The sequence below is a fragment of the Melozone crissalis genome, unplaced genomic scaffold, assembly GCF_028551555.1.
Source record: "Melozone crissalis strain CALT ecotype California unplaced genomic scaffold, PUWL_Pcris_2 ptg000013l_1, whole genome shotgun sequence".
Classification (NCBI taxonomy): Eukaryota; Metazoa; Chordata; class Aves; order Passeriformes; family Passerellidae; genus Melozone; species Melozone crissalis.
In genome coordinates, this window is record NW_026535791.1 from 13995848 (window position 1) to 14139353 (window position 143506).

The window sequence follows — 143506 nt, forward strand, 5'->3', positions numbered from 1 at the left end:
GATGAGGAGGAAGGCAAATGAGGTTTGAAGGGTTTCACAGAGGAGATGAGAGGAGCCTTAGTGGTGAGCTGAAGAGCTGTGTATTCCCGAGCAGCAGCAGCTTTGACCATGGCTTTCATTTCCCTCCACCACAGAAACTTCGGAAGGTGACTTGCTCCTAGCAAGGTAAGAGAGACTGTAGGCGAGTCAAACAGCTCAAATCTCTCCGAACCTGCGATTCTATGTCACCATCTCGTCTCACCATGCTATATAACGTAGTATAAAATTTAAAAATTTAAAATACCGAGTCCAGTCTCCTTGGGCATCGGGCCCTGCGGGGACAGGTGCCACTAGAGGGGGCTGGCTGTACACAGCTGCCGTGCGTGCGCCACCGGCCCGGGGGCGGGACAGGGCGCACGGACGGCGGGGACAGACGGACGGACAAACGAGGCCCCGCAAACACGCCGCGGTGTAGCTGGAGCCACATAAACTGCAAATCCTGCCCAGAACCAGGGGCAGAACCAGACTGCGGGCCTCAGCAGCGCTGTGCTGCTCTCAGCTCCTAAGGTGGGTGTGCGGAGCCGCTCCGGGCTGGAAAGGAGCGAGGGCTCATCCCGAGGAAGGGATGCCCGATGCCCTCTCTCCCAGCATCTCCAGCGGCTGCAGGACACAGCTGCGCCGTGTGCCACAGCCAGCTTGGCACCCTCTCGCTTCTCCAGGCTTGCCCACTTCTATTCCTATATTCCCTTAACTCCTTGCATTATTCACGTTTTGTGAAAGGCACACTGAGTGCCAGCTCTCTGTGCTGCTGCCACGTTAGCAATGCAGAGTACATCCCTGCTGCCCTGGAGTCTGGCACAGAGGCTGGGAGTCTGGGCCAGGAATCCTGAATGCATTTGGAGCTGTTTCAGTCTGGAAACTCTTCCTATTAATTAATCCTGGAAAGCTTTACAGCCATTCCTAAAATAAAGGAAGAAAAATTTTAAAGTTATCCCTAGAGCAGCTCAGTGTTAGCAAATGGGTTTTTTCCCTTTGGAAGACACAGGACTACTGTTCCTTAAAGGCATATCTGCTCAGGCAGGATCAGACACACTCCCTGTGCCTGGCACAGCCCAAACTCTCACTCAGAAGCCAGAGACTGAATATCTGAGAGAGTTCTGCACTCAAGATACTCTTACTACTACTATTACTACTACTACTACTGCTACTACTACTACAGTAGCATGGAAGACAATGTCACTGCAGCTCACAGCTCCTTCTCTGCCAGCCAGCTCCAAGCCCAGAGCACAGAAGGTCACACATGTCTGTGTTTATCTATGCCTTCATGCCCCTTTGCAGAAGCAGCTGCTGTACTCTGTGCTCTGTACTGTACTCTGCAGTGCAGAGTTCACTTTACTCACCATAAACAACAGGTGAGACAAAGCCAAAGGTCACTGTTAATTTTACTGAGCATCTTGCTAGTTTTTGGGTTATTTTGATTTTCAGCCACAGGTTCCTCAGCATGCACAAATCTTCTGGAATGACATAAATCCCAAATAACTTTAAAGGAAAAGAAAATTCTCTCTTTTTTCTGTGCCACAGAGCTTTCTTTTTCTGTTCCTCTCAAAATCATGGAGTGGTTGTTCAGACTACTTGTTCCATGGCAGGCATTGAAACTGCTGTGGGGTTTCAATACCAGCCATTCCCCTCTGTATGTGAAGCTTTAACACTTAGCCAATGGCAATCTCCTTGCAAGTGACACATTTCCCTGTTTTCTGTGTTTGAATAATACTTATGATCATTTGCAAAAACTCCTTCAGATTTTCTCTCTTCTCTGCAATGCTCATGGGTTCTATTAAAACTCTGAATTCCCTCTTGCAGTTCTCTTTCTGCTTCATCATTTTCTGCTTCTGCATTTAAATGTCTCCAGTTTCACTCCCAGTCCCCACTGCTGTCCATCCCTATTTCCCTATTTCTGGCAGCGTCTGGCTGGGTACTTGTAACTGAGATTAATGACTTCAGTGAAAATCCCAGCAGAAACAAGAAGTTGAGGTTTTTACTATGATTAGTCCAGCAAGTGGAGAAAGAGTCACAAAATTACTTCCATCCTTCAGCTCCACAGAAACAAGATTTTGGGTGTGTTAACAGAGTGAAGCCTCACTGTGTCCTTGGCTTGGCCTTTGTGCACAGGCACCTAAATTCTCCTTGCAGCTCCTCAATGCACTTGCAGCCTCCCTGCTGCACACACAGGTGGGTGATTGTTCTGTGGGAACAACACAAGGACACCACTGAGGTGGAGGAGGAGGAGAGAAGGCAAACTGAGTCTGCACAGCTGAGCAGAGGTTGGAGCACTCACCAGGAAGGGAAAAGCATTCCTTCTTTGGCTGAGGCCGAGGTGCTTTCACTCCCTGTGACCCTAGTGGAGCAGAGCTCACCAGCCACAGGTCAGTGAGAATAAAGTGATGCATGCTGGAAAGCAGAAAGGGTGCTGGGGAGAGAAATGGGGGCTGCTAGGCTGTTGAGTTTGTGAGGTCCCCAGGATGAGGTGAGAGATGAGGAATCTGACTCCATGTTCTCAGAAGGCTGATTTATTATTTTATTGTATTATATTAAAGAATACTATACTAAAACTATGCTAAAGAAAGAGAAAGGATACTAACAGAAGGCTTAACAAGAATGATAATAAAAACTCGTGACTGACTCCTCAGAGTCTGACACAGCTGATGGTGATTGGTCATTAAGTAAAAACAATTCACATGGAAGCAAACAAACATTAACAGTTGGTAAACAATGTCCAAACCACATTCCAAAGCAGCAAACACAGGAGAAGCAAATCAGATAATCATTATTTACATTTTTCTCTCAGCCTTCTCAGCTTCCCAGGAGAAGAAATCTTGGCTAAGGGATTTTTCAGAAACTATGACAGTGACACTAGGCTACACAGCCATCATCGTCATACAAGATTCATGAGGCCAGAGAGAGAGTTCAGCAGAAGGCACCTGCTTTTGTGGCCCAATTCTTAGACAAGCAGGAGGCACATAGGTAGGGCTCTGCCCTTGATGCAATTTATCCAGCAACTCTTTTGGGATTAATACTGTGTTATTTAATTACTGATGCAATTTATCCAGCAACTATTTGGGGACAAATACTGTGTTCCCATCACTGGGACAGGGAATTACATCTGTGCATAGGAGTGCTTGGATACAAAGAAGACCAGTGTCACCAGTTTTTCATCTCTCCCTTAGCATTTCCCTCTTCTGTCTCAGAGTCCCACCTGCATTTATAATGCTGTGTATCCAGCATCTGTGAAAAGCCATTTCCAGACTTTCCAGCCTCAAGTCAAACAATATTGACTGTTGAGACAATTTACATTATTGACAATCAAGACACATAACAAAACCAAGGCACTTCCAGCTGAAGGTTATGAAAACACCAGGTTTGGACAAGTCCCATAGGGCCATTCTGGGAAATCCCTTTCTCCTGTTTAGTCCAGGTTGTAGCTGCAGGTGTTCCAGAGCCAGAGAAGACTCAGGCACTGGATTCAGTGCATCAGGGCCCGAAGTCTGTTACAGACCTATGGTATACATCCTTCAATACAAAAGATGTTTGCCTTGGAATAGGCAAAAGTACGATGTTTGTTACAGAAATCAGAACAAACCCCTTCAACTGTAGTTGTGAAATAATGCTGGGTTTTAAATTTAACCAAACATATGAAAATCTGTCACACTTAATAATAATGTCTTGTTAAGTGAATTGTAATAAAATCAGAGGGGTTTGATTTTTTTAAATTAAAAAATCATTAGAGTTTCACTATGTTTATATGTTGCATCATTGGTACAGATGCCATGTAGGAAACAACAGGGAGAACCAATAAGCCCTTACTGAGCAGTACAGTGGTTAAGGGGTAGCCGATCAGAAGCTGGAGCTCTGATCCCTGTTCTGTTGCAGGCCATCTTCATCATCAAGGCACTTAGGCAAAGTGCTTCTGTTTGTTTGAGGTCTTAGAATGTAGAAAAACATCAGACTGTTCAGATTTGAAAAATTCAGGTTTTCTTCCTATAATAAACCAAATATATTTACTAGAAATGCCAAGATTTATTTGCAAGACCTTCTAAAGTTTGCAAAATGTTGCAGTTTTGACAAATAGGTCCTATATGTAATTTGTGGTGCAGGAATAAAGTAATTTTTTTGTTTTGTTTTGTTTTTGCTTTGTTTTTTATTGTTGTGGGTTTGGGGGTTTTTTGTTTGTTTTTGTTGTTGTTGTGGTGGATTTTTTTTTGGACAAGACTTGTGATGTAAAATGACATAGTGCTAGCAGAAAAAATCGGACCTCTCTCCAAGTATCACTGGAGGAAACACAGGGTCAGCATATAACTTCATTGATTTTACATAGGGCTGAGTCTTCCTTTCCTTTTGATTCAACTATAAATACACTGATAAAAGAGACCTTTCAGAGCTGAAAGCACTGATACCATCACTGCTCCAGCTGAGTCCCAGGTTGTACAACAGAATAACATGAGATCTTGTATTTTTAAACTATTTTATTCCATTCACAGTTCCTCTGCTGCAATCCAGATCACTTTTCACAAGTTACAGGAGACAAGACTCAGTCTGAGACGTGAGGTTTCTGCAGTATGATGATGAGCAAGCGTGGAAACAAAAGGGAAGTCTTCCAAATCTAAGCATGTTCCTGTAATGATGAGCCAAAGCCCTTTGCGATTCCAAGGTCCACTGCAGCAATCACAGACAGTAAAACTCTGCTGGAGAAGAAACTGGGTCAAAACCTTGGCATCATCCTTCTAAAATAATGGACACACACCCACAGCAGCTCAACCTCCTCACTCATACATGCAGATTAAAGAAATCTGGCCTCAAAATGGCTGTGGTTCATCACTAAAGAAGGTGCTCAAACTTTCCAGCTCCACTTCAGTGTGGGCCCACACCACTGCAGAGGAGTAATTACTGTGGCCTTAATGCACAGTCTGCAGGGCTCCCGTGGGGAAGGAGGCAGGCGTGCCAAAAATAGAAAGATGTGCTGTACAGTGCTGTGAGGTGAGGAGAGAGGGGAGAAAATGATTCTGCAGTTCCCAGAAATGGAGCTGACATAATTTTGTCTCAGCTGTGAGCTTCAGGTCCATTCCCCCTCTGAGCAGACTGCTTGGCACACGGCCACAACGTGAAGCTGCAAGGCACATTTGTCTGGAGGACAGGTGGCACTGTAAATTCCTAGGAAACCTCAGATACAAGGAAATATTTGCATGCCTGATAAATCTTCCTTAAAAGTGATTTCACGTTCATTCAGTACACTTGGTCTCTGGATTTGAGCAAACCATGACATGCCCCATACATCATACCCCTGATCAACATTAATTTCATGTGAAAGAGTGGACCACTTGTGAACTTCCACTCTCCTAGTACTTGTACAATTACTGATTGGGGGTCATCTCTGCATATTTCTTATTCATTATACTCCTTAGGGGAGGCAAGGAAATGGGACATATTTCTGTATTGCTCATTCAAATTTTTTTTCGTTTTCTGTCTTTAATGTGTAGGCATTTTTCCTTTGGGTTCTTTCTGGAGAAGCAAATGGCAGCCACATGACCAAGCATCTCTGAATATTTTGAATATTATTATTCCAGAACAAGGGGTGCAAAAAGTAATTTTTTATTTGGAGGAATTTTAGTGTAAGATCCAAAATCCCAGGTAGCAAAGCAGAGAGCTGGTTCTCTTCAGTGTTCAAACATTTGATTTTCAAGTAACTTGAGGGATCACTAGGCATTTATAGGCTCTTCACACCATATCCAACCTTGACCACATTATTGTTCTCCTAATTCCTATTTGGTGAATCAATAAATCAAGCTAGTATGTACATTAAAAATGCTATGTGTTTCTCATAGTGCACTTTACATTCTAGACACAATTGTATGTACAGTACTTTTCTAATGATACTTTAAGTACCTGGATTACCTGGAAAAACAGGAATGTGAGCATCTGAATGTATTAGACATGTATATACAGATAACATCAACATTAAGGTCAGCAAAGAACAAGTTTCATATTAATATTTTTTTTCCTACAGATTCTATTGGGTGCGTCTCCATTTCAATTTTTATCTCACCAACACTTCACACTGCTTGAAAACAACCATACATGGTTTAGAAATATATCATCTCTTTCCTTATAGAAAGCAAGAGTATGTGAACACGTATGGTCAGTTGAGGGAATGATCATATTTTGCACAGGAATATTTGACTTATGGCTATCATCAAGGTTCTTGCAAACAGTGGTTGTTTCTGGTATGCAGTTATCATCTACTATTTTTGTTTCAATGAGACTTTCCCATAGGACAGGAGTAAGAAGAGGGAGAAGGGGGCAGTGAATCTTTCCAATGTATTCAGTGGCATAATTAATTTCCAGATATGGTCCAGAGCATTATGATGTACAGATCTATTTTCATTTTCTATTATTTAGGTACCTGAGGTTCTTGATGTCATCAGGAATAAAGTTAATATCATTATAGGCAACATCCAAATACTAGAGATCTTCCAATAAAAACAGCCTACAAGGAAATAAAATAGAAAGATGAATTAGAAATTAAAAATAGAAATTACAGAGAACCATGGAGTCAGAAAAATATAGGCTGAAGGGGACCTCTGAAGTCATCTAGTCCTGTTCTGCTCTACAAAAGGAGAAGTGAAACTTTTCAAAAGAGAAGTCTGACTGCTAGTAATACCTTCATTTAAGTCATTTATCTGACATTTTGTGGTCTTATATAATTGGCTGCATACACATGATGAGTCAGAAAAGTAGGGAGGGTGAGGATCACATTTTTAAAAAAGTTTGGGTAAATACTGGATTATTTCTTTAGGTCAAGAGTCCTGTGCTCCTGAGGGAGATATCTGAAGGTCTAAGCTGATGCTGCTCTGAGTAGGGCTTGGCCAGAACTCCCTTCCAGCCTGCATCTACAGCTCTGTTGACCAAAAACAGTCTTTGCCCAGGCAAAAACCTTATATCTAAGTATATAACTAAACTGGGAAATTTCAGCTTTACATCCCTTCAGTGAAGTTATGGAAAATAAACAGCATAGACCTGTATAGGAAAGACGAGTAAGTTACTGGCAGACAAAGGTAACTATTAAAGGGGTGGAGTCTGGAAGGTGAAACAGAAAGTAGGCCCAAAAGAGACATATAAATTGAATCAGCTTCATAAAGTAACACTCTCCCATGTCGTTCAGCTGTGCTAGACTTCTCTCTGCAACCTTCCTAAGGCATACTGGGTATATTCACTCAAGAAGCCTAGTCAGGTTCTGCACTATATTCATCTTCTAGAGAAGATCCAAACCATTCAAATATGCAATCCAAAACATTTCCAGAAACCAGGCAGGGAAACTCTTCTGCAGCTTGTTGCTCTTTTATCAAATTCCTTCTTTAATTTCTAACCTAGTAAGTTTTATACAAACTCTGATAGAAGAACACAAATTCTGCATTCTTCTTATTATTGTTACACACACTGTCTCACACTACATGGGTCCTGAGATAATATTTAACTCTTGCCTTATATAATTTCAAATACACTTTAATATATATAATCTGCCATCCAGTTCCATATAAATCAGAACTTAATCACTTTCACAACAGATACACAATAAAGTGTATCTGTGCAATGTACACTACCTATTAATCCCTGTAATATTATCAAATATGAATCCAAGGGTTCCAATAAATATGACAAAATCTAAGGGTTATAATAAATACATAGATGAGGGTAAATAATGAAGATTACTATAATGAAAGAGAAGTTATATACTGCATTGGAGTTCAGAATTTTCTTAGATCCCTGGTATCTGCTTTGCAAGGAAAACAATCCTTCAGTGCTGAAGATTTCCCAGGGGAGTAACAGAGAGTAACAGATAACCATAGTCAGAGTAAGAAAACATTGTCTGTATTTTGTTAAAATTAAAAACCCAAATGAAAATCCTTTTTTGTGAAAACAAAAATCTACAAGGTGATTGTAAAGATGAAAAACATTTCCAGCAAAAATGAAAATCAAATTCAGACATTCTCATAGGTAGCTGTGAAACATTCAAGACATGTAGTATGAACAAGACAGTCTGAGGGAAAACTTATGTGTAGGTTCCTAGTGGAAGCGTTGTGTTGCTTCTTGTAGCAAAATATTGCTGTTAGCCTTCAGGGTACATTCCTTAAAGATGCATTGCTCATGTTGCTGTGTTCAAGAGTCAACAGCAGCTTTTATTTAAAGTATATTTTGGAATTGTAACCTCCTTGACAGAAAAGTGGTCTTGTGTTTCTTACCCTACCACTGCATGAAAACGAAGTTCTTAGAATGATTTATAACTAAATATTAATGAGTTAAAATTTAGTATTAGAGTAGCTGTGGGGATAACTGATTTGCATGGGGTTTTTTCTGTAGTATCCTTGCCTTAAATTTTCTATTGTTTATTTCTTCTTTCTTTTGTCTCACCCCCTTTTGCCATTTCCTCTGTAGCTTTACTGTCTCATGTTCTTTCAAATGCACCCTGAATAATTTTCATGGCGCTTGCCCAGCATTTCACCTATTGTGAAATTGTAATTCAACCCAAGTTATGTCAGCACCATTCAAAGTAGTTGGTTTGGCATTTTGCTGCCTGAGTAGACAGGAAGGCTTGCAGCTATGCCTGGCAAATACCAACATCCAGGATTGTTATTTTTATGATCTAGATCTGGGAAGTATCCATCATCTTTCTGCTCTGTTGGAAACTTGCTTTGGAGGAATCAAACCTCTTATTAATTCAGGCAAACCTGCAGTTTTGGGCTGCAAGTGTATTTGCCCATGGATATCATCTTGGCTAAGGAGATATAGGCTTATCTCTGTTGGAAGCACATAAGGCAAGAACAAATGTAGTCAAACAAGCTGTGAATTGCCAGGGTCCAGCTGGGTCTGAAGAAGGGTCCTTTGAGCTGGATTTGCACTTGACCATGGCAAATCTGGTGAATGGTCTGAGTTGTATCTTTGCATTGGACTTTGAAGGGACTACATGCTCATTGCTGAGGGAAGTGTCTGTTTGCCTGACTAACCCTTGAGCACTGCCAGACCCTTCTTCTCCATTTTTATTATTTGCACTCTTTACTGCTCTAGCTGGATATTTGTCCAAAAAGCCTTTCTGCTGAAGACAAGGGAAAGAAATGTATTTATAATGAGGGATCCTCAGGCATCCTTTTTGATTAAAAGATCCTGTGACAAATTCTCCATGCCCTACATGCATTTTTCTTGTTCAGAGAAAATGCACCAACAATTGAGACCAAGCATGTCAGTGTTGCCAATCACAAAATATGTTAGGTTTTTTTTCAACACAAGTGCAGTTCTCCTGCACACTGTTCTGAATGATGTCCTGTATCCAGTAGAAAAGTGGCTTAGAAGCAGGACAGAAAGGACAGGTTTTCAGAGGTACATTGTGAGTTTAATGAAGAATGAATGAGCAGTGTTTGTTCTCCTGTGTGTGAAATATGGCCACTTGTATCACTGACAAGTCCCTGTTTAGGGATCCTGAATCCATTTGCAAGGTGCTGTGTGCCAATGCAATGAGATCTTTCACCTGAGAAGTAGATGGGGCTCCTTTGGTGAGTGTTCCCTCCTGTTATGCTCCACAGTGTTCCGTGTCTCACCTAAGCCTCATCCTACATGGATCTCCTAATCCTACTGAATGGGAAAGGCAAATCAGGCAAATATTATATGAAAAAAAGCACCATGGAAGGGCCATGTTTGAAGTGTGATGGCAGAAGTGAGGTCAGTTGTGGTCAAGGAACAGGAAATTGTGAAGGAACAAAGGAATCAGCTTCTAAAAATTGTCTCAACAGTGTCTGCAGGACGGGACACTTCACAGAACTTTAGCCACAGGCAGCTTCACAGAATTTCCTGTGCTTTTTATAGGTGTTGTCTGCATGTCTGTGGTCGTGAGGTGGATGATGTCTTAAATAGTCAGACATGACTTAAGTCTATGAAGAACTGATGAAGTTGGTTGAGACAAACTTGAGCAGAGCCTCTTGCTCACCTAGAGCCTGGCTCAAGCAAGGGCTGACAATGAAACAATGCCTGCCTGGAGCGACCTCTGACAGATCACACAGCCTCTACAGCTGCCTCAGCAGGCAGAGGATGATGGAAGTGTTCTTTCTACCTCTGGTGGCAACTGCAAATTCTGGCAGGAAGTAACAAACACCCTCATAAAGCCCTATTTGCATACAAACTTCTGCTCCCGTAAGAATGCAAATGAAGAGAAAAATGACCATATATTTGAGACCACAGTCACCAAAACCCCACCTACAACATGTGATTCTTCCACCTAATTGGGAAGGGCCAAAAGTTATAGTGTAGGCAAGAGGAGTTCCAGGACCAGAAAAAAAAGAAAAAAAAAATGGGGGGCAGGGGCAAAAACCTCTGCCTGCTTCAGATTGATCAAGACTGTGTCTCTCCTCTGCCCCTGAAGGGATGCTCAGGTGAGCTTTGCACCTTCCACTACATTGGAGTGGATATATTATACAGGAATTATATATATATGTCACTGATAGATCTGTTACTGTGCCTTGGGTAGCAACATCCACTGACACTCCGTGGTTAGTGCATTTATCCTTGACAATTCTGAACCTGCTTTGCTATTACTCCAATAAACTGCACTGGTTTTGAACCTGGGCTGTACAAGTTCTTACTGAATTTGATGAGGCCATAATCAGAAATTAAATTGGCTATAATCAGAAATTAAACCCACCCCTCTGATCTCTGGGGACCAGCTGGAGTGCAAGAGGCATAATTTTCTGCTAAACTTCTATATTCTTAATGCAACAGTTGGCACTGAGCCCTGGTGTCCCACACCACTGGGGGGGTTGACCCTGGCTGGATGCCAGGTACCCACCAAAGCCAGTCTGTCATTCCCCTCAGCTGGGCAGGGGGGAGAAAATATAACAAAAGGCTTTGGGTCAAGGTGAGGACAGGGAGACATGGCTCACCAGCTACCATCACTGGGAAAATTTGACTTGGGGAAATGAACTGAACTTATTACCAACTGAACCAGGGCAGAGTAATAAAAAAAACCTCAAAATCTTAAAGCATCTTCTCCCCATCCCTCCCTTCTTCCTGGGCTTAACTTCACTCCTGATTTTTCTACTTTCTTCCCCTTAGTGGTGCAGGAGGACAGGGAATGGGGGCTGTGGTCAGGAGCTACCACAATCACTGAAGGGCTTGGCCTTGGCCAGCACTGGGTCCGTCCTGGAGCTGGCTGGCATTGCATCTGTCAGACATGGGGGAGGCTTCTGGCAGCTTCTCATGGAAGACACCCCTTTAGCCCCCCTCACTACAAAAACTGTGCCATGGAAACCAAATGAAAACACTAAATCAAAAGTTCATTTCATACACCTCTCACTGGAACTGGGCTCAGGGCTTTGCCACCAGGTCTATCTCCAAAGACCTCATTTTAGAGGACCATTGGGTCCTGAGCTACTCCCTGGTTTCTGAGCAGCACTGCAGACAGCAGCCATTTAATTGTGAACATTTTTATTGACAAAGAAATACTTAGTAAATTATCCTTCACTCAGTCTCTTTAGCTCCACAGTGTTGATGCTCTGTTCCCTTAACGAGGGAGGCTCATTTCTTGGGACCTGCTGAGGGAGAAGTCTTTACACATCTCTGACACAGCTTAGCTCTCAAAGAAAGCTGGGGCCATTGGCTTATCTCCCTGACTTCCCTGCCCTCAGCCTCAGTGTCTGATGGCTTCCAGCTCTCGGGTGGGCACAGTCCACCTTCCATGACATTTCTGCTGCCTTTTTAATCAACAACCTCATTTTGTTACAGCCCCACTTTCTACACTCCTCTGTGAGGGAAAAGATAGTGACAACACACAATATTGTCTTTTTTCCAGCCCAGGGCTTCTGCTCTTCAGTCTCAGTCTCACACTTGGTGAAGCACAAAACAATTCCATCCACCAAGATGATGGAAGTACCATTGCTGAAGAGTTGCTTGCTGATCAATGGGCATGCTGCTGCATAAATATCTTTCAAGTGTGATAGCTCCATTTGGAGAAATGATGCTTGAACAAACTTTACTGTGAGCTCTTAGATTCCTGTCATGTTTACTATATAAATATACAATCTCTAAACAGCATTCATCAGTAATATGTACTACTAGAATGAGAGCCAGCACAGCAGAACTTTGATTCCAGATAAAAGGTTTTTCTATTATTTTTTAATTGGCTTAAATCATTGAATCACAGTTCTGGTAGTGAGCCAGAAATATTTACATCTGTTTGGGCAGCACTAGACTGGAACTGTATCATACCTAAACAGATTTTACCTGACTTTCATAATAATATTCATCAGGGCTTAATAATATCAAGGGATATTATATTATCTGACTTTTCATCCTTACTTCTTTAACTGAGTTTTCTTTACTGTTTTTCATACTGTTAGAAAGGTATTACTTTTAATATATAACTGTCACTCCTTTTAATTTAATATTACATAATGAGGATAAGTACAGTATGACAGTATTCTAACAAAATGAATATTCAAATTACTTACCATTTCTCTCAGACATCATAAAAACCCTTTTGATGTATTTTCTTTCTCTTTGCCTGCTTCCTTTACTGTGTGAAGATTGAGGAGTTTTAGCTATTTGGATACTCCTACCAGATTACAGAAGCTGGATGGAAAAAACCCCAAACTTGATTTGGTCTCTTTATCTCAGTCATAGGGACATCATTGTTTTTCCATGCTACAACTCATTCTAATGAGCTAATCTGTAAAAAAAACACTGTAAAATTTCTGCATTCTATTTTTTTACAGCAGCTCCTGGGGCCTGAAGTTGTTGACAGAAGTCGGTGAACCTGCACAGATGCCAGGGTTCTTCTCCACAGATCTGTTTTCAGGAGTGGTGCCTAGTTTCCATCTCATTCATATATTACTTAGGTTAAAAATGTTATAATTAGAGATCATGTTATTGTTTTTCACATTTATTTTTAAAGGTTGTTCCTTAAATATTTAATCAATAGCTACTTTATATAAACTGGAAAGAGCTTTTCATTCACGTATATAAGAAGCGCACAAAATGCCTGGCTATTTCTAAAGCATACTGCACAGAAAGTTCTTTGTTTTAATTAGAAATCCCTGATCCCTGTAAAATAATATAAGTCAAGATACTTCTTTTCACAGGATTGCATATTCTGAGAAGAGCATGCCCATCCTCCAAAATGTCATTTTTTCCATTTTTTCTGAATCCAAGCTGTATCTCATTTCCCCTATGGTCCGACTCCATGTGATCCAATTCTATTTTTCTTGACACCAGCAGTTTTTCCTGCTATGTCTCATATTTTCTGATGAGCTAAGGGGAATGCCTCTATTATCCAGTGGGTAGCATTCAAATCTGATAGGTGGAAGGCTCAACTCCCAGGACCTGCCAAGGGGACTCTTCCCCAGTTTACATGAGGAGTCTCTCAAAGAGATGCAGGTCATATGGGTCATACTGCACTCTCCTTCACACTGCTTTGCACTAGGGGCTGAGCTGCCAATCTGTCTTCCTCTGTGTTAATTTTAGAGACACATGGCATTTGTAACTACGAGTCACAGAAACTGTCTGTGCAGTTTACCTTGGTCGACATTCTCCCTAGGTGCAGACAGTTTAGACAGCAGCTTAGGAGGCAGAGGTCTATGGAGCAGCTTTGGCTGCTCAACCATTTCCTGCTTGGCCTTTGTTCCTGACAGATAAATGGAGGTATTTCAAAAATCAGAACAAATCTCACAACACAAAACAAAAGAAACAATCACCTCTAGTTTAAGGTGCTGAGCTATGAACGTCTGCTAAGATAAAGCAGGTGATAAAATGAGAAATGGCCAAAAAGGGCATTTGTTCTCTTAGTGATAGATTTAACAGTTTTTCTAGTTGTTATTAGTGTTTCAGGAAATAAATCAGTGACACTAATTAAAAAAAACCCCAAAACCCAAACCTGTTCGATTAACTCCAAATGCTTGCATTAAACAATGTTATGCAGGACTGAGGGTGATCCTGTGCAGGGCCATGAGTTGGACTTTGATGATCCATGTATGTCCCTTGCAACTCAGGACATTCTATAATTCTATGATTTATAATTCTATAGTTCTATGACCTCTGTCACAAAAGGTGAGGACGCAATCAGAGTTTTTAATCTCTGAGCCAAAGGAGGAACAGTAAAATAGAGAAATGTCCCATGACAGACATTGCAAAAACTCCCAGAAACAGTTTTCTGCTGGATAAACAGATTTTATAAGAGCAACTATTAACCCTGGGAAAAGGCCGAATCTGCAAGTGGTAATTTTATGCTTCTTTCTAGTTTCCTATTAGTTTATGAATGCATACAATGACACTAATTTCAATCAAAGAATCTCTGATTTGGTTTCAGAAATCCTCTTATTAGTAGCCAATTTTAGCAAATCTCTGAGTCACTGTAATTTTCAAGATTATCTATATCCTAAATTGCAGAATGTGTTGGTTATATATTTTTTTCTTTCCTGTAGGGCTGAAAACATCTTAGACATCATACAGTATAAAGACTCAGTCCTAAAGAACTGGAAATCAGAAGGAAAACACAGACGAGAGAGCACTGATGAAGGTGACTTTGAAGAGAAACTGAAAGTGCCATCAGGAAGCCAATGGCTTACAGAAAGATTTACAAAGATTAAGAAAACTGTCACATACACCTAGAAGCAAGGACACCTCTAGGCATTTTTTTTTCCCAGTAATTTGATTTGAAAATAGATAAACTTGAGACTTCAGTACAATTTTGCATGTGGACAAGATTAATTTAAATCAAATGCAGCATTATATAAAACTGTGGTGGAAACAAAAACAAATACTGTGATGAAAAGAAAAAAGACAGTCCCAAAGTGAATAATGAGTTCAGACTTGACACTTAACTATTGGGCTTGGATGGCACTTAAACCATCCAAGGAGCTGGGGAAGGGAAGAAATGGGGGAAGTTTAAAAAGGAAGCCTGGAGTTCAATTATAGCCCTGCTGAGTTTGAATAAATGGAGAAACATTGCAACAAGATAAGTACAATGACACAAAAATGGTTCCTGATGTTAACCAGAGGCTGGGGACAGTACCCTTTCAATAGACAGGAGGCACAGGAGGAAGAATATATATTATTAAAATATATATAATATTAAAATATATATAATATTTGTCTTTTAATATATAATATTAAAAGACAAAACCCAAACCAATTGGGTTTTGTCTCTTCTACCAATTTTCCCAATGCAAGACGTCTTAGACACCCGAAGAAGTTGAATTTGAGGATCAGGAACAAAACACTGTATAATTATGTTTGTACTTGATGTACTCCAGCTTAGCATTCCAGTCTTTTCCTCTTCAGGGTAGCATTCCTGGCACCTGCCACATGGTTATGGCACAGGGAGTAATTCAGCTGGGAAGGTACCTCACAAGCTCTCTAGTCCAAGCTCCTGCTCACAGCAGGGTTGAACAATCAGCTCTGAGCAGATTACTCAGATCTGTAAGCAAGGATGGAGACCCCACAACCTCCTGGGCAACCTCTGGGCCTCCTTCTGCCACTGATAAAAACCAAAACATAGAGTGCACACCTGCCTAGGGCACACATCTAAAGATAAATGAACTGGTTTTCTCTCATTTATAGGTAACCTCTGTGGAAACTGGCTGACAGATCAAGGATGGTGAGAAATTATCAATGCCCTGAGGAGCACTGCCTGCAAAATTCCAGGAGGAAAAACAGACTGGAAAAGAAACGAGGGCTTAGGATGGAAGCGGAGTGGAAGAATTCCTGGAGTGAATGTACACAGCACAGCTCAGAGACAGGGAAGGAGGTGAAAACACAAGAGGAAATCTGAAGTTACAGAGGTTGATGACAAGAAAACAGGAGGCTAAGTGGGGAGAGGGGAGGAAATGCAATGTAGAGAAGAAACCCTAGTGCTTCTGGCAGAGAAGAAAAGTAGAGGTGTTCAAGCTAGTAGAGACAGAAAGGATAAAAGCACATCAGAGGGAGAGGGAACATGATTTTCTCATGAGATGAAACTGACCATTATACTTAGTGAGATTTTTGGTAAAAATCAAAATGCAATGAGAAGAGAATCACAGAATACTCTGAGTTGGAAGGGGCCCATACAGGGATTGAACCCAGTGCCGTGGTGCCACACAAGCATGTCTGTAGTTACTGCTGTAGGAGCAGTTCAGTTCCAGGCACCAGGCAGCTGAGCCACCAGGACTCTTCAGTGCTGCAGAAGGGAGAACAGAAAACTGCTACTGAGGAAACTGAGCGTGGTGAAGGATGCAGCAGCAAAGGAAGGATGTGTCTGGCATGGACCCTGCCAGTTTGCTCCTTACTCTGGGAAAACAGCAAAGTCAGGGTCTGAAGACAGGGGAAAACTAATTCCCAGCAAACATATGTGGATCAAGAGGAACCTGGATACAGCTGTATCCTACTCTAACCATGCACAAGCACCAGGAACTTTCTGCTGCACAGTACCAAACCCGGGCTAACACGGATGAGGAGAAAGCACTTACTCTGTGCACCAGCTTGGAGCAGAACCCCCCAGAGGTACCCTTGGCAGCTTATTCCACCGAGCAGCGCACTGACTGCCAGTGTCTCACACCAGGCTGGGCCTGGGGACGCTCCCCGTGCCGGGGCGTGTCCGGGGCGTGTCCGCGGGGCCTGGGCGGGGCACGGGCGGCGGCGCCGGCGGGAGCGGGCGGAGGGGCTGCGGCTGCGGGAGCGCGCCCGGCCCCCGGCCCGGCATCGCCTGTTGCTGCGCCGCTCCTCGCTGGTAACTATCCCCTGTAATCGTGGTTCTGCATGGAGCAGGTGGTGATGGTGATCCTTGTTGTTATTATTTTTATCGTTATTATTGCTGCTATTATTATTATTTTTATGTCCCCACGAAGAAAAGATTAAAATTAAAGTTGCTATGACGCGGGCTCCTCCGGGAGCAGTCACCGCTCTCTCGGGGGGAGCGGCCGGGAACCAGGGGGCGCGGTGGGAACCGGGGTCGGTGCGGGAATCCCGGGATGGCCCAGCCGGCTGCGTGGAGCGGTGCGGGATGCCAGGATAACCCTGCGGGGAGAGGTGCGGGATGCCGGGATGGCCCTGCCGGCTGCGTGGAGCGGTGCGGGCATCCCGGGGTAACCCTGCGGGGAGCGGTGCGGGATGCCGGGATAACCCTGTCTGCTGCGGGGAGGGTGCGGGAGTCCCGGGATGATCCTGCCGGCTGCGGGGAGGGTGCGGGCAGCAGGTGTAGAGCTGGTGCTGCTTCGTGAGAACCAGGTCGAGCTGAGCCAAACCTTTTCAAATTAATCTCGGCTATATAATTACTTTGAGAAATAGGCCCGGCACCGCAGTCCTGATTCAGGCAAGTCCCTTTTGATAGAAATTTTAGCTGGGTACAAAGTCTTTTGAGAATGAGTGACAAATGCGGGATAGGGCAGAGAGAGAGACAGGAGACGGCAGGGGTGAGGGTGGGATGCTGAAGTGGAGGCAGTTTTAGCACCTCTGATAACTGAAAATATTCTCTTAGGGACTGCTCGGTAGTCTGCATCTGTATTCTGTGAACACTGATCACCCACTACAGTTTTCTCTCTCAAAGAATGCTTGGCTCATACATTTAATTTTAGTATTTATTTTTTAAATTCACTTGTGTCCACAGGGTCCTACTAAAGACAACTCCTTTATAGCTGTAATAGTTTTGAAAATTTCTGAAGGGCACTTGCTGTGCCTCACTGTGGAGATGAAGAAGCTGGTTTGCATGTTGCAGATGACTCTGCTGTTTGTCTCCTGCCTGCAAGGTTAGCGTTTCCCTACCAGGCTGGCAGCAATCAATTTCCCTCTTTCCTCTGCTTCTCTCCTTCTTTTGCATGTATTCCACTGCATAAAATGAGTGGAATAGGCTGAGGGGAAAATTTGGATGTCTTTCCTCCAAAGAAGCTGCGTAAATGAAATTAAAGGCATGGCTGCAACATGCATAATAGGTACCAGAGAGGAATTATTTAATACACCAAAGCATTTACATTTTTTTCAATGTAATTGTCATTCCAGGATCAATACAGTGCCCGAGTGATTTATTTCATCATTGGCTTTTGTGCTTAGCAGTGCGAGGTGGAAAGGAAAACGTCACCACAAACAAATCCAGCCCATTATCTGTGTGCCATGTGGAACCGGGGCTCTCCCCTGCTGGGCTGTGAGCTCTTTTGGGCAGCAGTTGCAATGCTTGTGTCTGCACCATGGAGCTGCCCTCCCCTGTGTGGTGCTTGGGGCTGGGGTGACACCTCATGTGTCCCCACCCTGACACCCCTGTCTGTGAGGAGGAATAGGGGCATTCATGTCTGCCTTGGGGTGAGCATCCAAACCTGGGAGCCCAGGCACACTTCTGAGTGTGCTGGTCAGATGTAGGTACATGCACTGAAAATAGCAGCCTCAGGAAGGCCAGGAGGACACCCAAAGGGTGCCGGAATTCTCCTAATGAAACATTTCGCATGTGTTCCTGCCATTGACAGTGAAATACTGGGTTGCAGACTTCCTTTGCAGGTAAATGTAGAATTGAATACAGAAGAGTGACTTAGGCTTCCCTCCCTGAGGAACTTTTGCATCCTGTATTTTACAAGGAGGATGAAATTTTGCTCTTATATGGATTTCTGGCCAAACATTTCCAGGCTGCTGTGGGATCGTTTTATTTCTCCTTTCAGATGAGAGGAATAAGGTGGCCTTTGTGTCTGCAGGATCAAAGCCTGTCTTTTTTTGTTTCAGCATAAAAGACAATTACAAGAGCTGTGCTTAAACCACCATCCCACTCAAAGGCTTGTGTGAGTTTTCTGTGGTGGGAAAGGAGCCCTTTTCCACTTTCTCTTGCAGAGCCTTCCCACAGTGATGGCAGGGGCCATGACAGCACGTGGATGATGGCACTGCCATCTCAGCAGGAGTCTGGTGTGACAGGACACATGGAAAGGTCTGTGGCCTGGCCCCCAGCAGTCTCTGCCATTGATCTCCACTGGAGCTCTCTCTTGGCTGACTGGTGGGATGCTGCTGTTGCCATCAGCTGCTTCCAAAGTGTTCCTGTAACAATTGGTGAGATGTAGTAAATGGGAATGAGAAGATCAGCAATAGTAGCAGTCCAGCAAGAGAGTTTGCTGTACACGTTATTCCTGAGTTAGACAACAAGAGGAAACTCAGATGAGACTTCCTTCACCACACTACTGTGGCATGCAGGGTTTCCTGGCAATTAATGCTTTCTCCCTCACAGCCCATCCCCATCTCCATGATGGACCTGCAATTCCTGAATTTTCCCATGTGCAATGCACACTTCAGGTAGCCCTTGATAAAAAATAAGTCCTCAGAAAACACTTGCCCTCTGATCATCCATTCAAATTCAGAGAAAGAAGCAGTGACAGGGAACATGGACAGGGTTATATGGGAGCACATGCTTGGAGATCAAACAGAGAAGCTCAGAGCAAAATGTCTTTTCTTTCTCCACAGGTACATGTGTAACCTGTGCTACTGCTAAATAATCAGATTTATTTATTTATTTATTTATTTGATAAACAGAAGGCTTTTCTCAGGAAAATACAATAATTCATCCGAAACTGTAGTCTCTTCCTCGTTATTAGAGAATCCACGTTTCAGTTTTGAGGGGATGGATGAAATAAGCACCAATTGTAACAATGTGGGTTACCAAAATGGAATTAATTTCCCCCAAAAGCTAGGACCATGCTGCTGGTCTTCCTGCTGACCTTTAGCACTGGCAACATAGGGAGCACTTGACTGGAAGATTCACAAATAGGTAACAGCATTACAAGTTGGACTCAAAGGATGGATTGCTAAATTGATCGTGGACTCTGCAAAGAAAACATTCTTCTTTTCTCTCAGCATTTTGCTTTTATCAGGCTCTCCCTGTGCTGCTGTAGGCAGAGCCCCTGACCCAGCCAGGAGCCCTGATGTTGGGCTGGGCTGCATGCAGACCTTGAAGCCTGAGTGGAATGTACACATCTGCAGCCTTCCTCTTTTCCTTTCTCCCTTACCTTGCAACCTGTGACTGAGTATTTGCAGTGCATTCATTTCCTTCTCACTTACAAGAAGACCTCTAGTCCATTTAGTTCTTATGGGAAGAAAGCAGCCCACTTAATCAGCATTTTAAATAAACCCCAATTTGTATTTTATTCTGCTTTAGTCATATTTAATCAGTTTCTATTGTGAACATCCTTATACATTTTTTTCCCCTGGGTTTTACTCTGAATCAATATTTAACGTATTTGCCTAGTTTAAAATTGATGTCTCTTTGTTGGTTTTCATTATTGAACCTTCAATATTTACTCTTCCTTTCCTGTTGTGACATTTTAGCACTGGTGGTCCTTTATTAGATTGTGACTGTATGCCCTTGACTACTGCTGTTTCAGGAAGCCACTGAGGTTGTTTGCAGTGCTTTTTCTTTAAAGAAAGTCTCAGAAGAAGGTCAACACATCCCATTTTGCACTTGCAAGCCCTTTCCTGCAGAAAGTGGACCATTTTAACTGGGAACACTCATAGGAATGAGCTAAGTAAGCATGCATTTACATCAGAAAAGTTTCCTTCCTTGTAGCATTGAATTTTAATGTGACTCACTGCGTATGAGGTTTGGGTAGATGAACTCCAAAGTTTCCATCCCACCTACATATACACAGTCTTTTCTTCTCAGCATATTTAAACTGTACCACAAGATGGAAAAGTATGGTTAAAACTCAAGTGTCAAAATATTTGGGGAGAATTATGTGGCAGCACATTTAACATTTACGTCACATTTTAATCAGCAAGTCCAAAAGCTTTTGGAAAAGGAGGTCACTGTCATTCTGGAATTGATTTTCCCAAAGATAAAGCACTATAAAATCAGTGGTAAAAATATTTGTTTCCAAGACCTGAGTACTTTACAAAATGTGTTTGTTCCTCTAGACAGAAATAGCCATATTTTTTATAATAGTGGAATTTCTTTCCTCATTATAGTTCCTGTCACCATGCTGTTATGTTGCCTAACCTTGAAATGAAAGCAGTTCTGTTAACTTTTTACAAATGCTCCTTGCCTTGTTGGGATTGAATTGCCTATCCCTCTCAGGGCCGATAAAAAAACCCCAAAAAGTTTCATTTTCTTGTGTGTAGTAGTAAAAGGGAGCCAGTGTTCTGGGTAAAAGAGGAATTGAGCAGGAAAAAAACTGAAAAAGAAGCCAGTTACTGCCTTTGCCTTTTTTTTTTGTTTTGTTTTAATAGTTTTATATGGTCATTGTTTTAGGTAGCAAGGAAACAAAACCCAGTGTCTGCTCTTAAGCAGAAGTTTCAAGTTGAATCACTGAAAACATACCTTAAAATAGTATCTTATGAGCAACTTCTGTGTTTCATGATTTTGTGAAGAAACATGAGAACATTCTCTGATTTTTATAAAGAAAAGGTCCCGAATGATTGACTTTAGGAAGTTGTCAATGTAATTTTTCTTTTGGTAATTGGAAGAACTCCAAAGACAAGATTTCAATGTATATCACAGACAAATTCTTCTTTGCATTTACAAAAAACTAAACAATTTATGTCATAAGTCAAAATCTCTCAATAAACTAAACATCTTTTACCCAACTTTTAAATTCAGAAGCATCTGTATTAAGCATCAGCAAACTCTTCTAGCATTTTTGCCCTGTTGTTTTCTATACAGTCCTTGTTTGCATGACATTTTGTAAAGGGATGATTTGATGATTTTTTCTCTCCTTGCCCTCCCCATATGTTTGCTATCTTTTTGTACAGGTGGGTGTCATGAGTTCACTCTTCCATTTCTTCACCTTTATCCACCTTTATCCAGGTCAGAGGTTTCAAAGGAGAACTTACGTTTCAGATTACCTGGTTTAAGACATCCAGGCATCCTAGAATCTCAGTTCAGCCAGGGTTAGAGAAAACAGCAAAGGAGCACAGCATAAGTGGAAATAGCCTGGGTTGCATTTTGCAGTCACAGTGAGGTCTTTTGCATGTTAGTGACTAGGTCAGCTTGGCTCTAATGAGCAAAGTCAGAACTGTGATTAACACAGGAAGTGTGAGCAGGGACATGCAATGAGCAGCAGCATCAGTTCATTTTTTTTACCCTAAGAATTAAAATGAAGTAGTTCATGTATTCTTAAAAAAAACTAAAAGAACTAGTTTCCCCTAATAGCTCATCAGGAGGAGTCCTCACTGAGTGCTCTGCTGTGAGGTTAGGCAGAAAAACTCCTGGCTCCTCTTGCCAAAAACAGCAAGAATCAGAGGAAAGTGTCCCACTCAGCAGGTACCCAAAGCCAAATGCCTTGCCCAGGTGTCTGGTGGGGTTGTCCCTCCAAAGAAGCCGTCTCTGACTGTGGGAACAGGCTCCCCTGTACCTGTGGGGGTGGGGGGGATACCTGAGGTGCCATCAGTTGATAATCCTGGGGGCATCTGCTGCCTAGGAGTGTTGCAGTAATAACATGGACGTGCATGGACAGATGATGCCAGGGGGAAATGAGGCAGAAAAAGAATCACCATGCTGCTCCCTTCCTGATGAGGAGAGGGTGATGCCCACTGAAGGTCTCCCATGCTCCTGAAAGAATGTGTCTCATAACCATCATCAGCCTTTAAAAAGCTTTTATTTTTAAAAAGAAATTGTCTTAGAATATGCGTGTTGGTAGGAAGCCTGGGTTTTGGGTAGTACTGAGGTGTCAGTATGCACAGGGCATTTGGGACAAATAATTTAAAAATTCCTGCAAGAGAAATATACTATTTTGCACAGTTTGCTTCTTGATAATGGTAAGTGCTTTACACAATGAGGCAGTTATCAGTTTCTTTATTCTTACATTGCCTGTTTGCCTCAGAGAGATTGCTAGGTCATAAAAGAGATACCAAAGGAGAGATACTTCCCAGAAAATGAGGAAGAGATTTATAGTCAATTAGAGAGAGAAAATGTCCTTACAGAGATCCCTTAGACCTACCTTCAGTCTCATGTAAGTTACAGGACTGATGACACTTTTTACTTCTAGTTTCTACTGTCAGAAGGAATCAAAATATTTGTTAATATGAATCACACTTTTTAAAACAAATAGCATCCTTCTCCTTCGTTCTTTTCATTTTGGGCATTCATTCACTTAAAAAGGCAGTGCAGTCTCAATATTGTGATATGCCAATGAGCCCCAGTAATTTTGTGTGAATGCTACACACTTAGGTGAGAAATCGACTTTTCAAGCAAATTCAAAAGCAGCCCTTAGAGAAAGCTGTCATTTTACACTGGTTGTCAGATAACCCTTGCTTGCTGCAAAGTCCTGAGTGCCCAAGTGTTTGCCTGTGTATGCAGTTCTTACTTAAATCCCAGTGTCCAGACTTTGTCAACATCCCCTTTCAGAATTACGTGCCCAAGATAGACAAGCAGAAGGTCAGAAGAGGAACAACAACCAATACTTACAGTTAGGCCTATTTCAAACAGTGAAAGGTCTCTTTTGGACGAATGTTTTAGGAATATGTCTCTCTTTTTTTAAATTTTTTTTTAATGGGAAAAGTGGAATAGATAAGTTAGCAGCAGTTGAGCTAGCTTCTTTAACCAAACTCAGATTTTTCTCAGAATCTCAGAATTTCTGCACTACTGTGCCTTCATTGTCTACATGCACATATTTAAATGGGCCTTTGCAGCCAATGGTAACCAGAAATCCTGGTAGCTGACCACAATGTATCTGCCTTGTATTTATCCTCTTATCCTTCCTCAGAGACTTTCTTGTGGTGGGATGTGTGGGCTCACTTGTATAGAGAGAATCTATGCAGTGGCATTGTCCCAGAAATTTTAGACAGAATTATGGAATAGTTTGGGTTGGAACAAACATTTAAACATCATCGAGTTCTTACCTCCCTGCCATGGGCAGTGACACCTTCCACGAGACCAGGTTGCTCAAAGCCCCACCCAACCTGGCCTTGAAAACTTCCAGGAATGGGGCATCCACAGCTTCTCTGGGCACCTTGTGCCAGTGCCACACCACCCTCACAGTAAATAATCTCTTCCTAAGATCTACTCTAAACCCATCCTCTTTCATCTTAAAGCATGCCCCTGTGAAAATTTCTTTCCCAGCTGTCTTGTAAGTCCCTTTAAATGCTGGGAGGCTGCTAGAAAGTCTCCCTGGAGCTTTCTCTTCTCCAGGCTGAACAATCCCAGTTCTTTCAGCCTGTCTTCATGGGAGAGGTGCTCCAGCCCTCTGATCTTCTGTGTGGCCCTCCTCTGGATTTGTCCCTGCAGGTTCATGTCCTAATGCAGGGGTCCCAGCTCCAGAGCTGAAGCAGCACAGGTAGGGGTCTCATAACAGTGGAGCAGAGGGAGAGTGTCGCCTCCCTTGGTGCTTCTTTTGGTGCAAACCACAAGCACACACCTTTCCTTAAATGCTAACTTATTTTGCAAGGGCAGGTAGGAAGACCTGAAAATATGTCCTTTGGTAAAAGCTGGGTTTGAAAATGCAGGTACCTGTGTGCTGGGAAGGGAGGCCATGAAGTGTGGAAACCCAGGGCACAGGGAGTATTTCTGTGTCTGCTCTGGGGTGCCCTGACCCCCAGGGGAGCACTGACTTTGACCCTCTTTCATGGAGAAAGTTTCCTAGACTTCAAGATAGACTAGAATCCACAAAAGTGTGATTGTAGAGAGTAGTGTAGGTGTACCATTTGGTGAGAAATTTAGGTTTTGGGATTTTTAGTATGTTGTGGATGGAAGCAAGATGGAGGGCACAGGGTGTCATCCTGGGTTTCTTCTTCATGCTTCTTCTTCCTTCTTCTTCATGGGTTTGGGTGGCATTTTGTAATTGGGCAGAAAAGTCCACATTGCAGCTCTTTGGGATCAGTTATTGGGTTAAAAGGGAAAATAATCTAGGTGTCAGTTCTTAATTGGATAGTTTAGTCTTAAAGGACCTTGTAACAAGAGATTGTTGGCCATTTTGTGCCTTCCTATGAAAAGCTGCTGAACTCATGGTTGTGAGACTGTTTTACTGATAAGAAATAATAAACACCTGAGTCCAAATATGAACTACCATCTCAAGTGCTTTCAATCCAGACCCAGAGAAGCTGATAATGAAATTTTGATGCAAGGCTGCAGAGCAGCTAGTGCAGGGGATCTCAGTAATGCACAATCATTTCTTTCTCATTCATGAGTCTCCATCTCTTGCACTCACTGGAGGAAGACACCCTTGGGTATAGGGCAGCTGCAGCATCATGGTTCTCGTGCCTGCTGTTCCCACAGTGCTGTGTCCAGAAATTAACTTGGCAAAGGCATCCCTGGGCTTTAAGCAGAGAATGCCCATGGTGCTGGAATCCCACTGGGATATGGAAGTACACTTACTTTTACAATCAAAAACAACAGCTCCTCAGCAATGGAGGAAACAGAGCTTGCAACATACAGCTGAGAGTACTGTGGAAACGTAAACAAAACCTAGATCTAGTCTTTGCAAAGGCGCCTGCAAACCCTCTTGTTTATGTGGGATTTGCAAGCCAGAGTGTGCCCCGTGCAGCTGGGGATGCATTACAGGGTCAGTGTGCTGGTCAGGAGCATGGTGGGTCTCACTTCTCTGGGGAAGGAGTCAGGAAGAGATGGGTGTGTGGGGATTGTTGCAAGCCACCAGAGCTAGACCCCAGTTTTTCTTCCTCTTCCTGTTGCAACTGCAGGAACAGCTCACATGCACAGGAGAGAAAGGAACCAGGCAAATTGGTGGGATCTTCTTCAGTGTGAGATCTTTGGTGGCTCTGCTATAGTTCGGTGTTTCTGTCCAGTGCTTCTGACAGCTAAAATGGATGTTTCATTGCACAGCTACTCAGTCATGTAATATGTAATGCTGTGAAGAGTTGAAGAACACACCTAGTTAAACCTAAACCTTAGATACTTTCCATAGTAATGCTTAGAAAAGGATTTAGAGTTCCTGTCCTGTCAGAAACTCATTGCTGCTCACGTGAAGCTCATAACTCACCAGGTGGCCAAGGACACAGAAATGCCTGAAGGAGCATTAAACAAGAAAAAGCAAGTTTAACCATCAGGCAGGCTGCTCCTGCCACTCTTGACTGAACCCTCTTTCCCTTGAGCTATTTGATGATTTGTGCTACTCTTTTATCTCAATTCACCCCTCCTGTGTGTCTGACCTTTAGCCCTGGCTAGCAAAGTGGACTGAAATAAAAAGTAAGGATGCTCCTTCCTTTTCTCCCACGCTTTGCAACTCTCTGAATGATGGCAGAGCCAACCATTCTTCTGTCTGTCTGTTATGGCTGGTTTCTCTTACCTGCTTCTGTCTGTCATCTGGCAGAGTGCAAGACCTGTGGGAAATCTATCTTTCTTCTCTGTCTTTCTTCAGTTCCTGGAACCACAGTGCCTGGAGTCTCCAGGATCTTTTGTAAAAATCTGCTATAGGAAAAGAGAAGACAGAAAGATGTGAAGGAAAAAGTGAGCACCCAGGAGCATTCTGGAAAAAATTCTCAGCTGCATTACACATTCCTCCATGCTTGATGTTCCAGGGAGAATGGCCAGCACTTCACAGTGGCTGAGGCCATTTTCACCCTCAAGCATCAATGTGGCTTCCTGTGCCTGGTCCCAGGTTTTGGGGTGGACTCCTCAGCCAGTCTGTGCATATTGCCCATGGCAGTGCTTGCCAGGTGCTTCAGTGGGAACGTGGCCAGCAGAATGGGACTGGGGCAATCCCAGCCCCAGGCTCCCTGCATGCCCATGTCCTGTCCTTGGCACAGCTCCAGCTGCCTGGCCAAGGGCAGGGATGGTGGCCATGCCTCAGTTGGCCTTACAGGCCAGTTGTCCCCTTACAGGTCACAACCTACAGGTCACATTGGCCAGTGGTATCATCTGCAGGGATTTCCTTCATCTTCAATGTGTCCAGGGGTCTGAATCTCCACTGTTTGGGAACAGCTGAGCTCAGAGTTGATGGAGTTTGCCATTCATTGCATGAGGCACAGATAAATGTCCAGGAAGGGGCTAAACAGATCTGCCTGAGCTCATCTCCAGAGCCATACTGCTCACTCGTTCAGCTGTACAATGAGGAATGGAAACTGGGCAGCAAAGCCAAGTGGGGGCAGTGACACTGGCCCTTTTGGGGTTTTGGTTTAGGAGATGGGTTGTGTGCACCTGTTCCCTTCTGGTCAGTGAGTGCCTGGGACAGTGGACTTCACTGATGGCTTGGGGGTGGCCTGCAGAGATGCCATGGTCTGGGCATTTATTTAGTGGGATGCAGAGATGGATTGGGCCAAACACGTGCTCCTTGTGCCTTGCTTCTTGAGCTGTTTATACAGGGGATTTTTGGGCAGCTGTCTGGAACAGTTTGGGGTTTTTTCCATGCTTTGTGACAGCAAAGAGGGGGAAAGTGACCGCTGTGTGTGTCGCTTGGATAGCACAGGGCTTTTCTCCTGGAAGGCCTTGGTTTCTAAGTTTCTGACACCACACACACCCCCCCCCCCCCCCCCCACACACACAAAGATCAATACAGTTGTGGAGTTTTTGTTTGCTACTGAATTGTTTAACATTTCAGTTTCCCCTGTGCCTCTTGAACGCTTTATCAAAAGAGCAATTGCTGCTTGTTTCAAGTTTGTCTTTTAGATAACACTTCAGCTAAACTTTTGTTCTCTTTTTCAACAACAGTCCTTTAAGGGCTCTTTTGAGTCTTCTGACATTTGAAAACACACCTGATGTCTTTGCCTCATTAGCTTTCACTGTGCATTGGCCACAGCAGCACAGAAAATGGAGCAGCTAAATGAGGATGCAGAAACAAGGAACTCCTCTGCTTGTCTGTGGATTTGCTCTGGATGCTCTACCCAGGCAGCTCCTGGATGATCCCCACAGGGATCATCATTGTGCTGCATCATCTCTGGTATCAAACTCATGCACCTGACACGTGTCTGACACCTCACTGTGGTACTTGGTTTCGAGTGGTGGATCTCCCATCTCTCTGTGCTCCCTCAAAAGTCTTTCACTTATGCAGTGAGCAAAATTAAAGCCTGGTCTTCTCTTTTGTAACATGTGACTTCTTGTAGGATTTTGCAGGGGGATAGAATATAAGAAAATAGTGTAGAAAGTAATCTCACCCCTAAGGAGTTGCAGCTGGGCCAATCACCAAGGGTTAGGAACAGGCCTGACTTTAACAGGCCACAGCTGTGACCAGTGAGAAGAAGAGTGCTATGAAAGAGTGGAGTGGCTGGGTGAGATGGGAACTGGAGTTAGGTGGTTGCTTTGTGAAGAAGGAAGGGTCAGTGCTGTGAGGAGATGCCCATGAGAAACACCAAGAAGGTATGAAGCTTTTGTGATAAGGAGACAACAGTATGGAACCCCTGTGATAAGATGACAACAGGAATTCTAACTTAACAACTATCCCACTATCAAGGGTCTTCCTGACTATATTCTTAGGTGCTAAATATGTTGTTTGCTAAAACTTGTTCAGGCTGCCTCAAATTTTTGCTCAGGTGTGTCTTGGCCACCATTACTGTCAAAGCCTGGCTGCTGCTCTAGAGACACTTAGAAACTAGGAGTATGCCTTTGGGTGGATAGCCTTCTGTTGCCTTGCAGGGATTTTGTATTCATATCTCTTCCAGCCTTATCTCAGTGGATCTTCCAAGAAATATCAATGCTGACCAGTAGGAAAGGAAGGTGTTTGACCAGTAAGATGAATTTTAAAAGAACAAACCAAAAAATCAAGGAAAAGCTTCTTTTTGCTTTGATGCTGATTTTCCCCTTCCAAAGCCTTTTCCTTTTTTTTTTTTTTTTTTTTTTTTTAATCTATATGTGTCATGGAAGAGATTAATCCCAAATACGAGCTCTGACTCAGAAGTCTAGTTAATCACTAAGTAAAAACATTATGAGAACTAGATTTGTTCACATTCCTTTACAAAAATAGACATGCAACAGGTAAGAGTTTGTTGGATTCAGCGCCTTTGTGAAAAGCCTGACCTCAGATCACAGAATAATAGAATAAAAGAATCACAGATTGGAAAAGACCCTTGAGATAAGATTAAGTTCAATGGTAAACCAAGCGCTATCAAGGCCACCATTAAACCATGTCCCTGAGTGCCACAACTACACCTCTTTTAAATACCTCCAGGGATGGAGAGTCAACCACTTTCTTAGGCAGCCTGTTCCTGTCTAGGGAAGAAATCTTTCCTAATAACAAAATAAACCACTCCTGGCAAAACCTGAGGCCACTTCCTCTTGTCCTGTTACTTGGGAGAAGAGACTGACCCCAGCCTGCCTACAGCCTCCTTTCAGATAGTTGTAGACAGATCCCTCCTGTGATTTCCGTATGATGCCTCCACTAGAGAAAACCCTCTTTTTTTTTTTTTTTTTTGCAAAAAATGCAATCTTTTTTTGTCATCCTGCAGCTTCAGTAGATGCAGGGCACGTTCCTTCTGAACAAAAGGCTGACACCCAGCACAGGGCTTGGATAACTTAGTGCTGGCTTTCACTCTTCACCTGCAGGAGGATGGCAGGTGCCTCTAGTGCAGCTCCAGAAGCAGGACTGGCTCTGCCAACACAACCATGGCAAGGCTGGAAACAAAACCCCTTCAGTTTGGCAGTGCAGGGGGAAATATTTTTTTTTGGATGTGCTGTAGAAACCCAGCAAGTTCCTTCTGTGTTATGCAAAATTTCCCCTCCTGACAGGGAACTAACAACTGCTTGTAAGTGTTTCTGGGCAGCAGTTCCAGGGCAAAACTTGGGCCCCAGGCTTGCGTGTGAGAGGCTGCAAACAAGAAATGGAGATTGTGAGCACAGTTACAAATTTTATGAGTATTGCTGGCTTCAAAGCTTGACACCAAGCAAGCAGAAACTGCCAGGGTAGGAGTGAGGAAATGACCAGAGGTAGATGGAAAAGCAGGGGAAAAAAAGAGAAAATGTGCAAAGGAAAAATGAGATAAAGGGAAACATGCCAAAGAAAGAGGAAGATATGCAAGAATATAGCTTTTAAAAAAGCTGAGAAGAAAAAGAAGAAAACTAAGGTAAACACAGAGCAGACAGACTAGGATGTAAAATTTCTAACATTTAAAATCCTATAAAGTCAGAACATAATGATAGAGTGTTCAAGGAGACACATATGGAAGTGAACCCATGTGCACATGACATTTTGTTCAGTCCTACAGGTATTTGTGTACAAATTTTCATCTGGATCCAAAGGAAATTGAATTATTGTTTTCTTGGCAAAAAGCTGCCTGCTGTTCAGGAGAGCAGTGTAATTTATAATCATGGGGGTTTTTTTCTCCTGCCGTGGTTTGCAGCAGAAGACAGGTACTTGAAATTCTGGCAGTGGGCTGGCAGTGCCTGAGTTTGCAGCAGGACAGCTTTGTCTTGGCTGTGACAGCCACCCTGTGCAGGGCAGGGGCCCTGGGAAAGCCCATCCTGCTGCTGTGTCAAAGCTGACGGTGGTTCACTCACCAAAAACTGAGTGAGATTGAGGCTGAAAGTACATGAGAAGGTTGGTTAACCATGAGTCAGCTTCTGCCAAATCAGATTGTCAAAAATCATTACTTTGCTTCCTCACAGTTTTGCAAAAATAACTGGTATAACAAGTTTAATTAAAAATAAAATATTTTTTTGTCCCATCTGTTTCTCCTGCTTTTTTAGTCCTGTAAGCATCTGGCCAGCTGACCCACCAAAAAATCGCATTTTATGTATTTCCTTCCATCACAAAGTCAAATTATTTCCTGAAAAAAACCCAGGAAGACTAGAAAACACATTGAACTGTGTTAGGATCTAACCAAGGCACTGGTTTTCTCTTGTTGTAGGACTACCAAAACAGGATAGAGAGTATTGTTGCAACAGCCTCCATGAATGACACTTCTAGACCCATCTCCATCTGGGAATGGGTTTATCAGCTGGAAGAGTCACTGCCAGTCTCTGCTGGAAATGTGGGATTTGCAGCTTTCCTGGGAGAGCCTTGGAGGTGTGCCCTTCTCCCACTGCATCCAAACCTGGGAGCTAACAGTGGCCAGGCTTCTCCAACCTCTTCTTGTCACTCTCTCACCAAGTAAAACCTAAGATTTGCTCATGCACTGTTATTAATATTTCACTACTCCTCCCCTTTGCAGCAAATGGATGGTTTTGATCAATAATTCATGGCTGGGCGTAGCCTATTAAATTTGAAGTGGGGTGTATGCTTTCCTGTTATTTATTTATCATTGCTTTTATTTTACAGGGTGTTTTTTCCCCTGCTATTTCATTTTTCCCTTGCTTAAATGCCTCTCCTTCAAAGTTCAGACTGCTTGCAGGAAATTAATCTTGTGCCTTATGACTTTTAAGTAAGACTAAGCTCTCTGCAAGGGCCTGAGACTGAGCTACAAGGAAAACTTTCAGACCCACTCAGCCACTTCAGGGCCAAAGATCTCTTTGAAACAAATAACTTGGGGAATTTGGTAACAAATCCAGCTGCTCAAAGCTCATCCCTGGCCTCAAGAGCTGCCTGCTCTTTGTTTCACAGAGATATTTGGCTACTTCTGCTGAGGGAACGACCTGCTCCAAGACCAGCAATCAGGTGTTGCCCTGTCCCCTCCTTTGCCAGTGGGGGCTGTTCTATTGGAACCCTCCTGAACACAGGTTTTGGGGAGTGTAAATCTTCCTGGGCTGGAAGGTTGTAGGTTGTATCCCCTAGATACAAGTGGCCTTCTCCTATGTGAAAACAGTCTACTCATGTCTTTTTTGATTTTTGTGGCTCATCTTGACTCACAAATAAGACAGATTGTAGTGAAACTGAGATAAAGATTTCCTTGGAAAATTCTAAGACAGATTACTGAGTATAGGGCTTGGAAATGGAAAGCTGCACAAGCATGGGAACTCATAAACCAATCTCCTGGCCATTATCCTCCTGGTCATTCCTGTGCCCAGGTCCAGGGGAAAGGGTGAGGTTCGGAAAGCTGCTGATCTGAGAATTACCCTACCAAAATCATGCTTTTCAGTATGACTGAACTTCTTTCTACATTCCTCTTTCTCCAGCCTTGCCAGTATGCAAGCCTGGGTGTCCCTCCTTGACCGAGTAAATGTCTTGTTGCTGATGGGCACTCAGGGTTGCCATATTTGCTGTGTGGCACAGGCTTCTTCCCTTCATTCCCACCTGTGTGCATGGCATGGGCCATCACTTTCCCCCTCCTCTCAACTGGGGAGGCCTGCGGGAGTTGGTGACTCCTGCTGTGGTGGTTGAATGGGGGTTGGAGACAGGTTTCTCAGGGAAGGAGGGCATGGTGGCAGACTTCAGCTGGAGGCAAAGCTCTGGCAGGGGTAGATCCACCCTACTCCTTCCTGCATGGACAGATTCAGACAAAGAATGAGAAGCTCTTGTTGCACCAAGAGGTATTTCATGATACCACAATTCCACCCCCAACAGACGCCAGGACCACGTTGGGACAAGTTCAGTGGGATCACCCAGCATTGCTTTGCATTCTCAGGGGTTTTTCTGGCATATGTAATGCAGGAGGAGCACAGTGTAAAAGGTCTGAGTTTCACATGCATTCTGCAAAGCCCCATCTGTAGCATTCTCTCTCCTGCAGAGATCACAGGTGGCATTTCAGGGTACACTGCTAACACAGACCCAGCAGTGGGTCAGATTACCACCTGGCACCTGAGCACATGCCATCAGAGTAATGATTCCTGCTTTACAAAGACTCATTTACCTTTCAACAGCTTTGAGGTTCTCAGGGTCCACATTCAGAGGCAGTTCAGTGCCTAAATCACTAGTGCTTACAGGATGTGTCACCGACTTTCATAGAAACAAGGACAGAGTCACACAATAAAGGCACAACTCAGCATCAAGCTGTAGTAGGAATTAGATCAGTTCTTCTGTACTTATATATGAACAAGATATTATTTGTTAAAAGGAGATAATTTTAAAATAATTTCCATTATTTTGATTTGCCGTAGTTTTTCATGGACCAGGATGTTCCTCTCAAAGGGTTAATTTAAAATTGTGTGGCATTTAGTCAGATGCTTTGCAAGGTCCACAAGAAGCTTTCATTCAGCTTGGAAGATCTGTGCTACAGTCCCCACTCTGCTCCCTACCACACACTCCCCACCCCAGAGTGTGGCCTACAACCTGTGACCAAATCAGCTGGGCCGAGGAACATGTGGCATTATATCAGTGTGATTTTGCAAAGTAATGGCTTTTGGAGAAAGGCATTTCCTGAAGTAGAAGCAGCCTGCAGGAAGGCAAAGTTCTTGGGAGATTGCAGTGGGCAGTTAAAAATGAGAGCACCAAGAGGGGGGTATGGCAGGAAAGGCCCCCATAGGGATACACAGCCCGAGTGCCCATAAGGAAATGACTGACCTACAGCAGAGCCCAGCTCCCTCCTCAGCTGGGCATCCCTGCAAACCCTCTCCTGGCTGCCAGAACACAGCACTGCCGAAGCTGCTGGACCTCTTCTTAGGCAGATACCCCAGATCCTTCAAATATAATTCCCATTCTTTGGTGGAAGTGGGATTACTGGTTCCTACCTGCTTTTTGGGTTGTCACTTACTTTGCCAGGAAATATCCAAGCCTTGTGGCAGGAGAGCACAGGCAGTTTCTTGTAGTGGGATAGAAGATAAGAAAACAAAGATAGTGTAGAAAGTAATCTCACCCCTAAGGAGTTGCAGCTGGGCCAACCACCAAGGGTTAGGAGCAGGCCTGACTTTAACAGGCCACAGCTGTGACCAGTGAGAAGAAGAGTGCTATGAAAGAGTGGGGTGGCTGGGTGACAAGGGAACTGAAGTCAGTGCTCTGAGGAGCTGACCACAAGAAACACCAAGAAGATACGAAACTTTTGTGATAAGGAGACAACAGTATGGAACACCTGTGATAAGATGACAACACTTTCTGCCCTCCCCAAGGCAGCTGGTGTGAAGGGGAGAGAGGTGAGAGGCCTTTGGCAGGCGAGGAGGCTGAAGTGAAAGTGCTCTGTGACTCACAGCTGTGGCCCTGGCTCAGGGGTGGAAGCAAGGAGCAGGTAACTCATGGAAGGCTTTGGAGCCTGTGGTAACAGTCTGGCTGATCTGCAGTGAAGTGTGACACAGGCAGCAGGATGGGACTGTCAGCACTGCCAAGAGCACTTGGAAAGAAAGGCCTTTCAGGCACAGGCACAATAAGGGCCAAGACTTGTGAAGTGGTGTAGTGGTGACAGCAGCGGGGAAAAGATTGGTTTTGACCTTTTCAGCTGTGTCTCAGGGGCATGGTCTGTTAACAACTATAGTCCTCCCTCTGCAAGTGATTGAACACAGTGCATGCTAATTTATGGTACTTAATTTATAGACAATCATCTTTGATATTTCCTAATGTCTTTTCCTGTAATTGGAGGACCACCTCTCCTTTACTTTTTTTTTTTTTACCTTTAATACAGATAAATCTCAAAGCAGTTGCGTTGATATTTTGGCCCTAAGACTGAAGCTGTAGGTCAAGTGTATTGTTTTTCTGAGGTGGGACAGTAATGGTAATGGACATTTAAGTCAGTCCCACAGCACAGCCTGTCCTAACACCAGCTGGCCTGTTCCTAGCCATAAGCATTCTTTATGGCAAAATGCAAGCTATTTTATATTGTAGAGTTACAATTCAACACCCTTCTAGGAAACCAGGACCATAGTAATATCATGCCCTGTATAAGAAATTACTTTAGAGACATGATTCTCATGGAATCCTACATTGTCAGCAACAACACATCATGGAATCCTACATTGTCAGCAACAACACAGAGGTCCACACATAGGTACAAGTTAACCAGGTACAGGTAGGAGATAACTATTGCACTGTCCCACTGAAGTGTGTTTCAGTGCTGCCCAGTAAAATTGCTATTTGTGTGACGCTTCAAGGATGCACAGGGGAGGGTGTAAATACTGTGTTATGACAGGACTTCAGCTGGGGTTGTATCTAAATTTTAATAATAAAAGGTTTAATAATATTTGGTGAGACAGCATTAGCTATACAGGGACAACCCAGCAGATCTTGAGGCAGAAAAAGGGATTCATGATCCACGTCTCAAACATGTGTTTTGTTTATGTCTGCCTCATAAATCCCTCATACTTTAAATCTCATCCTTGCTCTCCTTGTATTTCCAAGCTTGTCTGAACACTTCTTTAACACAGCTGGTGCCTATGGGATGTGCTGGTATTGAATCAGTGCTGAGGACACAGTGTCGAGCTCAGTCTAGGTCATGTAAATATAAAATACCACACAGCATGGTGGAAACTCTGAGTTGCTCCCCTGCCTTCTGCATAAGCTGTAACAACTCAAGAGAAGGTGCTAAGAGTGTTAAGCAAATATATCTGATAAGGAAACACCCACCCCAGTTTTCCTGTTTGAGTAGGGTGTTAGATTTAGAGCACACATCCCTTTGGTGCCCTCTTACTTGTCTCAAAAAAGACATTGCAGCATTTAATGGGATATCATGGAGACCAACAAAAGTAATTTAGGATTTGGAAAAGGTCTGTGAGAAAAAAGCTGGAACAGACCATCAGGCTCATGCAAAATATCCTGGAAAACAAAGAGGAGCTGTGGCACACCTTATCAAATACTATAGAGGAAGTATTTTTTCAATGGAAGTGAGTAACCAAAAATGCCTGGAAAGTGTTTCAACGTACCTCTGAAGAGAGCAAAAGTATGCTGATTCAAGGATGGATCTTAATTATGGAGATTTGTTCATGAAAGGGCTTCCTTGAACCTCTTTACAACAGCATGTAGCTCATGGGCCAGGGAATGACAGCTTTTTCATTAAAGACATACAGTTTGGTTATTGTTTTCACCTGCCTGTTTTCAGAGGTAAAAGAACAGAAGTTTTGAAAAATCTGAAGGATGATTCTTCGGCCTGTGGAAAGTGGCAAGAATCTTGCTGTTAAGGCAGAACATTTCTTAAAATCCCTGTGGCACTGATTATTAACTTTTCTCTCTTGATGTGTTTTCAGATCTAAGCCTTCTGTACTGCTGCATTGTTGGGGCTTGAAAGATGGTTTATATTTGCATCCATCGAGCACTTTTACATGTGGCCTCAGTGCATTGGGAAATGCGTTCTTGAAATCTGTGTTAGTTGTGAGGTGGTGTGAGGAGGGCTGTGTTCTTTCTTAGGCTTCCCTGTTCAATAAAGGATTGGACAAACTGTAGGAACACACCAGGATGGAGCACAGCAGGTCAGAGAACAGTGAGAGAGGGTTCAACTTGTTCAGCCCGGAGAGGAGAAGGCTCAGAGGGATCTTGGCATCCACACCACCCTAATCAGAGCTCATAGAGAAGATGGAGCCAGCCTTTTGTCAGCGATGAACACTGATAATGAAAAGGTAACAAGGTGCATCAAAGGAAATTCCAAGCACTTGCATGGAAGAAGTTTTCGCAGGGAGGGCAGTCCAACGTTGGCAGAGGTTGTGTGGCAATGCTGAGGAGTTTCCATGCCTGGTGACTGTGCCCCAGTCTGGCCTGGCAGCCAGCCCTGCCTGGTGAGTGAGGTATTACTGTTGTTCTGTGCCTCAAGTGTAGCCACCCTTACCAGTGAAGAAAGGAAGCATTTTGAGCGTGCCTGTATTCCCTGAACAAGAGCGGTACTAAGAGGAAACTCACAGCAATGGGCCTATTGGAGGAGAGCTGAGGTGAAGAGGTAGAGACCAGAGACCAGAGACTTCGTTTCCTTATAAAGACAAAAATCTATTGCACTATGAGGTTTTGTCACCACTCACTTCCCTCTCTGGTCTCAGTTGTGGGCTTGCACTCTTGGGCTTGCCTAGCAGCGCTGCAGAAAAGGAAGAGTTTCCTTGTCTGCAGTGACAGCTGCTTTGCAGTCCCTCCACCCTACAGGACGTTTGGTTTCTTTCAGAAGTTCTGCCCTTTCCGTTGGATTTGCAACTGCTGAGCTCTTCGTTGCTCTGACCCACTGCTTGAGCCCAGGAGGTAAGATCACAGCATCTGGTGTTTTTTTGGCAGGCTGCTCTCACTGAGAGCCCCAGCAGTTTAACTGCACAGGAAATTGTGGCTGCCATGAAAAAACAGCAGGTTCTGTATTAGCATGAAGCATTTTCCAGTAGTCTTGTGCACAGCATTTCTACTGACCTTCAGGAAAGTGTTTGATAGATTTAATTTGGCAGAGTGGCTTTTGGCTGAGTAGAATGGTAGTCTTGGAGTTGGCATTGGCTTGGAAGGGCATGATAAAGTAAGAAGCCATTATTTAGATTGAAGACTGGATCCATGTAAGAAGGTAATTTTAATTTCAGTGATGAAAAACACTGATTCATAAGTATAATGTATTTTGGCTCATAGTGCTTACAATGTAATCTGCTGGCTGTTAAGACATTTATATCAGGTTTTTAGAAATGTAATTGTACTTTCCAGTGGATAAATAAAACTGATTCATATTAGAGCCTGATTGCAGTAGGAACTTCTGCTTTTAAAATAGTGACATGGCGGGGGGTCCTAATGTTATAGTTGCCTTTTAAGATCTTGACTGGTGAACCTGGTCAGGCTAGTCCCTTGCCTTCTTTGGGGTTTCAGCTCAGGCTCTGGATGAATTGAAAATTGTGAATGTCTACAGATATTTTAGGTGGTATTATTGTGAAAAGGAGCCTCCAGGCTTAACTGTCTTCTCTGTAAGAGCAGTAGTCTTGCTGGTTTTGTCATATAGTGATTCCCTCAGCACATGGATTTGGTTTGAACACTGGAACTTTAGGTCTTTCTTATCGCAACCAAAGTCTCAGACCAGGCTGGCTGACTGATCTCATACTGCTACAGGTGTCAGGTGAAGATTATCTCTAGCAAATGCAGCTGGCTGCTCAGCAGATGGGGTTTGACCACCTTGCTAAAAGCAGATCACACCCTGGCACCCCTCCCACAGAGGAACTCCAGCATGTTTCACCTTCCTCCCCTCTTGCCCACCCACAGGAGCAGTCTGGCAGCCTGAGCTGGGGAAGATCTCATGAGTAGACAGGAGATGTGGAAACCCCCTCTGCGGTGGGAAACTCCACTGAGAAGCGATGCCAGAGCCAGGAGGGGCTGGGAAGTACCTGCCTGCTTGCTGGTAACATGAGCGGGAATTTCTGCTTCCATCCTGACCATAAGGTCCAGATTTACTTAGCTCAGAAGCTGAAGGTCAAAAAAGGGATGTGTTATCTTACTGGGTTTGAATTTGCTTCCTCAGCTTGACCAGAGTGTCTCCTTGGACTGAATATTGTTATGGTCATAAGATGTTTGTTCTTAAACAAATCTAGCGGTGTTGCTCTTCTTCTCTTACTCACAGAACCTACCACACACTCCATTGTCTTGTATTTTGCTCTCAATTTTTTGACCCCATTTCTTTCTGATTTCAGTCATGAGCAGTTTAAAACAGCTGTGTAGCTTGGAGTGGAATTATCTTGATCGAGAACCTACTGTAAAACTCATTGCCATATGTTTTTTATAAAGCATGAAAGAACTAGGAAGAGATTGAGTAAAGGGGAAGGAAGGAGATGGGGGAGACCAGGGGAGTAAAGTACATACAGAAATGTAGCTCATTTTCATACCCAGCTCCTTCATGCAAAACAGTAGACTCCAGTGAAATGCTGATGCAAAATGTAAAATATTTATCAAAATGAAAAATATTTAGGAAAAAATCTGAAACAGTGTTTAGGTGCTGCAGGACAGAGTACAGGAGAGTCTGTTGGATGCTCTGTACATTTCCACAGTTATCCAAGGGGAAAGCTGTAGGATGGGAAATAAATTCCTGCCCCTTGATGAAACAAGTAGGGTGTCCTGGACATGGAGGCTGTGCCAACAAGCAGGAGGGTGGCATGTGAGAGGCATGAGAGGGACATCCAGTGACCAGGCTTGGGGACCATGCCATAAAGCCAAATCATTCTTCAGAGGAAAGGGGAGCAGGAGGGCTGTGCCTTCTGCTGCTCCAGGTGCTGCTTGAGTTCCCCACTGCACACTGCAGCTCCCAGCACAGCACCATCACAGGATACGGGTCCAAGCAACAGCACAGCTGTAAAGGAGGGCTGTGTTCAGATGTGCTCTTCTTTTTCTGGTCTGATTTTGTGGGTGGAAGGGCCTGGTCACTGCTGGAGTCACTGAGGTGTCCTGCAAAACTGAGGATAGAATTCAACTCCTGGCATGGGAGAGACAGCAGCAGATTCATAAATCCTTGTGGAACCAAGCAAATGCAAAAATGTGTTTGTATGTAAAAACCTCCTTTTTACAGCTGGAACATGTTTTTAATATTTTCCGTGTGCAGAGGAACTGTTTTCCTGCAAATGAGCTGGAACCAGAGGCTGTCTCCTCTCTTTCTTGCATCAGTTACCAGGCTGCCTCAGCACATTTGGGTCAGTACTTCATGACCTGACCCCTCACCCTCAGGCTGAAGCACACAGGAACAGGAATAGAAGATTCTATCTGTCCCTCCAAGGTTTTATGCCCATCTGCCACCCCATCTGTGCTGTGATAGATTCTCATACCTTTATCCAAAGCAGACCCTGCAGATGCTCTCCTCTTCTCCCACCTTTGTTAGTGAAGATGGAACTGGGTGGGACAGGGGTTTCCATGCCAAATGGGACACCTGTTGAATGACTGAAACTGTTTGTCAGTTTGAGAATCAAAATGTTCCTTTATCTATGGAAAAATGTTCTCACTTTAAAGCCAGCTAGCCTGTGTTTATAAAGAGATGAGAAAGATAAGTGACTCAACAAGAAATGTAGGGTACTGGATCAATCTTTTTTTTTTTAAGAAAAATTGTACAGACTTTGATTGAAAACTAATTTACACCTAAATGCTATCTCCCTAGTAGGATGTATCTTATAGCTACAAGACACATAAGGAGAGTATTTATAGGTTCAGACCTCTGCTTTTTCAATGTCTTAATTTTCTGGAAGGATTAGCCCTCCCTGCCACTGAGTGGTATATTGGAAAGAGATCTCCATCTCTTTCCAGACCCTGTGGATCTTCCCTTCCCTACTGTTGACCAGTAATTGATTTAGGACTGAGGCATCACACTGACAAATAAGGTCCTTTATGAAATGGAACATTAACAAATAACTCATGGGCATTGCTGCGTTCCTTCTGAACAGTGATAAATGTATTTTCTCGGTATTTCTTTTCAAATTGTATAAGAAAAAAACCCAGATAAAGTGCAACATCTTAATAATCCCAGTGCCTACATACATGGCAAGATTTGCTGTTGCAGACACCAGTCTTTTAAAAAACCTTTGAGGCGAAGATTGTCATTTATTGTGGGCTAACTCATGAATCTTTGTAATGTACTAGGGAGGAAGTATTTGCCATATCTGCAGAAAGACTCCTCTTGGTGTCTTGAATGCTGAGTAAAACAGCAAGATGCCAACCAAACTGAAGGTACTGTGATCCAAGTTACCCATTGTTAACAGAGGGTGTTTCTGTCTACTTTAGGATTTAAAATTTAGCTCAGCATCTTTGAGGAAATTTAAAAAATATTCTTATTTATCTATAGGTATTTCAGTAGGGAAAATGTCAGAGCCCAACATGCATAACATGAAAAACTAACTTTTTTTCATGTTATGCATGAAAAAGTCACCTCATGTGTTTGAAATATTGCAGTTCGTGCTTCTTAAATGATTTTCAAAGTCCTTGTGTAAGACGTGTCTAATTGGCATGAGGTTCCAAATGTGTTTGTGTTTGCTGATATTGTCAGCCATAGTGAGCAGCTGTCTGAGTTACTCACCAGCATGGAAGAGAGGTATAAACTCTGGTTTTCATCTTGCATCATGAGCAGAAAAAAAGCTGTCACAAAAAACCAATCCACTCTGTGTGCCTGGAAGCTGTGACACCAAACAAGGATAAAGGACATCAATGGGATTGTTTGTTTGTCTAAGGAGGCTGGGTACCCCAGAGCTATCACTGCAAATGATCACTGGCAGCTCACTTCAATTCAGCATTAAAGCTGCTATCTTATTTTGCTGTGGGTGCAGTGTGGATCACCCTGCTGGTGCAGGGATCTAAGTACATTATTTTGATCAGAACTGTAAGAGAAATAACAGCTAATAATAAATATGTAGGAGAAAAGCATGACAGTAGCAAATATGCTGAGACTGAAGTTCAATTGAGAGATGAACTATTCTGGATTATGCTGAAGACCATGTTTGGCTGATTGCCAACAAGATGGCTTTGCCTGCTGCCTTTTAGTCAAAGGGTTTTGCTGATGAGCACAAGATGAAACTTTCAAATTGAGGAACTTCTAGGCCACACTGCTGTAGTTTTGTAGCCTTGATTCTTCTTTCAACATGAGATCTACTGTATCATTTATCTTTTTCTCACCCTTTAGTAACAATTAAAGTGGCAAAAACTTGTCTCCAGAAGGAAAGAATCAGAATCTAGCTCAAAAATCTCCTCTTGTCTCCTCCTCAGCCTTCCACACTGTAGGAATCAGCTGAGACAAATCATTTGGACAGAAATGCATATGGATATATGGACATATGTGTGATATCTTCTGAGAGAAAGGTAGAGGGAAATATTTCTGGGGAGGAATATCCTATCAGGGGTATTCTGAAGAGTGACCAGGAATAGGCAGGTATGCAAAGGTGCAATAAATGTGGGACAAATATTGAATATGTCTGAGATAACTCTTGTTTTCCCTTGTACTTTTCTGGCCTCCAAGATGCTTCAGATCTTTCACAAGAGTTTCTGCACAATTCTAAGGACTCTTCTCTCAATCCTCCCTGCTGGTGGCATGATCCAGTGCAGGCTGTGCCTTGGGGAAGGATTGCTGGGGCTGCCTCTTTGATGTCAGCTGGGAGGGAAAGTCTATTGCAGAAGAGAGCTGGGGAAGTATTCCCCATCCCTACAGAAAGCCGGATGTTGGAAATTGAACTTGTGAGTGAGATAAGAAAGAGAAAAGGAGTTAGAACTATGAGGTTTGGCAAAGTGAAAGGCAGAGTTTTGTGTGTGCAGGGGGACAGTCTCACATTGCCCCATGAAACAGCTGACAGCTGTTTTGCAACAGCCAGTGCCTCTTATTTCATCATATTTCAGAAAAAAATAAGCAAGTTTGAAGAGACGATAATAGGAAATTTATATATGCCAGGGAACATGTGTCATACCCCTCTCCAACAGCTAGACAAGTTATCATATAATTAGCAAAGTACCAGTGCATTAACAAAGCAAACCCCTGATGGTAGAAAGTGAGTAAATTTTAGTAATGTCTTTGACTTTCTTGAAACCAAATTCACAGTTAAGTTGTTCCTAACTAAATATGTTTGTGAAAGGCAATGTTGTTCCATGAAATGTGCTTTTTTGCTTTGGGGAAAGGTACAACTTTATGTCTATCTATGAAGTGCCATTTCATGTCTTCAAGGTTTTCATTGCCTTGCTTGCAACAAAGCTTAAACACCAGAGCAGTGGGGAAAAATATCAAACAAGGTAACCATTTAATACAAGTCTTGGAAACCTTGAAGTTTTAATGGGTTTGCCATTTATTATTTATAGTGCATGGTGGGTGTACACTTTGCCAAGCAATGCATAACCAGGCAGCTCCTCTGAGTATGGCTTCAAAATCGAAAAGAAAATGGAAGAACATCAATATCCCTGTGTTTCAATTTAGCAATTATGTTAAGGTTTAAGATTATTTTAGTTCTTCCTTTATATTCCAGTTCAAAAATAGTTTGTTATTAGATCTCTTAAAACATCAGTGTGGTCATAGGTTCTTCTGAGGATAAGGTCAAATACAAGGAAGCTTTAGGGCATGGCTGTGACATATTGGAAATGATGGCAGGGAAGGGAATGCTTTGCTAAAGGCTCTTTTGGTACCAGTTTGCTTGTATGCTCAGCAGCTTAGGTGAGAACCTCTTCCCTTTTTTACACCAACTGGTAACTCAGCAGTCTTCTGGGGAGGAAAGAGTGTATTTACACAACTTTGTTTTGCTTTTGCAATAGCGGGTTTATGCTGCTTGCCAAACTAGAAAGAAGTGTTGCTTCCAGGCAATGTTGTAATCCGGATGTCCTGAAGCCATCTGAATTTCAGACTATCTCAGGGAGTTTTCTATTTTCCTTCTGAATGTTTATGACCTTCCATTTATTTCTTGTTGGCAGTTCCACTGCCTTTCTTGCACTGACCCAGGGAGGTGTCTTCCCCTCCTCAGCATCCTGCCTCAGCATCTAAGCACGTGCTCACTTTCACCTCGTTCTCCCTGAGACACTTCAGCTCTTTCACTGATCTTCCATCACACCAAGTTCAAGATCCTTCCTCCCAGCTGCTCCTGATCTTTAATATCTCATCTGTGCTGACAGCTAAGCTGTTTGTCTTCAGTCTATACTAAACTCCCTTCTGTCTTGCCAAACCTCTCCCCTGCCCAGCTTTTCTCTGTGCTTATGGCCATACATTACTTTGCTCAAAGCCATTGTCTGGTTCTCACCAGCTGGTTTTCCCTTTGCTCCTTCCTCAGGTGGCTCCTCAACAAATGTTCCCTCCAAAGGAGCTCTTTCAACTTGTTCACATGGCTCATCATCATTGCTCATCCACATATTCTCCTTTGCTCTTATATCACCCTCTGCATTTTCTCTCTGCATCTGCCTGGTCGTACTGATTTTGCAAACAGTTTGGAGTGAAGCAGTGCACTCTGTGCTTACAATGCCTTGTGAGTTATCGGTGATTGGACTATTCACCCAGGATTGTTGGATGCCCAAAGTATTTTCAGTTTGCATGGGGGATGGTGAAGTGCTAAAAGAGATTGATCTCTAGAAGCACATGGCTCTACTCTTGGCTGGTTAAATCAGTAAAAATATTGGGCCTGACCTCTTCTGCTACTATTCAGAAGCATTTTACACCTCTCTGTGCCTCAATATTACCATTTAATGATTTAAGCAAAATAAGCATTTTAAATACTGAAAGGTGGCTTTTTGAAAGAGGATTTTCTCCTTTTTTTACTGTGTGTTGCTAAAGCTTTGGACTTTCACTCACTTGATTTCCTTATGTTTTGTTTTTCCTACTTGAACAATTTAAAAAGTGACAGTGATTTTTTTGTTGGGAATAACTCTGAAGCCTTTAAATCTAAAAATTCTGGTGCCTTTCTGAATCTCAGTGTTGTGAAACCACAGTGGGGTATTAATCAGCAAACCCAGTGGATTTAGATACTGGAACTGACAGGCTGAAGTCAAGAGGTGCTGTGAGGGTGAATCTGTAGGAGCAGCTCAGTTGTGTGTTGGAGCAGGCAGTGACCATCCTTCTGTCACCTGAGGAGAACCACTCCTCAGGTGATGGAGGACCAATTCTCATTCTTGGTGTGCACCTGAGATGAATCTGATTGCTCAGCTATGTGTAGTTACCTTCACAACAGTGGGTCATACTGACCTAAAGAAATTAAAGAGACTCATTCAGAGTCTGACAGCAAAGCCCTTCATCCTATTATTAGTATAAATGTCCACATATGTAAACATATATACTTCTAATAGGATTCTCTGTGTTAAACAGATTACTTATTTACATATCAGAGGTCACAACTTCTTATGCAAGCTGGAAGATGCCATTTTATGTTGGTGATACTTTTTTCTCAAGGTTACTTTGCAAAAGTAATGTTATAGGCAAAAGCCTGTAATGTTTCCTACCTCTTAAGCCCAGAACAGTCTTCGTGCTATTAAAAGTTGTGTTACAAATTATATTGCTTGATCAAGTGACTGGACTAGAAAGAATGACCTTGCAGTGGAATATGGGCTTTCTGGCTGATAGTGTAAGATTTTCACGTGTCCAGCTGCATTTTAGTTAACCCACAATTTGTAAAAACACAGAGCAGGCAACAGAAAAAGATTGGCAGTGAGGAATCAGAGGCAGGAAAGATACCAGGACAGACTAGGGGAAGACTATGGATGTAACTTTACCCTAACATACATAGCTCACATTGCTAGTGGATCATAGGGGTTTTTGAAGGCAATCCTTGAAAGTAGGGTGCTTAGAACCAACTGCAAGAGCAATGGCATCATGGATTCTGCTGCACTTCTCTAGTTATCAAGGTCAGAGTGAATGGACAGATTTTTATTGCTGTCCTCATCCTAAAACCACAGTGATTAGGCAGGAAAAGGATGCATGATACTACTGGGAGGCAGCAGACAAGGAGTTAACCACATGAGTTGCTTTTAGTTTATGTCAAAGCCGTGTCCATAGTGGTTTTCACAGACACAAGGAATCGATGCATGAGTTCTGCAAAGCACTGACTCTGAAGCCCAAATAGGCTGTACATAACTCTGTATTTTTACACAAATTGCAAACCTAGGGGGTTTTTTAAATTATGCAGTGTGAATTTTAGTTTGGGAATGGCACATTTCTGATTTTTTTCCCCTCATTTGATTACTGTATCTACTGCAACTACTTCCTAGGATCAGCTCAGGTTTCCATTCTATTCTATTTAAATAGTTGTTTGGTTAATTAATACTTAAAGAGACATAGGACACTATAGTCATTCTCACAAATATAGAATAATAGATAGTCTGTCTCCTGAATAGTTTCCTCATGAATATATTCAAGGGACAGTAGGTGCATGAAAGGCAGATGGGGATAATGTGCATCTTCTGGCAGTGTATTTAGTGATGCCATAAAAGAAAGTGAACTTTCCCTTCCTGGTTATTAAGGAAAGTGCCTGTAAAGTGAAAGTCTAATCCTTGCTCCTGTTTTATATCTTTGATGAGAGGAAAGACAGGAAAACTCCTTCTGGCCACACATTCCTAAAGCCACACAGCCTCAGGCACTAACTTAGGCACCTTGGGAGGAAAATCCTTAAACTCCCACATATCCAGGGAGAGAAGCGGCTGACTTTTGGGAAGCCTGACCTGGTGCTCTGAGCACCTTGTGAAAGAGCTTCTCTCAATCCCTCCACCTTGTCAGGGTGAGCAGCCTCCTCATTAAGTACCCAAAGGTAAGTGGAACAAATGTCCCCTGAGGTTCTGGCTCCATCCCAGAGCCCTGGGAAGCACCCAGGGCTGCTTCTCTGCCAGCACTGCTGAAGAAATGATTGGATAATTATGTTTCCAAGGGGGAATAACAAGAACCAGCACCATTTAGTCCATTTTCTCCATGAGAAATGAAAGTCAGCAGAGATAGGATTTAATTCCAGTTAAATTAGTATAAATAAAACTTGTAATTTTGAGCAGGGCCTGGAAAAACAACAGGAGGGACATGGAATTGTATTTCATCTAGACGGAATTTTATCCCTTCACTTGATTTCAGGATACAGAGAGGAGCTGGGTTTTCAGCCATGGCGAGCAGCTCCAAGACTTTGAAAACCCAAGTGAAAGCCTCTCTGTTTCATCACAGCTGCAAACTCATAAAGCACCAAATGAAACAAGTGTCTTCTCCTTGCAGACCTGCCCCTCACAGAAGTCAGGATGGCATCGGCAGCACACTTCTCCGAGGAGGAGATGGCAGAGCTCCGGGAGGCCTTCAGCAAAGTTGGTGAGTGCAGCCAGCAGCAGAGGCACTGCTGAGGTGTGAACCTGTGGCCAGCTCTTTTCTCATGGTCTGACTGGCCAGCTGTGAGGAAATGGAGTTTGTTCCAGCACTGATCACACATCAGCCACAGAAAACCCTTTTCCTGCCACTGCAGGCCTCCCAGATGAAACCACATCAGCTCACTGCAGAGCACTGGCCTCTTGCACAGGGGGTGTTGGGGCTCCAGCAGGATTTACAAAAAAAAACCCCTCAAAAGCTGTACAGCAAACCATGTTGGAAATATTCTCAAGTGTTTTCCCAAGAATATTGTTTATTCATGACAAATTATTTGGAAGGCAAAAAATGTTTTATTTTAATGTAAATTGAATATTCCCTGTGGGAAGGAAGAATGTGGAGAGGACAAATGTGCAAATGGATAAAAAATTTGTAATCCCTTCACAATGATCTTTCAAGCCCCATATTTCTACTGTGTGTTTTCTTTCCAAACCTTTAGATGTCTCATTTGATCTGTCTCCTTTAAAGTCGCACCGACCCATCACTGTCTACCCAAATTCTGAGAAAAGGACTTTGTGCTTCTCACAGCTCACTTAACTCCTATCAGCCTCACTGGATTATGCACTCATCAGCTGTCCGTGCTGATTCAGATTGATTTCTGAGCACACAATAGTTTAGTTTGGCAATGTTAAAAATCTGGTCCCTCTGAGTGTCCCATACACCCAATGCCCTGAGAAGGCAAATCACAGAATCCTAGCATGGTTTGGCTTGGAAGGGACCTTAAAGATTATCTAGTTCTTACCCCATGGCCATGGCAGGGACACCTTCCACTACATCTGGTTGCTCCCCCAAAGGCTGGAAGGAAGCTCTCATTCCTCTCCCAGACATTGCCCTCTCCAAGTCCAGATCCTTTTGTCCCATGCCATGGTGAGATGGATGGGATGTTCTTTGCAATCCATGTTAATCCTGCTACTGATGCTGAGACCTGAGTGTCTTTTTGTAGCATGTGACTCAAATTGCAACTTCCTATGCAGGAAGTCAGCTCACACTGCTTTGAAATCACCTCAGCCTCCAGGATGGGGAAAAGAAGCCTGCAGAAAAAGAAAGACACAGATACTTAAAGGCCAAATATAAATAACTATATATATATACATGTATATATACACATATATATACACCATATAACTATATATATATTTATCTGTGTCATAACCACAGTGTTTGAACAGAAACTCCCCATGTGATAAACTAAAGTTTACTTTTTATCTGTGGAGTTTTTCACTAAGTGGAGGATAAAGGATTATGAACCTGTATTGTTGATCTTCTCATCAAATACTACCCTGTATTGGTAATCTTCTCTACCAAATACTTGCAGGGAGCTCAACAGGAGTATTCATGTTAGCACCATCCCAGAGAAACACAGAAGTTTTAATTTTGAGGATGAATGGAGTTGCATATGCAGTTCCAGCCTATTTCTGATGTAATTAGATCCAGAAAACAGGCTAAAATCACAAATTATATCTATGGATAAGTGCATATGTGTATTGTGTCAACTTGATTTTCTTTAGCTGTTCTGTGGACAGGATGCTTCCTCTATAGATCACATTTGTCAGTGTGTAAACTTTGGAATGGCAATTATATCCATTTAAACCTAGGTTTAAGGTATTTATACGCCTAAACATATCAATTCATCACTGTGAGGGTTTGTTTATTAAAAAGGGATTGTAATTCTTTCTTGAGTGTGAATAACACCAAAGCAATTGAAAACACCAGATTTCAAGACAACAAATCTTTGTATAAAATGTACCTTTCCTTGGATCAAAATCAGTCTTTATGTGCAGAAAATGTCACTGGGCTGATGTAGAATGTAAAAATTTGCTTTAATCTTTGCAGATATCAGCGGGAATGGCTTCATCGATACCAATGACTTAACAGAGGTGCTGAAGGCTGCCAATCTCCCTCTCCCAGGATACAAAGCCAGAGAGCTCATTCAGAGTCTGACAACCACGGGGAATGGCAGGATCAGTTTTGATGAATTTATTTCAGTAAGTAATTTATTTCAGTCGCTCAGAGTGATCCCCAGGGCACAGCAGAGGCACAAGCACAAGGTCTCATGGGCACCTCATTAATCCAATGAGTCTCCTCACTGGAAAAGTTGAAAGCAGAAAATAACCAAACTAAAAATTCTGCAATTTACTGAGACGAGTTATGTGAATACAGCTGCTCACTGCATAAATGTAATATCTTTCAGTTTGGTTCATGCAGCAAGATACAGTTTTTCAGTTATACACTGCAAAAAGATGATGTTCTGGCTGGATGATTACAGAAAGTGTAAGCAGATCGAAACTGAAAACTTCATGGGGCACTTTTTAATCCAAAAACTTATTTTTCTGGTCTGAACTGGGTCAAAAGCAAATGCTAAAATAGTGGAATTTCCCTCGGGATGGATAAGCAGGTTTTTGCTTTCTCTTTCTTCAAACCCAAACTGCTGTGCTCCAAAGTTACGTTTTTATTACCTAGCTGATCTTTGTTCCCTGATTTCAAAGCATAAAAGCTGAGTTGAACCCTTTTGTACCTCAGCAGATGATACACAGATTATACCCAGAAACCCACTGAAAACACTAAAGCTGCCCTTCCCTATTCATGAAGCAGAGAGAATGTGTCTCTTGGCCCAAGAGATCACTCTTCTAGCTTGGTTTAATTCTCCAAAATTCTAAAATCCTCTCTCATGTTTGAAAGATTTTCCAAGACCTGAAGAGTGATGATGTTGCCAAGTCATTCCGGAAGCAGATCAACAAGAAGGAGGGGATCTGTGCCATCGGTGGCACGTCGGAGCAGTCCAGTGCTGGCACCCAGCACTCCTACTCAGGTGGGTGCAGCTGGCCCTCCCTGACAGCAGCAGCACAAACACCTGCTGGCCCTGCTCACCAGGGAGGTTCCCCACTGCTGATAACCCATTTCCCTGCACATTTTAGCAGGCACTCATTCTTTAAACTCTCCTTGCAACCAGATAGTTCCTGACTTTTTCCCATGGAGGGCACAACTCCATCAGGGCTTTTCTTCCAGCCTGTTTCTCCAAGCTGAAAGTTGGTTGCTGTTGTTAGCTCCCGGGCACAGCCCACTCTGAAGCAGTTCCATGGGGAGGACGTCCTACCCTTGGCAATCTTCTGCAGGGACAGCAGTTGGGGACTGACTCTCTGGGGAAGGGAGAACAGAGGATGCTTCCAAGGACTCCATCCACCTTCATCCCAGAGGGCACCTCCTATGAGCTGCTGGAGCCATGTGAGCTGCTGCTGGTACAGGATAGCTGTGCTTCAGCCCTGCTGAGCTACAGGCACATCTGCCCATTACCCTCTGAGTGCTCTTTGTCAGAGCCCAGTCCTGGCCAGGCTTTTCTAGATATTCCACATGAAGAGGGTGTAATGTACAATACAGAATTGTTTGAAGTTATGTAGGGTTTCTGTTTAGTAGAGTGGTACAACACTGCATTCAAATGACAGTGAAAGCACAAATTACCGCTTGCAGAGCTTAACATCTGCACCACACGTTAGAAGCACATGGACTTCATTACCAGTCTCTGTAATATGCCTGATCTCATGACCCAGGCAACCCCCAGTGAGTGAGAAGGAGTATTGAGGGAGTATTAACCAACTCAAGCCCTTTGCTGTCCTCAGCTCCTTTGCTGGTCTCCTGAAAGCCTCTTCCATGCAGGGTTTTGTTGATCAGTCACACTGGTGGGAAAGGCTCCCCCAGGAGTTCTGCCTGTGTCAGTAACACGATGGTAGAGGCACTGCACAGCAAACTGATGGATTTGACGTTGTGTCCACAGAGGAAGAAAAATATGCCTTTGTCAACTGGATTAACAAAGCCCTTGAGAAGGACCCTGACTGCAAGCACGTGGTGCCAATGAATCCAGAGACAGATGACCTCTTCCAGGCGGTCGGTGATGGCATAGTGCTTTGGTAAATGATACCTTTCCTTCTCACAAATGGGAGCCATGAGTCTGCAAAAACTCACATTTCTGTTCAAAGTGAACCTGCTAAATTTACATTAAGCTCAGGAGTGTTTGCAGACTCAGGGCATTGATAATACTAGGGTTTTGTGCTTCTTTTATTTTCAGAAATATAAAGCATATTTCATGCTTAATGAGAATTTTTTCTTGCCTCTAGACACTTACAATTAGATGAAGTAAGTGAAATTTGAGGAGCTGCTTGGTTTTATTTTTGCCCAAGGATTTTTGGTGTTTCACACAAAACAGCACAAAATAGTGAGTGCTTCCACAGACATTTTCTGCACAATAAACTTCTCATACAACTTCACCTTGTGGCATTCTTGGCCTCATTGTACCTATAGTACAATCTGTGTGTAGCTCAAAATAATTGCTTAAGTATTGAGTGTGTGCCTCTGTGTATATATGTAGAAGCAGAGGGTGATAATCTGTTTTTGTCAAGTAACTCTCTAGCTCTTTGACTTGTCCTGCAATGTACAGAACTTGTATTTTGTGCACATATAGCTTAATGTATTTCTTATTATTTTTTTCTTTTATTTCCAGTAAGATGATCAACTTTTCAGTGCCAGATACCATTGATGAGAGAACAATCAACAAAAAGAAACTCACACCCTTCACAATACAGGTACTTAAACACAGCAAAATCCTTTGCTTTTCCCCTTAGGATGCTTTTGTGTAATTACTTAGAGGAAAGGCTGGTTCTGCCCGACGCAGTCAGGCAAAGTTGTTTGTGGCGCAGTGAGATGCTCAGGTCCATGTCATAAAAACACAAAGACTTATATTTACATTTCTTTCCACACATATGAGCAACCTGACTAACCAAACACAATGAATAATGTTCACCAGATCAGAGCTTTAGATGCTTTGTGGTAGATGTTCTATGAATGCAAGAGCACAGAGATAATACAGTGACCAATTGCCATTGGAGTAGCTCTCAGAAGGCTGAATCCCTCTTTTAAGGCATGGCAATGGACCTGAACTCACAACTGCTATTGTTGCAGTCTGATGTCCTCACCAAAATACTAACTGTGACCCTGGAAGTGCCAGTGCAACATGCCTGGAATTGGACCATTGCTGTTGCATGCCTTTTACAACCCAGTGTTTCACCTTGAATACTGAATCCCTCCTTTATTTCTATCACATGTATATATATATATATTTTTAAATGGACAAAAAGGGTGGTTTTTTCACTACTTAAAGTTTATTGTGTTTCTCACACAGCAGTATGTAGAGATATATTTTTATATTAACAGTATCTATGTACCTGGTACAGAGTATAACTAGATATATAGAATAGATATGAACGTAACCCAGTTTAGCCCTCAGCTACTCTGATTTGATGGAACATTAGCCAGACTCAAGTAAGCTCAGAAGCCATTAAATTGGATTTTTATGCTGTATACCTCGTTTTTCAGTTCTAATCATTTTGGTCAGCAGCATAACTTAATGATGCAGCTCAGATCAATCCCTGTCACATGTAGACATGATTTGATCAATATAGCTTCCACTTTAACTTAACCCTTTTACAGCTGTCTGCTGGAGAAAAGGCAATTAATTTGAAATGGCCCCATTTTTCTAGCTTATGAGAATTTACACTATGCCTCTCTCTGCATTTTATATCTAATCAGATCTCCCTGTCACGACAGCAGTGCTGAAATTCATGTGAAAAACTGCAAAGCTGTGTGGTAAATTATATTTTCCAGGCCTCTTTGCCTGCCTTGCTTGCCCTCTGTTTACAAAGCCACCTTTTTGTATAGTGGTAGACCTGAGGATCAGATTTTCTTATTCCCTTTATTTTAAATGGACAGGAAATGGCAAAGGAACATAATGTTCCTGAAATATCACTTTTATTTCTGCCTGTCACTGTGAATCACTGAATCCCTCAGCTTCCTCTGCATGCTCCCAAACCAGGAGTCCATACTCCAAAGTTCAAAAAGAAGATGTCCAGATATTACCGGTTCTGACCTTGGCTGAACTGCAAGGCTAAAAACTCATCAGGTTTGTTCACACTGATTCCTGGGAAGCGTGTTCTTTGCAAACACTGCCAGCTAGCAGCTTACTTGTATCCTAGGGCTTTTGCAGAGTGCTCAGGGAGAGGAGAGCCTGGAATATCTGCCAGTTGATGGGGCTGTAGCTCCTTTCCTCCTCCCCGTGTGCAGCACTGAGCAGAGGAGGGTTTGCCCCATGCTGAAGCTACATCTGTATTTGTACAGGAGCTCAAGCAATAGCCCTGGGGAGAGCCTGGCCTGGGTAGCCAGCATTGAGCCAGGACATCACAGTGAATGTAGCTGTATGCCCTGAGCTCCAGTGCCTTGTGACCTGACATTTGCCACCTCTGCCAAAATGAGGTCCTTTCTGTCTTTGTGTTGAGACCCAGAATATGCCTATAAATCCCCAGGAGAGTCTGCATTCCCCTGCTTGCTGTGGCCTGACATGTATCCTGGGCTGAATCAAAAGAACTGTGGCCAGCAGGTCATGGGAAGTGGTTCTGTCCCTGTATTCCCCTCTGGTGAGCACCCAGAGCACCCACCTGGAGCACTGCCTCAGGAAAGACATGGTTCTGTGTGCTTAAATGCATTTACAGTGAAGCTGCCTGCAGATTCCACTCATTTTGGCTGTGCTCCCTTCCTGTAGCCTCAGCTCTCAAGTTCTGCATCATTCAAAAGTTCTCATCTTTTCCTAGGAAAATCTGAACCTAGCCCTGAACTCTGCTTCAGCCATTGGGTGCCATGTTGTTAACATTGGAGCTGAAGACTTAAAAGAAGGGAAACCTTACCTGGTTCTGGGTCTTTTGTGGCAAGTCATCAAAATTGGACTCTTTGCTGACATAGAGATCAGCAGGAATGAAGGTATGTATGGCTCTTCCTTTCAGTGCCCCACTGTCATCACTGCAGAGGCTTTAGGATAAAGCTATTAAAAAAAACAATTGGATTTTAATTTTTTTTTTCAAGTATTTGTTGTCTGTTTTCTTGACTGGTCTAATTTTCCTTGCTTTTCACAAGCTTCAGCACTCAGAAGTCCAAGGCTTTCTGCAGAGTTGTGTGTTCAGAGCCTTTTCATGCTCATTGGGTCAGGAATGGTGGTCTGCATCCAAGTATATTGGTGTATTGATGCTAAATCTGGGATAAGCAAATCAGCATTCAGGAAGCTTGACTCCTTCTTGCTCTTGATTGCCAAACATCTTTCTTTGTGAAATCATAATTATAGAATCATAGAATAATTTAGGCTGGAAGTAACCTGTGGAGGTGCACCTTGGAGATCTGACTCACCCATCCAGCCACCTGCTTTCAGCAGTACAACATCTTAAGTACAACATCTTAATGTCAGATGAGGTAGCTCAGGGCCTTTTCCTGTGTTTTCTGGGCAGCCTGTTCCAGAGCCCAACCACTCTCGCTCTGATTTTTTTTTTTCCTAGTTAGAATCTAGTTGGAATTTCCCTTCTGACACCTTGTGTCCACAGCTCCTCATCCTTTTCCTGTGCATACTGGAAAAATGCAGATCTGGCCTCTCTATAATAGTTGAAGACAATACTTGCTCCCCTCTCAAACCTTTTTCCAGGCTAAATAGTCCCAGTTTTCTCATCCTCTTCCCTTATATCACAAACTTCCATCCAAACATTTTTGTGTCCTACCACTAAACTCGCTTCAGTTTGTCAATGTCTTTTATACGGAGGAGCCAGAAACTGGACCCAGCATTCCAGATGTGTCTCACCAATGCCAAAATTCTCCATGAAGTATCTTCATCACGAAGGCTGTGGGTGTACCTGCAGCCCACACAGCACCTCATCTTGCTGCTTTGTTCCCCATGCCTCTGGACAGTCCCTCACCCAACAGTGACACTTCTTTCCTCCAGTTTCTGTGCAGGTGTTACCTTCATTGCCTCACCCCTTTCACATTTCTGTCCCTTTCATTGCCAGAGCCACCAGTTCCCATTCCTTTGTAGGTAGCCTTGCCCTGCTTATTTGCTATTTTTTTCCTTTCTGGTATTTTCTCCTTCACTTCTCATCTAAGACTTCATCTAAGGCTAGACAAGCCAAGAAAATTCTGATTTTTTTCAGGTTCTCTCTTTCCCTCATAGCCCTTTTCTGCAGCTGTTTCAGGTAGAACGCCCCTTTCTTGAACATGAGACCCTGTATTTCCAGTGAACTTTCATCAGCACATTATATCAAGGCAGTAATACATCCCAACCTCTATGGGAATTACCTAGGATGCACTTAATATCACGTTGGATTTTCCCCATGTCGTATCAAGTGGTGGCTCAGAGTAGCTTAGAAGACATCTAATCCACTCAGGTTCTCATCCTTCGTTCATATAAGCTTTTAGCTAATAGCAGTTATTCATATTAATTCCCCAGAGAAGGTCTTTGAACATGGCACTATTAAATTGCATTCCATTTTTATTACTGTCATCTAGTTCCTTCTGTCTGGTTTCCTGATCATCCTCTGTATTGACTATGCCACCTATTGACTATCATCTTCACATTTTTAGCATGTTGTAAGTATTTGTGCCAAGATAATTGATGCAAAAAAAAAGGAGAAAACATTAGTCCAAAAATCAATCCACAGTCAACTCCACAAGAATCCTTCTTCCAGCCTTCTGGCAGTGTCAACACTGTTCTCTTCATAAAATCCTCTGTCTATTTTCAAATGCTTTTATTATCCCCCTCTGGTCCACTTTAACCCCATTGCACCCTATATCAAATTATCTGTGTAATTATCTCCAGTTATGGTCTGTCTCCACTGTTTCCTTTATGTAGCCAACCCATAATTCTTTCAAGGTCTGACAAAAGATACTGGAAGAAAATCAGAGCAATGTAACACACTCTCCTTTTTTTACCACATTAATAGTTAGTTTCCTTGTTAGTTCTTTTCAAAACTCATTCTAAAGCCTTTCATGGTCCAAGTTTCAAGGGTCAATCCTCCCATCCTGCCTGTTCCTCCTCTTGTGAACATAATATCAATTTGTCTGTGTAAATAGAGTATCTCCTGTATTGACAGATGAATTAGCCCTGCTGGCCCACAAGCCCATGAGGTCATGTGCAAGTGTTCCAGAATGCCTGTGTGAATCCAGTTTCAGTGTGAAGGTCACTGAGATTTCTTCTATCTAAGCTGCAAAAAGCCTGTGTTCATATTTTTATTCCAAGCTTACCCCTGTACTCAGCATCACTGCATCCAGCTCTGCACTGCTCAGCACAGAAAGACTTGGACCTGTTGGAGTGGGTCCAGAGGAAGGTCACAGAAAGGCTCAGGGTGCTGGGCACTCCTAAGAAGGTGGGCTGAGAGAGCTGAGATTGTTCAGCCTGTAGAAGTGAAGGTTCCAGGGAGATCTTATCACAGCCTTCAATGCTTGAAGGGGCTTATGAGAAAGATGATTACATAATTTTCAGTGGGGCCTGTTGCAATAGCAAAAGGGGTAATGGTTTTAAACAAAAGAGGGTAGATTTAGACTGGATATGAGGAAGGACTTTTTTGCAATGAAGGTGGTGAAACACTGGCAGAAGTTGCCCAGAGAGGTGGTAGATGCCCCATTCCTGGAAACATTCGAAGTCATGTCAAATGGGGCTCTGAACAAACTGATTTAGTTGAAGTTGTCCCTGCTCATTGCAGGGAGGGTTGATAAGACCTTTATACTCATGGGCAGTTCTTAGACCACACTGAAATTGTCTTCCACTTGAATATGATCCACTACTAGATACACAAATTGCAACCTTGGACTCTATTGGTGAGACCCTTTTTCTGTTTACATCCTCTCTCATGCTAACCCAGCTTGAATTTTAGCAACATTTTGGCAACTCACATTTTACAAACTAGGGCAGGAAAACATGAAAGAGACAAAACAGTTATATATTTTCTTCGACAAGTATTCACATCATTATTTTTATATTTTTTTCCTGGTTAGCCTTGATTGCTCTTCTGAGAGAAGGAGAGAGCCTGGAGGATCTGATGAAATTGTCTCCAGAGGACCTGCTGTTGAGATGGGCAAACTATCATCTGGAAAACGCAGGATGCAACAAAGTCAACAACTTCAGCTCAGACATCAAGGTATGAGAAATACTGACCAACAAAAGCAAAACAGCAGCTCTACACCCAAATTTCTGCCCTCCACACAGGGGCTGTGCACTGAAACACTCCAAGCAGCTGAACACATGGAGCTGGGTACATAAAATGCTTTCATTGGGGTTTACCTTTGCACTTAGTAGTATTCCTCCTCTTCCTCCTGACCTCCCAGTTATCACTGCCAGCTCCTGCACACCAGATGCCTGGGAAAGGAATGGCTGCTGGCTCTGGACAGGGCATTAGACGCTGTATTTTCAGTTCCTTGCCTCTATTGCTCAGCTCCTTTCCAAATCTCCCTAAATTACTCTTGACCTCTTGGAAAAGCCTGGACCTTACTCAAACATGTAGAGAAAGATGATTGAGCATTTCCAATTCCCCTTGATCTTTCCTCACTTGATCTTTCCTTCACCTAGGCTATGTGCTCCTCTGTCCCAACATTTGCTATAGCCCTGAATGCAGTTTTCTGTGAGTTTCAATTCACTGGGACTATTGAAATAATTCACTGGGACTACAGCTAGACAGGGAGACTGGTGCAAGGCTGGGTTTGTAGTCTGGCAGCATTATTTCATATACTCAGGACCTCTTGGGCTTGTGGGTGCAGATTTCAGCGGCTTTCTCTGTAGGACCTTTGTTGTTCCCAGACAGATGTAGCTGAGCCTCAGTGGTGCCCACTGATGAATTTCAGATCCTAAAACCCAGTTGAGTCCCAGACAGCATTCCAGATCTGTAGAGGGTGTATAAGGGAGGGTATCTGAGCTGGCTTACAAGAAAGCCAGGGGCTGGCCAGCACACCAACCTCACCTGACTTCTCTGCTCCCAGAATGGCTTGGGAAAAATCCAGCTCCCATGGTACCTGGTCATAGGCTTCACTAGGGACTGAAACATAAGCACAAGCATTTAATTGAAATACAGAAAAAAACGCACCAGGGAAGGCAACAGGAGGGGTAGAGAGTCACATCTGATAGTACAGTTTTTATTGTAACAGATTTTTGGTTGACTGGGTGGAGGTGACTGGAGAATATCCATGAAAAGGGAAGGGAATGGAGTCTTTCCCATCTTTCTGTGGGCTGGCCAAAAAGACTATGGTTCAGCTGGTTAAATCTTATCTACAGCTGAAAGCTAAATCACAATTCTGGTGTTTACAGTTGGAAAAGAAGGCACACATTTACAAGATTTCAGTGTTTACAGGCATTCTCTAACTAAGTCTGTCTCCTCACCTCACTTCTGTTGTAAATAACCACTTCCTAGATACAGTACATAGTAATACAGATGTAAAATATTTAAAATAATTCAGGTAGTCTGCTTAATATTTTGAAGAGCATCAGTTGGGTTAGTTAGTCAAGTCCCTAGACATTAAAATGTAGCTTCATTTTCAGTTCTTTGAACTCTTTTTGAAGTGAGTTAATATTTTTCACATATGGAAGCAGCGTTGTATTTCACAAAAGATTAAAGACACAACATGATAAACCCTTGTCTTGTTCTTGCCCTTTGGCCTGAAAAATGCTGGTATTGTTGTTAGTATTAACTTTTGTCCTTGAAAACTATGCTTTCTCTTCCACAACTGTTCCAGCCTTGCTTTGAAATCTACTTTAAACATCTGCTTTCTCCTTCTGCATTTTCTTTTATTAAATGCTCAGCAGCCTGACTTCTACAACATTATAAAGGTATGCATTTTCTTACCTCTAATTTTACCTTCAGATTAAGTGAATTCTGATATCATTTTGTTGTTGCTGCCCTTTCTGTAAGTTCCACACACAGCATTCTTGTCTCGTGTGTTGGGCATTCTCCAGCACATATATATTGTGCTGGAGAAGGGGAGAAATAGATTTGGCAAACACAGCATAAAGTAGGAATTGCTAAGTGCTTCCAGCTTAATTAATTTAATTATGTAGCCCAATGATCGATGTAATAAAAATGAAGCATGCAGGCACATTGTTCAGGGGAGCACTGGCAAGCAAAGGGCTGAGCTTTAGATGTAATTTTTCTTCCCTTTAATTTCTCTGTCTGTCACAGGACTCAAGAGCTTATTACCATTTGCTGAACCAAGTTGCCCCCAAGGGAGATGAAGAAGGCATTCCAGCTATTACTATTGACATGTCAGGATTAAGGGTAAGATGAGATAAGTTTGGAGTAAATGCCAATATTTTCTGTCCATTACTTGCATTCCTGGCCAACACAGGGCTGCGCTGGGATGTCAGAACCAGCAAATTCTTTCTCGCATTGCAACACAATCTTGTAAATCAGAAATCAAAGCTTCCAAAGAATTAAGAATTAAGAATTATATGTTTGGATTTTTGTTAGATAGTAACTCTGAAACTTCAGCAACCATTTAATCACACTAATAAATTACTAGCATGTTACAAGTGTATTGAAATACATTTATCTGTGAATTTCATCAAACCATTACATTTATATGGAATATGGCTGTAAAAGCAAATGGTGAGGTGGCTGAATTGTGGGCAAAGCCCATTTGAAAACACAGACTTGCCATCAGTAAAAGTGGGAACGGGAATAGCTGTAATTCCATCAAGGAGCTGCTTTAGCAGCTAGATGCCCACAAGGAGACCCAGGTGGGCTGGGTGCAGTGCTGGGGAGTGAGGCTGACATCCCATTTGTGCTGGGCAGGAGAAGGATGACGTGCAGCGAGCAGAGTGCATGCTGCAGCAGGCCGAGCGCCTCGGCTGCCGCCAGTTCGTCACCGCCACCGACGTCGTCCGCGGCAACCCCAAGCTCAACCTGGCCTTCATCGCCAACCTGTTCAACAAATACCCTGCCCTGCATAAGCCAGAGAACCAGGACATTGACTGGGGCTCCATTGAAGGTCAGGAAAACGCAAATTTCTCACGGTGCACCATGGTGTTTCCCTTGCATCTCCTTCTGTTCATGATTCAGTGCTGTAGGGGGATAGAATATAAAAAAATAAAGATAGTATAGAAAGTAATCTTACCCCTAGGGAGTTGCAGCTGGGCCAATTATCAAAGATTAGGAACAGGCCTGACTTTAACAGGCCACAGCTGTAACCAATGAGAAGAAGAGTGCTATAAAAGAGTGGGGTGGCTGGTTGGGAAGGGAACTGGAGTCAGTGCTCTGTGGAGGTGTCCATGAGAAACACCAAGAAGATATGAAACTTTTGTGATAAGTTGACAACAGTATGGAAGCCCTGCAATAAGATGACAACACAATGGGCTGTAAATTCAGTTAGGGTTTCCTCTCAAAACACATTACTGAAGTGTGGTGTTCTGCAGGCCTTTGATTGATGTGTCTGTTGTTTTAGGTGAGACAAGGGAAGAAAGGACATTTAGGAACTGGATGAACTCCCTTGGTGTTAATCCACGAGTAAATCACTTGTACAGGTAAGATGAGGTATTACGCTTCCTTCAGATGATAAATACAGCCAGCAAGTTGATTGCAAGAATATAAAAACTTCTGGGCCCTATAAGAATATATGCTGCTTTGTGTTTCCCAGGGAACTAAGTTTACCTCTGCTAATAGTTGAATCATGTTTCTTTCCTCTGTTCTTTGGACAATAATGTACCTTTTTTGTTGTTTTCAGTGACCTGTCAGATGCCTTGGTTATCTTCCAACTCTATGAAAAGATCAAAGTGCCAGTAGACTGGAACAGGGTGAACAAACCTCCATATCCTAAACTGGGTGGCAACATGAAGAAGGTACAAAAAGCTAGAATATCTCCAGTAGTGATGCCTTATCCTCAGTGAACACCTGAATAATTTCAAACGGCAATGTGGGTATTCATGTTGCTCTACAGTCCCAATGACAGCACCTTGAATTATTTTTGTGCTTAGTCTGTGGATAATTTTTCATTCTGAAAAAGAAATCTACATTAGACTCACTTGCTCTGTTGACAGGTAAAAAATATTTGTTACATAAAAAGACTTGACAACTTTTGTATCAGTATTTAGAAACTGTATTTGCAGATCCCTTTTGCTACTGCTTTAGGCACTGATTGTAATGCATCTGGACTGTGAGATGCATGGCACCAGCTTAATTGCAGCTGTCTGGATCACTGCCCTCCACTTCAAATGAAGACAGTGATGATAAGCATTCTTGATCAGATGCATCAAGAACCAATCACACAGTTGCTGCTAAATGCAAAGCTTTCTCCCAACTATCTGGATGAGTAATTGCATCCAGTTAGGCCAGAGTGATCAACCAATCTAAAATATTGGCTGGGACACTAATCCTTTGTCTCAGTGCAATGCCACAATGCTGGAGCTACCCATGAGCCACACGCTTTTATTTTCAAGGCTAATCTGCTTTTCAGGCCCTCATAATGAAGTATAGCATTTTCTTCTATGTTAAATGTTCAGAATGGTATTTTTGGGGTGGATCTGCCTGTTGGTAGTCAATCAGCTGTTTTGTCACAGAGCCCCAATGTTCCTTTTTGCCCAGGAGGATCTGGGCTGAGTGATCCAAAGAATTTAAAGTCATAGTGTCTTGTCTTCCTTATTTCTTTTTTTTTCTCCCATGTTTTTGACCCTGCCATTAACAGCTTGAAAACTGCAACTATGCAGTGGAACTGGGAAAGAATCAAGCCAAATTTTCCCTTGTTGGCATTGCTGGGCAAGATCTGAATGAAGGAAACCGTACGCTCACACTGGCCTTAATCTGGCAGCTCATGAGGAGGTAGGTCAGAGCATTTTGGTGTGCTCAGTTTACATTGCAGTAGTTTCCTGATGCTCTCACTGGCTACAGCCTTCTCACTCCTCTGTTTGCACTTCAGTGCCAGGGCACAGTGACCTTCTGCTCACTCCTTCTTAAGGATGTGATCAGAGCACACATCTTGTGGGCAAGGCCATTACAGTCAGCTCATGCAGAAGATTATTATTGTCACTAACTGCATAGCAACAAGAAATGTTTATTGCATAGAAGAGAGGAAAAGAAGTTAAAAGGTCTCTGTATCAGGGAACAGGGACAGTGTCCCAGAAACAAGGAATTGATGCAGCAGTTTTGCAAGCTGCTTCCTGAATGGGTATAACTCAGTACCTCTCCCCATTTTAATATAATTCTCTGTGTGTGCATGTTGCTGTGTTTAAGAGTGCCATAACTGAAAGTAAAGTTCCCCAGCAGTTAGGAACTGAATACAAACTAAATTCAGGCTATAGAGAACGGTACAGGTTTATCAGTAAGGTAGTTAACATAGGGATGAGGTGATTACTTACCATCAGTTTGGGATATCTTTCCAAGGTGTATGCTGATATATAAGCAAAATACTCCAGGCTTGTTTTTTATGCAGAAGGTCAGTCTTAGGTGAGCAGAAGGATTCCCTTCTATCTCTAAAATCAGTGATTATTTTTAAGCACTATAAGAATGAGTAATTTACAATGAGATACATTGAGAGAAATTCCAGGAATTTTAAGTAACCAAAACTTTTAACATTCCCCAAACAGTGATTAACGAATTGGAGATGAATTAAACTCTTTAGATTAATAATTGTGTTATAATATAAATCATTTGCACTGTGCAAATGCACTGTGAGTGTGTGTGAGGCAGAGGAATATCAGTTCATTGGAATGATCCCAGACAAGCTGTGCACATACAGGAGAGTTCTGAGGTAACAGCAGACTTTGAGCAAATATCCTGGCTTCCCTTTTAAGGTACACCCTGAATATCCTTGAAGACATTGGTGGTGGAGAGAAGGTCAATGATGAAATCATTGTCAGCTGGGTCAATGAAACACTCACTGCAGCTGGGAAGAATTCAACCATCTCCAGTTTCAAGGTACAGGATTTTTTTCAGAAATCTCTGCTCAGGAATCTTATTCAGAGTGCATGTGTGTATGGTATGTAGATGTGTGTATGCCTATACACACACACTCTACATTATATCATAACTCACTGCATAGCTTGATTAGTTTTTCATTCCCTTTTAAAAGCTTGTTCAAATACATAGGTTTTATTCAAGGGACTTTATTGTGAAAAAGTAATGGAAATATGATATGAACACTACAGGAAAGACCTTGAATTCCAGTTTGGCTTGGGAAATCAAAGGATGGAGACAGGAATGATGACTGGAATTAAGAAAGAACTGCTGTGCAGTTGGTTATGAATCAACAGCAATTACAAATGGCAGTATTAAAATGAACAATAGCAATACATTTATAACCTGGCAGTACCATCTGGGGGTACCTTGCCCTATTTTGCAAGGTGCCACACAAACACAGAGATGGAGAATTTTCTAGAAATTCCAATTCCACTAACCACACAGTATCTATGACACTTCCCAAGCTAGGGAACGCTCCATGGTTATAAATCAGCAGTTTGCACCAGGCAGGAACAGATCCATCAAACTTCATGTAATGAGTTCGGGAATCACACAGCTGGTCCCTCTCACCCCTCCCATCAGCAGATGTCTATCAGCATCATCTCCCCACAGGAAGCAAATGCACTAGCCCTGCACCCCATCTTTTGCTTTAATGACACTGTATTCTATGACAAGGTGACCTGCTTCTTGGATAAGGGAAAGGCTGTGGATGTTGTCTACCTGGATTTCAGTGAAGCCTTTGACAGTGTTTTCCACAACATTCTCTGGGAGAAACTGGCTGCACATAGCTTGGACAGTTGCACTGTTTGCTGGGTAAAAACTGGATGGCCAGGCCCAGAGAGTGGTGGTGAACAGAGTTACATCCAGCTGGTAGTCTGTTACTAGTGGTGCCCCAGGGCTCAGTTTTGAGGGTGTTTAACATCTTTATGGGTGGTCTGGACAAGCAGATCAAGTGCATCCTCAGTCAGTTTGCAGAGGACACCAAGCTGGGTGGGAATGTCGATCTGCTGAAAGGCAGGAAGGCTCTGCAGAGGGATCTGGACAGGCTGGATTGATGGATCAGGGCCAGTTGTATGAGGTTCAATGAGGCCAAGTCCTGCACTTGTATCACAACAGCCCCAGGCAGTACTACAGGCATGGAGAAGAGTGGCTGGAAAGCTGCCCAGCAAGAAAGGACCAGGGAGTGCTGGTCAACAGTGGCTGAACATGAGCCAGAGTGTGCCCAAGTAGCCAAGAAGGCCAATGGCATCCTGGCCTGGATCAGCCATAGTGTGGCCAGCAGGACAGGGCAGGGATTGCCCCCTGTTCTCAGCCACACCTTGAATCCTATGTCCAGTTCTGAGCCCCTCACTACATGCAAGACACTGAGGTGCTGGAGCATGTCTGAAAGGCAGCAAAGCTGAGAAAGGATTTATGTTCCAGAGCCTATGAGGAGCAGATGAGAGGGCTGGGAGTGTCCAGCCTCAAGGAAAGGAGGCTCAGGAGAGGCCTTATCACTCTCTTCAACTGCCTGAAAGGAGGGTGTAGCCAGGTGGGGCTCAGTCTCTTCTCCCAGGTAACAAGTGACAGGACAAGAGGAAATGGTCTTTAGTTTGCAAATGGCCAGGGAAGGTTTAGATTGAGTATTAGGGGAAGTTTCTTCCCTCAAAGGGTTGTTAAGCCCTGGAACAGGCTGTTTAGCGAAGTCACCATTACTGGAGGATTTAAAAAATGTGTAGATGTAGTGCTTAGGGACATGATTTAGTGGTGGACTGGGAAGTGCTAGATTAAGGGTAGACTTGATCCTAAAAATCTTTTCAAGCCTAAATGATTCTGTGATGTTTCATCCCTTGGGTAAAAAAAAAAAATCCTAGAAAGAGTCCTTAGTCTGCCTTAGATTAAAAAACATTGTAAGCAGCCCTTTGTGAAGATCTAGATGGTATTTGACTGAATTGTCCATTGCTCTTGAGTCTAGACTCTGGCTTTGTGGGAGTTCTGTCATCCTGTTCTTGCATTTAATTTTATTTTTTGTCTATGCAGGATAGCAAAATCAGCACCAGCATGCCAGTTCTGGATCTCATTGATGCCATTCAACCAGGGTCAATCAAGTATGACCTCTTGAAAACAGAAAACCTGAATGAGGAGGAGAAACTAAATAATGCTAAGTATGTTTCTGCCCAGTGGCACTTAGCATGAGTTACCTGCTTACATTGTCCTAACTCTGTCTTTAAAAATGACTCTGCTGTCCTTTTCATCTGGCACAACCTCATGTGAGAAATACCAGCCGAGTTAGAAGCATGAAGGCAGGGAGTTAGGTAGTAAAAAGAGTATCAATGAAAATACAGCGTGTAATGTTGTAGTTCCTGCTCCATAAATCCCTAGAAAGGATTGAAATCACTTGGTTTCACAAGCTCCTATTTTCTCATATTAAATTTAAAATTCTCTCAGATATCAGGGAACAATACCAACCAATAGTGAAGAGGGATTAGTGACAGCTCTTTAGTCACCTACAGGTAGAAAAAGGGCATATTTAAAAGAGAAGGGGCAGGACAAGATTCACGCCTGAAAAACTGGTTCTGTAGATGTGGGTATTGATTTTTTTTCCCTGAATGCAAATGATTTCCTAGCAGAGAGTCAATTCTGGGGGCATGTCCCTCTCCTTTCAGAGTTACACAGATCACCTCCTGGTCTGATCATCAGTTTAATTTCTCTTCCATGCAGTAACTACAAAGGAGAAAAGGATGACTCTAAAGCAATCAGAGCTGCCATTATTTTTGTAAAGACTTTTCCCACTGTTCTTTTCCCTTCTATTTCCTACCATCTGTTCTCCTTTTTTTGCAATCCTATGTGTGCTTTTCTCTGTACTTTATTTCTTCATTCCTCTGCTGTTCTTTCCCTCATTTCTCACCCCTGTTCCCCCACATTCCCAATGTTTCTCTGCATTTTGGGGGAAATTTCACAAATGTATGTGCTCTGAAGTGGAAAGAACCTGGGATTTTCTAGCTTTTTTAAAAACACAGAGAGAAGAGACAAACTCACTGGAGAACAGCCAGTGTCTCTGAGCAGGTAGATGGGAATGTCAACCTGCACTTTCTGGGTATGACTGAAATAAGTCCCCAGATGCTGATTTCCAACAACACTGATTTCCACTGACATCAGCCTTCTGCTTCTATCCTTGCAAGTTTGTTTATGTGCAAAACCTGGGTCTCAAAGATTGAGGGGGGGAGCAAGGTCATAATGGGTGGTTTTGAGGATAATCTTTTAGGGGATGGAAGATTAAATGTCTGTACCAGGACCTGCAGATCCCATACTGCAGGTAATCAGGGCTCTAACCATCAGGGAATGCACTCTGCCTTTTATTAGAAATGTGGTTCTTTATGAACTTGTCTAAAACATTCCTATAGAAAAGTTTAACTTTGGTAAATCAGTGAAACCCACTGTGGTATTGATCATGTAAAACACTTAACAGGGGGAAAATTATTGCTTCTGCACTCATTTCTGTCTTTATTTTTTTCCTTTTTTTCTCCCACCTCTGCAACGCAGATATGCCATCTCTATGGCAAGAAAAATCGGAGCAAGAGTCTATGCCCTTCCAGAAGACCTGGTCGAAGTAAAACCCAAAATGGTCATGACAGTGTTTGCTTGCCTTATGGGAAAAGGAATGAAGAAAGTTTAAAGCACAAAAGACTTGCACTGATGCCTGTTATTTGTCCTATAGATTCCTTCAAACTGGATGCTGTTCTCTGTATCAAATAAATATGCAGGGTGCTCATGCTCTTAAGGCATGAGTGTTATACATGGTTCCAGGCAGAGCCATGCAGAAGTTGTGTATTCACTTGTATCCAGGAAATACTTTCTGCTTGATTTCTTTGCCTTATTTTTCCACTTTGCTAGCTATAACCATTTCATATTCCTAAACAAGTTTCCGACACTGAGGCCTAAGCATATCCTTTCATTAATGGATACCAGGGTTTTCTGTGGAGGTCACCCAGTGACAGACAGCTTTTAGGACTGTGAAATGTTATACTCTGCTTCTGCCTGAAAATGTTGTCATGCTTTTTGTAGCATTTCTGCCACACTTACCTTCAGTTTGCACCTGGAATAACAAAACAAGTTTCCTCAAGCCAATGCAAGTAGTAGTGACTATTTCCGCAGAGGTAGGATCCTCTGAGGAAATTCTTGTGGAAAGAAATAAGTGTTTGGTGTCTGTAATGTGTTGCTGGTATGTAAACTGAGCAGTACTTTTCCCTGCAAGTTATGCCTCTGTCATCCATGGCATTACTCACAGATTACATTACTGCTCACCAAAAAAAACACACTGCAGCCTGGTCCTCCAAGAACATCCAAACTCTGGAACCTTGGCAACAAACATTCTCCAAAGGATAATTCATTTTTATGTCATAATATGCTTTAAAATGATTGCAAAGAATGATAGTAATGAAAGCCATGTTAAAGAAACTAAGGGAATGTACTCAGTAGCAATACAATGAGAAGTGAACAAAGGGATGCAGAATGACATATTTATGTAGACAATAAAAATTCAAGTGTTAACTTCACAGAGTTGCACTCAAGGGGCTGTGGCTCTGATTCAGGAGAGCATTTATACCTGTGCTAGCATAAGAAACACATACTAAAATGCTCCCCTGAACCTGGGCTGGGATCCTCAACAGAGCTAAATCAGCTTTGCTTTGCAGCTAACAAGGCACTGTAAATTTGCCTCAGTTGAGGTCCTAGCCCTGTCTATGGATAGTCAGTGGGATATATTTGCACTGAATCTCTTCCTTGGCATGAGACATTTACTGGCCTTTATGTGGATTTTACTGTGGTGAAATGCAGAAGGAGGGAATTTTGCCTTAATGCACTCCCGTTGACACAGTTCTCTCCCTCTCCCCCTACCTATCCTCCAGCCCTTCAGAATGCCTTAACAAAGAACCAATAGTCTATGACATGAGAAATCCCTCCAAATAAAATGTTCTATAAAGCCAAATGTGTAGTCCTTGCTTTTAGTAGTGGATGTGCTAGTTGGTGTGTGTCATGGAGCTGAACTGGGGACAGAGGTAAAAATAATCTGTGGGCTCACTGAGAATGTGTCTTCTGCATTGTTACTGAAACCACAGATTGCAGAGAATGGAAAGCATTCTTTCCTAGGCCATTTGTGAAAATTCCCCTCTGAGACCCTGCCAAAGATGGGACATTGTTCTGGCTGGACATTCAGTATGATTTTCCCATTTGGTGCACTGCCCATCATCCTCTTCCTTTGCCCAGGTACCCATAAATTTTGCTTCTTTAAGCATTCTGCAATGCAAATATGCTGCCTTGTTTCTGCAGGAATGGCCAGATCCTGATCCGATCTGACTGCCCTGTTCCTCTTAAGAATTTAATACAGGATGAGAAAAGTACAGCATCCTAAACCCCATTCTGTCTGGTCCCAGTATTTCCCAGTGCTTCCAGAGGAGGAGAACATCCAAGTGCTGTGGAGATGCCATCCCAGCTTATTGCCCAGGAAGGGGGAGTTATGAGACCATGGCCCCTGCACTACTCCTCCTCCTCTTTCCAGGTGTAGCGCCTGCTGTTGCCAGAGAAGAGGGGTGGCACTCAAAAGGCAGCTCCACCCTCTTTGTGATTGACTTGGGAGTCCTTCAGAGGTAAACCAGAGAGAGGAAACTTGTGTGAGTCTCATGCACATGTGTGTGTTTGCAAAATGAAGGGGCCATTTTTTTTGTTGGATAAATGATGTCGATCTGAAAGGACTGGGTAATCCTGCCTGAAGAGAGCCCTGCTTCAGGTTCCTTGTTTCAGGGAGATGGTGTCACCCCAGACTCAGGGGCAGTCATGAGGGATGAAGTAGATGACAGATTGGACATGGCAGCAGAACCAGGGTGAGAAAGATGGCTTTTCCCTTGACCCCAAATGAATGCAGGTGTTTGCCATCCCCAGAGAGTAGAAGGGATTTTCAGGATTTTCCATTCACCAGCTCTTAGCAACTCAGCTTTTTGCACAGCGGTAGGATTTTTAGAGGAGCCTGCTGAGATGGGCAGAGAGGAGGTTTCCATACATCATGCATTCCCACAAGGCAAGGAACGGGACTTCAGGGGCTCTGGGGACTGAAAGCTGCCTCTGCCTCAGGCTCTGGCGAGGGGCCAGGTGATGTACAGTGTTATTTGTGCCATGTTTTGTGGAAGGGGCTGCTTTTCCTCCTCCTCAGCATCCCAGCTCCCTGGCACGCATCCCTTCCCGTGGGCAGCGCTCTGCCCGCGGGCTTTGGGGAGCAGCATCCCCGAGCGCCATCCCGCACTCCGCAGCAGGGACAGATAACCACGAGATGGCACTCCCTGCACCCAGAGCTCCCACACCGCCTGCAGCACTGCCATCCTCCGAGGAACGGAGGAAAAAACCTGGATCCTGAGCCCTCGGCACAAAGCCAGCACTCGCCAGTGCGCGAAAGCGAGTAAGTGCTGCTGGCAGGGATGCCACGGTAAATCCCTCCCAGATCTTCAGCCCTGGCTCTGGAATCTCACTTGAAAGACAAATCTGTCGTGGCCCTGAAGGCGTGGGAATAGCTGAATAGCTGCATTCTGGTACAGGAGTAGAAATATTTTCACTTTGCAGTGCATTTCTGTTTAATCGAACTTATTTGATGGATGTGAGGTTTTGCTTTCATGAACTGGTAAGAGCAGCCTGTAATAAAGGTCTCTCTCAGCAGGTGCTGAAAGGGTTAAGCCTGTGACAAACATCACTAAAAATACCAACCAGGATCTGGAATTTTTTGCCGTTGCTTTCCTCAAACTTTTTCCATCCCTCTTAGAGAAAGCAGCTGTCTTTGGGATTCACTCCCAAATCAAGCTGGCTTTGTAAGCACTTCCATTATTGATTTTCATTGCACAATTAATCATAATTTTCAATGCTTCAAAAAGGCTTAGACACTCACACGAATAAAAAGAAAGCATCAGCATTTAGACTAAATAGGAGAAAAACCATGAGGGCAATCAATCCACATGCCTCAGGGTACAGTCTGATCACAGATGGACTTAGAAGGAAATGTCCCCCCACAGAGTAGTAAAGCATAATTAGGTGTATGATGAGGATTTTACACCTTCTTGTAAATCATCTACCCTAGCTAGAAATCATCTGTTCTAGCCTTAGAAAGGGGAGAGCAAGCAGTTTGGCTGGCTGCTGTGCTCTTGTAGAGATAAGGTTGTCTCTATTTCCTCCAGAACTGGGACTGAACCAAAACCCCAACCTGGCATCACTCATCCTTCTAAGTGCAGTTTAATTCTGTTATGAGCCTAATCACAAACTTCAGGTCTGGTGTCCACTGCTGCCTAAATGAGCAGCAGCTTTGATCTGGCTTCTGCTTGGAAAGTAGAACCTTTGGAAAATAGGTCTCTGTCAGCTGGCTGCAAAAAGCACAGGAGCAGCACTGGTCCTACAGCAAGAACCAGTGACTGCTGCTTTCAGCTTGATGGAGAAATGGATCCTGGTGCCTCCAATGCTGCAAACCCATATGCTGAGCTCCTCAGAGTCAGCTCTCTGTCCTCTCCCACTTCTGGCAGCCTCCTCCACCATATGAAGAACAGACTTGCCAAGAATTCGGGAGCATTTTCCTTCAGGCGGCTCAGCCACTCAAGCCCAGTTCTTTTCAGGCAAGCAGACAAGGCAAGCAGCAGAGAGCAGCACCACTGAATGCCTAACTCTCATTGCCTGCTGTGTGGTGAGCCACTTTGGAGCTAAAGTTTGCCCACAAACCTAAGAAGCTGTTCATTAAGCAGGGCATGAATCAGAAGAGCACTGTGTACTGGTAAGGTGGCATCTGTGGACTTTGTACAGCTTAATGTGAGAAAACTGTGAATTAGGGCCAAGCTCACATTATAATGCTCTACATTTTTTTTTTTAATAATTGTCAATCAGTGCTCAGTGGTAGTTCTCTTCTGCCACCAGGAAAAATGTGTTATTCCCCTGGCAATTCCTTTGCTGCTCTGAAAGTAACACACAGCTCTTAGTTCTCAGCAAGTAAAATTATTATATTTATAAAGGACTCTTTTTCATTGCATCTTATTTACTTTTTGTGCCCTGATAACTTTTCAAAGGGCTTTATGGGAAACTTAATTTGTTCCCATAATGCAAACTACTATTACTATTCCAGATCCATGATAAATTGTCCAAAGCTTGGCCAGAATTCACACAGGCCATCTGCTCGCTGGTGTTACTACAATATGCCTGAAATTTGTGAAAAGAGCAGAAAGCTACATAACCAATCCCACCTAGACACATTGAACTTTGGGCATTTGTTAAGGATCTAAAGAAATAGAGCAATGAATACCTGTAAATGCACAAAGCACAGAGAGGAGCCCCATACATCCACTCTGGAATTCTCCTAGCCGGTGCTTCACATGTGTGGTGCTGCTTTGATTCATGCAGGCAGAGAAGCAATGTGAAAATGAAAAGCAAAACACTCTGCATGTCTGAGAGGTGGTGAACAAGACTTAGGAGCACCAGCCTTGCCATGCCTTCTCCTCAAGGCCTGTGTTTGCTTGGGTGTCAGTGAAACCATCCTGTGGTTAGGTAATGTGCCAGTGAAAGGCTCAATCAGCCACAGCAGGGAAAGCAGAGAGCCTGAGGAGGGATGCAGGCCCTGCCCACCACTCCTACATCCACTGCTTGCTGCACAGTCAAAACACAATTGGCATTAGGGAAACATGGACCCAGTGCCCCATAATGCTTCTCAGACCTTCCTAGGGTGATACTGTCCATGCAGTGATCAGATCTTGCACACCAGTCAAATGACTCTAGAAAATTTTAAAATTTGTAGAAACTCCCCAAATTTGCAGTTGGAGCCAAATTCTAGAGCAGTGATGGCTGTCTCTGCAGTGTGCATCTGCTTGCACAGATTGATGGTGGTGGGGACCACACCAGCTGAGAGGGGTGAATGAAAGAGGGCAGGACCTTTGCTCTATGGGCTTTCTCTTCAGCAGCATCCTCAAACAGGCCCTGGCACCTTTCAAACAGGTCCCAGCATTCTCCAAAAGCCCAAAGGAAGGGTCCACTCTTCTAATCTCTGACCAACGCCGTGCAAGAAATGTGAGCAAGTGCAAGGAGTGCAAAGAAGAAAGCAAATTCTGCTGATCCATCCAGAGACAGGCAGAACACATCCCTGCTCCAGGGCTAATTGCATTCTGGATATGTGCACACATAACCTTTGTACACAGAGGGGGAGACAGGTGTGCATCCATTCACGTGCAACTTGGCCAAAGTGTGCTCTGTGTAGGTGGCACTTGGACACCTTCCTCAAGTGCTCAGAAGTTCTGCTTGGAATGCTCCTGGGACTCTCTTTGATATCCTTTGTTTACCAAAACAAAACTTGCCATGCAAGTGCTCCTTGCTAAGACACTGGCAAATAAATCAAGGTGTACTGGCAAAAAACCAACATGAGTCATTTGGACAACGTGTTGTTTGTGTGGTGGTTTATAACAGACCTTCAGGAAGCAGAGCTCATGAAGAAAGTGTTTAAACAGTACAGACACCTCCCCACTTACCCCAAACCTTGCATACACTATAGCAGCTTTCTCTCTGCTAACCCAGGAGGGCTGACTAGCAAACAGAGTAAAAGAAAAGATTTAATAAATAAAATAGGGTGGCACAACAGAGTCCTCAAAAATGCCAAGGAAACAAGTATTTCCAGCCTCTGCTCATACCTATCAGCCATGATTGAAACATACTGCTGAGGTTTGTTTCCTCCCAGGTTAATCCATCATTTTCTAGCACAAGCGGTATCTGATTTTTATATTTGAGAATTATGTGAGGGAGAAATGCCAGAACAACAGAAATTTAGACATAGTCCAGATTTTCCCCTCCTGGTGGTTTCATGGGCTGCAAAATTGTTTCCTGAATGAAATAACAGAGGTTGGTGACATTGGCCATGTATGCAAATGATCACAGTGTCCTACAAAGATTAATTGGTTCATGAATAAAGATGAGGAGCTGAGGTGTGCAGGGAGAAATCATTTATCAATTATATGCCTTGGAAAACTGAAAGATGATGCAACCTTAACGGCTGAATGGGTTTGAAAGGGGGACTTGTAAATTGAGTTCTAATTCTGTTCTGCCACATTCATAATAAAGAGCTGTTACACTAATTGCATCCTTGTATGGCTCATGAGCAACAGCCCTCAGCTGCATTGCACAGTGAGCAACAGAGATCAGAGTTTAGTTAGATTTTAGTCATCTTCTGCCTCATGTGGGAAGGATGCTCACTGGTTACCTTTGGCCCCATCAGTAGTGATAATGCACCAAAAAAAGGGCAAGGGCCCATCAGCAATTTTCATGAGATTATTTTGCATTTGCAGCTGAATTTAAAGAATCAGTAAGGATAGCACAGACTCACTTGGCTTTTATGTTCTGCTTCAGTCACACATGTGCATCAGCACGATTACCCATCCCTGGAGGGACTCCCTGATTAACTGGAAACAAGAGGATTCTGGAGGATCAAAACCATAACAGACTATGCTAATCCCAAACAAGGAAAAAGATCTGAGGGATGTGGTTGCTGATAACAGCTGACCTCTGCTCCTCCGGCCCCTTGGGTGTGCTTGTTAACAGGTGTACTGTTACAAACAGACAGCAGCAGCCTAGCATGGGCTCTAGCACACACTGAAATACAGACTCAGATCTGAGGATCTTGATGATACTGTGCAAGCCCCAGGGTCAAAAAAGACAGTCACACTTAGGTCACAGCTGAGTATAAGGGAAATCTCATGACACTTGGGTTGCTGAAACTATAGGAAAAGCAAAGCGACCCCCGATGAAGGGAAGAAATTATGCATCTGACTCCATTGATATCACAAGGCTAATTCATTACTTTATTATACTATATTATTCTATACTTTACTACACCACATTACACTGAATCTGCACAAGCACTCCACTCCACTCAACTGCGCAGAATCTTGCGACTGTCAGCCAACAGTCCCGACACACACACGTACATTCAATTGGTCAGTGAATCGAAACACCCACACCAGAATCCAATTACCAATTCCCTTCAGGTAAACAATCTTCCACCATGCATTCCACCTGTGCACAACAAGAGGCGCAGCAATTGAGATAAAAATTGTTTTTTCTTTCTCTGAGGTTCCTCACTGTGATTCCCAAAAAATATCCTTGGGAAGTTGTGCCTTGCTTTTCTCTGTGAAGAGAAATGCGGCCACAGAAAACCAAGGGTGACACTTAGGACAGTCACTGGACATTACTCAGTGTCACTGCTGCAACTGCTTGAGACCATCTTGCTGCAGCAGTTCAAGAAGTTTCTCCTTTGACTTGTGTTATCTGACAGCTTTTCAAGGTCTGCTCTCTTTCACCAAAAAAGAGCAGCCTGCAGGAACCCAGCACAGCCCAGCATCCCAGTGTGTGCTGAGGGACCTTGAGCAATGGTAGACACCCTGACTTAGCAAGAACATGAGTGCTGGTCTCTGCTGCTGCCATCATTTTGAGCACTGACATCTTAAAGCACCACACAAAGATGTGCCAGAGCCTGGTCTGGCTGAGGTACAGCACTCAGTCTCTGTGCAAGGGACACTGGTGTTACTACATGTGAATGTGCAGAGGGAGAGGAGAGACAGCATCCAGTCAAAAGAGTGAAGACATCTCTTTAGAACTGCCTTTAAAGTGTGATTACATTTTTTAAAGCAGTATAATAATGGCATCAGGAGGCTATATATATTACCAGTCCTAATTCCCAAATGCATCTTTTTCAACAAAGAAATAAAGAGAATATTAATTATCTGCTCTGAAAACCAAGACCTGCTCATCTCTCTTTAAATGAAAGCCTGTGCATGTCCCAAAGGGACCCTAAAAGTCAACACAAACCAACACAACTGGAATTGTCCCCCATTAGTACAAGGCCTCTGGTCACATTTGCTATGGCAACACTTGCAAGTATCAGCTCAGCACAGCCCATGGACTACCCAGTGGAGAAGGAATAATTAATCCAAGTGCAGCAAAATCTTTGAACTCTGACAGAATTTTTGACCAAGCAGCTCTTCACCAGGGAATGCTGAGTTAGGAGAAGTGAAAAGGGTTGCTGGGAATGATCAGTTTTGATGAATTTCCTAATTAGAGAAAAATAGATTTGTTCAAGAAAGGAGGATTTCAAATCTCCTCAAAATCAACTAATACCTCACCTTACAACAGTTTCCGGATTGGGTCTTATTTCCTCCAGATTTTAGAAGTATTCTGTAGAAATGCAAGTTAATTTTCAATAAAATAATTAAAATGCCTTAGAAAAAAATCAAGCAGCAGTTAAAATTCTCAAAATTAAATGTTTTTATTAACTCAATTGTTTTGACAGTTGTCCTTCATAGTGTTTTTTAAGACTGCATTTTTTCTTCCCAGATAATCTGAGAAATACTTCCCAGGTTCTCAGAAGTCCTCAAAGGTTATTAAAAGATTTACTGCTGGAGGTAGAGTTTCCTCAAACACCATTTTTCTTCTTTTTTTGTAGGAAGTATTTCCTTTGCATTCCAGAAACCAAAAAGCAAGTAGGAAACCAGTAGCTTTCAAACACCATGTGAACAGTCTCTTTCCAATAAACTGGAGAATTTCCTGGAAAAGCCACCAACGCTAAAAAAAGTCTTGCAACTTCTGTTTGTCTAAAATTCTCTTCTTGAGTAGACAATAGAAGGTGTTCCCTTTTCCCACTTAATTAACACTCTAAGACATGTAGAGATATGATCCTTTCCTTTCTTCAGTAAGAGCAACCCAACTCTATCAGCTTTTCAATCTCTTCTGTTAAACCTAGCTCAGCAGATCAAATTTTTCGTGATATCTGTACATGAAACAATTCCACATGAAAGACTGTCTGGATGAGCAAGTTTTCTCTCCTGTATTTTATTTTTATTTGACAGCTTCCTTTTGCCTGTGTGAGGAAAGAGCATCTGAACCACTGGTTTAAAAATCAACCCTTCTGGCAGAGTGCTGCCCTTGCTGGGAATGGCCTCTGTACCTTACCAGAACTTCCTGTTTGTTTGAGCAACATCTAGAAAAGATAAGAACTAAAAAGTCTAGGTAAGGCATCAGCGATTTCACTTCCCATGAGACTTTCTTTGCCTTTCCTCTTAGTGTCTGGTTTGTGCTTAACTCCAGTTTGGGGATTTTCAGCGTTGGTGTATTTTCACAGAGACATTAACCCCAGCGTACCCATTGGGGAGCATGATTCACCTCTGTTGACTTCAGTCACCTAAAACTCAGCTGTCTGGCTTCTTAGCACAGGACTGACCTTCTGAAACAATCAAAGCAACCAAAAAAAACCCCCAAACCCAGGGCTGTGTTTGACTTCCAAAGGCTTGCTGCCTGCTGAGGTGGAGAATTGGCTCTGATCCACACCACTCCAGAGCTGTTCTAGAGGATGTTCATGGATGCAATGTAGTGTGCATCACCTAACCTTAGCTACAGGGCTTGTTCCCAAGCATTTTTTACCCAGGGTATAGCTATTACCCTAAACCACACCTAGAGCATCAAATAATTTCATTCCCCCATTCACATCCAGGTCTTGGCTCCCTGTTGTCCCCATTACATACATATTGATTCACTCCTCAGTCCTCTTCTGGAGTGAATTCCCTCTGGAAGAGGACTTAAACCAGGATAATTATCTATGTCTTAGTCAAGTTTGGATTTTTTGTTCAAGCATGGAACAGAGATGAAGATCCCTATCTGTTCTGGACATGCCAAATTCACACAGCTCTTCAGCATGTCCTGTACGGAGACCTGTGGATAGGGATACGAGGAGCAAAATCTTGGGGGCATGCAAAAATTAATAATAATGAGATGAAGAGTCACATGTACTTTTTCTTGAAAAGTAACCCTTATGACATCCATAAGGAAAATACATGGATGTCAAGCACCAAAAAAACATAGGTGTCACTTGCTCTTTGTTTTCTCTGCTAGCAAATGCCAGGAAAAGGAGGTTTCCTGTTCACAGTTTTTCTGTTTGGACTTAACCTCATTGCCACTGCTTTGAACCAGATTCATGATTGCCTGTGATGCTTTATAAGAGAGCTGGATGCACAGCACGCTGCTGGACCTCCACAAATATTAGAGGATCACAAAAGCTTTGTGCTTGCTGTTCTTTCTTATGTCTGTGGTTCATAACTGCAATAGAATAAAAGGCTGAGATGACAAAGTGATTTGTCAATATGAAAATGTTCAAAATGTATTTTATCTTGTCCTACGTGGACAACATCAATATGAGCAGCACCTCCCCAGGGAGATCTGTCATATTGACTTAGCCACCAGGAGCTTGGGGTTGAAGTGAGAAGCAATATTAAATTTTAACTACTCTTTAAATAACATTTTAAAAATCAATAATGTGGGTCCTGAACCCTTGTCTTTCCTATTGCATTTGGTTTTGTTGTGAACACCATGAAGATGAAGCTTTACCTGTTCTTTTTTACCTTTTTTATCTTGGTTCCAGAGAAGCATGCCTTCACTATTCCAAGGTAAAGATCTACTGATGCTGCTGGGTGTTCTAGTGTGTGGTGCGTGGGACAGGGAAAGTATTGATGCAAAATAATTCTGAGTTGCATGAAAAAACATTTGTCAAAGGCTGACGTATATTTATTGCCCTTGTAATTGGATACAGGGTTCAATTTAACATAAAGATGGTGGGGGAAATGAAATTATTTCAAGTCTTCTTTGCATCCATAAATCCTGTGTTTTTAATCATATGAAGACTACTCTTTTTGGTCTAAGTGCAAATCAATTCTGTTCATTCAGTACTTCTGAATGCCAATAAAGGGCATTTGGAAACTTAATGGGAAAAATAATTTGCTTCATTCGCCTTAAAACAAGATCTTAAATGAATTACTTCTTGAGGTAGAAAGAGAAACCATTTCAGAAAGTGCTAACAATCTGTTTTCTTTACAAAGCAGCTTTTATGATGGTTTTTCCAGGCATAAATCATTTTTGAATAACCATTTGGTATTTGTAAAATGTTTCAGAATCAGCTTTATTGTTACCTATTGATAAACTTCAGAAATGCCCTGAAACCAAATGCTTTCTTAAAAGATGAGAACATATGTCAGAGATGAAGACAGGCAAAGTGCTTTTATTTTCTGCATGTTCCACTGGTTTAAAAACCTGAAATGTTTTAATAAGTAGAACTAGCAGGATAAGGTCCTCATGTGATGATTTTAAGCAAAGCTGAACAACCTAGGATTAAATACAACCTGCTCCCAGAACTGAAATATCTACACAAATAAAATGTGAATTATTTTTCATATCCCTTCTGTGATTTTGCACCACTCTACAGACTTGTGAGAGGTGAACACCATTGAGTTTATGCCTCAAAAAAGAGGATCTTTCCTCTCCTTTAGTGTTGCAATAATATTTTGTTGTGGATTGTTATGCAGGTGGGAGGGTTAAAGTAGGGGGGGAAACAGATGTGGGTTTAGGTGAATTCAGTGGAACAATATTGCTCTGTGCTACTTGAAGATTTATTTATTTCATGTTTAAATAGAACACTGAATATCTGACTCTCAAAGAAGAATATGGTGTTTCCCACTGGAAAGCAGGAGCCTAATCCCCCCAGCCCCAATTATGAAAATGGCTAAAAGAATGGAATTTTTGACCAGATGGAATTTTTACGCAGCTTTGTGTAGGAACAAGTCCCCTTCACCTTTCTGTACTGCTAGTGGGGAAAAATATGTGTATTTGGAAGGCAATTCATGTCAGGTTAGCACACACCTGAAATAAATTGCCTTCTAAACACACATATTTTAAACTAGCTCACCTCTAAATTAGCTCAGGTTAACCCAACCCCTAAAGCACCTGTTTCTTTATTAAGAGAGTGCCTAGCTCAGATGAAGATATCAAACCCATCTGAGATTAATTGAAATGTAACTTACTCACATACAGGGTAAGATCTGAGTAAGGTAGTGTGGGGATGGCAGCTGGACTTCTACCAAGAGGAAAAAGGGAAAGGAAAGAGAATGGGAAACAGGGACAGAGCCCAATGGGTCTCTGGCAGAACACTGGAAGAAGGAATGAGAAGGCTTTTTTCAAGGACAAACTGAAAGCAGTCAGGGAAGAGGGCATGAGAACAGAGAGAAAATAGGTCCAGCTCTACAGGGGCAGCAGGCAGGGCCAGGAAGCTGGGAGGGCTGATTCTGAGCTTGGTATAAGGGTAATAATTAAAGCTTTTGTCTGGGTGTTTTCTACAAAGAATGGGAAAGAAGACAGATGAAGGAGGGTACAATGCCAAATCAAAGCAGGGGAACTGAGAAGGGCAACAACTACACTTTTGGCAGTTAATAATTGCCACACTGAAGTGCAGGGGCAGAATTTTGATCAGCTTATTCAGTGTATTCAGGTCTTATCACAAAAGCTAGGGAGGAATTGTAACACCTGTTCAGTATTTACCACACTGGGATGAAATAGCTGTACAACAAACCATGGGGTACAAGTACGCATCAGCTTCCCCACTATGGTGCTCTCAGGCTGTGGGAATCATGCAATGAAACCAGATGCAGCAGGCCTTTTCTTGGCTCCTGTGTGAAAAGCGACCCTCAGCTATGAGAAGACATTCATTTTTAAAGTAGCCTCAAACACACACTTCAGAGTGCACTAAAGAAATAGGCAAGCTGCCCACCTTGCCTATCTCTGATTGTTTTTTGATGTTCTGTCAAATGACGGTGGAGGCAAAAATAGAGTTGGCATGTTGTTGGTTCTGCATGAGAAACAACAGTGATTGCTTGGAGCCTGGCTAAAAGTAAAGATGAATCACCTCGTTGCCAGATGCTGTCAGGTTTCTGTTTGAAATCAGTCACAGCAACAAGCTGTGACAATCATGTTATGCTACTTGAAAACCTCAGTTTTGAGAGCCCTGCCTGTTTCCTTCTCAGGACAGTCTTTGCAGACAGAGCTGGAGGGGACTTTGATCATGTCTGGTTTACACAGTGCCACCAGCTGCATGTGATTAGATGGCTGAGAGCCACCCCAGCCCAGGAAATGGAAAGAGAGGTCGGACACTCCCGAGTCACCATCTTCTACACACACAAATTATTTTAATTACCCATCCAATGAAATTTTTTACTACATGACTTGCAGTACACTGATGATCAGGACTCAATGCAGAGTGCTGGTTTTTTTTCTTTCCAGAAAGTGAATTTCACTTCTGTCACCAACAGTGGCATCAGGCATGGAGTAGCTGGGAAGCATATGTCATGGACAGCATGTCTAGACCATGGTTTTCAAATAGAAAGGGAATACAAGTTACTGGGCAAAGATGGGGAGGACAGTGGTGCAGACCATCTGAAACAATACCAGCAGAGGGACACAAATGAGGAGACCAGAAAAACTTGACTAAAGTAGGAATGCACATCTACAAAACATCATGTTTGGCTTTTGCCAAACCTGTGAGGGCTTTTGGCAGACTGGGAGGGCTGTTGTCTCTGCTGAATGGTGGCTGAGAAACTCAGGGGACCATAGGAGAGCCATCTTCCTGTTCTCAGGTAGTTTTCAGCTGCTGCTGCTGCACTGTGGGTGAGCTGGGGCTGGTGGCTGTGGTGCTGGTGCCAGCTCCCAGGAGCAATCTCGGTGTTCAGCAGTAAATATTGGCTACCAGAGCCCTGCACCGTCTCTTTCATGGATTTTGATGACTGGTAGATGCAGAGGCTGGAACCAGATTCAGCATCTTCACTATTGAAGTGTCTCTGGGTTCCTGGCACCTAAGCCAGGGAAGATGAGGGAGGCCAAGCCTGCTTCTTCCCTTTTGCATGAACTGGAGCTGTTCCAAGGACCTGTGCTTCACCTAAATACCCTTGTTCTTCAGGGATGAAGTTTTGTGGGCTCTCCCACAAACTGACGAACAAGTTGAAGCTCTTCAGGATGTACTGAACACCACTGAGGTAAACAGATTATTCTCTCTCTCTAGGCCAAATTTTCCCCCCAAATGCCCTAATACAGCTTCTTCCTCACAAGAAAGATCTAGCCCACTTCCATTTATTTATTCTAATACATCAACTCAGGAAATGCTTGGTTTTAATTTCTCACTATCTTCTGATGTACATCTGTTTACATGTGTTTACATAATGTTTCAGTAATTAATTATATTGGAGCTCATATTTCTGCAATTGATTTTGTGTATTAAGGCACTGCAAAACTGGGAAAACACCAACACACAGCAAGTAGAAATACATTTGCTAGGGAACCTCAGCACTTTTGACCAGTGTGATCATGACCTATATATGGCTTGCACAACTTTAAAGATCAGGACTGAATTTTTGGGGTATTTTTTTAAAGGTAGCATCTAGAAGATAAAAATATCTTATATAATACTTTTGTATTATTATTACTTCCATCTTTCATTAGATAAAGGAGTATTTAATTAAATTGAGACATCTCTTTTCTCACTCAATCACACCCTCCCAGTTTGAAGTCAACACTGCAACAAAAGTGTAACCATTTCTTCAATCAACATAATTTACAGGATGATTGAGAATGGGTTTCATAAGACTAAGAGCTTTTAAAGGTGTCTACACCCAGTCTTTCTCTGTCTCTCTTGGCTTCTATTCATTTTATGCCCACTCCAAAATCCTTCTGCTGTCCCCACTAGCATCTTCTAATCCTTCTCTTAAGTTCTCAGTAACGTTTTGATAACCTTACTCTTTTCCACCTTCAGAAGTCAAGTCACATATGCATCTCTTTTTCTGTACCAATATAAACCTCTGCTCCTCCATCTTTTATTTACTGCTGTGATTCTTCACTTTCTTGTACAAAGAGCCCCAAGAAGTCAGGAAGAAGAACTGCAGCACATTCAATGCGAGAGGGCTTGTGGTGTTTTATTCCAAGTCATTTATGGGACTATGCCAACCAAATATTTTTCATAGGTTATAAACCAGACAATTTGTTTCCATTACTATAAATTGAGGAAGCTATAAGAAAAGAACAGAAAGGGGAAGGGGAAGGGTAGACACAAACAGTAACTCCCAACCAATTTTAATGGTTCCCATTTATTGTTGAAACAATATTCCTTGTGCAGCTGAACCATAAAGGAAAAAAATAAACCCTGTTGTCTGGTGGCTTCATGCTGTATGCCCCAAAAATTCATCCAATAATTATGCTGACTTTTTCCACACTCTAAATTTATGCCTAATTTGCTGCTAACTGTCACCCCCAGATCCTTCTGTATTATTGGTTCTGAAGTTTCAGTCTTTTATTGAATATGCTGGCTTCTGATTTTATTATTGTAAAATATTTAATTTTACAAAGAACAATCTCATTTTCTTACTTTTCTCCAATTTCTAATCTCTGTATTGCTTCTTCAACTTGACTTATATTCAAACTCCTTCTGGCACTCATTTCCTCGCTGATCAAAGTCATCAGAGAATACAATAACTACAAAGACTGGTCTGATCTTCATTAATTCTCCAAATACCCTCAGGGAAAATAACTCTCAGCAGACTTGAAAACATGTAATATAATAACCAGCTAAATATATCTATTATACTAGAAATACTATCTTAGAAAAGGTTACGTTCTTGCCTTTGTTCTTGATTTATGAATTTCTGTGCAGAAGTCATTATAAACCTTTCTTTCTACACACATTTCACTTCCAGAAGGAGCAGAATGCTACACATCACAAGGAACATTAAACTGCTTGTTACAAGGAGTCTCTTAAATTGAAAACATATGCTTTGATTGTTTTCAAAATGCTTATTAAATGTTAGTAAGAACATTTTTTCTTTCCTCAGTTAAAAAAAATAAAATGTTTTTGGAAACTTTGTAGGTCATTCTCTGGCAACCTGTTGTGGTTGAAAACATCCAGAAGGACAGAGAAGTCCATTTCTATGTCAGGGCATCCAGCATAAATAGCATAAAATCTCAGTTAAGGCAACTGACCATCCAACACAAGTATGTATTTTTTATTTGTTGTCATGAATGATTCTGTAAAGTTGTTTGTCATTTATTTAACAGGAGGTTGTGCTCTTCCTTTGTTATTCAGAGTCTTGATGGGAGATGTTCAAGGAATTATTGAAAAACAGACTGTCAATGACACAGTCAATGCTCGTGGATCTTCCTCATACTATGAAAACTACCATTCAATGAAAGAAGTAAGCTGTTTTTGTTGTGAACATCTGTAGATGCAAAGGGTGAAATTTGTCTCATGGTTGAGAATGGATATAAAGGGAAAGAAATCATCAGCAGTTAATAATTACTACTGCATTGCACAAAAATTAAGAGTTCTATTTATTGTAATGCCTTCATAGAGATAGAAAGAAGCACCAGACAAAATCTCTCACACATGTATTGACTCAAACTGTCATTCAAAGGCAGTAAACAGAGAAGCAAAATGAAGTCACAAAACAAACATGTAAATATTTAAAACATGAAATCAATAACAATTTAAACAAATAGAACTAAACAGGAATTTCAGGGCTACATTTGGACTGTGTTGTGACTGCATCTTACCGTTGGTTTTAACAAAAATTAGAGTCAGGCATGTGGTAGGTGGGTTAAATTATTAGTTTTTCTTTTCCGTCAGATAAAAATTTTGGGAGGTAGAATGAATTTAAATCTAGACTACTTTCAGGGAGGAAGGAAAACAGTAAAAAGTAGATCCACTTACTAACTTCACACTTGCAGATATATCATTGGATGGAGGCAGTAGTGAAAGTCCATTCTGATCTCCTCCAGAAAATATATATTGGATCATCCTATGAAAAGCGACCGCTTTATGTTCTGAAGGTACACCTGTGACTTACTGCAAAAACTTTCCAAGTACTACTGTAAGCAAATGGTGGGGTTTGGCCAGGACATTTCCTTAAATCTATACATACATTCTTATTTTTTGTAATTTTTAGAAGTCTGAAGTTGTTCTAGCAAGATGCATTCTGTTGCAAATGCATTTGACCAGATTAGGTTCCTCTGTGGATCAAAGGAAGTTACCACATCTAGGCCATCATGCAAAGGCATGAAATACTGGATACCCTCCTGTGTTGATGTTGAAGCCAGTCTAGTTTGTTGCCCTGCCCAGCTAATGGCAGACTCCCCTGACTTGAGCTCTTGCTGCAGTCTTGGTGCCTGTGTTGGGACTCTTCAAGCAGCCTGAATGGCTCTGACTGTATGCAAATGTAACCTGGCCCAGGATCGGTCTGAGCTTCTGAGCTCTCCGTACAAGACAGATGCTTCTCCTTCCATCTTGGTTACACTTCCACTTCCGCTTTTATGTGGTACCCTTTCCAGTGGTGACATTTGAATGCAATGTCTCTTTTGTCAGATTTCTAAAAGCAGGGAAAAATCAAAAAATGCCATATGGATTGACTGTGGTATCCACGCTAGAGAATGGATTTCTCCTGCTTTTTGCCTGTGGTTCATAGGTCATGTGAGTACACAATCACATCTGATTACTGTTTTCAAAACAAAGCAAAAAATCTTGATGCCATTTACCTTTGTCCAATTGCATTCTAGGATCCATAAAGCCTTAATCCATTTACTCCAACACATGATATTTATATCTAAGCTGCAAGCATAGCAGTGTGTGTGTGTGTGTGTGTGTGTGTGTGCCAGTAGTAAGGGTGTGTGTGTGTGAGAGAAACAGAAAGTCATTGGGAGCAAATGCAAAGGAGCTCAAACGTATTATCAAGCATGAAAGAAACCTCAAAGTATGTGCAGCAAATTCAGCAGAGACATTTATTGCTGTGAGTGGTCAGGGATGGAGAAGGCATGCCAGGAAAAGCATGTGTTTGGTAATCTGCTAGGGCCATGTCTGTGCTGCCCTGTAGATTGCAGCAGTGCTCTTGGCTCCGAGTCACACAGCACATGGTGACTTGTGTCCATGTTACTGCAACTGGCACTGCCTGGGCAGTCAGAAGACACACAGGGTGAGCTCAAGCTGTCCTACAACCCTTGGCGTTGTTCTACATGCCTTCCTAGAGCAATAGGTACCCCACACCTGCCTGCTCCAGGCATGGCACAGCTCCACAGCAGCAATCCACTGGCTGTGATGCATCACCTACTCCTGTGTCTGCTGCTACTGCTCCTCCTGACTCCATGTTTTTCATTCGTGCTCCTGCTTTCTTTCTGGATCTGCAGAGAATAAGGCCACATAAGCCACCTTCTTCTTCAGGTATTATCCCTGCTAGTGACACCCTCATGTCAGACCTCCAGAACATGACCAACCACATCCAGCTGTAGTACCAGTTCATGGATACTAGAAAATCACTGATGGGTTGAGCTGGTAGATTAAACATTGATGGGATGGGTTTAGATCAACCAGCCTTGATGTGCCTGGTTTTGTCTGTGGGCCACAGACAAATAGGCACATCTATCTTTAGTATCTACAAAATACTAAAGATATTTAGTATTATCTTTACAATCTACAAGGATTATAAAATCTATTATATCTGCACTGCTCAGGAGACGGAACAAAGCCGCACCAAAAGAAACAACATCCACAGTTTACAACTGCATTTTAAAATTCATTGCCTTGGTCTTTTTGAACTTAAGGCATCTTTACTCAACTCCTTATGCTGAGCTGCTGACCCAGTCCCTGATATGGACCAGAAAAAAGCCCCTGAGCCTTTCTGGCCCAGACAAGGTTGCCCATTTTTCTCAGTTAATGTTCTGAGATACTATTTATGATTAATTTTTCACAAAAGCAAAGCTCACAATAAAAATAAACTAGATGACACTGAGACTTCACAGTCACCAGTACTGTAGTCAGAGGAACAACAGAGATGAGTCCTTGAAGCATGAATTATGATTTGGCCATGATGGAGCTAAATAATGTGGATGATGATGATAACAATAATAACAATAAAAATATAATAAATTTATTTATTTTTGTTATCAATCACAACTATAAAATCTCAATGCCTAAAATATTTGAAAGGATATTGCAGGAGTTAGGGACAAATACAGCTGAATGTACCTTGTGACCCACTGATAATCCCAGCTTGCAAGGTTCCACTGGATATAAATGCATTTGCCCTTTTCATGCTGCTCCAAATAATTACCAGCTGTGCTGTCATTTTGCCAGTGACATGTCCCTGCAGCATTTTTCAGAGGAAACAAGCTGAACATTTAGGTTCTCCATTCCTTTGATCTAATTTACGTGGTTTAAATTCAAATTTTGTTTCTGTATCTCTTCATGAAGCAATGTTTTTAAATCTGACATTAATACACATCTACGAACAGGCACTAAAATCATCAGTTCTCCCTAGCAAATCCTAGGCATTCTTTATAATAGGTCCACTTTTTATAATTTAATTTTGTCATTAAGATTGCAGAAAGATTGACATTTCTCATTTAGTCAAAGGAAGCCCATTGCCTGAGGATAACTAGGAAGGATTTAAAATGAAAAAAGGTGATCTAAGTAAGGCATGAAGAAAAAACAAGGATGATGAAGGACTTAGTCTATTCTAATAGTAACAAACCCACTCATCTAGATTAAAATTTATTTCTTTGTCATGGACCAACAACCAGGTTCAGCATCACTAAAGCCTTCAAAATAAGCTGTGAGGCAAAATTAGCAATGTACATCATACTGACTCTTGTCACATAGTTGCATTAAACTCACAATGCAACCAGAATAAATAATGTTATGTATGGCAGCCATTTGAAGTATTACTTGTTATTTTGGAGCTTGCTGTATTTTGGGCAGGAGGGAGGGTTTCTATTACATGCACAGGTAGCAAAAGCTCAAACCTTCCTATTAATAGGCTTCATTTCTGTCTCGTTACCACCCACTAACACTAAAGAACTCCAGTGTCTCTGACTGACTGTATCAATTTTTCTCCGTGGCACTTCTGAGCAGAGAGCTACTTTGCTATTTAACCATTTCCATGATGTGATGAGCCTCATCAGACTCAGGTAGACTGCTCTGATAATTGCACAATTATTTTACACATGCCACCAGGTACCTTTGCAGGAAGGTAAGAAAAATAACAATTATAAATGCTCTTAATATGTTTCCCCTGTGCTTTATAGGCAATCCATGTGCGTGAGAGGGATCGGACCATGACAACGCTTCTGGAGCACTTTGATTTCTACGTCATGCCTGTGATAAACGTGGATGGCTATGCGTACACGTGGAGCCACCCCTCTGTACGTAGACCTTTTTTGAAAGGTTGTTCAAGGTACTGATTTGCTCCTTATGGGGATTATCATTGTGCATGGTTAGGGCATAGTTATCATCCTGAAACTGCACACCCCAAACTCTTCTTCTGTGCTTGGAATTTCTGCATCCTTCCCCACAGAAGGTTTGATTTATGCTCCTAAACTCACATGCCTGGCCAAACAGTATGTCTTCTGCCCTCCTTCCACAGTCCAAATTCCATTGAAATCAGAATGTGATCATTTCAGATCCTTCCCAACATTTCCTTTTATCACCCAGCCTTGCTGGCAAGCAGACTGGTTTTAGAATCTTCCTCAGTCCTCATTAGCACAGGACTGTAGAGGCCCACGTGGGAAGTCACACTTAACTAATCAGTGAGGTGGTGCATTGACTTTTCCAGCATTTTCCCCTGAACATGTGTTGTGTGTCTTTCCACAGAATCGACTGTGGAGGAAAAGCCGCTCCTCCCATGGTAACAGCAAGTGCATTGGTACTGACATGAACAGGAATTTTGATGCACACTGGTGTGGTAGGACATCATTTTCTTCCTATTGTACCCCTGCCTCACTTTTGGCCATTAAAATTTTTGATTTTGAAAACATTTTCATGTACTGTTCCGTGAAGTTAGTACAAAGACAAATGCAGCTATCTGTTATGAGCCAGTGACAACTTTCCCAGCTTTAGATAATTGTTTCTGGGACTCAGGAATTTTCATACCCAGATGACACGCCATGGAATAACCTCTTCCCAGCCCAACAGAGCTCCTTGCATCACACCATGACACACCTTGAGGAGGCTGTTGGTGGGTAGAAAGAAAAAGAGAAGAGGTGGCCCTTGCCATGTCACCCAAGGCCTATTGCACCATCCAGCTGCTCCGCTGTGGTGTACAAACTAATCAGCTCAGTCATCCTTCCATAATGCCTAGCTGACCAAAATGTTTTAGCCCTTTGTGATTCTTATGAGGACTACATCATATTTAATTACTGCAGGCACTTTAGTACTTGACAAGTTTTTTTCAGCCTGCAGAATAGCTGTCTTAAAATGTTACCCTATAGATCAGATCTGACTTCACTCAGGGCTGACACTAAAGTCCTGTAATGGATTTCAGTCATTGTAGCCCATTGCTAAACCATCCATGGCTGTTATATCAAGAAAAACACACATTTTTTTCCCCTAAAGATCCTGAGTTTCCAGAAGGCTTCCAAGCTTCCAGAAAGTTATTTGGTCTTATTGTGAAGACAGAAGTGGTGAATCCTATTTGTCTTCTTGATAATTTGTTTCAGTGTCAATTTTTCTTAAAAATTTTCATTTTGATTTGTTTCTTCAGCTTCCCATTGGGAGTTTGCTTTCCCACAAGATTAAATAATCATGTAGAATTGCCTTTTTCTGTAGTATTCTAGATTTTAAGATGCGATCTCACAATCATGGGATCATTTTAAATGAAGCATATTCATCCTCTCCTCTAAGACTTCTTATCCAGTTGTTGAATACTTTTTTTTTTTTACATCTTCTTCTTGATTGTTTGTAAGAGCACAATAGGTGAGAAATCCTGGAAGGCTTGCAGAGATTTCTACAAGCATGAGAGTTCTTTCCATAGTATGGTGGAATCCACGATTTCTTGTGTATTAGCACCTTACTCTGCTCTTTCATTTCATACTCTTGCAGTTTTCATGAACAGAAATGCAGAAGTGAAGAAGTAAAGGAGTAAAACTGTGCACTTTTATTTTTTTGGTTAAAGGTCCAGGAGCATCTCACTTTGAATGCCATGAGACATACTGTGGACCCTACCCAGAGTCTGAGCCTGAAGTGAAAGCAGTGGCTCGCTTTATCAGAGACCACAAGGACACCATTAAAGCCTACATCACCATGCACTCCTACTCCCAGCTGGTGCTGTTTCCATATTCTTACACTATGAACAAAAGCAAGGACCACGAAGAGCTGGTAAGTCCTCCCACCTCCTGAAGTTTCACACTTATTCCAGAACTATTCACCCAGCTTGGTCAGTCTTGTAATGAAGGAGTCACCGTGCTGGGAAGATCAAGAATTAGGAAATGACATTTTTCTTGATGTTCTTAAAAAATTTAAAAAGTCTGGGCTGGTCTAGTAGTGTGCAAGTCAGCAATCTGCTTCTGAAAGCTACAGAAAAATGAAAATATTTATTCCAGATTGATTATACATCAACAACACGTAAGATGTTGAAGCTGCTGCTAGAAGAGCAGAGTCCCGTTGTTCTGGACATCTTGAAAAGATATATATGTGCAAATTCTTCTTATGTTTTATGGTTTATATAAACTCTGAAATTAGTTGGGAGTGTGACTCTTGAAAACACCCTTTACATATCTAAGCAATGAGGTATTCTGGTGGACACTAGCTACTTTTATTAAGACTTTTGTTTAAGGGGTATTTATACAAAATTACTGGTAGGATGGAAAATATATCCTGCATATGTAGAATTTTACTTTCTCGAGCCACCAAATGACACAGCACAAACACTCATTGAAAACAGTGGAGTTCAAAACAGAACAGTTACTCCCGCCCTGCAAAGCAGAGAGAGGTGCACTGATTCTGGGCATTTCAGTCTTCTTCATGGCTTAACAGTAGGTTTCTCACAATTAAAATATTTTCCTGCCATATTTGTCAATATTACTTAAATAAAGAGTGACTTAAGTACTGTAGCAGAAAAGAAAAAATATGAGATGAATGAGAACAAATGGTTTGACAACAGTTTACTGCCAGAAGTGGGGATAAGGTCCCATCTATACTTTTTATCTGTCTACAGCAGAAATACAATCTGTAGCATGGGCATATGCTGAAAACTTTTACCACATTCAGTGGGTTTTCTGGAACCTTTTATATGATTATTTAACTAGTGTGAAATCCTGAGCACACTGCAAGTAAATTCTAACTGCATACATTTTATCTATTGTCACACAGCCTTAAATATAATAATGTTTTGTTTGATTTCAGGAAAGTCTGGCACAGAAAGCAGCTAAAGCTATAAAGAGGACAACTTGGAAAACTTACAGACCTGGTGCTGGTGCACAAACAATCTGTAAGTATGACTTTATGGCAATGAAAGTCATGACAATATATCCTCTCTAGGATCAGAAGACAGCTTTTGAACAGAAAAAGTTCTGCTTTCAGGCAATTTTTCTATTTTCCTTTCCTCACATAGATTTAGCTCCTGGAGGATCTGACGACTGGGCTTATGATCTTGGCATTAAATATTCTTTTACCTTTGAGCTTCGTGACACAGGAACTTACGGATTTTTGCTTCCTCCTCGAGAAATCAAGCCAACTTGCTTAGAGGCCCTTTCTGCTGTCAAAGAGATAGCTCAACACGTTCTACAAAATTTGTGATGTTGAATATAATTTATTCCAGCACGACTGCACTTAGTTACTCACAAAAATGCAATTAAAAAAAAAAAAAGCTTGCTCCTTTATTAAAATTATTTGTACATAGGCAAAACCCCAGGATGACTGCACCCCTGGCATTTTAGAACACATCAGTTTTTTTCAGCCATACTTATATACCCGTCTCTATAAGAGTAGCTCACTGCAGCACAAGTATAATAGAGAGTAGTGTAAGGGGGAAAAAGCACACATGTCCCACTAGATGGTGGGAATTCCAGGTGAAAGGGTCTCTGACTCCCTCCACAGAAGAGATTGCCGCATTTAGGTCATTTGTTATTACAGGATTTGGTTACAAGAGAACAGCCTCACTTGCCGCGTCCCCTGTGTGCCAGGAAGGGTGCTCCCAGCAAGGCGGGGACACACGAGTGGCCAAACCAGCGAGCGGCAGTGCCCAGAGGCTGCTCCACTACAGCCAGCCCAGTCCTGCAGCCAAGCACTGGCCTGAAGACTCTGTAAGGTGGATTCAAACCAAAACTGGGCAGGTTTAGATTAAGAAAGAAGGTTTTTTTACAATAAATGTGGCGTGGCACTGGCACAGGTTGTCCAGAGGGGTGGTGCATGTCCCATCCCTGGAAATATTTATGGACAGGTTGGACGGGGCTCTGAGCAGCCTGTTCTAGTTGAAGATCAAGGAAACACAGATTCATTGAGGTTGGAAAAGACCTCTGAGACCATTATGTCCAAGCTACAATCCAACACCACCCTGTCAATTACACCCGGGCACTGAGTGTGCAGTACACTCATGTACATACAATACAATATAATACAACACATATACAGTATTTCCTTAAACACCTCCTGCTACAGTGATTCCACCACCTCCCTAGGCATCCATTCCAATGTTTAATCATCCTTTCTGTGAAGAATTTTATTCGTAATGCACCACTTGAACCTCTATTGGTGCAGCTTAATACCAGGTCTTCTCGTCCTGTTACTTGTTGCCAGGGAGAAGACCTGGCTAAATCTCCCTTCAGGCGGTTGTAGGGAGCGTTCAGGTCACCCCGAGCCCCCTCCAGCCCGAGCACCCCGAGCTCCCTCAGCGCCTCCTCCCCTCACTCTGCCCCAGCGCCCGCGCCCGCCCATTGCCCCTCCCCGGGGGCGGAGCCGGGCGCCCGCCCCGCCCTCCCCAAGATGGCGGCGCTGCCGCTTCCGCCCTTCTCACCACCGCCCTCCCAGCGGCGACGTCACCGCCGTCGTCACCGCCGTCATCATCGGCGGCGGCGCGGGCGGCGCGAAGGCCGCCGGGAAGGGCGCGCGGAGGCGGTGGCGGCGGCGGCGCTCCCCCGACGGCTGTCCCGGCGCGCGGGGCGGGAGCGGCGGGTCCGCGGGGGCGCGCGCCGCTCCGCGCGCTCCTCCCCCTCCTGCCCGCGCCGCTCCGCGCTCAGGCCCGGGAGGACGGACCCCCCCCTCGCCCCCTCCCACCCTCTCCGCCCCGGGCGGCGGCGGAGGAGGCGGCGGGGAGCGGCGCGGCAGCGCAAGGAGCAGGTGAGTGCGGCGGGGCGGCCGCGGGCGCGGAGGGTGGGGCGGAGAGGCGGGGCGGGCCCCCCGCGTTCCTTTCCCCCCGCCCGGCCCCGGCCCGAGCCTGGGCCCCGACCCATGGCTGCCGGGCCTCGGGCGCGCTCGGCCTGCGGAGCCAGCGGCGGGGAAGGGCCGCGCTCTCGCCCGGCTTGGTGCGGGACCGGCAGCGCACGGGGGGCTACCCGAGGAGGGGCGGGGAGAACGCCCGGAGGCGCCATCCCGCCGTGTGCCCGGGATGCCCTTCCGTCAGTCGGTGGTCGTGCTGGAGTCTGCTTTCCGTGTAGTCGGACATTCCCTGATCGTGGGGGGTTTTGGTTGGATTTTGGTTTTGTTTGGGTTTTTTTCTTCCACTTCAGTAGTGCTCTTCTCCCACTTTCTGGTAGTAAAATAGTTTCTGCTCTATGTGCTCAAGAGGGACTACTGATTTCGCTTGTATGAATTCACACACCACCGTCCTTTCAGGTAGCGCCTACAGCTGACTCCCATCCCTTCCAGAGCTCGCAGCCGGGCACGCTGGGTTAGTGTGTTGTGGGTGCTCTACTCAGGGCCTCGCCTTTGGCTTCTCGATGGGGTCTCGTTCCTCCATTGATTTCTTGTCAACCTTCTGCGAGAGTGCTTGAAGGTCAGGTGTGTGGCTCTCAGTGAGTTAGCAGCCGGCGCTTTGAGGGATCTTGGGCTGGTGATGGAACACTCACGGTTCCTCTGTGCACATGGGAGTGGACAGACTCAGCCAATGCACCTGAGAACTGAAGAAGTGTGGCTTTATGCGGCTGTGCCCGGGATAATACACCCTGCTTCTCGGCAGGTGTGCTGAGAGTGACGGCACGGCAATGTGCTGAGCCAGCTCATGGATGGGAGGTGATGTGAGTTCACTAAGGCAGAAAACTTGGACCTGTCCACTCCAGTCTTCACAGACTGTCTCTTAGTCTGGGGAAACATCTTCTTTGAGTGTGAAGACTTTGTTAGACAAGACAGGGAATACTCTGTATTTCCTGATACGGTACTGGGGCCCCATGTTTTTATTTGCCTGTGGAAAGCCAACCATGATTTTATACCTGTGCAAACATAATTAGCAGTTGCTTGTTGCTACTAATGGAGAATATCCTATGTGAGGTTAGAGGGATAGGTTCAGGTTACTGTGATGATGGGTTACCAGCAAGGAGTTTTTCAATTTGGATTAGTTTATAGTTTTCTGTCAAACAGGCTTCTCTGTGTGAGTATTTGACTGCTCTTTTGGAAGGTTCATTATGAATGCATGTTACCATTTTTAGTAATATTTTTAGGTAGTAAACCCATGGAGCTTCTTCAAATATTGCTATTTTATTAGCCATGTGACACAGAAATGTTAACATGGTAATAGCATCCGAAATATTTTCAGGTAAAAGCTCTTAATTTTAAAAAGTGCAGGGAACCATTCTCAAAGCTGTTATTCAGTTTTCAACACGTATTTAGTTTATCAAGGAGTGTTAATAATGAGTTTGTATCTGAATATCTATAAGACTGAAGTAATTTCACTTGTTATTTGAAATGGCATATTGTTTATCCCTTCACAGGTAGGATTTTCTGGAGTGATGTTGTGCATAGCTTGTGTGTGGTGTGGTGTGCATGTGCAGACATTGACATGCTTATGAGTGATGTCTTGGACTTCCTAAAGAGATTTTTATCTCCCTAAATGTTTTCTTGGTTTTGAACTTTGCTTTTGTTCTGTTACATCTCAGTTTCAAGGTTTCCTGTAGAATCCTTCAGGATTCATTTTTTTGGGGGGCTGGATTAGGTTTTTCTAACAGAAAATGAGGTGTTTCAGATATCTCTTGATTATGACTTAAGTAGTATCACACTGATTTTGAAGAAAAATGTTAAGCATGCTTGACACCAAAATTTAAGAATGTTGGTAATAAAAATTACAGAATTTCAGTGAATGCTGTCAATTATATCATGCCTCATGGATTTCAGTTCATTGGTCAGTGCTCAATAGGTGCACTCACTTCTCTCAAGTCTGTCACATTTTAGATGATTCATGTAAATAACACTGTGATATGTTCTCCTTCAAGTGCTAGTGTAATTAATGTCATTAACAGATTGTCTCTCACCCTGGGAAAGTTATTTCCATTAAAGAATAACATAGATGCATCCATGAATGAGTTATCCTAGTGTTATGGTATTTCTAATTTATTTTAATGGTTGTCATGGATCTTATTTATGGATGGAAAAGTGATAATTTACAGTTAAAATTTTAGGTATAGAATTTATTTTAAGAAGATAAAGTTAACTTTGCTTAGTTTCAGAAACTTCATTCTGTTTCAGAAGTAGCAGAAAGTTCAGTGCCCCTAAGAGTCAGCAGTGCAGTGTCATGTGCCCAAAATAGAGAAGTGTATAATATTTTACTTAGAAATTTTTTAATTTTTTTTTTTTGTAATCCTGATAGTAATTATTTGAAATGTTGAGAGTGCTTAAGGCTCAGTCCACACTGGTGCTCACAGCTTATCCCACGTTAGTGTTTGATAAGGAGATGGTAATTCAGAGGCACAGACGTGTGATGGGAAGTCACTGCACTGGTCATCAGCGTGGGATTGATAGCAGGGCTGTGATCATCAGTGGCAAAACAGCAGAAGGTGAAAATGGTTCAGAAGGGGAACCTATGTGGGATGTTCCATTTAAATTGTTCTTGGTTGTCCATTAATGTGCAGTCTGAGAAATTTGGAAATTAAACACATAATTTTTTCCACTTACAGTACTTGTTTATGAGCAAGGAACCTTCTCAGAAACAAAAAAACTGTCATTATCCATCCAAGATTTTCAGTGTTGTTTTAATAATCTCTCTATTTTTCCAACTCACTTGGTCCTCAAAGAATGAAAATGGGACTGACTGCATTTGCAAGCACAGTCTCTGAAATGCATAGTTTGACAAAGTGAAATTCCTCAGTTTGCCTCAGAGTAATGTGTCGGGGCTCTAATCCTGCAGCCTTTGATAACATCTGTATTCACTGAGCAGTGGACTTGCAGTTCTTGTTACACAAGGGAGGCCCTCATGTGATAGTATGTGCATACAGAAAATAATATGCTGTGCACTCACAGCATGCTGGATTTGTTTCTTTAGAGTAATCTATCATGAAATACCTCTTCTGTTAATAAAGGATCTGTTGTTAATTGCAAACTGGTAGATATGGACCAGACTATGAGGTTAGAATTGACAGATTGCTACCCAAAATAGCACAGGTTTTTGTTTCTCATTTTTAGTTGTTTTGGTTTTTTTAAATAGGGGGTTTTACAAACCTTAGAAGATTTAGGGTTGAATGGTATTCCTCGTAATTTCCATCTGCAAAAATGCAGGGAAAAAGGTGGTTGGAAAATTATCCGTTCAGTTAGGATGATGGTGCCTCTTCATCCTCTCTGTGTTTGTAAGTATCCTTTTAAGCCTAGTCATCATCATAACTTCCTATACAGGCTAATTCCAGAAAGGTACTAAATACTGGGTAAAAATTAACATTTAAAATGAAAGTTTTGCCTCTGTTTCTATGAAAACAAAAGTACATTGGAATTGAGGCAAAATTAATGTGATTTTTCTGTATGCTGCTATGATGTCAGTGTGTACTTGTGTATTAGACTCATCTGTCCTTCGTGTGTTGAACCTTCTCCCAATGCCATTGCCAGTGTCATTTATCTAACTCTTTTAATTTCAGATATGGCTCTTTTAACTGTAAATATTGAATCCAAATTAGGCATTTGTTATATGATTGTCTTATTAAAGATGCTTTTGCATGTGTCAGTTGATTTTTATATCTTCTATTAAAAGAATGTGACTGCGTGAAGCTGTAGAAATTTAGTAGTTTTTTTCTGAGATTCTGTGAGAATCCTGAAATGGAAGGGTGCTCAGCTAGGTGAGATGTGGTATTGTTTTGCTTTCTAACTTTAATGGTTTATCCTGTCAGACTTTTTAACTATTGCTGCACATTGAGCTGTCCACAATGACCCCTAATTATTTTTCTCAGAAGACTGGACTAATTTGGTCTCATCAAATATTTAGACAAAATCATTTCTCCTTGTGTGCATTGCATTATATTTATTTGCATTTCATCTGCTGTTGTATTACTCAATTCTCTAACTTGGTTAGATCTTTCTGGAAATCTCTGTTCTCCACAGTTCTTACTAACCCAAATAATTTCATACTACTGGAAATTCTAATGTTTGACTGTCTGCTTCCACTAATCGATGTTAACCATTGTTTTTAATGTTTGGTATACACCGTATGGTTAACTTCTACCCTCCCTGAACATCTTGGTTAATGTCTTGATTATCTGAACCTTTTTTGTGAGATAAAATTCTTCAGATAATCAGAGGCTTGGAGAAGGAGTCAGTAGAGCAGAGGTCTACTGAGAAATCTCAAATACACAGTGTAAGCTTTCTTTCTTCCATTGTATATAAAGGAGCTAAAGTGCTTCAAGAGCTTCAACACAGCATTCTGCTTGTAGAAAATGCACAGGTGTCAGACTCCTAGGGAAATCTTGTCATGGAAATAACTGTAGGGTTCAGATAATGAAGTGTCCACGTTTTGACGTGATACTATTTTGTTTCTCTGAAATATAACCTTCCCGTATGGAAACTGTGGGAACATACTGCTGATCAGATGGTGAAAATGTGTATTAATCCTCTCTGGTGGATGCTAGTTTAAATGTGTATTACTCTGGCTGTATGGATGCAGTTTGTCATTTGTAACCTGTTTGTGTATGAGGTAGTTGGTGTGTGTGTGTTCTAGATGTGGTGATGCGTGCAGTGCCTCGAAGCAGAAGGGTAGGAGAGTAGTGTTTGGCTAATAATGAGGGTGATGGCACATTGCAGTACAACAAAGAGGTGTGCTTTAGAGCTGTATATAAATTGATGAGTACCTGGCAGATGTTCCTAAATTGATTTTATTTTTGTTTTCATCAAGTAGAATGTAAAGAATAGAGATTAGCTTTTGAGGCCCTTTTTGTACAATCTGTCTGTAGTGCTAAAAATATATGTTCCTGTTCTTTAAATATAGTTGGGTTTTTTTCACTATAACTCCTTCCTTTCTCAGGTAAGATAAATTGTGGCTTCTTGTTAATCAAAGTTATGTTGTATTTCCTTTAAAATCTGTTTTTCTTAATGAGGAGGAGCTACTTTTTGAGCAGATTAAGAAGTGCATCATCATTATGGAGTTGTCTTTTTGTTTTTTTCCTAAACTCATGTAATTCCAAATAGTTGTAGAAATCAGACTGATAACAAACACAGGCTGTGGATGATAGCAAGATGACTTTCAGCAGGTTGTCATACACAACAAGGGGGGAAAAAATAAACCTCTCATTTTTCAAAATTTGTTTCAAAACTGGGAGGTGTTTTTAGTGGTTGAAATTGGTTTCTGAGAGGTTGGTGAAATAACATTAAAGGTTCTATTCACTTTAAGTCACTTGAGTTCGTGCACCAAAAATACACAATGAAAGAAAGCATCTGTCCTGTGTGGTGTTTGTTGCCTAAATGAATAACATGTCATATGATCTTTCCCAAGGGGAAGCTGAAGAATCCAAAGCAGGTCATGAAATGAAATGAAAAATCATTACTGGTGTTCAGCTGACTAGTTCAAGTCAGAAGCATTCTGTGTTATTAGATACATTTCACTCATTTATGACTTCTTTTTCTTTCTTCATCACCTCTGCAGCAACTCTTGCAACGTATTTCATACTATTTTATTCATGTGAGTTCAGTGTCAAAGCCCCAAACTGAAGGATTTTACAGTTTTGCTTTTTTTTTTGGTTGAAGTAGTACAAAATGTCAAAAATTAGAAGGAAGGTCACAGTGGAAAATACCAAGACCATATCCGATAGCACATCCCGAAGACCCAGTGTGTTTGAAAGGCTTGGACCCAGCACTGGAAGTACTGCAGAGGTGAGTTGTAAAAGTGTTCTTCTTTTCCTCCCCACCCCAGCATCTTCTTTTCCAGGATTTATATGGTGGGAAAGAGTAGCTCACAAGCAGCAAATACTCAGATGTTACTGAGGTTAAGTAAAGGTGAAAAGAACTCCTTAACATATGGATGTTGAACATGCCAATACAAGAATTTTCAAATAGCGTGTGTTGTGCCAGCTTCTGGATGGAGCAGTAGTACTGTGCATATTAATAGTGTTTCCACCAACCTAAATTTTTCTCTGCCAGACCTGATGCTCTTTGTTGATTATTTTTAAAAAATCAATTTTATTACTGATGGGCAGAAATTACAGCTAAATGGGACTTAATGTGGAGTCATTTGTTTGTTCTGCCACACTCACACCAATGGTATTTCCAGAAAGGAGTGTGAAATTCACCCAGTAATGTCTGTCTCTTAGACACAGTGCCGTAACTGGCTGAAGACTGGCAACTGCCTCTATGGGAACACATGTAGATTCGTACATGGCCCTTCACCACGAGGTAAAGGCTATAGCAGCAGTTATAGAAGGTAAATCAAGAACTCACTTTGAATTCTTCACATGCTGTAGGAAAATAGCTTTTGCAACTCTGTCTTTTGTTTTGTTGGTCTTTTTTTTTTTTTTTAAGTGAAATGCTGTGGTGTGCCTAATTGTGTGTTATATCAATAACCAATTGCCTTATGAAGCTGCTTAAAACAATTATTTTGGCAATGTGCAGGATTTTTGTGTGTATACAGCTTTAAAAAATGAATAGTCAACTGGATGCAAATTAACTATATATTACTTGAAATGGGAAGTTCAGGTACCTTAGTACTTTTTTGTTTTGGCATAGTGTCACTGCAGCTTTCTGGTATACTTTTCTGTCCTGTACTAAAATGCTGGTTTGCAATTACTTACAGCAGTGCTTACACTCACAGCCCTCCTGCCTTTGCTATGTTACATGATGAATGTCTATTGTTTCTCTCATGTTGTGAGAAGACACTTCTCTTCAAAACATGGCTTTGTGACTGTATCTGTCAGATATTGGAAAATGTCATGTAGGGGGAGATCAAAAAAGTTACCTAATTTTTCAAAAAAGAATATCTTTTATTATATGTCTCTTCATATGTTTCTAAAATTTAATTGTTTTTTCAACTGTCCTTTGTGTGGTGTAGCACCTAACTTAACTGAAGCCAAGTATGGCAGTAAGCTTGTAGTGTTCTTTCTATAAAGGACAAAAAGATGGTTTTAGCATAGTATCTCTTTCTGTGAAGGCTTCACAATTTACAAACAGCTGTCCTTTATAATGCCAATATTACCTGTAGATTATGAATGGGCACACTGAAGCATTAAAAAGTAAAGCAACAAAAGGAAGGTTGGCCTGATGTTAGGGTTCTGTCTTTGGTTCTTTTTCGTATTCATGTGGCTTGCTCTTAGGATGATCTTGACTTTGCTTGTTTGATCTTCCATTGCTTCCAAGGTGCTAGCAGCTGGGATGCAAAATGCATAATACTGAGTTTAATGTTTCTTTTGGTGTGTAAAAAATTGTACTCTGTTCTGTGCTGAATGTTCCAAATGAATAAAGTAAGCAATTTGCTGGTAGGGATTAAATTTTAAAACAGTTAAAATGTCACTTTCTCCTTGCTTTTAGGGTTTGGAACGCTCAGTGCGTAGTTCTGCTTGGTCATTTGAAGAAAAGTGACATTTTTTTTAATGATTAAAGCTGTGTTTCTGCTTCACTGTCACCAGTGACATTTAAGAAAAACTTTGATTTCCTTCTTCTTATTGCTAACTTTTTTACTAGCACTATTTGAAAAGTCAAAGGACAAACCTTCCTGCTTATTTGCTTGGCACATTCAGCATTTAATAAAGATGTTCTTAAAAGTAAAAAGGGGGAGGGACCCCCCCCCCCCCCCAGACAAATGAAAGAGTTGTGCCTGTCTTCAAAAGTTTCCACTAATAGCTCTTGGCTAGGCATAGAAAAAGCTGGTACATAATATATACATAATAAAATGGTGGCATTTTCATGCCATTTAACATTAGAGAGATTTTCACAAATGTTATCCAGGCATTTCAAATGCAATTTTATTGGCTTCAGGCAAGCCAAACTAATGCTGCTTCTGCATCAGTTCAGTTAAAGCAATATTCTTGTTCAAGTATCTGGGATAGCAAAATGGCAGTGTGTCTGCCTGTGTTCAGTCAGCCTGCCAGGGAGCTCTCATCTGCTTTGCAAGGAGTTGGGTGGGACAGAGCATCTCTTGCTGCCTTTCTGTCTTCATACCTTCTGCCTCAAGTTCCATACCTGCCTGCAGTCAGTCCTTTTGCTCATGGTTTTATCTGACCATAATGCCTCCCATAGTTCAAAACATGGGAGGAAAACTTGATTCTGAAGTATGATATAAAGATTGATTTTAGCGCTAATGCTGCCTTTCACAGCATGAATTTTAATCTTGCTATAAAAATAAAACCTAACATGTTTTTACATGAAGCATACCTGATGATAGTATTGAGAATTCGGTATTAGACCTGCCAGTCTTCCCAACATCAGAATTTAGGTGAAGCTAAGAGCTGTGTGTAAACATGCTATCCCATGCGGAATTTTGCTCTTTCTGCACTTGTAGATTGTTGGTTAGTTGCTTGGCAACTTCCTGGCTGGCTCCTTTATACAATTGTCGGGATCCATGCCATTGCTGGGCCCTTTTCTTAGTCTGACTGATCCTCTTTATTTGGGATCATCACACTGCTTTTAAAAACCAAACCAAGCCAGCAGTCATGCTAGGAAAGAACGTATGGATTTTGAAAGTTTCAAATATGGGAAACTGGAAACAGAGCAGTGTTTCTTGAGCAGTTACAACGGGTACATAATACACAAACATTGGTCATCTGCCTCTATGCACAAGTGTGCTCTCACACAGGCACACAGAAATATCTTCAGGTAGGTGTGTTGCAAGGTCTGCCTGTTGCTGGGTACTTGTTCCTGACGCTGTAAGAAGTACAGGAGCAAATCGAGTCACTGTTACAAATGTGCATTTCCTAAATGCTGTTGAACATGGAGAACTGAACTGTTGCAGGAAGTAATGCTGTTTGAAATCACTTAACTGCCCTAGAATTTGAAACGAGGAAATTCTTCATTTCAGGCCTTATGTAAAAGATAGGCCCAGCTCAAAATATTAGAAAGAAATTGCATAATGCCTTTTGTGTGAAAGGTTCTGTTTTCAGTTTTTCTGCAACTGAAAGTTGCAGTCTAGCTACATTGTCTTAAGCTGCAGAGATAATTTGTCATGAACTGTTGAAGTTCAACAGTGAGCATGACCTGGAATAACCAAAGATCCCTTTTGGAGGGGGCTGGGGGAAAGTTATGTAGAATTGAAGCTGTGGCACACATAAAAGAAAATCAGCTAGTAGACCAGCTTGTTTTCCTGTGCATTCAGCCAAAGCATCTGAAAACAGTCATGGCTTCATGACTAATTGTCAGTCTTATTTTATTAGAGTTTTTGGAGGGTTATGATGTCTTTGGGGAAGGAGAGATAGGGTGATTACCATGACTTTGCTTTGGTGTTCTCCTAAAGCTGAAAAAAGCTTACCCAGTGACAGCAAAACCAAACAAAAAATTGTCCAGCAAACCCCAGCCCTGAATGTGTACCTTTTAACTTTGTGGGTTTTTTTCATAGCTTTTATAATATTTAAGTAGATTTGAATAATGCTTTAGCACAATACCTTTTTTCCGGCATGGGAGGGAACAAAAATTTTTTTAGTTGGGGGTAAAATTGGATACTTTGTATCCAGTTGGTTTGGATACTTTGTTTTGTACCCCAGCTTGTAACTTTAAATAAAAATAAAAATATTAGAATGTCAGATGTGACTCTCTAAGGTACAGGAGCTGCACTCAGTGCGTGTTCTCTTGCTTTCTCCTTCAGCTAATGGGATTTTTTCCTGAAGGTATTCCTCTTGAGGAACAATATTACAAATACATTATTGATAATCTTTCTGCTCCTTAGCTTAATTTTCAGTTTCACTAATCCAAATCCTTTGCATTTGTGGCTTAAATATTATTAAAAATTAAGGTGTTGAATTACACTTTAATGCTGAAAGACAGTTTATTTGTTGAGATAGCTGATGGTTGGAACGCTTCGGAGAGTTTTGGTAATGCAAATAATTACCTTTTTAATATGGAGGGAGGGGAAAAATACTTTGAATCATAACCTTTACTAAATCCAGACACTTTAAGGATCATACAGTCATGCATGCAAAGAAAATAACTTTTTTATATTTGTATGCTGGTTATTATTTGATCCTTGGTGATGAAAAAAAGCAGAGCTCTACTCTTCTGTACATTTCCTCTGATCTAGATTGACCTGTTCTTACAATTTCATGGAGAATTAAATGCTATAAAAAATGAGAGCAGTCATTGATCTTTGTCTCTGTAGGTCCTCGTACATTTAACCCTGTGATGCAGTTTAAAGCATTAAATCTAGGAAACAGTGCAGAGGAGGAAATGGAAAAAAAATTACTTTTTCAAATATGTGCAGATTGGAAATGAAATGGTATTAAATTAAATTTTTGTATACCTTGACTGTGAAACAGCCATCACAGAAGTACAAAACTCAGTATCAAGACAAATGTATATGAAGAGAAAATTTGTTTTCTTGAACTGAAAGGTATTCTGAAACAGTCCCTACATTTCCTTAGCTTAGGAATTTGTTTGAATCACAGAATGGTTTGGGTTGGAAGGGACCTTAAAGATCAGCTGGTTCCGACCCCCTGCCATGGGCAGGGACACCTTCCGTTCCACCAGGCTGCTCAGAGCCCCATCCAGCCTGGCCTGGAGCACTGCCAGGGGTGGGGCATCCACAGCTTCTCTGGGCAACCTGTGCCAGTGCCTCAGCAATGCAATGGTTGTTCTCTTCTAACACATAAGGGGTGAATGAGCTCATGAATCCATATTAAAATTACAGTAGTGTAGGATGTTCCTCCTCCCACATCACAGTAATATCTTTTACAGAAACTATATCGTAAAGGTTCATGACTAGCAGAGTTCATCCAGTATTTTGTAATTAAATAATGAAATAGTTATTAGTGCAAGATGGAAAATGGAAGAGGCCTCCAGGAGTTCATTTCTGGTTCATGGTCCTGCAGCAGTGTTTTCCTGTGTAGCAGCCTCACCTAGACCATGGGAGGATGGTGCTTAGGTTATCTCTGCTTGCAGACTTCATCCACATTCAGACTTGTGCTTCTCTGTGACTTTCATTGCTAGTCTATAGTAGTTTGATTCTGCATTAATTGTGATTTTACATGTATGTGATATATAGAGAGAGACACTTATATTTATGTAATATATATAAAAGTTGTTGCAGCTTAGATTAAGGAGAAGGCTAAATCTTCAAGTATTTGGTAAGAGTGATTGTGAAACACATCTGCATGATGGTCAGAAAAAGGTTATTCTGGATGGGAGGCTGATCTAGAGTAGTAACTGAGTAATGCCATATATGCATAAAAATAATTTTTCTTCTTAGAGTCAAGTCTTCCTTGACTTTCTGAAAGGAAAGCTTTTATAATGCTTAAGCCCTTTAGAATGGAATATTTTCTTACTCATCAACCTTGCCTCTGGGTGGGAGGTTTAGATTTTGCTGGATATACTAATAAAATACTAATTAAAAGACAGATAATACTCCTTTAAAAATAGTCCCATAGAACTGGTTATATTATGTTTCTGTATTATACAGGTCACCAGAAAGACCCACTGGAGATCTTCGGGAAAGAATGAAGAACAAACGTCAAGATGTTGAGGCAGAGCCACAGAAACGAAGTACAGAGGAATCATCCTCTCCTGTTAGGGTAAGAGTGGAGTTTGCAGAACTCCAGAATCCCTCAGTAACAATTGGGCAGTGTGTCCTAGAAACCTTATTGTTGTGACTTGTAATATTGAAAATGTTTTAAGGAACTGATCATTTTGTACATAGCATATCACATTTTTTGTTATGAAGTGTCTTAACAATTGTACTGTTTTGCAATTTTGTAGTGCTTCTGGTCTTTTGGTTCCCAAAGATTTTATAAACCCCACAGACATAAAATGTGTTATAAATACTGATAAACAGGTATTTAATAACAGTGCAGACTCTGCGATTATTACCAAGAAAGTATACTATCCATTGTTTCAGTTGTCCACTATTTCCCCCCGCAAACACTTACTCATGCATCCTGATCTAAGTTGTTCACCCCGAATTTGCCTTTGATGAAACCATGCAGTTACAATTGTGCTGGTTCATTTTCCCTTCCCCCTCACACACTCATCAGTCACCCCAACTGCTTAATTAATGAATTTTCAAAAAAATTCATTATTGTTCTTATTTTGTAAGCATCTTTCTGCAACTCTGTGGCCCTCAAATATCAAAATTTAATTATTTTGAAATTGTGTTACCTGTTTCTGATGTTACAGACAAATAGGGTTAGAGTTCGTAGTGTGACCCTGTACCTATGAAGCACTAGCACCACTGTATTCCTGCACCATGTTTAACATCGTCTTCATATGAATAATTTTTAAAAGGTTTTATTTGTAAAAATTAAGTTTTGCTTCTGCAGGTACTGACAATGTTCTATCATTTCCTCTTGATCTGTTCCTACTTGTTGTGTGAAATAAATCTTTTTATGTCAGCTGTAAATAAATCAGCAGCAGCTGCTATCATTAAATTTAACTGAATGGCTTACCTTCCAATCATGTTTTCAGTTGCTGTTAATTTTTGTAAACTCTCAGTCTTTTTACTGAAATGTGTTTCTTTTATTTTCTAATAGTTTGAATAAACTGTTCAGTTATTGAGTACATGGTTGGTGGGAAAATTTTTTTCCAACCGTCATTAAAAATTCGCTGTAACTTCTGTCCTGGTGCAACTCTAATTTTGATGTAATTCTTACTTTTGATTAGTTAACCTTGCTTTTTATAGTGTACTCTTAATGTAATAATAAAATACTCTTAAACAACTAAAACCCAAGTGAAAGTGAACTGGAAGCAAGAATCTAAAGGAATTGGAGAATTAGTGTTAACGTATCAAAGAATTATTTATAGATTAAGCACACAGCAGAGTAGAAAATACTCTGCTTCAATCTCATAAAATGGAAGATTGAGGAAACAGCTGACCTTTTGTTTTAGTTCCATGGAGGCAACTCTCAAAATACAGGATATCAAAGAAAATATTCTGGAACAAATAGATGAAGAGGGACAGTCGTCAAGAGTTGCTTTGCAAAGAACCAGGATATCTAAAAGGACAGAAGACTCAAGTGGCTGAACTGCTAAGAGAAATCTTGCTCCATCGGTACAGCTGCTGTTACGGTGGAGATCTAATATGTTATGTTTGCATACTTTATTAAAGCTTTTGGAATAATAGCAGAGCTTGATAAGAAAACTTTGAAATAATGAAAAGTAGCTTGTCCCATAAGAAGTTTCATAATTTTGGTTAAAAATAAAAAAGACCAATCAGAAACATTTCTGCAGATGAAATCTGTGCTTCACCAGACTACTAGACTGAAACTTTGATGGAGAGTAGTGGTTAAGAGAGAACTGCCTCTCATAGGTCAGACCCGTTTTGAAACGAGACTTCTGAGGCATGTGTATAGATAGTCAAAGAATAGAAGCTATAGTATTCTAGGTTTAGAAGCCAGCTGAGGGGAAAATTTTAGATTATTTGAAATTGAATTACACAAAATGCTATTGTAATTCATTTAAAGAACTATAATTTTAAAGAATGTAGAAAAAAGTTGGACATTCCAAATGTCAGACTTTGCAGAAGATTTGAAAACAGTACTTGGGATTACTGAAGTCTGAGGAATGCCATGGGGGTTGGGAAAGATAGTTTTTGGCAGTACAATGGCAGATGAAACTTGGTGTTGAGAAGTGCAAGGTCATGCACAATGAAGTATTTAAAACAAAAAATGAATGAATTTTTTAAAAATAACTGAAACCACTCAATAGAAAAATAAGTTATTGTGGACAGCTCAATGAAACCATGTGTTCCAATTGAAGTCACAGTTGTAGAAGCAAGCATTCAGGTATATAAAAATGGAATAGAAAATGATTGATAATATGCTGTAGAAATTCATGGTCCAGTTTTATTTGAAATGCTGTTTGGTTGTCATCACCTGTGTGCAAGAAAATACAGTCAAAGGTCTTCCTGAAGTGGGCAAAGAGGTGAAAAATAAACTGGAGAGAAGAAAGGACATGGAATGAATGCATATAATGTATGTTTGAGAGAATGTGAGTTAGATGCGTCATATTCGTACTTTAACCCAGTAGAAAGGGTGGCAGATTTGAAAATGACAAGGGGAAATGCTGTTTATGTTATATATTATAATTCTGCCTGGTTGTCAGAAGATAGGCATGCAAAGCTGAATAGGTTCCACCAGAATCTAAGACAGTATAACTAGGATAAAATCTTTTCAGAAGAGATTTTTTTATTCTTTGGAGGCATAACTAGTACAATCCATATGTGTTTAGGAAGAAACTTCCTATATTGGCAGTTTATACACTATATCCCTTTTTATTTCTTCATGCTTTGTATTATTATTTGCAGAGACGATATGCTGTGTTATGTGGACACCTACATTAAACTCAGTTGTTTTTGTGTTTCTTGGATTTGTGTTTGGAATTACTTCAGCACTGTATGTTAGTGTATGAATCATTATACAAATAATTAGATGAGGTTCCTGCTGTTACTTATTCAGTTGAAAATTTTTATTTTAAATTATGAGAAGACAGTTATGTTGGTGTGTATGAAGTCTTACCTAAAGTCTAAACGTGGAAGGTGTGTGTGATTTGGGAGAAACAGTGGGAGGAGCTTAATGTACATTTAGGAAGGTTTTTGTAAGGAATGTGTATCACTTGTTTCGTATCTGTGGATTTTGTCACTCTAGCTTTTATTTCCATGGGAAATAGGACTCAGCATTGTCTTCCATCTCTGAAATGGGAACAAATACCACTTAATGTCAGGGGACCTTCAGATTCATTTACTTATGTGTTTCTGTAGCATGATAGTAGTTTACACTATAAATATATGCCTGGAGCAAAGTAGTACTGTAGTACTAGCTTGCCCAAAAGGTTGTAGCTGTAATACGTGTAGCTTACTGTAGGTTTAAAGGAATCTGTGCTTTGAAATGACTTTATTTTGCTGCTGCATGTACGTGTGCAACCTGATAAGGTTGAAACTGAGATTTCTGCAATGCAAGAATTGGAGGTTGTATCAGTTTTCTATTCTTTGTATCAGTGTTGGCAAAGTAACACTTCTTGGCTGGAAGCATGTTTTACAGATTGGATGAGTCCTTTTGTACTTGGCCAGGCTTTTGTGGCAGAAGTGGGAAATCTATTCAAGTAGACATCAAGTCTTGTGCTGTAGAGGGCTGATCACATGGGACATAGAACTTCAACTTGAATAGACATTAAATAAAATCTCACAGAAATCAGTCATAATGTCATGAGTTTTTCCCTTTCTTGTGTGGCATCTCTCCTAAACATCAACGTATGAAACTGTAAACATCTATGCAACACCTGCTATGTTTAGCTGTGAGCATATACCTAAAAACAGCATAGACAAAGTCTACTAAATCATTTCCTCTTAAGACAAGCTACATTGTTTTTTAATAAATAAATATATAATTATGTAAGTATAGTGGTTCTTGTCTAGTAAATGGCATTTTTTCAGAGTCTTCAGAGAAGTTGTTAACAAGAGTGAATATACAGCATCTTCAGGTACCAGTGACAGTCATGCTATTGGCCTTTAGGAACTTAACTTACTTTATTCTTGGCTTGTTAGGGGAGGGACAAAAAAGATCTGTAAGTATATGAAGGAAATATTTAATTCCCATAGCATGAGGGAATCAAATGTGTTACAAGTATAACAAGTAAAATAAAAGGAATATGTTGAAGATTTTTCAGTGAGAAAAATTAGGTATGTGTTCTAAACCATCATAACTTAAATTCTTATTAGCATGCCCCAGGAAAAATATACTCAATTTCTAAGCTGATATTTATTTTTCAAGGTGCAATGTTGTCAAAATCTTTTTTCTTGACAACTAAGCAACCTTAGTGTGAAATACCATGCTTCCCCTATATTCAGTATTTCAGTTTGATAGCTGTTTTTGTTCTCAGTTCTTCTGTAGAAATACGATTGTGCCACTACTGAATCTTTCCACTGAAAGGATAAAATACAGGCTCTTGCAAGATGCTTGTATTGGCTTGTAAGTCTGAGGAGGTAGGCATGATACATACAGGTTGTGTAATATTTTTAACATGGGTCATTAAATGGGACTTGAAGCACTGACTTGCTGCATGTTCTTTGATGACAAGGTATTTGATGAATTTTCTTTGGGAGATTTTTTTTTTTTTAAATCGGTATAGAGAGGTTGTCCTACTGTTCATATTTCAGTTTGCTAGTAAGAGGTAGTGTTGAATTAATAGAAGCTAGGATTCATATTTAAGAAATTATGGTTTTGTTTATGTTGTAGGGCGTGGTTGAAGTATGTAGAAGCATACAGCCCACTAGAACAGCTGTGGCCTTCGTGGAGGGTGGGCTAGAAAAATAAGAACAGTCTTACAAAAGAAAAGAATGGTTGCAGAGAAGACTTGTTATGCTTACAAATTTTTAGATCTCATCAGAGTAATTTTCTTTTAAAGTAATTTGCTTTGGGGCATAGTAGAATTCTGGCCCAAAGACTGAATGTCTTTAGTACATGTTGAGACAATAGCTTAGTGGATATAGACTTGTGTGCAATTGATGTCAGAAACCAGCATGACTCATTAAGTTATGACCTTCTGCATAATTTTAGAGATTTACATCATTTAATTAGAGATAAGTTTTTAACATTGTTACTGAATAAAAAGGAATAGTTGAACATTACTCATTTTTGAGTGACTGACTGCAATTTTGTTTTGTTTCCTCACTGTATTTCTAAGGTAATGTTAAGGTTTTAAATTAAATCAAGATCTAAGTACCAATAAGGAATAGCTAGTGAAATTCTCAAGCATCTCCTTTTCTTGATGTTTCTCCCACATACCAACACGAAAGAATCCCCAGAAAAACAAGAGGGCACTATGTGAGCTGAGAACAACAGGGCTGTGGGACAGATTTTGCTGTTCTGGTTTCCTAGTTAATAAATCACCTGAGATACTTTAAGCTTGAATTTTCTTCTTTTGCTAGTAGTGAAGAAACTTTGTTTCTTCCTGTGTTCCACTTGAGTCCAGGTACATCACACAGAGGATGTTACTTCAGCAGATGCAGAGGTGCAGCTATGTAACTCTGTACTGGAATTTAGCAGGGGCACAAGAGCAGCACAGCATCAGTTGACTTGAAATTGTCTTTTTTCTTGTACAGATAGTCTCTGGCTTTCTTAGGTGTTCACAGGACATGGGAAATGGGTGCTGCTGCATTAGGTAGACTTCTCTTGGAGACAGTGAAAGTCAAACACAAAGCTGTCAATGGAACTTGATTTGATTGTGATGCTTTAGAATTTTTCCCTTTCTGCCAGCCAAGGGTCTCTGGGTTTATTATCTCCTCCCCTTCCATATTCTTTATCCTCTGAAGAGTTAAATGGTTCCACTTCTGAGGCTCATCTGCCTTGAATATAAATATTCTTATTTACAGCTGAGAATTCTTGCTCAGGCTGTTAAAAATACACTCTTTAAGTGTTCATTAAACTTCTGGTCTTTAGAACTTAATCTCTTATTTTGGTGCCTATTTTAAACTTTATCCTCTGATATGTGCTTGACTCTTGCCCTGCCTTTAAGCCTTCTTATTTTATGAATCCTTTCTTCTCTTTTCCCCATCTGCTATTTGCATTCTGATTATATGAAATTGCATTAGAGCATGTAGCCTGTGGAGTCTCTGCTTGTTTAGGAGAGTATTTGTTCAACAGGGTAAAGGGAAAAATGCTTTTTGTGCTATGAAAAAACCCCAAAATACCTGTAAAATACACCTGCTTCTTCAGGCTTCTTTTGAAATAAAGTTGTTTACTCTAATGCGGCATTTTTCCCTTTATAGAAAGAGTCCTCACGAGGAAGACATAGAGAAAAGGAGGATATCAAAATTACAAAGGAGCGAACACCAGAAAGCGAAGAGGAAAATGGGGATTGGGAAACAAATAGAGAAGGTATGTATTGAACTGACAGTCCCCTGATGCCTCAGAGAACTGAGAGATTTCTGGGCTGTCTGTCAAGTGGAATGCTTCAAGATTTGGTTTCTGAGCAGAATACTTTGATGCAGTAGCTGTTAATTTTTTTTTTTTGAGGAGAACTAATAAGTTACCTGAGTTGGACTGCTACAGTGGTTCAGTGGTTAAACCAACTAGCTTTAAAAACAGGCTTTTTTTGGTATAGTCTACTCCATGGTGAATCTTTCACTGTAAGGTCACTAGATGAATCCAAGTTGCATCTAAAGTAATTTTGGAACTTGTCAAGTCTGAGAAGAAAGTGGGACTCCTTTGAATTCAAAAGTCAGCCATTTTTGTTGCATAATTTTTAATGGTGTAAGCTGTCATTAACAAGGTCTCCATTAGAATAACAACAGTTGAAAGTGAACATCGGTGAAATATTTATGTTTTAAAAATACTTGAAGAATGCTAAGTGTCTTGCATTGCCTTTGTAGTCACTTCTGTATGAGTTGGTGAGAGGACTTTTAGTGCTTACTGAAAGTTTCGTTGTTGCTGTGGGCACTTTTTTTCTCTCCTAAGTTTCACTTCTGTTAGAGTCCAGGTTGACCTGATAGTGATGTTACAGGAACTTCTACTGAGCTGTGGTGTTTCTGTAGTTTTCTGAGAATCTGTGTTTCAGAAGTAGTCACAACGTTGCAAGAAAAAAATGGGAATTCTGATCCCATCGGAGAGAATTCACATATAATGAATATATTTGCAATGAATTTCACCTTTTATGTAGTTCCTGTATGTAGGAAGGGAGTGAAAGCTAATAACTTTTTAATGAAGTCGTCTTTTCTCTGACAGATATTTTCCCAAAATGCTTTTTGGCTATTAGACTTAAATATCCATAAACAGAATTAATATAAAAGAGTGAATAAATTCAATTTTCAGTAAGATTTCAGTTGCCAGGTTGGAAGCTTAAGATACTACCTGTCCATGACTTAATGAAAAAGTGTGAGAAATAACATTTCTTCTACTGTGAAAACCAAACAGTGGTAATGTTGTAAAACCAGATGTAAACTCTTGAAGCGTATGTTCATCCAATGAAAGGGTTAATACATAACTCCTCTCTTATTTTAAAATCAGTGTTTACATGTAATTAATTAAGTATATCAATTGTTTTGTAAGACACTGTATTAACTAAACTCCTCCAGTATCATGCATCATTATATGAATCCGTTTCATGTGAGTTCCCCAGTTATGTAGTGCTCTACATATTTTCACTCCCTGTGAAGACACACAGTTTTACTTTTCTTGTTATTTAAATATAAAGTGGTTTACTTTGTTTCCCTTGCTTCCTTGGATGAATGTCCATGAAAGAAGTTGAGGTGTTCTTTTTAATGAAGTTTAAGAGTTGAACTTCAGGTTGTATGGAACTAACTGGAATTACTTCATGATTGTACACAGAATTGGAGAAAAAATTTGGCATGAATGCCAAATTTCCTTGGTCCATTCATGCACTGCTTAAAAGTCATGGAGTAATATTTATGGTTGGCATCTAGTATGCTAAATGTTATTGTTGTATTTTTCATAAGAAATTGTCTACTAATCAATTTACTTTTTTTTTCTTCAAATAAAGACTCTGATAATGGAGATGTTAATTATGATTATGACCATGAGCTGTCTTTGGAAATGAAGCGCCAAAAGATTCAGAGAGAACTCATGAAATTGGAACAGGAAAACATGGAGAAACGAGAGGAAATAGTAATTAAAAAAGAGGTTTGTATTATGTAAATGTGAAATAAAAACAAATCATCAGCCACTTCATAGGCTTGTAATTGTTTCCCGGAAGACTTAAAGTTTTTGAGCTACAAATGCACAGTTGTGTTACATGATAGTAAATAACTGGCACCTATATAATTTGTATGTGACTTGAGTACTTGAAGTGAGTATCTGATCAGTCATGCAGCACAGTAACCAAGTTTTCTCCTTTGTGAAGTCAGCTATTAAATGAGTAAGATTTAATACATTTTAGTGATACAAAACTAGTAAGATCTGTAACAGAGAAGATAGAAAAAGGAAAACACAAGGCATTTCCTAATCTCATTTTTCTGCTTGCCTTGTAGTAACAGAATAGAGTGGCAGAGACAAAGCTGTAGCTGTTAGAAACTCTAAAATTTTGAGGAAGACTAAAAAAAATCCTCTAAGGATGTCTTTCTTTTTCAGGCAAATGTGAGTGTTAGTTGTGAGTATACTGATTTTAAACCTTAAGTTACAGTTTTTGTGATGTATTACAGAGTGCATCACCTTCTCTTCCTCCACACTTTGTATGTTGTCTTGCTTTTATGCTGTTCTCCACAAACAATGTGGTGAAGTTGAAGGAGAGATGTACATGGTTCTCATACTCTCTCACTTGCTGAATTTACATGTTTGACACACATATTGGCATACACTTACATTTTTGAGCATCAATATATTATTGGTTAATTATATTCTTTCCCTCAAGATTTCTCCAGAGGTGGTTAGATCTAAATTATCACCATCACCATCACCACGAAAGTCCAGCAAATCTCCAAAACGAAGATCCAGTCCCAAATCATCATCTTCAGCTAGTAAGAAAGATAAGAAAGCATCTACTGTCTCTTCACCACTTTTGGAGCAGCAGAGGTCAGTATATAGATGCATCTTGCAAGAGAATGAGAAGAGAACCACACTTACATTTATTACTGGAGTTTTCATAAATAATGTTTTGCATTTTCCTTCCTTTCAGTGCCCCTGATTATATAAATTCAGGAGAAGATCTCTAAATTGTGCATTGTGAATCATCTTGTGCAGATAATTGTCATGGATGTAGTTTTCAGTTGATTATTTTCATGGTTTACAAGCAGATCTTTTCTCTGAATCTCCAGAATCTTTGTGAGACAATGAGAAAATACAAACCATTGAAAAGAGGAAAACACTTCTGTTTGAAATGCTGCAGCCTGTGAAGCAGCCTCTCTAAATGTTTAAATTTGACCAACTGCCCATTCTGTTGATATTGCATGTTACTGTTCAAGATAAAATATGTGACTTTTAAGCAGGGAATTTCTGAGAATTCAGGATAGAATAAGAAGAGAGGGATGCAGGGGGGCAGGGAAGAATTAAGGATAAAATATGTAAAAATCAGAGGATTTTAACTGGCTGCAGTGCCACCAAAGTCAATCACCAAAGCTGCTTCTAAAGTTCTTGCTGGCCACAAGATACTTTGAATTGTTGTTTGCAGCTTTTAGATAGGAAAGAAATTAATGCAGCAGTGTAACCAGACACATCTGTGTTTGGGAAAATCCCCTGTTTAACCTATTTGTTAAAATCCCCTTTAAAGCAGGGACAGAATGACATTGTTTCTGCTGCAGGAATGGTATAGCATGTGCTGGTATACTACTGACCTATGCAGTGTTACCTAGTTGATAGGATTTATCTTAGTGGTAAATTGTGCAGAAAGTACATAATGTTTCATATTGTGAGATGCATACTCAAGAATGTTTAGATGCTTCATCCTGTCTGGTAGTTAACATTAAATTGAAAACATGAGTAGTTCAAGTAATTTTGTATGTGTCATTAGGATATTGCATTGCAGAAATGGGAGTATAAACAAGGTGCTGTATGGTTTTTGTCTTCTGATGTACACAGTTCATGTAAGGCATTTTATCTTTGAAAACTGGTTCTCTCTGAACAGGAGCAATTCCTATTTTTGTTCACTTCCTTTGGAAGAAAAAGGCTATAAATGTAGGAGCTCAACATAAATTTTTACCATCTCTACTCACCTTTCTGTCAAGTTCTGCTATTGAATGGTGCTTGCTAAGGGAGTTGGTAAATCCCATCCTAAAAGCTTCAAGGCCTTTTATGTTATAACTTTCTTGTCAATGTCTGAGAAATTATTGTTTGAAATAGTTGTCAACTCTTCATTTTTATACCCCCACCCTGTTAATTTCTCTCTAGGAGTTCTAAAAGTACTCAGAGTAAAAAGAAAGGTCCTCGTACCCCTAGCCCTCCTCCTCCAGTACAAGAGGAAACTCCCCTGGGGAAAAAACACAAGGAGAAACATAAAGCAAAAGAACGTTCAGAAGAAAAGGCAAGGGACGTGAAAGAGAGAGGGCGTGACTTTGAAAGGCACAAGGAGAAAAAAGAGAAGCAGAGGTAAGTTATGTTGCATCATTAGCTTTTAACTCTAACCTTGCTTTTAAAATTAAATTCTATAGAACACTGAATAATAAGGGTGGTATTACCTACTTTGCCAACAATCTTTTCAGTCCTCAGTGAAGTATTTTCAGTATGTTATGTAGGTGGGTTGATAGACTATAACTAACAGATTGGTAGGTTTTAATTGCATTACTTAGTAAGTTTGTGAAATGCCTCTTTGAAAGCTTCATTATTTCTCAAGGGTTTGGATCTTCACCAGTGGAGCAGGTTGCTTGCCAAAATCTTTATTGAAGTCATTCACTGCTCTGATTGCATGCTTTTCTGAAATCTTAGAGGACTGATATCTTCACAAGTTGGCAGTGTGCATTTAAACTCTCCCTAATCTTCAGTAGGTTCAAGTATTTTTGAGGTTGTCAAAGACTAGTGACATTTTAGAATTGCTTCACTTTTGCATTTATGCATACTTATTTATTAAAAAATGGTTGGACTGCTATGACTATTCTGTTATTTCCTGGAGCATACACGTCCACTTAAGCTGAAAGATACATGATCTGCATTTTTATGTCCTGACATGATCTGCATTTTTATGTCCTGAATTTTCCTGATGAAAGTAGGGTACATGTTGTGAAGTTGTACTTTGTAACTGGCATAGCAGACTAAGGATTGGAAGAGCAGTGAATCATGCATTTTTAATTGATTAAATAAATTCCACCATACTTACTTGAAAGTATTTTATTTCTCTCATGATTGCACAATCCATTACTGGAAGGAAGTCACAAGCAATAGAAAGGAACATTCTAGGTAGTGCTGAAAGCACCATGACAGTACTTGTCTTATCATTGTACTATAAGCAGGTATTGCTGTGGTGACTACAGCCTTGTAGTATTCTGTTGGATTTTTGTCATTTTTTTCTCTGTTTTTCACTGTTGGATTTTTGTCATTTTTTTCTCCTACATAATAAAAATGAAGTTGAAATGTCAAATTTCTTTGAGGTATGGTCAGTGAAATAGTTGAAGGTTTTAATGGATTGCTTTCATTCACTTGCTGCTGGGATTAGCCTTTAAAAATATGTTTGAGTTTGGAGCTGCGTAAATAAAGTTCTGATATTACAGAAATTTTTTAATAAGGTAGCAAAATATTTCTCCATTGGTAAGAATTCTGATTTACCACCACATGAAATGTTAGGTAAAATTACAATAAGGTTTTTTTTGTTTTACCATGTTCTAGTTTTTACAGTCCAGTGTAGCAAGAAATTTAGTGCATGTCTTGCATTCTTGAGATTTGCTAGCTTAAGGTAATTTCATATGTGAAATCATCACAAATGACTGTATAACATACAGTAATTGATATGGTAATCACATGTTCTGTCTTGGAAGTGTCTGTAGTTTCTTAGAATTGTGCTAATGCCTCTTAGCCTGTTAAACAAGCTGCTGTTTGTGTTTCCCAGGGATCCATCTGAAAGCTCCCGTCGACAGAAGCGTTCTCCCAGTCCTGCAGATCACTCTGGCAGTAATTCTTCCCCTTCCAGGGAGTACTCACCACCCGCTGCAAGGCGAAAGCAAACCTCCCGCGCTCCAGCCAAGGCAGCCACTCACAAACATAACTTCTCACCCTCGCGCAGGTGGGAGGTCAATTCTGTGGATTTTATTTCCTTTAATGCTTCTGCTTTGGAAACTTCCTCTCTTGGTTTGACTACCTGTTTGTGAGTCTGTTGGGAATGTTTGTGCCTCAAACACTTAAGCTCTGAGACTTTTTTTTTTTTTGGCAATGTTACTACATGGAGGGTATCTGTCATGCAAATGTTTTGCCTTCAGGTAGAACTTCAGAAGTCTGATATGAGATACTGTCAGTCTGTGAGCCCTTGGGAACTTTCTTCCTCCCTAACCTTCCCCTTTTTAAGAAGTGAAACGTGGAAAAATATTTTACGTTTTAAATTGGAAACGGACAGAGTTTTTCTCTTCTAGAATGGGTAAAATGATACACAGGTCCTGGTTCTGCACTTCTTTCTTGAGAAGCAGGCACAACTGGCTAAACAATGCTGTACAAAGCTTCTTGCAGGAAGTTTTAGGGAAGGTGTCATATCTGTTAGTTCTTGAGACTTTGAAAAATGTTTTACCATCCATTAAAAATGGAGTAGGCTCCTTATTTTGGCCTGAAAGAGTATAAGCTCAGGTTTAGGATGACAGTGCTAAATACTACTGTAGTCCCATGTTTGTATAATGGAAAGCAAGGCATTCTTATTTTCTGCACCTCTGTTGAAGCGTGGGGGAAGCTCCAGACGTCATACATATTTCTGCATGCTGATTTATCAAAAGCAAAATAAAACCCATCCATTCAGCAATCCAAAGAGTTGTAAGCAAACTGTTTGGCTCTTGTGGTGACTCCGTTCAGCTGCAACAACATTGGATTGTTGTGTGGTAGATGTGACTGCTGGACATTTTTGCTATATTGGATTCTTCATAGAGAAGAGAGTTCTTCTTGGAGCAGTAGTAGGGAGTCTGCAAAACATCTCTTTTGTACTCTTTTCTCTGTTTTTTAACTTACTCCAGTGTCCTGGTTTCAGCTGGGGTAGAGTTAATTTTCTTCCTAGTAGCTACTGCAATGCTGTGTTTTGGATTTAGCATGAGAACAAGACTGATAACACACTGATGTTTTAGTAATGATTACCACAGTTTCCCACACGCTGCCATTGAGCAGGTGCACAAAATGCTGGGAGAGAGCATGGCCAGGACAGCTGACCTGAACTGGCTAAAAAGATATTCCATACCATAGAACATCATGTTCAGTGTATACACTAAGGGAGTTGGCCAGGAGCATCCAATTGCTCCTCAGGGACAGGCTGGGCATCAGTTGAGGTGAGCAAATATGTTGTACATCACCATTTGTCTTGGTTTTCTTCTTTTTCTCTCTCTTTTTGTTATCTCCCTTTTGATTGATATTATTGTTACCATCATGGTTGTGTTTTACTTTATTTCAGTTTTTAAACTGTTCTTGTCTCAACCCACAGGCCTTACTTTTTCCCCATTCTTCTCCCCACCCTGCTGGGTGTGGGTAAGGGAGTGAGCAAGCAGCTGTGTGGTACTTAGCTGCTGTCTGGGGTTAAAGCATGACATCCAGTATTTTGCTCATCACTGCATGCTTGTATCAAATGTTATGCAAGGGAATGTTAAGCAGGGAAGATAAATGAGCCTTCTGCTAGAAGCAGGGAAGGCTATTTGAAATATTTTGTCTCCATACCATTAAAAGCATTCCATGGAAGCCAATCTTGGTAACTCTGAGTCTCAAAATAATGATTTCACAGGGAAACATAAGTGTAATCTTAGTTTAAAGACAGTAAGTCATGAAAGTATTTTGGATTCTGTCAGTCATATCTAACCTTGACAGAATTTTGCATTGACTACTTTGGAAGTTTTACTACTAATTCCAGGTTATCTGTTTCATTTGCGTATGAATTGTCATCTTAGAGGCATGCAGGCTACTTGTTTCCTCAGGAACAGTGGGATTTTTGAAGATACGTTGTCCAGTGTGGCTTTAAAACTCCCACTCTTCTCTTTGTCAGCTCTAGAGTTTTGTGAAGTAGAAGGGAGTTGGAGTTAAAGACAGTATATATTTAATGAGAAAAGATATTTGCAAGTTACTTTGGTGCTGATAAGGGGAAAAATACAGCACTACTGAGCCTAAAGACTTGAAGTGTGTTTTTGCCCACGTTAGTCATATTATGAGGAAATTTTTCATAGTTGTGTAAGTTATCTTTTGTTGGTGACAGAATTTCGAAGATTAGAAATATTTTGTGTACGTTTTCTTATTCTATCAGATGTGAGTTTTCCATGTTTGTGTAAATAGTTATGTTGGCTAACATTTTAAATAGGTATGTGTGTGGTTTTTCTGGACCTAAGAACTATTTAAAGATCAGTCCTTACAATAAAAGGTATTTAGAAGTGTATAAGGAGAAGACACTTTTTTTGTAAAAAAAATTCAATGCTGTTGTAAACAAAAAATCTTAGTTACACCTCATAAAAATGATCTGTGTAGTTTTATTATGAACTCCAAAAACTATTTTATATTGAAGAAAAATTGGTTTTTGCTTGGCAATGGCAAAGAAGATACTGATTTTTTTCCTGACTCCTTCTTCCCTTCCCCTACATTCTGGTAGCTGTGTAATACAATTTTGATTGGAGAAATTTTTCCTGGGCGTTAAATAAACAATATTCATTTAAAGATAAACCTATTTTGAAAACATATACTTGCCATCCTGGAGGGAAGCCAAGTTTGATGTTTTATAGAAACAGCACGTATTTTCAGTGATCAGAGGGTAGAGAATACAAAAATTATTTTATTTGCTTTTTTGTATGGTATGTCAAGAACCTTTTAAGTCAAATTATTATGCCTGTTTTAACTCTTCCTTGCAGGTCTGCTTCTCCATCAGGTCAGCATCATTCTCCCATATCCTCCAGACATCACTCCTCGTCCTCACAGTCAGGCTCCTCTGTTCAAAGACATTCTCCTTCCCCACACCGTAAAAGGACTCCTTCTCCGTCCTATCAAAGGACAGCCTCCCCGCCTGCAAGGCGGTCATCTTCCCCCTACCCCCCACACTCTTCCTCTCCGCCTCAGAGGAAGCGCAGTCCTTCGAGACACCGCTCTCCTGCCAGAGACAAGGGAAGGCACGATCGCGATCGGACTTCACAGTCTCATGACAGGCGCCACGAGAGGCGGGACGGTATGAATGAAAATAGCACTTCGGGGTGGTTTTTGTTTGTTTGCAAATTGCATTTTGAAACTTGATTTTCAAATTGTGGCATTGTGTGCACCCGTCCCAGTGGCTGGGAGTTGAAGAAAATACTGGCTGTGTTTACTCTGGCTGTGCTGGTGATGCTGTTTGCAGGTACTGTGTAATAACGTACCCCTGGCAGAACTGCTTATGTAGGCTCAACTGATTGCAAAGGTGCTTGAAGGTGTCTGTGTAGGTGTTCTGTGTGTAATGCAATGGTGGTGTCAGTAGGAAAGGGATTTTCACAGCAGACTACATCGAAGTAACTATTATTCTTTTCTGGGAGGTGCCCAAATCCAGTCCCCACTGATTGCTTTCTATTGTCTCTGTAATTGACATTAAGTGAGGTGTCTGCAAAGAAACAGTCATTCCCTCTGTTTGGGTAATATGAGATGAGCAAACATGCTGTTTGCCTCGAGAGACAGATTACAAAGAGTATGTATGTCAGCTGTGTTTTAGACTGGCTGTAAGCTTACCTTTCTATTGCAGTAATATTATAAATACGTTGTAGAAAAAGCCCAAAACAAAACAGACCCCCAAACCAACAGATTTCAGCAGGGCACCTGGGGCCTTACAAGTTGTCTAAATATAGCACAAATGTTTTGGGAGTGTCTCTGTGTGTGTGTAGAAAATAAGAGGAATCCATGATCAGAGGAGTAATGACCCTACCTTAAAATTTTTGAAGTGCTCTTGCTCTTTAGTATGTTTGACATTTATTTTTATTATTCTTACTGTGTTTTGAATGGGTAAATATCTGTAGAGATTCGTATTCAGAATAAGATCATTAAAACTTACTGAATGTGTAGATGGATAACCCAGCATGATCTTGTTCTATTTATGTATTAATTTTGATTTGGTAAGTGTATTTTGAGTATGTTATTTTAGTGTCCTTTGTGTGCTAAATATTTGCTTGCTCAGATTAAGCCAGGTGTATAACATTCCTTTGAATGTTTTACAGAAACAAGAGGGAAAAGAGAAAAAGAAAGAGAAACAAGAGATGATCGTGACTATGACCAAGAGCAGAGTACCTCCAGGGACCACAGGGATGACAGAGAGTCTCGTGATGGGAGAGACCGGAGGGACACGAGAGACACCAGAGATCGGCGGGAGCCGCGGGAATCCAGAGATACTCGAGACTCCAGAGACACGCGGGATTACAGCAGGGACACCAAGGACAGCCGTGACCAGAGGGACTCTCGCTCCACGCGAGACTCCCATGACTACAGGGACAGAGAGAGTCGAGATGCCCATAAAAAGGATGACCAGTATCAGGATGACTTGCGTAGCTACGGGAGATCCCATGGCAGAGAGGAGAGCTCTCGTGCTGAAACAAGGAATGACTCCAGAAGTGACTCCAGAAATGAGAGCAGAAGTGATAGAATTGGCAGAAGTCGAGGCCGAGGTCCAGAATTATCTGACAAAGGTATTGCGTAATTTAAAAAATTAATGTGTCCCTATCATTGAAGATTGAGCATTTGCATTCATACTGCCTTTTTTGATATTTGATATGCAAGTACTGCCAAATAGTTCATGCTTTTAAAGCTGTGTTCAATTCTGTTGACATTAAATTAAAACTGTTGTTGAAATTTATAGCACTTCTGTCTTCTCCATTCAATAAAGTGGCAAAACATTGGTATTCTGCCATCCCATTTTAAAACAAAGCCTAACCCTTACATCACTCTGTTTAATGTTTCTGCAACCCTAGGTTTTCCCATTGGCTACAAATACAAGATGCTGATCTGTAGTGGAAAATTCATAGGTGGTAGTGCATCTCAGAGCACTGGGCAGTAGGTTTCTTATGCTCTTTCAAAAACAACTGCATGGTGTGTGGTGCCTGGAAACCATTTCTCACACACACCCACCTCTCCCTGCTTCACCACCCTGCCCCATCTGCTTTCCAAAAAGTGTGACTTTATTCTTTAAAATGGTTTCTGAGGTCTGATGCATTAATAATAATAATTATAAAAAACAACAACTTTTAATAATCAATAATTTATTTTGCTTTTTCAGGCTTGTTATAACATTTTCATTGGGGAAATTATGTGCAGTTTTTACAGGAGAATGATCACTGCTTTCTCTGCCTATTTTTGCTGCACTATTAGCTTACAGCCTATTCAGAATAATTGTGAACTGGCTTTTCGACTGATACTTCTAGTCAGGAGACCTCATACTATGACCAGGGCATGAGAATTCAGAAAGTCTTGATTTTGCAGTTTGAAAATAATAACTTTAAACAGTTAAAACATATGAAATTTGAGTTGTTGGCTAAGTAGAGTTTGATGTTAAAATCTTCAGCCCATGAGCAGCTAATTCAAATTTATTAGATGTTAGTACATCAGTTGGTATAAAATATCAGTGGATTTCCTCATATGTGGAAGCTCATGTTTTGTGTTGCTCCATGTCCATTAGGAAGTCGGGGGACCAGAGGATCCCAGGCTGATGGTCACAGCAGTAGTGGGAACTACCACGACAGCTGGGAATCGAGGAGTAGCTACGCTGATCGGGATCGCTATGACAGTCGTGATCAAGCAAGGGACTCGTCCTTTGAGAGACGACACAGTGAACGGGATAGGCGTGACAACAGAGAAAGAGGTATTTATTTTAACGTCTGGTTTTACTCATACATCTCTAGTCAAATGTACATGTATGAATGTGTGGGTTTCCTTCCTTTTTGTATCTTGTTCTGCCCCCACACCAATTCATAAATAGCTCATCTGACACCACACACTGACACTACTCCTATCCTTTACATAAGATAGCTTCTGTTGGAAGATCATTCATTGGCAGTGTATGCAGGAATGCTGTCACCTGTTCTCCAGCCCTATGGCTAGGTTTTGGCATCTTCTGTGTTTATTCATCCAAGTATTATTAAAAAAACTAAACTTCAAGGGATCTCATTGTACAACTGCATTGCCTCCTCCTCCACTTCGTGGTTCACAAGCATGTTAAGCTTAGAGTCATGATTGCGTTTTGTTACTGATTCTGTTTGCCTGTATAGAAACATTATGTTTTTGTTCTGTAAATTGCTTGAGTGTGTTTTGGGGAAGGCCTAAACTAGACTGACAATTATAGACTACTTGCTACTAAAGTAAGTGACAGTTTAAATTTATGCTTAATTCAAATATTTATTGTCTGGGAAGTTGAATAGTGATGAGTGCTTTGCTATTGTCAATAATTATTAACTAAGCATCAATACAGATACCAGTGATCAGGAAAACAGTATGCAAGACTTATTTTGACATAGTATGCAAGATGTCAGACTTCTGTACCAGAAAGTGCACGGTGTTGGCTTGAAGGAGCTTAGGACCAGATTATGCTCTGGAATATATTTGTATTGCTCACCAATTAAGAGAACAGGAGGTGTTAGGGAAATGAAAATAGCATGAAAATTGAAAGAGGAGCTGTGAAGACTAAACATGAAATTACAGTGGGTTATTTTCTGCCTTGAATTTTGATTTACAGGTGACAGATACATTCTAGCTGCTGTGTAATTTCAGTTTTTCAAAGAGCTATTTTGTATGCCACTTCAAAAGATACTTTTTAGCCTATTGAAACAGATCTGTTGTGGCTTGTTCCTGTGAAAGGCTCTGCTTCGGATTCTCTCTCATCTTCAAGGCAGGATTTCAACAGACCTAAACTCCAGGCTTCCTTTTTCATGTCAGCTGAAAAATCCTGAAGACTGAACATGTCCTGGGGGTTGGCTTTTGCAGTCTGGCTTTCATCTTTTTCACCTCCCCAGCCCAAATAAATCACACAGATATATATAGTATAATTCTGTACTCTTCATATCTTAGCAAGTTTTTAATTTATTAAGAAAAAGAGCAAATATCCACCCAAAAAAAACCCCAAAACAAAACTCCAAACCTACAGAAAAAAAAGTTAGAAATAAAAGCAGGCAATGACAGCAAAATACATTTCTAGGAGGGAGGTTTCTTTGAATCGGTTGTGTTTCCCTTTGAGGGGAAAAATAGAGAGCATAAATTCAAAATTTGTTGTCTTCTTCCTTAAAAACTTAGATCGCTTTTTGTAGTAGTAAGTCCTCAGATTTACAATTCAAGACAGTTTCCCTAATTAGACTGCAGTTTTAGTGTCTGTCATTCTGAGAAAAATTGAGATATATTTTGATTCTGTGATATCCAAGGAGTATGATTTTTAAATGCAAGCTTGCAAATTTGAGCTGTCTTTATTCAACTAAGGCAAATATGCGAGTGTTCCAAACAACCTCTGGAGCAGTACTTCAAAAAATGAAGTCACATAAGAAGTGCTGACTAGCTGCATTTAATTGTGTAATACACTTGCAGTGTTTGATTCACATAAGACTTTCATGTGGATGTTTTGTCACCAAAACTGACATAACAAATAGGTGTTACAGAACTTCTTTATAAAAATCTAATACTTGGTATGCAGAGTAAATCATATTACAGTGCTGTAGGCCCCATTAAAAAATGTGAAACCTGTTCACAGAACCGATTGTGTGGATTGATGGTTTAGCTTTTTAAAAAGGCAGAAATGTCACTCAGCTTTGCTTTTAATTTTATGTGGTAACAGGGGAGCACTAAATCATTGTTAATTCACTCAAGGATGAAAATTGATTAAACTGATGGAAATGCACGTTTTATTGATTTAGTTCTGTCCAAACTCTGCCTGCTCACGCCTAGTGGACATTGTCTCAATTTACAGCAAAGTGCACTCAGCCTCAGAGTAATGGACCGAGAAATACCAATCTCTGTTCGTGCCATTTTCCCCTCTTTTGTGTAGTGTTCTTCTATATATGTTGTAGGAAAATAGTTTTATTGATTTGTTGTGGCTCAAATACTACTAATGTGAGCATAGAAATTGCTATGAAGTAGTCAAAACTTATAGAAATGCTCAAAAATATCCAAAATACAATGAAGAATACATAGATAAGTCTGTGGCGAATGAATACAATTGGACAAATCAGATTTCACTATCCTTCTGGATCAGTCATTTTCTACATGTTTAGTTTTCCCTCTGACTCTAATCCACTGTCTGAACAACAGGAAACTCAGATTCTAAACTGTAAGACTCTGGAATGAACACAAATGAAAACTTCTGGCAGCTCTGCTTCCCCTATCTCATCCTTGTCTCTCCCTCTTGTAGATTTGGTTGTGTGTTTCTGTGCAGGGATCTCGTCTGTAATGAGACAAGCCAATATTTCTAATTTTGCAGAAACTTTTACTCTGTGTAAACAGCTTGAATCCTTGTAAAGTACTTGATTCCTAATAGATTTAGGAAGTAAAATCTTTGTACAGAAGTCTTAACATTTCTTATGCATGCATTCCCTCCTAGCTTTTTAAGATTTTATACCAGATTTGGAATCACTGAGTAATGCTATAGTAATAGCTACATTGTGAGGCATACATTTGTCTTTCGAAGCTATTCAGAAAAATCCAGTAAAAAAGTAAAGATTTTTTGGCAACTTTCGGTTAAGTAGGCAAAGCCCTCTTCCTAAATGTTGAAAAATTCTTTCAGAATTAGTTCTGCTTTTTGTCTTCCTTCCTACCCAAAGGGAATATTCAAATTTCTGCAGGGAGTTGCTTTTCATTTAATGCAAACCAAGATCTAGATTGTCAAGACAAAGGCTCTTTTTTTATTAGTGCAGGGGAAGCTGTGTATATCTGTTTAGCACTTGGTAATCAAACCTGCTTGTGTTTGCAGATCAGAGAGCAAGCTCGCCGGTACGGCACCAAGGACGGAGTGACGATCTCGAGCGGGATGAGAGGAGAGAGGAGCGAAGGGTGGATCGGTCTGATGACAGAAGAGATGAAAGGGCCCGGGAGAGAGAGCGAGAGAGGGAGAGGGACCGAGAGAGAGAAAGAGAAAGAGACCGGGAAAGAGAGAGGGAGAAAGAAAGAGAGTTGGAACGAGATCGTGCTCGGGAACGGGAGAGGGACAGAGAGCGGGACAAAGACAGGGAGCGTGAGCGGGACCGAGACAGAGACCACGACAGGGAAAGGGAACGAGAGAGGGAGAGGGAGAAGGAGCGGGAGCGAGAGCGGGAGGAACGAGAAAGGGAGCGAGAACGAGAGAGAGATCGGGAGCGGGAGCGCGAAAGGGAGAGAGGTCGGGACAGAGACAAAGAGAGAGACCGCCAGAGAGACTGGGACGACAAAGAAAAAGGAAGGGAAGACCGCAGGGATAAGAGAGAAGATACTCGAGAAGAAAGAGGCTCAAGAGATGTCCACGAGGAAAGAAAATCCAAGTGAGTGGATCTAAATGTTACTTCAGTCAAAGAAAAAAAAGGTAGTCTTTTACTGCTGAATTTGGTAAGTTAGTAGACAGGGGAGTATCTTAAGGAAGAAGACAACCTATTTATGCATAGGCTTGGTCTGGGGCTATCTCCCCTGCATCTGTGTGGCACATGCTGGTAGCCTCCAGATTGGTACTATGCTGGTGAAGTTATTCCAGTGTTTTGTTAGTGCAGAATCATGGAACTGCTCATGAGCTAAGAGTTGAGTCTGACAATGTAATTTTCCCTTTTATGTATTTTTTCCCTTTTATGCATTGTCTTGCCTTTAATAATACAGTCTCTAATGGAAACATAGTAGAAAACTCTGGTACATTATGAAGTCTGAAATTCAAATAGCAGCCATCTGGGTCAGGGTTTGTGACTTTGTTAATTAAATTTCTTTGGAATATGCATTACCCTTTGTACTACCAAATTTCCAACACTGGAAGGCTACCAGTGAAGGCGTGAAAAATATCCTCAGTGTTGTCTTGTGCTTCCTTTAAGTGCATAGCTGTTACTTGGAATGGCAACTTAGGAAACTACAGAACTTCATGACATCTTTAAATGTCTTCTGTATGAGGTGCTTAGACTTCAGGAATTGTATTGATGATAAACTCAAAGCGTCCTGAAGAAATTTGATGGTTTTTGTTCCTTTTGCAGGAAGCGTCACAGAAACGAAAGCAGTCCAAGTCCCCGTCAATCACCCAAACGTCGCCGTGATCATTCTCCTGATAGTGATGCCTACAACAGCGGAGATGATAAAAGTAAGTGGGAGTGAGCTCTCTCTGCAGCTGGGCACAGGTTATCCTCTGTCTATGGAAAATAACTTGCAATTTTAAACACATAAAACATGGGGAAAGTTTTGTAACTGTTCTCCATATTTTTATGAGCACAACAATTTTTCTTCATCTTTATTTGTCATTTATCTTCATTTTGTCACTATGTGCTATGTCTACAAGGTGATAGTGACTTCCACATCTTCTGTGTAAGGTGCATGTTGGAAATTGGAAATTGTCTTTTGCTGCTGCAGCAGTAGAAAAACCTAAGAAATCTAACTGAAGTAATGGGCTATGTGTTTTAATGGACACTTTTTTTTGGCATGCAGAAGACAGCAAATGCTCACATGTTCTTCCTACACAATAAAGGCTATGAAAAAATGTTCTTCTTAGAACAGGATGTTCTTTTTCTCATTTCCTTCTCATTTTGCAGATGAAAAGCACAGACTTCTGAGCCAGGTTGTTCGGCCGCAGGAATCCCGGTCACTGAGCCCCTCTCACGTCACGGAGGAGCGGCAGAGTCGCTGGAAAGAAGAAGAGCGAAAATCGGACAGAAAGGAAAGTTCCCGACGCTATGAAGAACCAGAGTTTAAAGAGAGAGTTTCTTCAGCAGATAAGCAAAGAGAGCAGCCAGATGCTTCAGAAGGTTCCCGGTCCAGGGTTCAGGAAAATCTTGGACACCGTCCTTCTGAAGAAAGAGATGCTTCTGATAGAATGCACGATGACGGCAAGAAGAAATCTAAGATACAGAAAAAGACCACAAAGAAGAAGAAAGATGATGACAGTGGGGTGGAAAGGTACACTAATGAACCAGCAACCGAGGAAAGCCAGGTCTTTTCCCCTAAGAAAGGTCAAAAAAGAAAAAATGTGGAGAAAAAGCGGAAGAGATCCAAGGGTGATTCTGAAGTTTCTGACGAAGAAATTGTTCCACATCATAAAAAGAAAAAAGGCCCAAGAACCCCTCCTGTAACTAAAGAAGAACTGGTTGAGGCACCACCTGAGAAAGCAGTGGCAGAAGCCCCCACGAAAAGAGAAGATACAACATTTAGTGACTGGTCAGATGAAGATGTTCCTGAACGTGGTGACATTGTTGTTCCAGAAAGAACCGCTGACGATTCCCACAGAAAAAATCACAGGACGAGGGTAGAAAAGGTGGAAGCCCCTCATGTTACGATAGAGGATGGAGCACACCGTAAGCCTGTGGACCAGAAGCGCAGCAGCAGCCTCGGCAGCAATCGGAGCCACGCCTCCAGCAGGCTCAGATCCCCCTCCAATGAGTCAGCGCATCGCAGTGGAGACGATCAGACTGCACGGAAGAGGATCCTGCACAGTAGCTCTAGGGACAGGGATAGGGACAGGGACAGGGAGAAGAAGAGCTTAGAAATCACTGAAAGGAAGTCCCGAATTGATCAGCTGAAACGAGGGGAGCCCAGTCGCAGCACATCTTCAGGTAATGAGATATATTTTAGTGAGACTGACCTATCATTCTGTGTACAAGTCCCAAATTGTTCTTCATGGCTCTAATTAGTGTGATAGGAGAGGGAGGTCCTGTCTGCATTTCACTGTAAAACTAGAATGAATTAAGATTTCTGCAAGTGTTAATATATTTGAAAAGCTGATTCTCAGTGGGCAGGATTACCATTTTGTTTACACCAAAACATTCCGTTGGATTTGGTTCATGCTGTCTGGGGAAGGAAGTAAATTGTAGGACAGAAAAACCTCATAGAGAACATGCTTGTGCTAACAGAACATTTAAGTAATTTTATCATCTTAATAATGTTCTTAAATTCGTTATTAGAGTTAATTTTGGTATAGAAATTCCTGAAATTATGCAAAATTACGTACATTTTTTTATGGTTCCTGTTAGGCATACTTTTAATGCACATGGAAATCATCTTCATTGCAAATCAAAATAATCACATTTTTTTGTGTGTAGTTGCTGTGAAAAAAAAAAGGTAAAATATTTTAAAACTGAAACAGCATCAATACAAAAATATTTTCTTCTGAAAGCATTTTGGTTCTCTGTTCTTCTCATGGTTACATGCCTGAAATTATTTTTCTGAATTCATCATTTGTTAACTAAGGCATTTGTAGCTTTTAAAAGACATGTTATAAAAATTTGGTAGTGGCAAAAGTTACTTCGTGTTTTTAAGTAAGGTTAAATCTTCTAAGGCAATGTGAAAGCATTGTTAATTTGATGATGGTTCTTTTGAGAAGTATATTTTCATTCCTGAATCTTTAAAATGCTTTGGTCTAGTAAAATGGTATTACATTTATGTGTCACAGTCATGCTTATATATATAATCTTTTATCCAGATCGTCAAGATTCAAGAAGCCACAGCTCAAGAAGAAGTTCCCCTGAGTCAGATCGTCAGGTTCATTCCAGATCTGGGTCCTTTGATAGCAGGGAAAGGCTCCAGGAGCGAGATCGACACGACCACGATCGGGAACGAGAGAGAGACAGGAGAGAGGGGAGGCAGAGGGACTGGGACCGAGATGTGGACAAGGACTGGCCGAGGAGCCGGGAGCGAGACAGACTCAGGGAGCGAGAGAGGGACAGGGAGAAAAGACGGGAGCTGGAGAGAGAGAGGGACCGACAGCTGCCTGATCCTGCTGAAAGGGAGAGAGACAGAACTCTTGACATCTCCTCTCAAAAGGAATCAACAAAGCACAGTGAAACAAAACTGGACAGAGATCACGAAAAGGAGTTTGATGGTGCTTGCCGGGACTCAGCGGCTTCAGAGAAGGAGAAAACAGACAAAGATTTAGGACCTTCACAAGGCTTTGAAGATGGAAATGAGGCCGAAAAGGTAGAGAGTCTGGAAGGTGAGCTATTCTGGGAAAGAACCTGGACTAACAAGTGTTTTATTCTTTCTCTTTTAGCATAGTGCTAAGTAGAATAATTTTTTACTGAAAAGCTTATTGGCTTCAGCTTCTCTGCTGTGGAAGCAGACAATGAGAGAAATCTGATGAGCGTCTTTCTTATTGTTAGTTATGTTAGTGCTATTTCTTAATTTCTAGAGAAGTCTTGAGGCAAAGAAGCATAAATTATCCAAGCTAATTTCACAAAAATGCAATGTTTCTGAATAAGCAGTTTACTAAAAGATAACACCAAAATTTAATTGCCTTGTTATATCATTTTAAGATCTATTTCTTATTTTGGGAGTGACAGGTAATGAGTGAAAAAGAAAGAATGTGGCCTTGGAACTGTTTCTTAGGGGATTTTTTCTGCCAGAGCCCAATTATCATAGAACCGTTTGTCTGATTAGTAGGTGAAGCATATGTATGGCTTGGCACAATAGTCCCAATATAACTTTCCTGAGGTAATCTTACAGATCTTTCCAGATCTAACCTTATCTGAGGTGATCTCAGTAATATCAGCTGAAAATGCAGCTTTGTTTTGCTGGCCCTAATGATACTGGGGTAAGTGTGCTTAGAAAGGGGCAAACACTGACAAATTCCTAGCAGTTTGTTACATGGATTAGAAGCTTGAGCTTTGCTAGAATAGGGAGTTGGGAAGTGCTTTTACATGAACAACATAAAAGAAAGAGTCTAAATCCAGAGTAACTGGCGTATGTTATGGTTATGCTCATTGTGTTTGCTGTTCTTAGTAAGAATTACTTGTAGTGTTCATTGTTGAGTTGGGCAGTTAAATCAAATGCTGTCTCAAGAGCATGGTGAGGAATATTTAGTACTTAGGTCTTGTACCTGATTACTCACAAAGTGGTGTTTAGAGGTGAGAGATCCTGTTGGGAAAGTTTCATTTAAGGAGATTATCTGTGGAGTGGAAGCACTTTATGAAGACAGTATTTGAAATGAGCCTGGAAAAGCCTGATTTTGCTACAATAGACAGAATTAACTGTTTTTAAACTAGAGGAAAAGCATGGTGTGATAAATCTGAGGGTACCATGTAACTTGAGAAAAGAGGTAATGAAAGGCCATTCTTGGGTGCATGACCTGTTTCCAAGGGGGCATCCATAACCATATAGGCTGTGCATGTTAAATGTGTTCTTAGGTCTAGCCTTTCAGTTTTGTTATGTACGCTTTTGTCTGTTTTTCAAAGGTTATGTTCTAAATTCTCTGCAGGTTATCATCTGTAGGGTGTTATGGTATATTTAGGATTTCTTATTTTTTTTTAGGAAAATCTATTTTGTAAAATATTAGATGGCATTCCATTTTATTAAAACATTTTATATAGCATGCTTATGATTTTCTAAGGTTTAGTATACTTCATTATCTTCATTACTTTGTAACTCCTCTTTACATTGCTCCATTCAGTTGAGCTTTTAATGCAGAATTAATATAAAAGTACACTTCCACATAAGTTGTAAAAGGTAGTCTAGAATTTATCAAATTTTTACTTGAAATTCAAAATACAAAATAATTTTTTAAAATTACACATTGAGAACTATGAATTGTATTATTTTAAATTTCTTAATCCAGTAAATTTTTAATGGGTCCAGGCACAAAGTACTGGTGAACTAGTGTATGTGGTATATCAGTGTGGATGCAGCAGATGGATCTTACAGGCAGTGAAAATTTAAAGTTATGAGACACAAAAGGAAATCTAGTGTGTGGATCACCTTATTCTCCTTTCTAAAAAGGAAAAACTTGTTAGAAAACTTAATAGATGGGCTGATGTTAGGAAGGTATGTGGTATTTACTTGGGCAAATTACTGTTGTATATTGTCTTAACAAAATATTTCAGGATATTACTGAATGTATCTATCTTAATGTTTTGAACTTAATGTGTTTGCTTTAGGAGTGGGCTTACAATACCTAAGATGCTATATGCTTCCTCCAAAGCATTGCCAGATGGTCTGAGTAGTTTGTTTATGCTCTACTGGTTTGTCTTTTACTTTTTCCTTGCTGATTTTTAGGTTAGTTGAGGTTACTACTTTTTCTTCCCTTACAAAAGCAAGCCGAAAAGAATCCCAAAGAACAGGTGGGGAACTTAAACTGGAAGCAGTTTCACTCTGGCTGAGGGAGCTGGAAGGTATCAGAATAGTCATTCACAGAGGAGGATCCCTGTCAATTCTGTGCAGTTTGTGTGGCCCAGCTCATTGTTAGTACCCATGGTGGAGAACCATAATAAAGCCTGAGTTTGGAGCAATGGAACTTTTAAGTGCTTGAGTCAGATCTTTCAGTCTTGGAGGTGAGATGATGTCCCTTTTGTGAACTGCAGAGTTCAGTGTTTGAGTGTCTTGTGTTCACAGGTCCTAAGGGATGTTTCCACATTAAGCACATGTATTTGTGTGTGCAGATAGTATGTGGATGGAAAGGAGGGTAACAACTAAAAGATGTTTGACATGGCTTTCTAAAAGCTCTTCTTGTGACTGCTACAAAGAATCTAAAATTCTGTACATATTGTTTCATTCAGGGTACCTGTTACCTTTTGTATTTTGGAGTTTTGTTACTTATTTTAGGGCCTTTGGACTGAATCCTGATTTTAGATTAATATGCTAAAGCATCTGAAAGACTTTACGGCAGTAACTTCATTTTTTATAAACTATTTATTATTGTAAACTTCATGTCAGATATCAGATCATCAACATGGATGTTGTGAAAATGGCCTTCTGTGAGTAGTTTGACTAATACTGCACCAAAAAATTGACCAGTGTATGTAAAATTCAAACTGCTACATTGTGTATGGGAGGTATAACTTCACTGTTTCTCTGGGTTAATACCAGTTTTTATGTTGAATATACTTATTCTTAAAAGCTAACAGTTAATTTTGCTAAGCCTTTTTGTCTTCAGGCAGTGTACAGCACGTTTAGAAAACCAATATGATTGCTTTAAAGCTACAGTATGTATGTGTCTCTGTAGGAGGAGAGGATGAAGCAAAGACTAATGATGTGCAGTCACTGGGGTCTGGTGCTGGAGAATACGAGCCTATCAGTGATGATGAACTGGATGAAATTCTGGCAGGTGATGCTGAAAAGCGTGAGGATCAACAGGAGGATGAGAAGATGCCTGGTAAAAGTATATCAACCCCCTTTTGTGATTATTTGAATATAAAGATTAGATCCGTGTGCACATAATGCTGTTGTGATGTTGACAGTATTTCTGAATTAGGAGTGCAGTCTGTGAGCAGATTCTGTCTATGCTTGAATGCTTTCCAAGTGCATTGGGAAGAATGGAATTGCTTAATTGTCCTAAGTTCAATTGGGTAATCTGGGCTCTGTGAACTACCTTTCTGAGCATTTAATTTGAATCCATCTTAGCATGTTCAGTTGTACTGTGACTTTTCTGAATGCATAAAGAATATCTCCAAACCTGCTGGCTAAGCAGGATCTGAGCAAGCTTTCACAAAGGGATTGCCATAAAAATAAAACAGAATATTAGGCATGGGTTGAGTTTTTTTAATCCATATAGCTTTTTATTTCTATTTCTTTTTGTATTTCTGCCATTTTCCACCCATCCAAGTGAGTTTTGACATTCTTACATGAAAGGTCCAAGAGGTCTGCAGAACAAAGTTTGTCTAATATATATTGCTTTCAGAAGACAGCCGTGTGCACAGCATGTGAAATTCATCAGCTGTAGTAAGGGGTGGTGATGTGATAACTCATTCTCTGTCAATGTTTTTGCAGACCCAGTGGATGTTATAGATGTAGACTGGTCCAGTCTTATGCCAAAGCAGCCAAAAGAACCACGTGAGCCTGGGGCTGCGCTCTTAAAATTCACACCAGGTGCTGTTATGTTGAGAGTTGGCATTTCCAAGCGATTGGCAGGACCAGAGCTCTTCACCAAAATAAAAGAGACATGCCAGAGAGTGTTGGAAAAACCTAAAGGTAACTTCTGCGGGGATCGAACTGTCTTTCTGTGTAGTGAAAAAGTCCTTATGAAATGTGCATTAGTTCATTACTTTAGGTTTCAAAGACCACAGAAAGTGTATAATCAGTATTGTGTGAAAATTACAGAAATGTGATACAGCATCGTGTTAGTCAGATTAGTGTTTTGATTTCAGCAATAGTGAGGAAGTCTAGACTAATAAACAAAACAAAATTGATTTTATCTTAGTGGAATATTCATTTTGTGAGACCATTCGTGCTTTCCTAGCCTAAAATGTATTAGCAGTTTCTTAGAGAGCTAAATATCTTTTCCAGTGAACTGTATTATTATGTAGTAGTAGTATTTCAAAAAAGAAGCAAGATTTCTTATTTTCATTCTAAAGATCCTTTCTAGAATTCATAGGTAGGGGATTTGGATCAGAATGAAAGCACTGAGTTAAATATGTATATTATACCTCTACTAAAAGTGGGAAATACAATAATTTACAGGTTTGGAATTTGAGCAAAGTGTATGTCATAAGACAGGCATGACAAATGGCATAGGCATCAATTGTACTATTGCTGTTTACTACAGTTCTAAGTGTTAGCAGGGCTTTTCCATGAGAAGGAATACTAATTTTTCTCTTTCACATCTCAGGAACTAGTTGAGCTGCTTGCAACAACTTCCATGGTAGAATGGTTCTTTTGGGACTATGAAACATTTGCTTTCTCTAAGACCTCTATGCAAATGATTGCAGGACCTAAATGTTAGAAAATTGTGGCTTAAAAATAATAGTATCTATGGAGCTCATGTTTTTTTACCTCAGTAAATTCTAGATTTTAATTTGAAACAATGCCTTTCACTTTACATTATTCTTTATGCAGTTGTCTTGTTCTGAGAACCTCACAGTTTCAGATAAGTAGCGGGGGGGGAAATATCCAAAACTTCTAGCTCTGCTAATCTCCATCTTGAGCCATTTAAATTATTTAACTGTATGAATTGTGAGCTGTTACACCTGCTGCTACTTTTGTTTTTAATCAAATAAAATACTGAGTCTTTCTGAGCATACAAACTGATATAGTCAAGGTATGAACTGTGTCTCTCTCCCTCTGAGCTTTAACTTCACTGTATACTTCAACAGTTCTTACCAAGGATTCCTTGCAACAGCAACTGCACTGCAGGATCACTCCACCTGGCTGTTCAAAATGATTCCTGAACTAATCTCACCAATCTTTGCATGCTTCCCTAGAAATAAAGTCCTTAGTGATGATAGGAGGCTCTCCAGCACTGCCTTTGGACTGTCTTAAGTATACTTGGATTCAGCAGAACTTTGCTCTGGATGGGGGATTTGAAGTGCCTCTCTTGATTTCACTGTGGTGTGTGGGTGTGCAGTCTCAGACATCAGAGTTGTACACTGCCAGTAGGCTTTCAAGTGTATGCACTTCCTCTGCAGTCTGCCAGGTGAATGTTCTCTGTATAGAGATTACACTACCCCAGCACATATAGTCTAAAGAAAGACACAAATACGGTGCCCTGAAAACTGAATGAATCTGGGCTAGGTGTGCTCAGTGTGTGTAACAGTGCAAATGTAGCATTTTCACTCTGGACTTCGTGGTTGTATAATTTGTCTCCCTGTCTTATTCCTGAGGCTGGTGTTCCCATCTTTGTTCTTGCTGAGGAATAAATTGAAATATTTCTGGTAATACTATTAAATGCAGAAAGTAGGGAAATGATATCTTGTTTCAGGGTGTGCTTTTTAAATTATTTTTTCTTTGGAACCAAAAATCTGTAGTATGTGATGTGATGGTCTTGAGATTTTTAGCTGACTTGCCGTCTGTTATATGCAATTGTTCCTCTAAGGATATGGGCATGCTTACTTGCAAGATATGCTCAGCAAGTATCTGGCATCTGAGAAGACTCTGCAAGCTGTGCACGTTACCTTTGAAGTGGCCTTTTTGTGTCTTGTCACTTATTTCCATTTTTTGATTGTCCATTGAGGTTGTCTTTGACTTCAGAGCAGTTCTCTTTAACCTACTCTTCATTTCATGTAACTTTCTTGTTTCTTTTTACCTTGTTTAAAAACTACTGAGTTTCATCCATGTTCTGAGTGGTTTAAAAAAATGCATCTTTGCCCTCTTCTGTGTTCATACTGCCAAGTTGCTGAAGCAGTCTTTGCTTTTGCCTTTTTTTTTTTTTTGCTTTGCTGTATTTTCCCCAGGGTTCTTCACATCTTGAGTGAGGTGTTAAATTCTCTGCTGAACACCCAGCTTTACTATGTAGAGGCAGCTGGATTGGACTCAGCCATGTACCTTTCCAGCTTTTTGTCTATTACATGACAGTCTTCCTATTTATTGTAAAAGGGCTATAAATCAAGGAGCTCTGGTCTAGCCCTGTGTGATCTTTTAGTCTTTGCATTTCATAGAAACAGACTTGTTGCAGGGCAAGATTCACCTCACAGCCATCTTTTCTAAAAGTGTTCTTTCTGCGCACTGTTTCTTCTGGTTAATGTGTTGAAGGACTGGTCCTGTCACCTTGAGTTCTGTTAAATGCTTTAGGTGAGCCAGTAGGAAGGGGTAGTCCATTGGCAGCTGCTGACTTGTTCTCCAGGTTCATCCACCACAAATGAAAAAATTATTCTAGATAGTTGTGTTTCACTTCTGCATAGGCATACAAAAACAGTGTTGACACTAGCACAGTTACCTGATGTCTTGCAAAGTGAAACTTGGGCTACTTTATGATTAATGCAAGTGGTAAGCAAACACCTTTTGTCCATCACGTCTGACCATAAATCATACCCTGTCTTCTGTCCAAAGCTGTCACTTGACTTTTAGGCTTCCCAGTGATTGCTATCTCAGTATTGCTTTCCAGTGCTGAAACTAAATACAAGGGTATCCATCCTTCCTTTTCCATGGTGAAGGATTTATTAGTGTTATTTTATAAACTCAAATACTCTTTTTTTTTACCAAACCTTGATATTGTTTAGAAGGCAGAAATACAAATAGTAAAAATGTTAAGAAAATTAATATGATTGTATGGTGCTGTTCAAAAATGCCATGTGTACATTAATCTCTGCAAATCTCAATTCTTTTTAGATGCAGAAAACCTTTTTGAGCATGAACTGGGAGCACTGAATATGGCTGCACTTAGGCGGAAAGAAGAGAGAGCAGGTCTTCTCAGCAATCTGGGTCCGTGCTGCAAAGCGCTCTGCTTCCGCAGGGATTCTGCAATTCGGAAGCAGCTCATGAAGAATGAAAAGGCAAGTGGTCTGCTGACAGTGCTGGCGCAAAGTGTGGGAACACAGATGCCCCTAAGCAGAGCTTTTCTCTGAGAGATAATTTTTGTGTTTGCTGTTCTGAAGGAGATCTAGTCCTTTAAATAATAAACTGACTTTTATTTAGAGAGGTTGCCAGATATTTATTTTTTATATAAAATGAGAGCTTAATTTAAATTTTAGACTAGAGCTAGTTCCTGTTTCTTATCATTTTGGTGTTTAAATTCTGGAGATACATTTTCTATATTTAGAGTGTACATAATAAAAATAATTAGGTAAAATATTATTTCAAAGGTAACTGTTGAATGACTTTCTTGCTTAAGATTCCATGTGCTTTTATAAGAATTGTAAGAATCCAAGTTAAAATTAAAACTTCTGCAGTGGCTTGTATGATTTTGTATGCTAGTAGAAAAATCATTAATTCTCCAGGTCTTTTCTTGTGATATGATTAGTATGATTAAACCTGTAATTATTGAGAGTACTTGAGGTTAATTTCCCAGCTTGCATATTAAAAGACATTGTTTTCAGTTCTTCCTTTTTTAAAATTCCATTTCCAATTTCAACAGGGTGCAACAAAACAAACTTACACAAATTCTGCAGCAATGGACAGCGACTTGTTACGGTTGAGTCTACGGTTATTCAAACGAAAGACTGTGTGCCAGGTTCCTGGGCAGGAAAAGACAGAGGACAGCAAAATTCCACAGCCAGCTCTCCAGCAAGAAGTGTGTGTGACTTGAGAAAATGGCTGCAGTGGCTCTTCCTTGATTTTGAGTTGATTTCTCGCTACCAGTGTTGGTGTTGCTGTTTAGAACTGGTGGTTGTAAAGCGGCTCTAGAAGATGAAAGGAAATATTCCATTTGTACACAGTTAAGAGTATTGGTTTTAGATGTGAATAGGAGTGAAAAATTGAGACTTCTGTGTGGAGGTCTTCACAATTTTTGTAATATTGAACCTTACACTGTAACATAAACCTGTTTTATGGTGCATCAAGTGTAATAATGTGAAGATGTCTGGGTTTAGCAGTTTATAACATCAAATGATATTAAACTGAGGAAAACTGTCGGTGTCTCTTTTTCCTTATTATGAATGGGTATATCCACTACCACCTTGGTCCCTCAGTCCACTTCTGAAATTTGTTAAATAGCTGTGAGTCTATTTGCCTTCTTTTTTCCAAATCCTCTTTCTTATAGTAGCCTCTGGTGTGGATTTGGATCAAACTCTAGCTCTTTTCCATCTTTAACATAGGTTTTTAATGTAAAGGAAATTTCTTTTAATTCCTTCTGGACACAAAAACCTAGTCCAGTCAGTTAAGACTCCTTTTTTGTTGATTAAAGAGAAAGTTAAAAAAATAAACTAAACCAAAAAAAAAAAGCAAGCAAAAAAAAAGCTTGCAGAAATTATTTATGACCAGTTTTAGGTGTCTGTACTTATGAGACTAACTGCATTTTGGAAATGCTGCCTGCTTTCAAAAGGACTGACTGATGCATATTGAAGAACATCTGAAGAGGAGCGCAGTCATTGGTCACAGCCAGCAGGGCTTTGTGTGGAAATTGCTTTTCAAACCTGATTTCCTTTTACAATAAGGTAACCCTACTTGGTTGGTCAAGGAAAGCCAGTTGATGTAATCTGCTTGGATTTCAATAAAGTTTTTGGTACTGTCTCTCAAATACCCTTCTGGACAAAAGGGATCTCCAGGACACAGCTGGATAAGCACATCATGCGATAGGTGAGCAACTGCCTCATGGGTCAGGTACCCAGGGTTATAGTGAATGGGGTGACAGCAGAGTGGTGACTGTCACTAGTGGGGCTCCACAGGGCTCCATCCTCAGCCCTGTGCTCTTCAACATCTTCATTAAGGGCTAACAGCTTCCCAGTGATACTAAGTTGGGAGGAACTGTTGATTCCCTGGAAGGCAGAGGGGCCCTGAAGAGAGACCTGGATAAATTAGAGATGGGCAATCACCACCCATGTGAAGTTCAACAGGAGCAAGTGCCGGGTTCTGCACCTGGGATGGGACAGCCCTGGAAGTACAGACAGACTGGGGAATGAGAGGCTGGAAAGGAGCCCCATGGAAAGGGTCCTGGCGGCCCTGGTTGATGGCAGGTCAGGAGTGCCCTGGCAGCCAACCCCGTCCTGGGGTACATCAGGTACAGCATCACCAGCTGGGCAAGGGAGGGGATTGTCCCTCTCTGCTCTGAGCTGGGGTGGCCTCACCTTGAGTGCTAGGGGCAGTATTATTATTATTAACAATAATATTAACAAGACATTAAACTATTAAAGAGTGTCTGAAATGAGGACAATTAGGAAAGTGAAGGGCCCTGAGGGGATGCCATAGGAGGAGCAGCTGAGATCACTTGGTCCATTCAGCCTGGAGGAGAGCGGAGACATCATTGTGGTTTTCAGCATCCTCTGAAGGGGAAGAGGAGGGGCAGCCACTGATATCTTCTCTCTGGTGACCAGTGACAGGACCAGAGGAAACAGCATGAAGCTGAGATGGGAGGTTTAGGTTGGATGTCAGGAAAATATTCCTCACCCAGAGGGTGCTTGGGCCCTGGAACAGCTCTCCAGGGAAGTGGTCACAGCACCAAGCCTGACAGAGTTCAAGAAGCATTTGGACAAGGCTTTCAGGCATATGGTGTGATTGCTGGGGTGTTTTCTGCAGGGCCAGGAGTCTGACTTGGATGATTCCTGTAGGTTCCTTCCAACTCAGGACTTTCTGTGATGATTTTTATATTCTGTTAATTATCAGGGCAGATCAATCCCATGCAGCAGCCTGAGGGTGTTTCACAGTTGCTGAGTTTCAGGAGGTTTTGTATGTTAGCTGTAGAGGCAGTGATCAATTATGTTTTTGCTGGTTATTAAGATTTCAGAGGCATGTTAGGGACTTGTCAAGCCTGGGCTCAATTTTGTAAGAATTGTTTTATTAGAAAAGGGGTGAGGGATCTTTGGATCATACCAGTAAGGTATCTTTAGATAGTCTGTGTTGTCCTCCATATGAAACCAAGACTTCTAAAACCTCAGACTCAGTCTCTGTGTACAGCTCTATACCTTTCCTGGCATTAAACTTGAACTGTTACTTTGAATTCTGCTCATAGAGAATCAAAAAAAAAAAAAAATCCATAGCTATATCTTGATACTGGATTGCTGCAGAGCAACTTGCTTTCATTGTTCTCACACAGGTTGAAAATGAGTTATGAACCACTAAATTTTTTGACAAGTTTATATCAGCTTCTTATCCTTTTTCTCCACTTGGAACCAGCTCACTGTGGTGGGATGTTGAGTGTGCTAACAGCAGGTCTGTCTCGCATCTGTTGTGATTGCAGACAGTTGTATTGACTTCAGGCAAAGGCCTAACTATGAACAGCAATGCAATTCAAGTACAGAGATTTCTTACTACCATGCTTTCTGTAACACCCAGTGCCTGAATGTTCTTCCACTGCATTTAAAGAATTGTTGAAGAAGACATGAGGAAGTTTCTAGTTCTGTTTTTAATTCTATTTTTATGAGTGCCCACACAGCAGTGTATAGTATTCATATCAAATATAAATAATGTGAGAAATCTCTGCCTTCTTTTTTTTTTAAACTCTTAGTAAATGACGTGATTCAGGCCAAACTTAATTTTATGTTTTTCACTTGCTGGGCATTCTTAGCTTGCTAACTATTATTTGTGATGTCATTGATGATTTTATATACGCTTATAAAAAATAACGTGTCTTCAACGCTGTAGCACCTGAGCAAGAGTTAACAAACCAATTCTATTCAGCATTTAGATGTTCTCACCTGTTTTATAGCTATAGTAATGCTGCCTTTAAGCTGAAAGTATCAGATCATTGCTACCAATTATGTTAAAGCCTATTTTAACCTCTGTCTCTAAAAGACATAAAAATATTTGATAGCTAGAAACAGCCTTATCTAAGACTGCAGTACACAAAATAGATCAATGGTGTGGCATTTAATTACACTGTGCTTTAAACCATCTTCCTGTAAAACAGTCAAGGTGTATATATGCACTTAGTTTGGAGAAGAATATTTCACATTACCCTAGAAAATGCAAAATAAAGTAGGTGTGATGGGCTACTATGAGTATGTCCTGAAGTTATATGGTCCCATCAAATTCAGTGCTGACCAGTACCATCATTTGTTGGGATTATACAAAAAACAGTGCTGAAATTGCCTCTTACACACCTTCACTTTTATTCAATTTGCAACACTTGTAACTGAAAAAGTATGTTACAGTACTATAGGGAGAAAATGTGTGTTCCTGTGGGAAGCACTAAGATTTTTTTCAAGCATTTCCCTTCACCTGGCAGGAATTACTGTACAGGTAGAGCCCATTAAGTGTGAAGTTCCTGTGTATGGGTATTTTGGTCTCCATCATTTTAACTAAAAGTAATGTTTAGTTTGCAGGGAATGTAAGTTAAAAACTGTCATTGGATAGTTTTACTATAGCTTTAAGAAAAAGAGAATTGCTCACATCCCAGTTTCAGAAAAGGGCATGAAACTTGTGTGAACTGCAGACCTTGCTTTAGGACCTCCCATCTTTGGACCCTCCACACCTTCCCTGTGTTGATCTTCATTTCTGTGACGGGTCTTCTTGCATCTTTTCCTTCTTCCCATTTCTCTCCTAGCTTGATTTTGTGTGGAAAAAGAATGGGTGGAAGAATTTTAGTCCATTTCACATTTTGCAAGGCTTCAGGAGGATACAAGAGCCTGTAATGTATCCGGCAGTGGGGCTAAATGCGTGCCTCGGGTGCCCCTTTGTGCTCTGGCTTCAAGTCTGAAAACATGGAGAAGCATCTCTCCCTACTCAGTTTCTTCTTTTAAGCTGTGGCAGCGACTTTAAAGCATTCCCTGAACCAGATTAGAGACGTCTGCCCTCTCTGCTGCTAAGCCCATGCTGTGCCTAGTTGGATGATAAATTAGTTTTAAGCATCCCTGAGGTGCCACTGGCACGTGGTGCTGCAGAACAACGAGCTGTGCCTGTGCTGGTGCATGAACCAGGCTTTTGTCCCAGTGAAATGCTGGGCCCAGCTCCTGCAGCCAGAAAGGATTCAAAGGCAGAGCAGATTTTTAGAGCCTCGAGACACAAATGGGACTGTGACCTGTATCTTGGGGCAGTGTCACATTCATTATCCCAAACAGTACTTTAGGGCTATTGCTGCCTCAACTAGTGAAGGGAGATAGGGATTTTGACAGTGGGCCATCTGCACAGTGTACTCAAAAGGCAGAGTTTTAACAATTTTGCTAGATTAAGGCTTTTATTTGAATTGCCTTGACACAGTTGTATTCTCCTGTAGGGATGCCCTTCAGCAGGGAACAGGCTGAGTGGAGCTGGACACAGCCTGTGTGTTCAATTCCAAATTTGCTACCAGCTAAAAGAGTTCAGGAACCTCTTGTTTTGCAGTAGCAGTCAAAGTCTGTTTTTCAAAGGGTCCTTTTACAAAGCAGCTGTTTTTACTGTGCAAGTCTTTGTTTTAATGCCAATTGGAGGCCCAAAGTTCTAGTACCAAATGCTTGGTCTCGCTGCACACATTATAAAGTGAATAAGGAATTGTGGGCAGTGTGGATGTCCAAGGTGTTTTTGGATGCGATTTGGATTTGGATGCAATTGAGAATGGCAAATGAATTGTTAAAATAATTATAAAAAGCTCTAAGCAAAGCCCTAAATTCCAAAGTAAAGCAATGTGACCAAACGTCAATATGTGAGGAGTTTCTTCAACAACTAGTCCCCAGAAAATTTGAAAATTGGTCCCATCAAACTCTATAAAGGAGACCAATCATGTGGGAGAGACAAGTACTAAAACAAATGCCCAGAGTCTTATGGAAGAAGACTGGTTTTGTACTGAACAGCGAGTATTGTTGCCTCTGCCCTATCAGCAGGGATCAATTGATGAAAGGGGGAAGATAAACATCTTCTGGAAAAGCTCAATTTCTTAATGTCAGTTTTCACTGCTGGGGGTGCATCTACCACAGGCTTGCTTTCTTTCATTAATGATGGAGCTGAGGTATTACCTATAAAAATTGAAGTGTCAGAATACATGTGAGTACAAACTGCTCAGGCACAGAGTGATATGCTGCCAGATTTTAAGTGTATATTCATATTTGAAAGGGCTGTGATAGCTGCAAGCATGCAGATCCTAACCACGGACTGAAGCAAAGGATTTTGGATGAGGATTTTAAGAAAGCTCTCAGCTTTGAGTGGAATGGAAAATGTTCTTCTCATTGACTCAATGATTCAATTCATTGTTTGGATATATTGTGGGTATGAGGAGTGCTCGGGGCACTGCCTGGAAAGTACTTGAGGAAGGGAGCAACAGAAAAGGGGCATATTTTAGTGAATTTGAGCGGCATAGGTTGTAGTTTTCAGCCCAGGTTTCAGTTTTCATATTTGAGTGAATTTGAGTGGCATGGGTTGTAGTTTTCAGCCCAGGAGCTTGGCTTTACAGTCCTAGAAGTTGGGAGCTCGTTCATCAGAATGAAGGAGGCAGAAGGATCTAGGTGTGCCAGGTGAGTACATGAAGCGCTGGTGAAATAGCTCTGGAAACGGGCTGTGTGGCTGTAACATGATTCCAGATGGATGTTTCCAGCAGGGAGAAGAGTGGTTTTACTGCTCTCTGTAGTACCTGTGGATTCTCACATGGTCTGCCCTGGTCTGCTTCCCTGTGCTTTCAGAAGCTGGTTTCAACCTACAGACTCAAAGAGCTCTGAACATGAGGAGGAGCATGGAATATGAATTCTGTCTTCTGAAAAACTGAGAAATGGGGAGAAAAAACTGAAGGTCAGAAAAAGAGCAGGTGGGGACCTATGCTCCTGATAAGTATTTTTAAGATGGCTACTGAGATCTGAGTACGTGCCCACAAGATTTACCTTCTCTCTGAGTTGCAGAGGTGCTTTGTGCCAGCACAAAACATACAGTTGGTTCTTAGACATTGTGCCTGCATCTGTGCCTTGCATGCTCACAGAAAATATGCTAGCAAGAGGTTTCAGAGGACTTCTGAAACGTCTCACACAAGGTTAGCAGGAAAAAATTAGGGTATGGTGAGTGAAGAATAAAGAAATGACATGAATTTAAAATTAACAAGGAAACAGAAGGCAAACCAGAGTATTAACTGATCATGTCTCATCACAAACAGCTCACAGTGGGTGACCTCCCTGTACATTTGTGATTTGGAGAGGAGCTGACTGAGAAGCAAGATGAGAAAATTTGCAAATCACAATTGCAACTGGAGGGAAACCCAAAGAGATGTGTTTGCTGCCGTGTGGCTCATTCATTTAGCTCAAGTCCTTCTGCCAATCAGCATCAAGATGTCCAAAAGTGACTTTATTTGGTTTGCTCGGCATGTGTTTGCTCACAGGAGTCTACAGGGATGGGTTCAGTGAGAAGCTGCTGAAATCTTCCCCCATATCTGGCAGATCCAATGCCAGCTGGCTCCAGGACAGACCCCCACAGGCCAAGGCTGAGTTCAGCAGTGACAGAGCTGGAGGGATAACGCAGTTAGGAAGGGGAAGAAAAAAGCCTGGACCATTGTAGATGGAGAGCGGAGTGAGGATATATGAGAGAACAGCCCTGCAGACAGCAAGGCCAGTGGAGAAGGAGAGGCAGGAGGTGCCCCAGGCATCAGAGCCGAGATTCCCCTGCAGCCCCTGGTGCAGAGCATGGGGAGGCAGCTGAGTGAGCCCCTGCAGCCCATGGGTGTCCTTGGAAGCAGAGATCCACCTGCAGCACGTGGAAGAGCCCACACTAGAGCAAAGGGATGCCCAGAGGAGGCTGTGATCCTGTGGGCAGTCCATGCTGGAGCAGCCTCCTGGCAGCACCTGTGGTCCTGTGCAGAGAGGGCCCACACTGGAACAGGCTTGCTTGCCTGCAGGACTTGTGACCCTGTGGGGACCCACCCTGGAGCAGTTCTTGAAGAACTGCAGCCCATGGGAAGTTCGCAGGTTGAAAGTAAATAGAGGACTGTCTTCCAGAGGAGGACCTCACACTGGAGCAGGTAAGAGTGTGAGTCCTTCTGAAAGAGGAAGCAGCATCAGAAATGACAACTGATGAACTGACCACTGCTCCCATTCTCCATTCACTGGTGCCACTGAGGTGGGGGAGACAGGGAGTTCAAGAGTAAAGTTAAGCCCAGGAAGAGGGGAAGAATGAAGGAAGGTTCTAAGGTTCTCTAAGGGTCTAAGACTTGGGGTTTATTTCTCATTGCTCTACTCTGATAATAAGTTAAACAAAATTTCCCCAGCTTGAGTCTGTTTTGCCCATGACAGTAATTGGTGAGTGATCTCTCTCTGTCCTTTTCTTGTCCCACAATCCTTTCATTA

General features: G+C 41.3%; 4 protein-coding genes across 9 annotated transcripts; all 4 read left to right on the top strand.

The window, feature by feature from the left end:
• Nucleotides 1–16710: 16710 nt before the first annotated feature.
• LCP1 (lymphocyte cytosolic protein 1) lies at nucleotides 16711–67079 on the top strand. 4 transcript variants are annotated; one of them, XM_054271616.1, is made up of 17 exons: nucleotides 36682–36830; nucleotides 46222–46311; nucleotides 48196–48347; nucleotides 49042–49171; nucleotides 50132–50264; nucleotides 50855–50936; nucleotides 52995–53160; nucleotides 56209–56351; nucleotides 58004–58030; nucleotides 58380–58475; nucleotides 58992–59187; nucleotides 59641–59719; nucleotides 59920–60034; nucleotides 60877–61010; nucleotides 61982–62105; nucleotides 64167–64291; nucleotides 65670–67079. In XM_054271616.1, exons 2-17 carry the CDS (start codon nucleotides 46245–46247, stop codon nucleotides 65800–65802), a joined length of 1902 nt encoding a protein of 633 aa, XP_054127591.1. In that variant the 5' UTR covers nucleotides 36682–36830; nucleotides 46222–46244; the 3' UTR covers nucleotides 65803–67079. The 4 variants fall into 4 exon arrangements, with proteins under 4 accessions (XP_054127589.1, XP_054127591.1, XP_054127588.1 ...); XM_054271614.1 differs by lacking the exons at nucleotides 36682–36830; nucleotides 58004–58030 and adding an exon at nucleotides 16711–16771; XM_054271613.1 differs by lacking the exon at nucleotides 58004–58030.
• A 9459-nt stretch (nucleotides 67080–76538) lies between these two features.
• On the top strand, nucleotides 76539–89592 carry CPB2 (carboxypeptidase B2). The gene is made up of 11 exons (XM_054271857.1): nucleotides 76539–76615; nucleotides 79948–80023; nucleotides 81904–82028; nucleotides 82120–82228; nucleotides 82761–82862; nucleotides 83395–83499; nucleotides 86106–86222; nucleotides 86671–86761; nucleotides 87971–88173; nucleotides 89200–89284; nucleotides 89408–89592. Exons 1-11 carry the CDS (start codon nucleotides 76539–76541, stop codon nucleotides 89590–89592), a joined length of 1275 nt encoding a protein of 424 aa, XP_054127832.1.
• Nucleotides 89593–90523: 931 nt separating this feature from the next.
• On the top strand, nucleotides 90524–91135 carry LOC128934334 (basic proline-rich protein-like). Its single transcript, XM_054271858.1, has one exon. It carries the CDS (start codon nucleotides 90524–90526, stop codon nucleotides 91133–91135), a length of 612 nt encoding a protein of 203 aa, XP_054127833.1.
• Nucleotides 91040–136445, top strand: ZC3H13 (zinc finger CCCH-type containing 13). Of its 3 annotated transcripts, none has more exons than XM_054271450.1 (20): nucleotides 91040–91131; nucleotides 96943–97065; nucleotides 97503–97612; nucleotides 102785–102896; nucleotides 109082–109190; nucleotides 110812–110951; nucleotides 111679–111839; nucleotides 113151–113348; nucleotides 114799–114972; nucleotides 117761–118071; nucleotides 119081–119545; nucleotides 120532–120714; nucleotides 123802–124345; nucleotides 125033–125136; nucleotides 125582–126598; nucleotides 127465–127974; nucleotides 130975–131130; nucleotides 131739–131939; nucleotides 135012–135175; nucleotides 135757–136445. In XM_054271450.1, exons 2-20 carry the CDS (start codon nucleotides 96949–96951, stop codon nucleotides 135925–135927), a joined length of 4947 nt encoding a protein of 1648 aa, XP_054127425.1. In that variant the 5' UTR covers nucleotides 91040–91131; nucleotides 96943–96948; the 3' UTR covers nucleotides 135928–136445. The 3 variants fall into 3 exon arrangements, with proteins under 3 accessions (XP_054127425.1, XP_054127427.1, XP_054127426.1); XM_054271452.1 differs by having other exon boundaries at nucleotides 130975–131124; nucleotides 135757–136444; XM_054271451.1 differs by having other exon boundaries at nucleotides 91060–91131; nucleotides 96940–97065.
• Nucleotides 136446–143506: the final 7061 nt, after the last annotated feature.

What these genes read in the sequence shown, in the direction of transcription:
- LCP1 (XM_054271616.1), top strand. Translation starts at nt 46,245, where the DNA reads ATGGCATCGGCAGCACACTTCTCCGAGGAGGAGATGGCAGAGCTCCGG. An exon ending in TCACACCCTTCACAATACAG is followed by an intron (nt 50,937 to 52,994) that starts GTACTTAAACAC and finishes ATCTTTTCCTAG; the next exon opens with GAAAATCTGAACCTAGCCCT. An exon ending in CAACCATCTCCAGTTTCAAG is followed by an intron (nt 62,106 to 64,166) that starts GTACAGGATTTT and finishes TTGTCTATGCAG; the next exon opens with GATAGCAAAATCAGCACCAG.
- CPB2 (XM_054271857.1), top strand. Translation starts at nt 76,539, where the DNA reads ATGAAGATGAAGCTTTACCTGTTCTTTTTTACCTTTTTTATCTTGGTT. An exon ending in ACTACCATTCAATGAAAGAA is followed by an intron (nt 82,229 to 82,760) that starts GTAAGCTGTTTT and finishes TCACACTTGCAG; the next exon opens with ATATATCATTGGATGGAGGC. An exon ending in ACACGTGGAGCCACCCCTCT is followed by an intron (nt 86,223 to 86,670) that starts GTACGTAGACCT and finishes GTCTTTCCACAG; the next exon opens with AATCGACTGTGGAGGAAAAG.
- LOC128934334 (XM_054271858.1), top strand. Translation starts at nt 90,524, where the DNA reads ATGCACCACTTGAACCTCTATTGGTGCAGCTTAATACCAGGTCTTCTC.
- ZC3H13 (XM_054271450.1), top strand. Translation starts at nt 96,949, where the DNA reads ATGTCAAAAATTAGAAGGAAGGTCACAGTGGAAAATACCAAGACCATA. An exon ending in GCGTGACAACAGAGAAAGAG is followed by an intron (nt 120,715 to 123,801) that starts GTATTTATTTTA and finishes TTGTGTTTGCAG; the next exon opens with ATCAGAGAGCAAGCTCGCCG. An exon ending in CACGAGGAAAGAAAATCCAA is followed by an intron (nt 124,346 to 125,032) that starts GTGAGTGGATCT and finishes TTCCTTTTGCAG; the next exon opens with GAAGCGTCACAGAAACGAAA.